The sequence below is a fragment of the Scardinius erythrophthalmus genome, assembly GCF_964197995.2.
Source record: "Scardinius erythrophthalmus genome assembly, chromosome: 23".
NCBI lineage: Eukaryota > Metazoa > Chordata > Actinopteri > Cypriniformes > Leuciscidae > Scardinius > Scardinius erythrophthalmus.
Genome location: NC_138243.1, coordinates 22,688,910 through 22,833,088, shown reverse-complemented (window position 1 = coordinate 22,833,088; position 144,179 = coordinate 22,688,910). Strand labels below are relative to the sequence as shown.

General features: G+C 40.6%; 10 protein-coding genes, 1 long non-coding RNA gene and 1 pseudogene across 12 annotated transcripts; 7 read left to right on the top strand and 5 right to left on the bottom strand.

Moving 5' to 3' along the window:
* Positions 1-17,656: 17,656 nt before the first annotated feature.
* On the bottom strand, positions 17,657-18,622 carry LOC308683324 (olfactory receptor 10G4-like; the record flags this gene model as incomplete). Its single annotated transcript, XM_081353748.1, has 1 exon — positions 17,657-18,622. One exon carries the CDS (start codon positions 18,620-18,622, stop codon positions 17,657-17,659), a length of 966 nt encoding a protein of 321 aa, XP_081209874.1.
* Positions 18,623-28,075: 9,453 nt separating this feature from the next.
* Positions 28,076-29,041, bottom strand: LOC308683265 (olfactory receptor 10G4-like; the record flags this gene model as incomplete). The annotated part of the gene is made up of 1 exon (XM_081353628.1): positions 28,076-29,041. One exon carries the CDS (start codon positions 29,039-29,041, stop codon positions 28,076-28,078), a length of 966 nt encoding a protein of 321 aa, XP_081209754.1.
* A 14,304-nt stretch (positions 29,042-43,345) lies between these two features.
* LOC308684021 (olfactory receptor 10G4-like) lies at positions 43,346-44,326 on the bottom strand (the record flags this gene model as incomplete). The annotated part of the gene is made up of 1 exon (XM_081355003.1): positions 43,346-44,326. The coding sequence occupies one exon, from the start codon at positions 44,324-44,326 to the stop codon at positions 43,346-43,348; it is 981 nt and encodes a 326-aa protein (XP_081211129.1).
* Positions 44,327-46,872: 2,546 nt separating this feature from the next.
* Positions 46,873-47,832, top strand: or42b2 (odorant receptor, family 42, subfamily B, member 2; the record flags this gene model as incomplete). Its single annotated transcript, XM_081355104.1, has 1 exon — positions 46,873-47,832. The coding sequence occupies one exon, from the start codon at positions 46,873-46,875 to the stop codon at positions 47,830-47,832; it is 960 nt and encodes a 319-aa protein (XP_081211230.1).
* Positions 47,833-71,154: 23,322 nt separating this feature from the next.
* Positions 71,155-72,153, bottom strand: LOC308684071 (olfactory receptor 51E2-like; the record flags this gene model as incomplete). Its single annotated transcript, XM_081355100.1, has 1 exon — positions 71,155-72,153. The coding sequence occupies one exon, from the start codon at positions 72,151-72,153 to the stop codon at positions 71,155-71,157; it is 999 nt and encodes a 332-aa protein (XP_081211226.1).
* Positions 72,154-74,387: 2,234 nt separating this feature from the next.
* On the bottom strand, positions 74,388-74,914 carry LOC308683443 (olfactory receptor 13J1-like; annotated as a pseudogene). Its single transcript has one exon. The product of its transcript is annotated as an olfactory receptor 13J1-like (transcript).
* Positions 74,915-81,625: 6,711 nt separating this feature from the next.
* Positions 81,626-82,640, top strand: LOC308683442 (olfactory receptor 51E2-like; the record flags this gene model as incomplete). The annotated part of the gene is given in 2 exon segments (XM_081353914.1): positions 81,626-82,465; positions 82,467-82,640. Coding segments are annotated over 2 exon segments (1,014 nt in total).
* Positions 82,641-88,015: 5,375 nt separating this feature from the next.
* LOC308684072 (olfactory receptor 1E16-like) lies at positions 88,016-93,850 on the top strand (the record flags this gene model as incomplete). The annotated part of the gene is made up of 2 exons (XM_081355101.1): positions 88,016-88,488; positions 93,331-93,850. The coding sequence occupies 2 exons, from the start codon at positions 88,016-88,018 to the stop codon at positions 93,848-93,850; spliced, it is 993 nt and encodes a 330-aa protein (XP_081211227.1).
* On the top strand, positions 89,253-92,199 carry LOC308684078. The gene is made up of 3 exons (XR_014029320.1): positions 89,253-89,385; positions 90,258-90,291; positions 91,990-92,199. It is a non-coding gene; the product is annotated as an uncharacterized lncRNA (long non-coding RNA).
* A 6,660-nt stretch (positions 93,851-100,510) lies between the features above and the next one.
* Positions 100,511-129,786, top strand: LOC308683441 (olfactory receptor 51E2-like; the record flags this gene model as incomplete). Its single annotated transcript, XM_081353913.1, has 3 exons — positions 100,511-100,801; positions 125,258-125,917; positions 129,601-129,786. 3 exons carry the CDS (start codon positions 100,511-100,513, stop codon positions 129,784-129,786), a joined length of 1,137 nt encoding a protein of 378 aa, XP_081210039.1.
* A 1,177-nt stretch (positions 129,787-130,963) lies between these two features.
* On the top strand, positions 130,964-131,965 carry LOC308684070 (olfactory receptor 51E2-like; the record flags this gene model as incomplete). The annotated part of the gene is made up of 1 exon (XM_081355099.1): positions 130,964-131,965. The coding sequence occupies one exon, from the start codon at positions 130,964-130,966 to the stop codon at positions 131,963-131,965; it is 1,002 nt and encodes a 333-aa protein (XP_081211225.1).
* A 10,219-nt stretch (positions 131,966-142,184) lies between these two features.
* LOC308683440 (olfactory receptor 2A12-like) lies at positions 142,185-143,189 on the top strand (the record flags this gene model as incomplete). Its single annotated transcript, XM_081353912.1, has 1 exon — positions 142,185-143,189. The coding sequence occupies one exon, from the start codon at positions 142,185-142,187 to the stop codon at positions 143,187-143,189; it is 1,005 nt and encodes a 334-aa protein (XP_081210038.1).
* Positions 143,190-144,179: the final 990 nt, after the last annotated feature.

Genomic DNA, 144,179 nt, shown 5'->3' with positions numbered 1-144,179 from the left:
GCAATTTTAACATAGCTCAATTTACAGTTTATTTAATCTGTATCACAAATAAGTGGCCATTTTCAAAAGTCTGATTACCTTGCAACACAACTAATCATGCTTTCAACATCAAGAATTATTAAAAGCTGGTACAAGACAATAATCTGGCAAATCACAAGACCATACGCAAGAGCTGATGTTCATTTCTAAATGAATGATTTGACTTGAAGAAATACTAGCCTATATTCTTACACAATTTACATACATCTTACATAGTCTTTTTTCTTTTTATTACAGTTTGATTATTATGTGTTTTGAGAGGAGAGGTCCTCAGTGAGTAATGCGTTAGAGATGAGATGCTAAGGGTTTCCATGTAACGGTGCAATAAACACTGTCATTGTTTATCTGAAGAGTGTCAACATACTTGCTACATGCCCTTAATTTGTTCTCTGGAGTCACTAGACAGACCCTGAAGACTGTAAGGATAGGAAACCTGAGAGAATTATCAAACAGTAGTTGTGTAAATAAGTGACAGTATCCATTACTGTTCATAATGACACTCAAAATCAATCAAACCAAGTTTGTCTATAACATTAATTAAGTTTGCCCTTAACATTATTTATAAAGATAAATAAAGGTCCAAACATAATTAGATTGACATAACTAAATCAATTATTCAGCATTTGAATACTCATTATGTTATCTGACTTTACCTCTTAACTTAAATTTCACAATGGCACACCAGAACTGAAACAACAGCATGCATACTATTGGCAAGTTCTCGAGCAATTCTCAGAGAATCTCACCATAAAAGAATAATACATCAGGTTTTATAGGATAATACAGACACATCAAAATAAGATCAGCGTGACTAACATGTCACCTTCTATCAATATGATTGGTTCAATTTGTAAATGAGCCTTGACTTCCTCCTCAGACATCCATATGTGGACAGAGCCAAGAATGGTGTACAAAAAATTGGCCCAGGTTGTAATAATTCGGCTAACTGTAGACTGGGCCAGATTTCGCTGTGTTAGACCAACTGAGAGGTGGATCATGAAGAGGAAGAACTCATCAATGGGCTGCTGGAACTGACCCTATAAAAATAACAAGGTTTGCAATTATGTACATATAATGTGTAGGCTAGGCTTTCACTTAAATGTAAAATTAAGTTTTGCTTTTCTATTTCTTTATTTACCCATGCACTGCCTCTTGTTCCAGATTCAATACTCATTGTAGTTGCTCTTGCTCTGGTCACAGGAATCATGTTGTGGGATGCAGGTTCAATGAGTTTCTAGAAAGTCATTAAATGCCTGTACAGTAAGTCATGAATCTAAATGAGATGTAATACATGTTTATATACATGTATACACACACACACACACACACACACACACACACACACACACACACACACACACACACACACACACCTTTTTATGGAGATCTTCGGTCTGATCCAGTGCATTATCAACTGCTGCGGCTTCTGGAACTCAACAATAATCATGTTCCAGACAATGGGCATCCATTGGCACAGGAACCTCATCCACATGGTTCAGCAACAGAGTAGCCGTTCCACTGGAATAAGGTTGGTACAGCTGCCTTTCGCAGCAAGCGACGCCCTTTAGGGGTTGATGGCTCAATCAGATCATCACTTTTAAAGTTGACGACTGCAGACCCTTGTATGAGATGTGATGTTAAATCTCTCATGTTGTGAATCCACTCTCTGCGTGTTTCTTCGTCCATAGGAAAAATGTGGAAACTCAGCATAGAGTTAAACTTTGAGCAGGCCTCACATAACAGGACACAACAATGTTCAGCCGAAAAACTGTCTTCCCGCTGTTGATATTTAAACTTTCTGGAAGCCATCACTACAATGCTTAACTATATAATACTATGTATAATACTTAAATTATAAATCGCTGTCAAATTAATTTTATGAAAGTTTTGCCGCTAGTACACTTTGCTATAGATTGCGCTATGCGGAAGTAAAGACACTGGCTGAGATTCTACCGGAAATACGTCAGCAACGTTCGTGCATATGGCGTATTGCTATTAACGTCAGAGCCATGCACTCTGTGAAATCACCAAGATGATAGAAGAACATCCTTGAGACACAAGAGTAGTATGACACAGTTTTAATCTCAGCCAGCAGCACTGAGATCATGGTTGTGCTGCAGGTAGAGGAATACATTATCTCAACAACAGCTAGATTACAGATTAATATGTACATTGGTTTGTGTAAATGTCTGTCAGTCAAGATGATACACAGATTGAAGGAGTTCTCAAGCAATATGAGCATGTAGGTTATTGAGATGAGGAATTCGAGAAGCTTTTGGCTCTGCAGGTGATCAAATCCAGTGATTATAATGTTCCTTTACTGGGACTACATTGTTCCCAGTGTAATTTGACATTTTCAGTCCACTGCTAAACAAACAGATGTACATTAAAATAACACTTTATAGAAGTGACAAGTCAAAATCAGTTAAAGTCTTTATGTACTTATATATGCATAGAAAAAAGCTCCTGTGAAGGAAAATGGCAGAAAGATGTAGACAGCATATGTAACAGCAAGGTAATGAAAACTGTGAACGTTGAAGTATAGTTTCAAAAGAAATAGAAAAAGAGTTTCAATCATTATAAATAATAAATATGAATAATATGTAAAACTTTTTTTAGTCTTGTTCTTCTTTAGAACAACTTCCTCCTGTGATCTATAAAAATATTAGAATTTCTAATCAGTGAATATTAATATAGCATACAAGAGATTCTGATTCAGTGTAGACTGAAGAAGACGAGAAGGCAAAAGGGTCCAATACAAACTTTTACTAATAATATACTCCAATGGGTACAGACAGACAGGATGTACACACACACCAATTATGACTATAACGGAAAAAAGACTGACTGAACTGAAGGAACTTAAATACTAACACTGATGAACACTAATGACAGAAACACAGGTGGAACCAGAGGTGTCAAAAGTATTCACATTCATTACTCAAGTAAAAGTATAGATACTAGGGTTTAAAAAGACTTCTGTAGAAGTTGAAGTATCAACTCAAGCTTTTTACTCAAGTAAAAGTGTAAAAGTACTGGTTTCAAAACTACTTAAAGTATAAAAGTAAAAGTAATGTAAGGAAAAAAATGCCATTAAGGACAAAAGCTTAGGCCGCGCCACAGGGGCCTATAGTGCACTACCCCAGCTCCTCAAAAAAACACATTTTTCTAAAGGCCATATTTGACTATAATTACATTAAAATGTTGATGTTGAAAAATTTGGGATGATGCACTAGGCTACCTGTTTCAGCCGTATATATGCCCATAGAAAATTAATTTTCTAAATAAATAAGCTAAATAAGCGGAGGAATCAGGAAATTAATAGGGTAATGTATTAAGGTTTTTAGTCTATATTGACCTTAATATTGGCCAAACACATGTCTGCATCTTTCATTAAAGGGATATAGTTCACCCAAAAATAAAAATAATTTACTCACCCTCAAACTGTTTCAATCCTGTATGAATTTCTTTCTTCTGATGAACACAAAAGAAGATATTTTGAAGAATGTCGATAACCAGACAGTGGATGGACCCCATTGACTTCCATAGTAGAAAAAAAAAATTACTATGGAAGTCAATAGCTACCATCAACTGTCTGGTTATCGACATTCTTCAAAATATCTTCTTTTGTGTTCAGCAGAAGAAAGAAACTGGTTTGAAACAACTCGAGAGTGAGTAAATGATGACAGAATTTTCATTTTTAACTAAGTGAACTAATCATTTAACAGAAAGTAACTGTTGGCATATGTTTCACATCAATTCTGTGCAGTTTGTCCTGTTGGACACGACACACAGCAATACTGTCAAGTGTCACTTGTGACCATTGCTCTGAGCCATGTTTTCAGTGTCCTAAGAGCACTGAAACTTCTTTCAGTCCAGCTGATGAGACTGGGATGATTTGATCAACATGCCTCTCATTTCAACAAGACCAGCCTTCAACAGACCAAGCAATGTTATTTTTTTCATGTTTTATGGGGACTTTCCATAGACATAATGATTTTTATACTGTACAAACAAACTGTGTATTCTAGCCCCCTATAGACTAACCTTACCTATCACAGAAAACTGTCTTTATAAGCAGTTTTCTGAAGAAAAAAAAATCTTTAAAAAAAGGGATATTTTGACCCTATAATGTAGAGTTGCACACACACAATTATGTTAGTGTTATTAGGGGCCAAGCACCGAAGGTGCGGAGGCACCTATTGTATCTGTTCCCGTTCTTCTTCTTCTTCTTCTTCTTCTTCTTCTTCTTCTTCCGCTCTGGGAGTCTATGGCAGCCCATAGAACCGCTTGCGGGAAAGTTATGAAATTTGGCACACTGATAGAGGACAGTCTGAAAAGTCACCATAGCAAATTTGGTGTCTTAAAACCAATCCCTCTAGCGCCACCAACTGTCCAAAGTTTCACTCATATTTATGCTAATAACTTTTGAACCGTAAGGCCTATCAACAAAATTCTTTTGTCCGCTTATTCCCTAGCTCAAGACGATTCGATTGCACGTCATTTTCTGTCATGGAAATTTTTCCACCATTTGGAATTTTCCGAAAAACCTACTTTTTCGAACTCCTAGGCCGTTGCTCCGATTTTCACGAAAATTTAACCAGATCATCTCCAGACCATGCCGACAAAAAGTTATGGAATTCAAGTTGATTAACAGTTTTTGATAAACGCATGAATACATTTTAGGTAGTGCTAGCAAAAACAGTCATAAGGCTGTATCTCCGCAACGTTTCATCGAATTCAGACCAAACTTGGTACATGTACTCACAAGCATGACCTGAGGCAACATGCTGCGTTTCGGCGCAGCGCCACCTACTGGGCCGGAGATATGAAAAATGGCTATTTTTGCTTATAACTTCTGAACAGTTTGTCCAAAAATCATAAAATTGGTCTCGTTAGATTCAGGGCAACATGCCGATTCTACTGAATTTCAATTTTACCATATCGGCCATTTTGACTGTCGGCCATTTTGAATTTTGTGCTAAAATGCTGTATTTTAAGAATGCATGAACGGATTGTTACGAAATTTGGTATTGGTCATCATCACGATGTCCTGAAAGAACCTGAGAAGTTTCAAAACAGCGCCACCTAGTGGTGAATTTTTTTTCCAAATGCTTATAACTTTGGGTGTGGTCGACTTATTTTCACGAAACTCATCTCATTAGACTCCTGAATCATTGCCGAGTCCCACGATACCAAACATGCTTGGTTTTGCCTTACGGTTTGTGTAGCGTTGTGATTTAGCGCTTAAAAAAACATTTGGCTATATCTTCGAAACCGCCAGTCCGATCGAGACGAAACCACCGTCAGAAGTTTGGAAACATAGGCCCATAGCTGAAAGCCAATGCCCAAATGTGAAAATATTGATGTTTAGGGGTAGTAAATTCCAATCAAAGTCATGTGTCAGTCATTTTTTACGTGTTTTTTCATATAAATGTCTATAACTCAGAAGCGAATTGAGATATTTTCACCAAAATCGACACACATATGTATGGGCTCACTCTGAGGACACATACAAAAAATGGTGGGACTGAGCCTCTTGGTGGCGCTATAATAGAACAAAACATGAAATTCCCATTGACTTCAATACAGTTTTGTGAAATAAAATGCTATACTAAACAAATGAATTGGTGTAATATTACAAAACTCAAAATGTGCCATCAACACCATCCCCTGAAGGTACCCAAAATATTTCGAGACAGCGCCTCCTAGTGGTCAAAAGTAATAACAAAATTTCCAAAAAGGCTAATAACTTTTGAACTAATTGGCCTATTGAAATGACACTGGTCTTAGTAGATTTCTTGGGTCAGGCCGATAACATAGATACCAAGTTTTCCTTATTTGGCCGAACTTCCTGTCTGCCATCTTGATTTTCATTTTAAAACCTACTTTTTCGAACTCCTCCTAGACCGTTTGTTAAATTTTCACCAAAATCTAATCATATCATTTCCCGTGCCAACTAAAAGTTATGGATTTCGTGTCGATACACAAAACCGCTTTCGTATAGCGCAGCAGCAAAGTTGAGGCATGATGCCAAAAGCACTATTCAGGCTTTATCTCTGCAATGCCTTGACATATTGACACCAAACTTTGTATGTGTCATTTTCACTTCACTCTGACCACATCACATCAGTTTTGTAACTGCACCACCTATTGGTCAAAAGTGATAATCAATTAAATCATATTTTTAATTACTGTTTCTATGATTTTTCGCCTATAATCCTCTTTAAATGTCTTTAATTGCTCATTGTTGCAGTTGGTCTGACACTTTCAGCAATGTTGGCATGTCTTGTCTTGTCGTAAAATGTAAGGAGTAGAAAGTACAGATAATTGCGTGAAAATGTAAGGAGTAGAAGTAAAAAGTCGTCTGAAAAATAGTTACTCCAGTAAAGTATAGAGACCCAAAATTTCTACTTAAGTAATGTAACGAAGTATTTGTACTTCGTTACTTGACACCTCTGTTCATTTGCCAGTGTATATCCACATTTGATTATTTGAACTGTGATATTGAAGCTTAACAGAAGGGGGGAGTGTATTTGTTTTCTTTTGGTATTGTTTCTTTTTTTATTTTATCACTTGTTTTAAGAAACTTTTGTTCACTGATTTGCTGTGTGGTTTGTCCCTTTCTGTTAAAGTGGGTTTATTATGGTCTCTTGTTAACTGTGGGTATTTAATTGGTAATTGTACGAGATCTATTTTTAGGATGTTTTAAATGAATGATTCTCCCTGTGCGAAATAAATATTGTATACTTTTTGAAAGTCACATCTCTGTCTTTGATGCAATAGGAACCAGCAGGGTCCGTCCTTTTTGTTGTAATCCTTTTTGGTTTAACTCTCTTTTGGGGGGTATTTTTTTTATTACTTTTACTTTCCTAGGTGGAGAAGTAACCTAGGTGGCGTAGTTGTTTTTTTTTAATATTTAGCCAGAGGTTACACGTGTTTACGAAATAAAAATAACTTTCCTTTCCTGTCAGCCATTATATTTTGCTTGTAGTGAGCACTCTTCAATTGCACATGCAATTTAGGCAAATTCCATTAAAAAAAATTGGGTTATGGCTTAATGACATGGGAAATGTTTTTTTTTTTCAACATACCTCCTAATATGTATTTCATAATTATTTCACTAGTAGAAGGTTAAAGAGGATGAGATTATTAGTTCACATGCACAAAGCTCTGTGCTTCGCTTGAATTTGAACTCTATTAAAATCACCTTGATCACCATCTTATCTCTCACCTTGGCCAGAGTAGGAATTAACAGGCAAAGGATAGGGAATGTGTAGAGCAGCACGTAACCTTGCCAACGAGCGCGTCCTTGTGACCTCGTCCCATAGCGAGAAGAACATAGGACAATGGGCGTTTTTGGTTGAGGTTTCATGAGGCTTTACTTTATGAAAACCCTAATTCTCAGAAAACCCAGAGGCAATTTAGGCTTTTATACACATATAAACATTTACTGTTGTAAACTGTAGCTGTTGCAGTTTCTGATATTTTGTTGTTGATGTTCCATCCCTTTAGTTTTGTTCTTTTTCTAACTTCGCTCGGTGTTTCACTATGGGAATCGCTTTGGGCGTGACCAACTACGGAAGCTCCTATGCCACCACGTCTGTCTTTGACAGACAGGTCGACCTGAGATCAGGCTCCGCCCCCACCTATAATACTCAGGTCAACCCCTACGAAGTCATTCTCGCTTTCTTCCTGTGAGGGACTACAAGCTCTCTCAGCACGTCCGACCTTGTCGCTGATTTCGCTTAACTGTTCAACAGGCAGGCCGTCATTGGATTACGCTACCGAACGCGGCATCAGTGGATTGGATTGGGACTGTGTTGAGTGTCACACCGAATAGTGTCCGCGTCAAGGCGAGCTATTCTGTTCGGAATATCGCGTGTCATCACGACGATAGAATTTTCAGTGGTGTCAAACCACCGTAGGCTTTACGCGTCAGGCGAGCCGCGAAAAGGGCTAACTACCCTGTAAACCATCGATCGGACTAACGTGTTGTGACGAGTCTTCGAATCACTCCTTCTCTCTCCAGCCGTTATGTCGACAGTCATTACCCCCGCCAAAGGGAATGAGTCGAAGAAGGAACCTACACCCCGCCCGTGTCCATCTTCATGTGGAGCAACCGTCTCGGGCAGGGACCCCCATCCCATGTGCATCGTGTGCATGGGCGCTAAGCACGCTCAAACGTCGCTTGCGGACCCGCAAACGTGCGTTCACTGTGCGTCTTTGCCGGTTAAAATTTTGGAGAGAAGGCTGAGAGTGGCGGTGGCTAGCCAGCAGGACCCATGTCTGGCCGGAGCCATCGCTAAACCTAAGGCTAACGATCATCAGCGAGCTACCACGTCGAGCTGGGCTGATATGATGGAAGCCGAATCCTCGGATATGCCTCCTCTGTTCGATGGCCTTCTCGCATACGAGGAGGAGGAGCCGGGGGACGAGGACGCGGAGGGCGATGCTAACTCTGACCTCCTCGACTTGGACATGGACGACGAGGAGGAGGAAGACAACTCTCTCTTCCCGATCCAGCAGTCTAGACCCCCTAGCGCGACTGACACTGGCTCTCAGGCAGACAGTAACCTGCACGAGGTATGCAAGCGAGCCGCGGCAAAACTGGGCCTAGCGTGGCCCGCAGCCCAGGATGCAGAAGGAGCAGAGAGGGACCTTTATGACGGGAAAAGGCTACCGCCTGCTCAAACCACAACGAGACAACTCCTACCTGCCGTGCCGGCGTGCATGAAGGAGATGTCCCGCCATTGGGGTAGCCCCTTTAAGAGCAAGCTCCCGACCAAGGGATGCTCTAAACTTGAGATCCAAGGAATGGGAGAGCTGGGGCTGGCCGGACCCCCAGCGATAGAGTCTTCAGTGGCCTATCACCTCCATCCGAATCGCCGATCTATTTCTGCCTCATCCCAAATTTCGCTGCCGAACAAGATGGAACGTCTGACCGCGTCCGTCTATCAGAGGATATACAAGTATGCGGCGCAGTCAGTGTGCTCGCTGAACGCGGTGACTTTACTGTCAGCGTACCAGGCAGAGATTTTGGAGGAGATGGGGCGACAACTAGATACGGGAGTGCCGAACCCAGCACTCTGGGACAAGATATGTGTGGTAAACGACCTAATTCTCCGCTCTTCTCGTGGCGCGGTTCAGGGCTGTGGCCGTGTTATGGGCTTGGCTGTTTCAGGTGAGAGAGCGTTATGGCTGAACCTGTCTGGATTAAGCGACGCTCAAAAAGCAGAGGTGATGGACGCTGCGTTCGACCCAACTAAGGGCTTTTTCGGACCAGCTCTCGAGAAAATGAGAGAAACCAGCACCCTCAGGAAACAGGAGGACGAGGCTTTTAACCTCTGTTTACCACGCAAGCAAACACCGCGACCACCCTCTCAGCCACCACGGCAAGGTTTTGCAGCAGCCGCTGCGGCGAGAGGAAAACAGACGGGAGCTAGGAGTGTGAGACCGCCTCCCAGCGGACAGCAATCTGGCCATCGTCCGAGATCTGATGGCTCCGGACCCTGGGGGAAACACTCATTTGCGGCCGCGGCGGCGAGAAACCGCCCGCCCCACCCCGAGGATCGGAAGAAAAAGCGTGCGACCTGACACGCGAATGTTCCCCTGCACTTCTCTCTCCACCCGCAAAGAGAAAGAGGGGGTCCAGCCCTGTTGTTTTCAGTTCAGTAAGGGCTCCAGCTATAAGCTATGTTTAATAAAGAATGCATTATCGCATCCAGGCCACAGGCTAAGGGCGATATGCTCCCCAAATTCATTAAACACAATACATGTTTCACTATCGCAGCCAGGCAGTCAGCCGAGGGCGATAGATTGCAGAAAAATCCAAACATTGAGATGTGTATCCCTAGCCTCTCCGCCGGAGGGAGCGCGCGCGCCTCCAGAAGGGGTCAGCGCGGAGACGGTAATGACGTCATCAAAGCGCGCCTGCGTTGGGGAAGTATACAGGGGACCTCTCTCAGCTCGCATACTCAGTTGGCGCACATGCGCAGCTCATCCGTGGGTTGTAAACACGATTTCACGGGGATACAGGCTTCAATTTGCCATGAAACCACCCAGGTTCAATGGTATGATAGCCTCAGTGGCCGAGGGAGAATCAGCTCGCGTCCTGACGGCCGAGATAGACACTCTTTTAGACAAACGAGCCATCAGAGTGGTGCCAAAGGAAGTGGGCTGTCAGGGTTTTTATTCCCGTTACTTTGTGATCCCAAAGAAGGGGAGCACATCTCTGCGTCCAATTCTAGATCTCCGTGTGTTAAACAAACACCTACGGAAATATTCATTCAAAATGTTGACACACAAAACACTTTGTCGATCCATCCGGCAGAACGACTGGTTTGTGACGATCGATCTGTCAGACGCGTACCTGTGAGACGCGTCCCGTCTCACAGGAAGTATCTCAGGTTTGCATTTCGAGGCACTGCTTATGAATTTCAGACAATGCCCTTTGGTCTGTCTCTAGCACCAAGAGTATTCAGCAAATGTGTGGAAGCAGCACTTTTCCCGTTGAGAAACAAGGGGATAAGAATACTGTCGTACATAGACGATTATCTGATATGCGCCTCGTCGAAAGAGCAAGCAATCAAAGACGCAGACATGGTGTTATTGCATCTCGACAGCTTGGGATTCAGAATAAACATGGAAAAGAGCAGCTTAGAGCCAGCTCAGCACACAGAATATCTAGGACTCAGTATAAACTCCCTCTCTTATCGAGTCACTCTGACAGAGAGGAGGATCGCGTCATTCACTCAGTGTCTTGCCCGTTTTCAGACGGGGAAGATTGTCCCGTTCAGACTGTGCCTACGGATGCTGGGTTTAATGGCTTCAGTGATATCTGTAGTACGGCTGGGACTACTCATAATGAGAGACTTTCAGCGCTGGGTCGCGCATCTGCGTCTGTGTTCTCGGCGTCATCTCAACCGACCGGTGAGAGTGACTTATGCGTGCGTCAGAGCGCTCAGACATTGGAAAAGCCCCGGGACCCTCAGATCGGGGATTCCCTTGGGGGCAGTGTCGTCGAGAGTCACTATGACGATGGACGCGTCATTAAAGGGCTGGGGAGCGACTCTGATGGGCAGAGCTGTGAACGGTGTTTGGCCTCCTCAGCTAATTCACAAACACATAAATTACTTGGAATTGTTGGCAGTGTTTCTAGCGCTGAAACATTTTCTGAGCTTCATCAGGGGCCAGCATGTTTTAGTGAAAACAGACAATTCCACAGTGGTTGCTTATATCAACCGACAGGGAGGCACACGCTCTCTTCAACTGCACCAGCTGGCAAAAGAGCTGATTGTGTGGTGCGACATAAGGCTTTTATCCATCAGGGCAACCCATGTTCCAGGGATATTGAACAGGGGGGCAGATTTATTGTCCAGAGGAAATCCCCTGTACGGAGAGTGGAAGCTTCATCCCCAGGTGGTGAAGCAAATATGGCAGAAATACGGTCAGGCAGTCGTAGATCTCTTCGCCTCGCAGGAAAACGCTCAATGTCCTCTGTATTTCTCTCTGGCAGACGGAAATGCACCATTGGGTGTGGATGCTTTAGCCCACCCATGGCCAAATGTCCTGCTGTATGCATTTCCCCCTCTGAGCCTGATTTCCCCCACTCTAGCCAGGGTGAGGGAAATTGGGTTGTCGCTGATACTGATAGCCCCACGTTGGCCATCCAGACCTTGGGTGGCCGAGATAGTTCAACTACTGTCGGGTCAGCCGTGGCCCCTCCCTCCCCGGAGGGACCTCCTGTCACAAGCGGGGGGGGGGGGGGGAATCTACCATCCTCACCCAGACAGGATAGCTCTCTGGGCCTGGCCCGTGAGAGGTGGAATTTAAGTGCAGCAGGTCTGCCCCCATCAGTCGTACACACTATACAGAGTGCAAGAGCCTCTTCCACTCGTTCACTGTATAGTAATAAATGGCGAGTCTTTGAAGGATGGTGTGGACGGAGTCATATTGTCCCTTTTCAATGTTCAGTGAGGGACATATTATGTTTCCTCCAGGATCTGCTAGATAAAGGGAAAGCTTTTTCTACGATAAAGGTATACTTAGCAGCTATATCTGCTTGTCATGTGGGTTTTGGTGACAAGACAGCAGGTCAGCACCCTTTAATAAGTCGCTTTATGAAGGGGGCACGACGTAAGAGGCCAGTGGCCAGGCGAATGGTCCCATTGTGGGATTTGTCTACAGTTTTAGAGGCCCTTTCTCAACACCCTTTTGAGCCGTTGGAAGCTATAGGGTTAAAGTTTCTCTCTCTTAAGACAGCACTACTGTTAGCGCTGGTGTCAGCTAAGAGGGTGAGTGACTTACAGGCGCTGTCGGTCAGCCCATCTTGTCTGCAGTTCTCTACAGGGTTTACAAGGGTTTCCTTTCGCCCTAACCCTGCTTTCGTACCTAAAGTAGTGGATTCGTCATATAGATGTCAAACCACAGATCTTGCAGCTTTTCACCCTCCTCCGTTTTCTTCTTCGGAGGATAGGAGGTTGAATGCCTTGTGTCCGGTACGGGCGCTTCGTGTGTACGTAGAAAGGACCGCAGGTTTCAGGAAAAATGACCAGCTGTTTGTGTCATGGGCTACTCCTCACAAAGGGAAGCCATTGTCACGTCAGCGACTGTCCCATTGGATTGTAGAAGCTATTTCCTTAGCATATGAATGCAGAGGTTCCCAACCTCCCGAGGGCTTAAGGGCCCACTCCACTAGGGGCATGGCTACATCATGGGCCTTACTTAGAGGCGTTTCGGTCCAGGAGATCTGTGCTGCAGCAAGCTGGGCCACACCACATACTTTTGTGAGATTTTATAGACTGAATGTGTCTGAGCCATCCTTAGCTCATGCAGTGTTAGGAGCCAGCACATCAAGTCCTATATGATAGGTATAACGTAAGTTGCAATCCGGGAGTGGTCTATATCTCCCATAGTGAAACACCGAGCGAAGTTAGAAAAAGAACGATGGGTTACTTAACGTAATCCCGGGTTCTTTGATAACAGAGTGAGGTGTTTCACCAACACTTCCCTCCTTGCACAGGAACGGGAAGAAATCTCTCTATAATGACTTCGTAGGGGTTGACTTGAGTATTATAGGTGGGGGCGGAGCCTGATCTCAGGTCGACCTGTCTGTCAAAGACAGACGTGGTGGCATAGGAGCTTCCGTACACTGTTAATTATTTCACTGTAAATTTACAATAAATTGCAGGTTAATAATTGCATGACTTTCACAGTAAGTTACCGTATCATTTTTACAGTAAATAATTGTGAAATGACAGCTGTTTACTGTGACTTCACAATAACTATGCCGTCATATTACTGTGATTTAGCAGTAAGCTGCTGTATAATTACTGTATTTTACTGTGCAATTACAGTTAGTCTATCATATTACTGTAATTTAACTGTAAGCTGCTGTAGAATTACTGTATTTAACCATGTCTATACTGTGATTTAGCATAAATGATGGACCAAACAAAACTGATAAAAACAATGGTTTAACTTTTATTTTTTTAGAAGAAAAATACATTTTAATAACAGGAATAAACACTGGGTAACATGAATGAACACTGGGTGTTCAACATGAATGTCTGTCAATATGTGTGTGAATGTGTTTACTGTGTTTACCATTATGTGATAATGGTACTTGAAAAATACAATTTAATAACAGGAATAAACACTGGGTAACAGGAATGTGTGTCTATGTGTGTGCACTGTGCATGTGTTTACTATATGATAATGGTACTTCACAACGTAGGAGCTGAAAAGAGAAAGAAGGAGAGAGAGAAGAGAGAGTGAGAGAGGGAAGAAAAGACAAAAAGGTGGGAAAAGAGAGGGTTGCAGGTGTCTCGCTCCTTCCCTTGCAGCAGGCACCTGCATAGTATGGGTTCTGTCCACTATCTACAAAAGATAAGAAAGACAAAAAGTTTAAGTTACTCTGTGGTGCAAGTACCTGCAAGTATGGTACTCGCATTGTAAAACTAATCCTAAAATGTGTACAATTTAAGAAATTACAATTGTAAAACTCATGATAAATCAGATAAATCATGTGAATAGTACTATATCAATTAATATTAAATCAACAAACCAGAGGACTCTGAAAGTAACATGATTGAGGTTAAGCAAAAATTACATGACATGCGTACATAGTAATGCAACTCAGAAAGCCAGTAATGTGATGTAAATTTACACTTAAAACTATTGTAAAGTATGTCTGTAAATTTGACGTTTTTATTCTAACCTATCAATAACCTATAACATTGAAAAGGCATGTTTAATTCAAATAAACGTAAGAACAATGAATTTTAGACATTTTGCAGCCTGTCTAAACTCGTAGAACAGATTAAAGGGATAGTTTACCCAAAAACCCACCCTCATTCCAAACACGTTAGCCCTTCGTTCATCTTTGGAACACAAATTAAGATATTTTCTGACTCCTCCATGGACAGCAATTTTATTACCACTTTCAAGGCCCGGAAAGGTAGTGAAGATTGTTAAAATAGTCCATGTGACTACAGTGGTTCAATCTTAATGTTATGAAGCGATGCAAAAATACTTAATAGTGCGGAACGCACAAAAAGTATTCTCGTCGCATCATAGCAATAAGGTTGAACCACTGTAGTCACGTGGACTATTTTAACAATGTTTTTACTACCTTTCTGGGGCTTGAAAGCGGTTATAACATTGCAGTCTATAAGCGGGATCAGAAAGCTCTCGGACTTCTTAAAATTATCTTAATTTGTGTTGAACAAAATTCTTATGTGTTTGGAACATCATGAGGGAGTGTAATTAATGAGAGACTTTACATTTTTGAGTGAACTAACCCTTTAATAGCTTAAGTAAACATCTTACTGCATAACTAATTCTAGCTTAAAACAGAGACAGTGTTTCGTTAGTCTGTTCTGAAGTTGGAACACAACTTACATTAGACTGACATCCATTCAAAGTCAATGAGCTTCCTGATCAGTGTACAGACTTGCTGGTTTATGTGTCCTCTCTGCCTCTTTGATTTTGTACCTGTCTCTGGGTTGATGCCCAAGAAGCACATATAAACAAAAAGACAGAGAAGAAAGATGTTAGTTTAATTCAAGTGGGATTAAAAAGGTTTCAGTTCCCAGTCATCACCTTCAGTGGCTCACTGCTGTTGCAGTACTGAGCAAAACTAAAGTTAGCTCAGTTTTAACAAGGTGACATTACTTGGATTCAATTAAACAGCAACCATTTAAATAACTTAACAGCAACTGAAAAACATTTACATCACAAACACACAGTCAAGAATAGTCCTGCAACAAAGTAAGTTAGATGTGTGTGATTTACCCAGGCAATGCATTTGCACACAACAATTTACATCATTTACACGTACTGTTTGCAGAGGATGGAGGAAGAGCCTGTTGCCAGTCCATCTCCATGTGGCTGTTTCTGCTTGTACTCTTCCTCCTAGAATTATTACCCGTTCACAGACAAAATGGCTCCTAATATCTCCAGATGTCGACCTGTTTTACTTTAGAATAGCACAGCTAACGAAGTTCCACTAATTCAGTGATAAACACATTTATTTTCCTATATCTTTTTTATAATAAAATGCACTTTATTTTTTCTGTTGACGAGACAGACAACGGCTGCTCCGTTTCACACACGGCAGAAAAATATGGACGACGCCCAGCTAGCCAACGTTATTAATTTGAGATTAATTTATTCCACCTTTGCACAAATCCACAACATTATAATGTATCTAGTTGATCATAACTGTCATAATACACACATTAAGGCCACAGCTTACCTTATAACTTTATTTCCCGGTGGTAGAAAAATGCTGTGGGAAAAGAGAGAACGCTGTTAGAGTAACGAACGTTAACTAAGAAAAGCATTAAGCAAAGCTAAAGTTCAATTTTGACGGTGTAGCTAACGTGAAGCCTCACAGTTATTAACTTAATACGGTAACTTAACTTTACTACTAATACACTTATTAACACAACCAACGTCTGATCATTCAAATTTGCGCGCTCAAACCTAGACGCGAATCTGCTCCAGCTAAGTTACAAAAACATGAAACAGAACTTAACTAACGCTAATTTGGTTCATACTTTAAAATAACATGCAATTTCATATTAAAAACAGTCATCAAATTGACAAAGTTTGAAATTAAACACTTACCGCACTGAATCCGTCGAGTGAGACCATGGAGGAGATCAGGCCAGGGAGCTCCGGGGGAGCTCAGATGACGCAGTTGCAGCGCGAAAATGACGGAATTCACAGTAGTTTCTTGTAAAAGCCCCGCGCCTGCATTATTTTCACAGTAAAAGTCTAAATACGGTATTATATTGTGAAATATCACAGTTAAAGCCTGTGAAGTGGTAATAATGTAATTACCTGTGAAATATTACAGTTATATATTGTGAAATCCTGGAAATATTTTACAGTGTAGTTGGTCACGCCCAAAGCGATTCCCATAGTGAAACACCTCACTCTGTTATCAAAGAACCCGGGATTACGTTAAGTAACCCATCGTTTTCCACTGTGAAAAAATGGCCAAGGCTAGTGTTGCCAGATCCTAATTTCACCAAGTGCAACATATTCCTGGATCAACATTTTTGTCAATCCTCGAATCAACAAATTAAAATTGAGGGACAAGTATATAGTTTATAGTTTATAGTTTAGGCTTAGAACCAGGGTTAGGTCCTTCTACATCAATGTTATTCACCTATCGTTACACTCTGATTTTAGGGATAACTCACGGGTTGGGTAAAAGTTAAGGGTAGGGATATGGTTAAGATTAAATTTATGGACAGGAATGTTGTTCCAGGATCAACAAAATATGTTGACCCAGGAACGTGTGTAACTCGGCAAAATCAGGACATGCAATGTGGACAGCTGTTATTTTTGATGTCACCCATGCGCCGATGTTTATATGTTGTAATGTATGTTCTATAAATTATTGTGAATATGAGTTATTGGATCATTTGAATTTTAGATAAATATTATATGATTTGGTGTGTTGTATTTTGACTGAATAAGGTCAAAGGTCATGAATAGGCCCTCACTGTATAAATGGCTTAGACTAGTTACTGCTCTTTGAATTTATGTGAAAAAACAAACAAAAAACTATTTGGTATTGCCATACTGGTGTGTGGATTGATGGTTCCAGATTGTAATGCATGATATCTTAGCCAGTTGCAAAAAAATAAACAACAAATGAACACACACACAAACACTTAATAGCTAAACCATATAGCAACCTTCCAGTTATTACTCAATTACTCAGAGTTTTCTCAATTTAACGTTATTCATTTAACTTATTGCAAGAGATCAGGTATGACCCCCCCCCCACCCCCCATCAACAACTTAAATTTTGTTATCTTCCTCATACAAATCTTTAGTAATGCAGCACATGAGTCTGAGACTTTAAACACACTTGAAACACTGTATAATGATGCACAGCTTTAGAAGTGTAAGAATATTGACAAATCTCCAAATAGGTTTTCCTATTTTCTTTTTCTTTATTTTGAAAACAGACAAGATAGCAACATACCTTCTGTATTTCTTGTCTCTAATGTGAACAAAACATGCATCACCAACATTTTTACAATCATCCATGATTATTAACACAATAATGAATAATTGTATCAATATAATAATATTATGATAAAACCTTTAAATGGTTTGGCACAATTCTTTTATGCAAAAATACATCTGATAATCGTTTCCTGATTTCTTTAGTCCTGGTGCAATAAACAGTGGGGTTTATTAAGGGAGGAACAAGAGAGGCTACAATCGTTATTGCATTTCTCTCTGTTAAATTTAGCACAACACCTATTCGAGTTAGTAAAATAGAGACCAGCTTTGGTGCAAAATAACTAAACAAGACAATTAGGTGACTCAAACAAGTGTTGATCATTTGCTTTTTGCTTGAGTTGTTGGAGAGTTTAGTCACACTATATGCCAGAACAGCATACGTGCAGATAATAAAGGGAAATTGTCCACACAACAACCACAGACTAATCATTGCAGGCAAGAAAAAATATGGTTCAGGATTGACACAAGCAGCTCTGATCATGGATGGATAATCACAGAACACATATCTGATAACGGGCTGACAGTATGGGAGATTGTCTGCCACAGAAGTATAAACACTCATTAGAGTGAAACCAATGAGCCATGTCAGTAAAATAAGCAGAAATGTTCGTGGATTTGATACAATGCTGTGGTATCTTAATGGTAGCCTAATCGCAATAAGTCGGTCTAATGCCATTAATGTCAGAGCCATGCATACTTTGATGTCAGCAAGATGATAGAAGAACATCCTTGAGATACAAGAGTAGTATGACACAGTTTTAATCTCAGCCAGCAGCACTGAGATCATGGTTGTGCTGCACGTAGAGGTGTACATTATGTCAACGACAGCTAGATTACAGATTAATATGTACATTGGTTTGTGTAAATGTCTGTCAGTCAAGATGATACACAGATTGATGCCGTTCCCAAGCAATATGAGCATGTAGGTTATTAAGATGAGGAATCCAAGGAGCTTTTGGTTCTGCAGGTGATCAAATCCAGTGATTATAAAGCTGTCTACATTGTTCCTAGTGTAATTTTCATTCGCCATTTTCAGTCACCCAGCTCCTAACATACAGACACAAATATTTTAAAAGCAACAACAATAAAATCTAAAGAAAAACAATTAGATCCTTAATGTATTCATATATGCACAGAAAATAAGCTCCTGTGAAGGACAATGGCAGAAAGATGCAGATAGTGTCTGTAACAGCAAGGTGATGAAAACTGTGAAAGTTGAGGTATAGTTTTGATCATTTTAAATTCTAAATATGAATAATATGAAAAACATTTTCTAGTCTTATTATTCTTTGGGATCTCCTTTTTAGACTCTTTAGAATTGCTTATGCAAGAGCTTCTGAGATGCTTCTCTCATCCATTTAAAAACATGTGTGTGATGTCCTGCCTTTTATTTCTTTAAAATTGTATGACATGATACGTCATAGTTCCCTTTCAGTCATTCACGTTCGACGTAGTTGACGACGACTGAATGGGATCACGCTAGGGAACCTGTCATCTTTGAGTACTATTGAACAAGCCAATGCAATTGGAGTGCGTGATTCGCATCACACGGCGTGGGTATAAATACGGAAGTGGGATGCATGCACTAGTTTCTTTTTGCTTCAGAGCCGATTGTTTTTGATGACTCTGAAGAGTATTTTTGTATACAATGAGCGAGTGTGTCGGTGTTCTTCTAGAAAGACTCTCCCAGTTGCTGGTGGTTCTACAGCGTGAGTGCAGCGGTGACTGCGAGCTTTGAGCTCTCAACTGCTGTTTTAACAGCATCAAATTGCTGTGTTTGTTGACGGCTGATTAGAGGGCAGAAAAATTAGTGCTTCACTGTTTAAGTCCACTGTTCAGTGTTGCCGCAGTCATTGCCCTGTGTGCTCCGGCACTAGTGATGGGTCCCATTTCCTGAAAGAGCAACACGGGTGCATTTGCTTCTTTTTCAAGATGCCATTCCACCCGTGCAGGATGCGATCGTTCCCTGTCCCCCCAAATGGATGGTCACAATAGTTGTATCACGTGTCTATAGAATTTGTATATATATATTCTCATTGCGAGGATATGACTATCGCGGTGTTGATCGAGATCGAGACTCGCCTTCATGCATGAAGGTGGAGTCCCCATTACCATGCCAGGGGCTCTTGAACGCTGGCACCAGACACTCAAAACCATGCTGAGGAAGTATTGTATGGAAACAGGTGCTGATTGGGATGAGGGGGTGCCTTTTGTTTTGTTTGCTGTTAGGGAAACAGTGCAGGAATCGTTGGGGTATCTCGTTTGTGTCATGTTAACATGACAGAGTGCAGCTCTGCTTTTGAGTCAGCAAAAGCACTGCTTTGTAGCGCTCCTGTGCTAACAGCTCCTAACTTTGACAAACCTTTCAAGCTGGAGGTAGACACCAGTATGGTGGGGGCTGGGGCAGTCCTTTTACTGGAAGATGAGGAAGGAGTAGATCGGCCAATTAGCTTTTTCTCCAGGAAGTTCAATCCGTGCCAGTCACGGTACTCTACCATTGAACAAGAAACGCTTGCTTTATTGTTGGCCTTACAGTTCTTTGAGGTATACGTCGGTTCTAGTGTTGTGCCTGTAAGAGTATTCACAGACCATAATCCTCTTACATTCCTCAAAAGAATGTACAATCAGAACCGCCGCCTTATGCGGTGGGCTCTGATCCTACAAGGATACAATGTCTGTATCACTCATGCCAAAGGAACATCCAGCGTAGTTGCAGACGCGTTGTCCCGTGTTTACCAGGACTAATTGTGTGCAAAAGGTGGTTTGCACACCTTTTGGGGGGGGGCGTGTTACGTCCCCAGAGTTCTGGGTTTGTTTTATAGTCATTTTTTTCTGGTATTGCTTGTGGTTTGTGTGTTTGTGTTTTTCTAATAGGCAAGATGGCTTCTGTGACTGTTCCGGCAGCTGATTGGTGGTTCAATGGCTGATTGGGACTTGGAACTCCGCCCACTCGTCAGTGGCTTCAGCTGGCTGGGCTCTTTAAAAAGCCCAGTTTTGGATCAGTTCTCTCTCTCTGCTCCTGCTTTTGGTTTGGTTTGTACCCTGTGTGTGTTTGGTTTTCTGACATTTTGATTAAAACGTTTGACAGTAGCAAAGTCCTTTTAGGCAAGTCGTGCCAGGCTACTATCTAAATGAATGGGCAGAGAGTCAGAACTGCACTTTCACTGGTCACCGGGACATAAAAACTGCATGTATAGAAAAAGCAGTAAAATATGATAAAAATAGCTGAAAAAGTTTGATGACTTTGCCCCAAAATAAGGTTTAAAACACCTTTTTCCCCACAGGTTATACTTTTACTATGTATGCGCAAGGGTTCATGACACCAACTTCATTTACGTCTCTATCCAGTCAATATTCATGTCAATATTGTTCTCCATTATTTAAATATAAGCAGGTTTGCACTTTATCAGTAATAACAATGTATTGTATAGATCAGTTGTTTTAACTATTCATTAAAATGAATCGGTTCAAAGGAGTCATTAGTTCGCGAATTGGACGTGTCATGTGTGATTGTGTGATTATCCCAGCAGTTAGGACATGGACATCCTACAAGGTTAGTGTCAACACAGAAAACATTACATAGCTGGATAGGTTTTTTCGTTTATTTAGAGAGTAATTTTTTGTGTCAACTGAATGTGCGGAACGCTTTTCAGAGAAGATCAGGCAACGTATTTTAGCACAATTCACACCCAACGGTAATTCAGGGAAAAAAAATCTCAGAATGCTCCAACATGAAACTTTGGTCTTCCGACCTTTTACCATCATCAGCGCTTAATTTGGAGACGGTGAAGTCTTGTTTACACTTTCGCCTGGCTCCGGAGAGAGAGAGAGAGAGAGAGTGCGCGCGAGCGACCGGGGCTCTCTCTCTCTGCTTGTTCTTTCAGTTAAATATGTGCTCTGTCAAAAGCGCAGCAGTTCATCTACATTACTCACCGATCAAATAAGACAAAATAAAATAAAAATAAGATATTTTGTGTCTTTTACTTAGAATGTAAGGTAACATATTTGTGGTCGATATAAAATGCTTTAACTACCTTGGTAGCTGTCGCAAAACCTTAACTGTGCGCATGCGTCAGTGGAACCAGACGATAGGCTTAAATGTTTCCCGGCTTGACTGTTAAAAGCAGATGATTGGCTTTCCAGCGGGAGGGGCAGGACATGTGCATACAACCGCCATCTTTGCCGTTACGGGTTTTCCTTATATAGTTGTATTGAGGATTGAGGAAGTGGCATGTCTCTTATATAAATTGTCTATGACAATAGTTTTAAATTTTGTGTGTTAGTAAACCAAACTTGTGTTCCATTTTGGAACTTGTAGCAGCAATACAGAGCACTTGTTTGTTTGTGGATTCTTATAATTTGTACTAATTACTTTTTTTCTCTGTTGTTCATAGGGAGTTGAGGAGTAGATTTAGAGCTACCCCGGGGTATACATACATCACCCGTAGGTATACTTCTGTCTAGAAACACCAGCCAGACCTGGGAGGACCACCAGCTGTAAGTTTGGTTAGGGCGCCTTGATCGTGTGCCAGATAGGGATTGTTTTTTTTATTTTTTTTATTGGGGGTTAGTATAGGTTAGGGGTGGGGTCCTTTTTATTTCTTTGCTTTGGTCCGTCCAGCCCTCCCCTTTTCCCAGAAAATTATTATTGTTTATTATTTACACTACTACCGTGGCTAAATAAAAGCTTTGTTTTTATACGGTATTTGGTTTTTGTGTCCTTTTCTCGCACCACGACTCCGTACCTCCTTTGCTGGCATCGGTGGCCCCGAGCAGTGGGTTGTCGGGCTCCCCTCCCTTTGGGAGCTAGAACGTAACATTCAGTTAAACACATGTATGGCTGATGTCCTACATTTTATATTTAAATGTGTGACTGACAGCTTGTACCTCGTTGTTCCCTAGCAGTTTTGAAACTGGGGAGCTGGTTTAGAAAACCATAGAACAGAAATAAAACACAATGACACAGATAAATAAAGAAAAATCAGGAAAGACAACTAATTAGAAGGAAGTGGAAGTTAAATTATGGTAAGCAAAGTAATCTACATAAGATGACACAATATATTTCATGTTATATACAGGGTGGACAGGTGGATTGCGACCCAAAAGTGGGTAGAAAAACGTGTTGTCCTGATTCATTATCTGTGGTCAAATGAGATGTTGTCAGGCTATAAATCAGGATCATTATTCTAACATTATTTTCTTACGAAATAAAAATAACTTTCCTTTCCTGTCAGCCATTAAATTTTGCTTGTAGTGAGCACTCTTCAATTGCACATGCAATTTAGGCAAATTCCATTAAAAAAAATTGGGTTAGGGCTTAATGACATGGGAAAATTTGGGTCCCATGGCCAAACAAGTTGAGAACCATTAAAGGAACACTCCACCGTTTTTTTGAAATAGGGCTTATTCACCCTCTTTCCTACATTTAGATAGGTGGGCAAATGCATTTTTGTCTCAGTGCATGCATTGTTTTAGTTTGACAGGGTCGGCGCTAGCTTAGCTTAGCATAATGAATGGAATCCTTTGTTGCCAACTAGCATGTCCTGAGTAAAAGTGATATAAAAAAAACAACAACACCTAATTACTTCTTGTGGCCTGCGTATTCACAACAAGTACAAATAGCGATGCAGATTAACACTAGGCGATTTCCTATGCAGATATTGACTTGGGACTATATTGGGGGAAGCACAGGCGAAGCACTGCTACTTGGGCGCAGAGATATCACGCCCAAGTAGCAGTGCTTCGCCTGTGCTTCCCCCTTATATAGTCCTTAATATATAAGTCAATATCTGCCTAGGAAATCGCCTAGTGTTAATCTGCATCGCTATTTGTACTCGTTGTGAATACGAAGGCCACAAGAAGTAATTAGGTGTTTTTTTTTTTATATCACTTTTACTCAGGACATGCTAGCTGGCAACAAAGGATTCCATTCATTATGCTAAGCTAAGCTAGCGCCAACCCTGTCAAACTAAAACAATGCATGCACTGAGACAAAAATGCATTTGCCCACCTATCTAAATGTAGGAAAGATGGTGAATAAGCCCTATTTCAAAAAACGGTGGAGTGTTCCTTTAAAAAAAGTGTATATATCAAAATGCTCTGTTCTATAATACATTTTCTAGCCAGCTATCCAGCTAACGACATGAAATTGCTTTTCTTAGGTAAATGTAACATGTTTACAAGCTGTTTTATTGGTCCTTCTGCTGTTAAAACACTGAGCGATTACACCAGACATTACATTTCAGTAATCGTACTGTACTGTATCTTTCAACATACCTCCTAATATGTATTTCATAATTATTTCACTAGTAGTAGGCTAAAGAGGATGATATTATTAGTTCACATGCACAAAGGCATTCATATAATATTTTTAATCTTACAGTTCAAACTACAATCCGGCCTCTAGTTCATAAATGCCAGAGGAGAACTGGCCCCCGACTGAGCCTGGGTTCTCCCAAGGTTTTTTTTTTTCTCCAGTAGGTCACCTGATGGAGTTTTAGTATGGAAGTAAAATAATCTCAAATGTTTTTGAAACAAAAAGCCTGTTGAATTGCACTACTTGAAAAATAATAGGCATTGCATTAACCATGCTTGCATTTTAATGCATTGTATTTTTAGGGCTTGCATTTTTATGGGCTGAAATTCAACATGGTTGAATATTTAAGCTGTGAATATTTCAATTAAAAACATTTCAAACACATTTTCATTATTAAAAATTCCATAATCCATATTCACCTTTCATATTTCACTTCCAAAATATTCAAACTGTTTAAAAATACAACCTATAATATTCAACAGGCAATTTTCGGTCCATTTTATTTCGCTTCCACAAATTCGCTTCCACAAATTCAGTGGTTCAAATTCGACAGTAAATTCAACGGAACTGCAGGAAAACCAATAGATTATCGAGCATACTATCCATCTGCTGTTAGTCAACCTCACCAGCAGGTGGTGCAAAAGCACGTGTTGTTGACGAAGACCAGCAACAGTCAGAGCAAGCCATTCATTCATAAAATGAAAATGATTAGTATATGCGGAAAAGATGATAAAGACACAAAAGCTGTGTTTATGTTTCATTCAATAACTTCATTGTTACATTTTGTAGCCTACATGTTATCAGCTTTCTCTACCTACATGAACAGGATTATAATCGGTTTCCCTCAATACCTCACACTCAAGGATTCCCCTTCTGTCGGGGCAAAACGCTATGGACTAATACAGTGATATGAAAGACCAAACTCGCACCTTTATGAGGATGTAGGCTGTAGGCTACTATGGACTAAGAATATGAACGTAACGCGCAAAGTTTCATGCAGAGCGTTTTGTGATATACTGGCATAAAATCAACACTTGATCATTAACACTTTCTTTTCTCTTCTCTCTCACGTGTGTGTGAGTGTGTGTGTGTGTGGAGAGAGAGAGAGAGAGAGAGAGAGAGAGAGAGAGAGAGAGAGAGAGAGAGAGAGAGAGAGAGAGAGAGAGAGAGAGAGAGTAGTACGTTGCATTAGCTTAAACTGTGAAGAGTCATAGCACTTGCATATTGTTGTCCTCCTATTGTTAGTTTAACTGTAAATCGCTTTGGATAAAAGCGTCTGCTAAATAAAATGACTAAATGTAGCCTAATAAATGTAAAATTGGCTTGACATTTGGACATTAGCACATTTAGGGACCGTCTCAAAAGTTGCATACAACATTGGCATACACGTTTCTAACTTCAATAGCAAACTTTAATTTATTTGAATAAATATCAAAATTCCAAAGGGTGCGCATTATGGCTGGCACCACATGAACACTTTACAGTTGGTTTTATGACTGTAAGTCGTTCTATTCAAATGATATTGAAGTTTGAAACGTGTATACCAAAGACGTATACACTTTAGAGACGGTCCCTAAATGTACTGAACGTCAATGCCAGTCTATCACTGGGAAACGCTCAGCATTAAACTTTGTGCGTTATTCTGAGTCAATCTGCTTGCCTGCGAGTTTGGTCTTTTATATCACTGTAATTAGTCCATTAAGCTACGTTAAGCGTTTTATATGTCCAGCTGGGGAATCCTGACGTTTTGAGGGAAACCCTAATAGCTTGCATGCAGCACATCGCCACAATATAAAGTTAAGGCAACTAAACAACCAAGAGAAATATACGTCAACCTCAAAAATGTAACATTGGATCTGCGTATCCGCATCGGGGAATAACATTATAATCTTGTTCACGGTAGAGAAAGATGATTGTAGGCTACACAGGGAAAGTAACCGTGAAGACACTGAATTTAACATACAACCGCCGTCATAATAATCACAAATACACTTACATTGCTGTTAAATGAGTTTAATGAATGAATGGCTTGCTCTAACAGTTGCTGGTCTTCGTCAACAACACGCGCTTTTGCACCACCTGCTGGTGGGATTGACTAACAGCAGATGGATTGTATGCTCGATAATCTATTGGTTTTCCTGCAGTTCCGTTGAATTTACTGTCGAATTTGAACCACTGAATTTGTGGAAGCGAATTTGTGGAAGCGAAATAAAATGGACCGAAAATTGCCTGTTGAATATTATAGGTTGTATTTTTAAACAGTTTGAATATTTTGGAAGTGAAATATGAAAGGTGAATATGGATTATTGAATTTTTAATAATGAAAATGTGTTTGAAATGTTTTTAATTGAAATATTCACAGCTTAAATATTCAACCATGTTGAATTTCTGCCCATAAAAATGCAAGCCCTAAAAATACAATGCATTAAAATGCAAGCATGGTTAATGCAATGCCTATTATTTTTCAAGTAGTGCAATTCAACAGGCTTTTTGTTTCAAAAACATTTGAGATTATTTTACTTCCATATTTTAGGACACCATTAGGTCACTTGATGGAGTTTTTCGGTTCCTTGCCACTGTTGCCTTTGGCTTGCTCAGTTGGGGATATTTTGGGGATATTTAATTTTATTTTATCAATCAATAAATTCCACTAGAATCAAACCTTGTTGTAGTATTAATTTAATACTGTGAAGCTGCTTTGATACAATCTGTATTGTGAAAAGCACTATACAAATATACTTGACTTGACTTGACTTGACAAAGCTCTGCTCTTCGCTTGAACTTGAACTCTATTAAAATCACCTTGATCACCATCTGATCTCTCACCTTGGCCAGAGTAGGAATTAACAGGCAAAGGGGAGGGAATGTGTAGAGCAGCACGTTGGGCCATGCCAACGAGCGCGTCCTCGTGACCTCGTCCCATAGCGAGAAGAACATAGGACAATGGGCGTTTTTGGTTGAGGTTTCATGAGGCTTTACTTTATGAAAACCCTAATTCTCAGAAGACCCAGAGGCAATTTAGGCTTTTATACACATATAAACATTTATTGTTGTAAACTGTTGCTGTTGCAGTCTCTGATATTTTGTTGTTGATGTTCCATCCCTTTAGTTTTGTTTTCCACTGTGAAAAAATGGCCAGGGCCAGTGTTGCCAGATCCTAATTTCACCAAGTGTAACATATTCCTGGATCAACATATTTGTCAACCCTCGAATAACAATCCAATCAACAAATTTAAATTGAGGGACAAGTATATAGTTTATAGTTTAGGCTTATAACCAGGGTTAGGTCCTTCTACATCAATGTTATTCACCTATCGTTACACTCTGATTTTAGGGATAACTCACGGGTTGGGTAAAAGTTAGGGGTAGGGATATGGTTAGGATTAAATTTATGGACAGGAATGTTGTTCCAGGATGAACAAAATATGTTGACCCAGGAACGTGTGTAACTCGGCAAAATCAGGACATGCAATGTGGACAGCTGTTATTTTTATGTCACTCATGCGTTGAAGTTTATATGTTGTAATGTGTGTTCTTTAAATTATTATGAATATTAGTTATTGGATCATTTGAATTTTAGATAAATATTATATGATTCGGTATGTTGTATTTTGACTGAATAAGGTATTTATTTGGTATTGCCATACTGGTGTGTGGATTGATGGTTCCAGATTGTAATGCATGATATCTTAGCCAGTTGCAAAAAAATAAACAACAAATGAACACACACAAAAACACTTAATAGCTAAACCATTAAGTAATAGCAACCTTCCAGTTATTACTCAATTACTCAGATGTTTCTCAATTTAATGTTATTCATTTAACTTATTGCAAGAGATCAGGTATGATCAGGTTTTTTCCCTATCAACAACTTAAATTTCGTTATCTTCCTCATACAAATCTTTAGTAATGCAGCACATGAGTCTGAGACTTTAAAATCACTTGAAACACTGTATTATGATGCACAGCTTTAGAAGTGTAAGAATATTGACAAATCTCCAAATAGGTTTTCCTATTTTCTTTTTCTTTATTTTGAAAACAGACAAGATAGCAACATACCTTCTGTATTTCTTGTCTCTAATGTGAACAAAACATGAATCACAAACATTTTTACAATCATCCATGATTATTAACACAATAATGAATAATTGTATCAATATAATAATATTATGATAAAACCTTTAAGTGGTTTGGTACAATTCTTTTGCGCAAAAATACATCTGATAATCGTTTCCTGATTTCTTTAGTCCTGGTGCAATAAACAGTGGGGTTTATTAAGGGAGGAACAAGAGAGGCTACAATCGTTATTGCATTTCTCTCTGTTAAATTTAGCACAACACCTATTCGAGTTAGTAAAATAGAGACCAGCTTTGGTGCAAAATAACTAAACAAGACAATTAGGTGACTCAAACAAGTGTTGATCATTTGCTTTTTGCTTGAGTTGTTGGAGAGTTTAGTCACACTATATGCCAGAACAGCATACGTGCAGATAATAAAGGGAAATTGTCCACACAACAACCACAGACTAATCATTGCAGGCAAGAAAAAATATGGTTCAGGATTGACACAAGCAGCTCTGATCATGGCTGAATAATCACAGAACACATGTCTGATAACAGGCTGACAGTATGGGAGATTGTCTGCCACAGAAGTCAAAACACCCATTAGAGTGAAACCAATTAGCCATGTCAGTAAAATAAGCAGAAATGTTTGTGGATTTGTTACAATGCTGTGGTATCTTAATGGTAGCCTAATCGCAATAAGTCGGTCTAATGCCATTAATGTCAGAGCCATGCATACTTTGATATCACCAAGATGATAGAGGAACATCCTTGAGATACAAGAGTAGTATGACACAGTTTTAATCTCAGCCAGCAGCACTGAGATCATGGTTGTGCTGCACGTAGAGGTGTACATTATGTCAACGACAGCTAGATTACAGATTAATATGTACATTGGTTTGTGTAAATGTCTGTCAGTCAAGATGATACACAGATTGATGCCGTTCCCAAGCAATATGAGCATGTAGGTTATTAAGATGAGGAATCCAAGGAGCTTTTGGTTCTGCAGGTGATCAAATCCAGTGATTATAAAGCTGTCTACATTGTTCCTAGTGTAATTTTCATTCACCATTTTCAGTCACCCAGCTCCTAACATACAGACACAAATATTTTAAAAACAATAACAATAAAATCTAAAGAAAAACAATTAGATCCTTAATGTATTCATATATGCACAGAAAATAAGCTCCTGTGAAGGACAATGGCAAAAAGATGCAGATAGTGTCTGTAACAGCAAGGTGATGAAAACTGTGAAAGTTGAGGTATAGTTTCAAAAGAAACACAAAAAGAGTTTTGATCATTTTAAATCCTAAATATGAATAAAATGAAAAACATTTTCTAGTCTTATTATTCTTTGGGAACTCCTTTTTAGACTCTTTTGAATTTCTTATGCAAGAGCTTCTGAAATGCTGCTCTCATCCATTTAAAAACATGTGTGTGATGTCCTGCCTTTTATTTCTTTAAAATTGTATGACATGATACGTCATAGTTCCCCTTCGAGGGAATCGCACTGCGTCGTCGTCATGACGACACTTTGGGGAACGCCCTTAGCGTAGCGCATCTGAAGCATGAATCAGAGCCATAGAGAGAAAAGGCTTGTTCGACTTCATGCAGCTCTGCACAGACCGATCGGCGGCTGACTTGAAGCAGTGCATGCCGGTTAGAAATTTTAGGCTTGTTCGACTTCATGCAGCTCTGCACAGACCGATTGGCGGCTGACTTGAAGCAGTGCATGCCGGTTAGAAATTTTGTCTGTCTTGATCCAGCGCCGACGCCACGTGACTGTGACGTATGCCATCAAAGTAATGCGAGAGCGATTCGAGAGTAGCCGGAGAACTCAGCCAGCACAGCTTCTCAAGAGCGGCTGCACGAGGCCTGATGACGACACAGCTGTTCTACGATTGGCCGGATTCACCGCATGACAACGATCACGTGTGTTTCGTGTTTATTCGAAGACCTTTAGTTCCTCTAAAGCTCACAAATCAGTTTTGTATAACAGTAAACACTCTTTCAATCCTGATTGGTGCTGCGTCATGACGTTGTAGATGACGGCATAACCGGAAGATACAAAGGGACGCTGGCACAAACACACTGTTAGCTTTTTGCTCTTCAGCAAGCGTTCTGTGTGAAACTGTTTGTCCTATTTGGTGTTGTTTGTCCCATAAGAATTGTCCCAAATAACGTCTGCATTACAATATAGCATCTAGTGGCTCCGATCTCGCGTTTGCCGAGGCAGCGCGTAGGTTGCAGGTCTGCATTGCAATATAGAATCTATAGTGGCTCGGATCTCGCGTTTGCCGAGGCAGCGCGTAGATTACGGCTACTCTGGAATAAAGATTCTGTGACTGTTCTCGCGTTTGCCGAGGCAGTGCATAGATTAAAGATGAACTGAACTGAAAGAATCAACATTGATAATGTGTTGTTTATGACAATTAAAAGTAAATTACACAAAATAAATTATTAAAAATATCAATATAGCTTCTTTAAAAAGCAACACAAAAATTGCGTTTGTTAGTATAAGAACGCTGGCCATTCTGATGACGTCACTGGAATGGTAGGATCTGCGAAGGTATATAGGCAGCTGCAGCTGCAGGTCCTATACACACGAAAATTAGTCATTTTGGTTACGCATTTGAGCCTGTGAGGGACAGGCCAGTATTACCTGACTACCACCACAAGGAGGACGATCAGTTTCAGGCTCCACCTACAGTACAGGATCGTTTGGGGGGGAAGTGACTGGTGTGGGTGCGGGCGCTGCCGGAGCATAGACATTGCACCGGAATAGATCTGTTGCAGAGAGGTCAACCTGGAACATTTATTTTTAAAATGCGATATGGAATTAGACCATATCGCATATATCGATATAGTTCAAATTTGTGATCCTTGCTCCCCGCACCCCCGCTCCTCCTTTTCCACTCTGCGTGCGTGTTTAGAGCATGTTATGTTATGAGAGGCGAATCATGACTACTTCAGAAAACCCAGCACAATAGGAACTACCAGGCAGTGACATAAGTGTACGCTGAAATAAAGTCTTTCACTTCAGAAAAACTGACTTTCTTGTCCTGTCAGCCGTTATCCTGTTATCGTAGCGCACACTCTTCAATTGCACGCGTAAATGCGGCGGAGCGCGCTCGCCTCACTGATCCAAGTGCAAAAGAAACTACGAGCATGCAACGCCGTTACGTTGTAAATTACACGAAATAAAAGTAATGCAGGTATGATACAGATTGTATTTGCAATGTACATAGTCAATTATTAATGGAGCAATAGTGGTTCATGGTGTTATAAGAGGGAAATGTGGTGGGAGGTTGGAGGGCTGTAGCCTGTCATGCACTCTCATTTATTGTATACAAGCACATTATGCATTTTAATAGAGACTGCTTGTGTATGTCGTGTGCATTTAAGAGAAAAATACTAAAACATGGTTGAGGAACTGTGCGTTTAAGAAAATCGAGGCAGATAAATGGCAAATGTGATTGGACGAATTCATCCAATGGGATCACTTGTTAAGTTAGCTGCATGCAAAATGTTAAAATCAAAATACTGCACGGCCGGTTACTGCCCAGATACCTCTTACTATGGACCTAACAGCTAACGTTAGTTCTGCGAGTTGAACTCCCTGCATCAACAATGTTTCCAGACACGATGAACATCAGCTAGCTTCATGGTGAGTAGAGGGACATTGGATTCTGTTTACAGACCTGCTGCGGTTTAGTTAGCTGCTAGTAAACGCATTATTATCGATCTGTGCTATCGTCGGAGTCATGATTTATGATTTATTTATACAGTTTATATGGTCGGAGTGGTGGCTAGCTTGTGGAGTTTGACAAAAGTGCTTCCAATGTGTTTAGCTTCTAGCTCTTCACCTTGGTTGGATCGTTTGGTATCTAGCTTGGTTTTGTTACTCAAGTTCAATTTCAATGAATGCAGAGTGTGTCAGTCTCACTTTTGTTGAACGCTATAAAGCCTAACGTTACACGTTATATGTGCGTGTAAGTGAATATGTACATGTTTTGTGTGTGTGACAACGTTACATCCAGCCCTTTGCTTAGTATACTTAATAGCATGATAACAGTTAACATACTTCTCTGTCCTCTGACTGACATGAGCGTTCCAGCCTCAGACTATGTACATGCTATGGCTGCTCTGCTTGTGTTGGTTAGCAACAGAGTAGCTTACCATTCCAGTGACGTAGCGGAATGCTGAAATCCAACATGGCGGCGCCCGTGTAACAACATTTTCAATGTACCATTTTATCCCTTTTAACAAATTCTGCCATTTTAATAATTGTACCAATGAGAATAAATAAAATACATCTGTTATATCACCTTTACTCAAATTTTCAGTTCAGTTCACCTTTAAGGTCTGCATTGCAATAAAGAAACTATAGTAGCTTGGATCTCGCGCTTGCCGAGGCAGCGCGCAGATTACGGGGATACTCTGCAATAAAGATTCTGTGTGGGTGCTGGCTGTGTTCATTGAAAAATATCTCGACGCACACAGCCGGGCGTTTCAGGTGTTTCAGCTTCATGCCCGTTGACTTTCTTCTCGAGAGATGAAAGCCAAATATATTGTGAACGACTCGAATCTCGCGTTTGCCGAGGCAGCGCGTAGATTACGAGTCTGCTATAAAAGGGACACACGTGATCTGTGAAATAATACTGTTTGGGTGCGTGGCATTCACAGTCAGCTCCTGAGGGTACTGGCAGTGTTCATTGAGAAATATCTCGGCGTGTGTGCATAGAAAAAAGCCGTGCGCTGTCGGATGTTTCAACCTCGCACCATGCCGACTTTCTCCTCGAGGGATGAAAGCCGATATATTGTGACGGCTTGAATCTCGCGTTTGCCGAGGCAGCGCGTAGATTACGAAACCGTATAAATAAATATTTAACAGTATTGTCTGGTGATTATGGCTGCATTTAATTCTATGGAATTAAAATGATGGAATATTATCTGACTTTGAGAAGTTAGATATTTTAATTCAGCCTACCATCCAGACCATGTTTCACTTATCCAGTGTTTTTGACTGCATTTAATTTTGAGGAGTTAAAATGTTGAGCCTCGCACCGACAAGTGCAAAAAGAGAGTGTCGCCTCCCGCGCCCCTCCCGAGGTAAGCCTGGCAAAGGAGGCGGCGCTCTCGCGGCAAGCCTTCTGAGCCTAAGGTCAATCTGAAGACCGTCCTTCAGGCAAAGAAGGCTTCCGCCTTCAGAGCTGTCGCCCCCGGGGTGGAGCGATCGAGGTCGCCTCCCCCCCGGAGCTCTCGGGAAATCAGTGCTGTGTTCCCGGCGTCCAGTACGCTTCGGGCCACACTGATTTCCCGTGCACACACGCCGCTCCAGCCGCCTTTAGAAAGACCTGCGGCTGGGCAGCGAATGCGTCCGCACACCGAAAATCATTCTCGACAGCTCCCTGCCGGTCAGCCGCTTCAGGGGGTCGGGAACGAGGCTCGGTTGACACCTGAGTCCAGCGAGAGGCTGGTTCCCTTAGTAGATTATCTCGGCGCATGGTCATGCCTTCCGAATATATATCTGCGTGGGCCCTGCGTACTGTAGAGCTGGGTTACAGACTGCAGTTCAGCTCCCTTCCCCCGAAGGGGTGGTCTGGATTGTGGTCGGCCCAGAGCAGGTTGGAACAGGAAATTCAATCCCTGTTGGTCAAGGAGGCCATAGAACGTGTTCCTCTGCCAGACAGGGAATCCGGGTTCTACAGCCGGTACTTCATAGTTCCCAAGAAGGATGGGGGGTTGCGTCCAATAATAGATCTCAGGCACTTGAATCGTTCTCTGAGGAGATTCAGGTTCAAGATGCTCACAATTCCAGCCATCGTGAGTCAGATTCAGTTCGAGGACTGGTTCAACACGATAGATTTGAAGGACGCATACTTCCATATATCCATCCTTCCATGTCACAGGAAGTTCCTGAGGTTCGCTTTCGGGGGCGACGCGTACCAATATCGGGTTCTTCCCTTTGGCCTAGCTTTCTCCCCTCGCACCTTCACCAAGTGCATGGATGCAGTGCTGGCTCCGCTGAGACTCCAGGGCATCTGTGTACTCAATTATATCGACGACTGGCTTATATTGGCCAGATTGCGTGAGATGGCAGTTCGGCATTGAGATGTCGTTCTGGCCCATATCAGATGCTTGGGGCTGAGACTCAACACAAAAAAGAGTGTGTTGACGCCCTCCCAGAGGACTACCTTCCTGGGAGTTGTATGGGACTCCACGACGATGCGGGCACAAATGTCTCCCGCGCGCGTGGAGTCCATACGGGCGATGGTCTCCAGAGCGATGCTAGGCCACATGGGGCTCATGGCAGCAGCATCCAACGTCATACCTTTTGGCCTGCTACACATGAGACCCCTACAGTGGTGGCTGAGAGCCAAGGGGTTTTCCCCGAGGGGAAATCCGTTCCGTATGATCAGGGTAACGCGCAGATGCCTTCGTTCCCTTGTCATATGGAGGAAACCTTGGTTCCTGTCCCAGGGACCGGTGCTGGGAGCATCATGTTGCCGGAAAACCATTTCAACAGATGCCTCCCTCACTGGTTGGGGCGCGGTCATGGACGGCCGCTTTGCGAGAGGTCTGTGGGAGACCCGGCATTCTTCCTGGCACATCAACTGCCTGGAAATGCTGGCGGTCTACAAAGCTCTGAGGAGCTTTTTCCCGGACCTCCGCGGCCACCATGTCCTGATACGCTCAGACAACACATCTGTAGTCGCGTATCTGAATCATCAGGGGGGTCTGAGGTCGCGCCCTCTATGCAGACTGGCACACCAGATCCTTCTGTGGTCCCAGGGGAAACTGTCGTCTCTCAGAGTGATGTACGTCCCTTTGGACCAAAATCAGGGAGCAGACGTCCAGTTGAGGCAGGGGCTGAGGCCCGGGGAGTGGCGACTCCACCCCGAGGTGGTGGAAGCCATGTGCGTGAGATTCGGCCCAGTGGAAGTGGATCTGTTCGCGTCTCAAGAGACGTCCCACTGTCCACAGTGGTTCTCTCTCAGGTGTTGCAGACGTGGCTGAGGCTGCGTCTGTACGCATTTCCCCAGATCGCTCTGCTCCCGGGAGTCTTGGAGTGGGTCCTCCGGGAGGGGATCAGCCTACTTTTAGTAGCACCCCGCTGGCCGACCCGGGTATGGTTCTCGGACATTGTAGCACTGCTGGACGGCCTCCCGTGGCAGGTCCCTTTGAGGAGGGATCTGCTGTCGCAGGCAGGGGGCACAATATTTCATCTCCTGCCAGAGTTGTGGAACCTCTGGGTCTGGCCCCTGAGCGGGCTCGGTACCTAGAGGCTGGCCTGTCAGCAGGTGTTGTCGAGACCCTACTCAGCTCCAGGGCTCCTTCTACCAGGAGACTGTACAGCCTGAAGTGGAATGTGTTTTCCACTTGGTGTAGAGAGCGTGAGGTGGACCCAGTTAACTGCCCAGTGGCTTCAGTGCTGGAGTTCCTCCAAGATCGTTTCTCCACCTGTCTTACCCCGTCCACACTTAAAGTGTATGTGGCTGCCATTGTGGCTTTCCACTTGCCTGTAGGTGATGGGCCTTTGGGAAAGCACTATCTGGTTGTACGTTTCCTCCATGGGGCTCGGAGGATGAGGCCTGCGGCTCACTCCAGAGTCCCAACTTGGGACCTGGCGGTGGTACTTGAAGGGTTGGCTGAGGCCCCCTTTGAGCCACTGGAGTCGGCTGAGGCAAAGAACCTGACCCTAAAGGTGGCCTTTCTCCTATCTATCACCTCTCTGAGGAGAGTGGGGGATCTCCAGGCCTTAGCTATAATGCCAACTTGCCTGGAGTTTGCCCCCGGTGGAGTTAAGGCCATCTTACTTCCTAGACCGGGCTATGTGCCCAAGGTGCCGTCTAATGTGGCACGGTCAGTGGTTCTTCAGGCCTTCTATCCTCCACCTCACGTGACGGCGGAAGAGGGGAGACTTCACCTGCTCTGCCCAGTCAGAGCCCTGAGAGTGTACTTGGAGAAGTCTTCTCAGTGGAGGAAGTCAGACCAGTTGTTGGTGTGCTTTGGTTCACCCAAGAAAGGGCTTCCTGCATCTAAACAGGCAATCAGCAATTGGATTGTCCAGGCTATAGCCACGGCTTATCAGGTGTGCAATTTGCCTTCACCCATGGCCGTGAGGGCACATTCCACCAGGGGCATGGCCTTCTCGGTGGCCCTCCTTTCTGGATCTCGCTTCAGGAGATCTGCGAGGCGGCCGGGTGGGCCACCCCACACACCTTCATATGTTTCTACAGACTGCAACTCCCTGTGACGCCTAGCGCCAGAGTGCTCGCGTCCTAAGTGTGCCTGGTCTCCCAGCTTCACACTAGGGCGTAGTGGGCATTATGTTCCCCAATGTGTCGTCACGACAACGACGCAGTGCGAGTTCCCTCGAAGGGGAACGTCTCGGGTTACGACTGTAACCCTTGTTCCCCGAGAAGGGAACGAGACACTGCGTCTCGTCGCCACACCTATCACGGGCAGAGTGCTTGCTTCATCGCAAGAGAGCTAACGTGTGTTTGTGCCGGCGTCCCTTTGTATCTTCCGGTTATGCCGTCATCTACTACGTCATGACGCAGCGCCAATCAGGATTGAACAGATTTCATTCATGCTTCAGATGCGCTACGCTAAGGGCGTTCCCCAAAGTGTCGTCATGACGACCATGCAGTGTCTCGTTCCCTTCTCGGGGAACAAGGGTTACAGTCGTAACCAGGGACGTTCCCTTTCAGTCGTTCATGTTCGACGTAGTTGACGACGACTGAATGGGCTCATGCTAGGGAGCCTGTCATCTTCGAGTACTATTGAACGAGCCAATGCAATTGGAGTGCGTGATTCACATCACACGCCGCGGGTATAAATACGGAAGTGGGATGCACGCACTAGTTGCTTTATGCTTCGGAGCCGATCGTTTTTGATGTCTCTGAAGAGTATTGTTGTATACAATGAGCGAGTGTGTCGGTGATCTTCTAGGAAGACTTTCCCAGTTGCTGGTGGTTCTACAGCGCGAGAGCAGCGGTGATTGCGAGCTTTGAGCTCTCAACTGCTGTTTTAACAGCATCAAATTTCTGTGTTTGTTGACGGCTGGTTAGAGGGAGGAAATGAATGCTTCACTGTTTCAGTCCACTGTTCAGTGTTGCCGCGGTCATTGCCCTGTGTGCTCTGGCACTGGTGATGGGTCCCATTTATATATAATGTATGTGTATGTATGCAGCACGTTGAAGCAGCTTTTGTGGATAATTTGTGTTCTCATTGCGAGGCCTCCTGTGTTCTTGTGTTCGAAGGTACGAAGTATCAGGACATGGTCCTACCCTTCGAATGCTCCATAGCCAGTTGGGTCTGCAGGTCAACTGGGAAAGAGTAAACCCGCCCAAGGGTTGAGGATCTCTTTTCTAGTATGGAGATGGTCTTGGTCCAGCGCATCTCTCAGATAGAGGTGTGTCAGCTCAGTGCCATTCAAGAAGTGAGAAAGGGTCCCACTGAAACTTTTTCAGAGGCTCCTGGGGCATATGGCAGACGCAGCCACACGGCTTCCTCCATATGAAGACCGCTTCAGCACTGGCTTCACAGCTGAGTCCCGAGGTGGCTGTGGCAGAGCGGCACGGTCCGTGTGATAAACACCCTGGCCTGTCGCCAAAGCCTCAGCCCATAAATAGACCTTTCATATCTCCGAGCCAATGGCTCCTAGAACGAGTGTTCATTAATACCAGCTGAGGGGCCACGTATAAAGAGCAAGCAGTAACAGAGGTCTGGGCGCCCTCCGACTGCATTGGCATCTATTGCCTCCAGTTTCCTTGCTTCAAGATGTACTTGTCTGAAAAGAAAATATTGCGACCTTCGAGCTACGCTCCCCTTGCATGTTGCAACTCGCCCGCCACCTCCTCCTTGGAGTCAGAAGCTTCTAAGGTCGCTTCATTCCACTTATTACTGCTGGCCTGCTCAATAGTGCCGCTGATAAGCCTTACGACAGCCTCTGGCCCAAAGAGAGTGGAGACTCCATCCCCGGCTGGCCAGCTGTTTGGGACCACTTTGGGGCCACACAGTTACACCTGTTGCCCCTCCAGACTCGTCCCTCCACCAGTTATTTCTTCTCCGTCTGAGTGGATATCCCTCGACACAGAGAAACTCTGGCCACAGCTGGCCCTGGGGCCCCCACAGAAATGCGTTCCCCAGTGAGCCTTCTTGCACTACGGTGCTAAAATCAGGAAGAGATGGAGCCTCTATACAGCCTTCCTGACTCATTCCTCTGAGTAGGTTCTCAGGGATGGGGCATGATGGCACCCTCGTCTAGACCTTGGAGAGTTCCAGGCCTGGTTCTAAAAAGAACAGGACACTGAGTTTTCTGGTTACTACTGCAAGAATTTTTTATGCCATAGAGACCATCACTTCTGTGAGAGCACCTCTTTAAAAAGAGGCTCGCTCCCCCTTAGAAGTGGAACCTATTCGTTAAATTGAGTCTTCTCTCCGTGAGGAGATCCCGAAGGTGTTCGATCACTTCAGTGCTTCCTTCCTGCTAACGGTTGGAGTGAGGGCTGTCTCCTCCACCTCAAAATGTTGTGGCCTCTGTATTGACGCACGTCATGATGCAGTAGATACAAATTCATGGGAAGTATGACTTGATCGTCAAGTTCCTGAGGGGAGCAAGGAGAAAAGAAATAACCTCCTTGCATCCCATCTTTACCCTTTTGGGACTTATCTCTGGTGCTACTGCACTGCAGAGACCTCCCTTGAGCCCTACAGGCAGTGAGTTAAAAATTCTGTTTTTAAAGAAATAGTTTTCCTGCTTGTCCTACTTGCCCACATTTTAGGTCAACAAATCATGCCTAGAGTTCGGGCCGGCTAACTCTCATGACACCTGAGACCCCGGCCTGGATATGTGCCCAAGGTTCCTACCTCTCCTACGGGACCAGATGATAAGCCTACAAACGCTGCCCCAGAGGAGGCAGACGCAGCCCTAGCTTTTCTCTGTCTGTCCGTTCCAGTGTGGTTATACGTAATCAGAATGCAAAGCCTAGACCTTAGACCAGCTCTGTCTGTTACGGAAACCAGCAGAAGGGAAGGCTGTTTCCAAGCAGTGGTTGGGGGCTGGGCGACACCTATACACGTTCGCTAGAGAACTAGCCTATGTGTCGAAACCGTTGCTTCCCGTGGGCTCCCTTCACAGTTTCACTGTAAGCACGGTTCAAAGTGTCGGCTTGCTGCGCCATTCCCCTCCTATGGATTGGATACGTGTGCAATTCTTACTCCAGTGAGTTCCCTTTATTAGCCGAACCGTGACGAGTTCCTCCATACCCTTCGGCAACGGATGTGGCGGAACATCCGAAACCAGGCCTATCACTCGTATTCACTGGTGTAACCTGTGTTAGGCTGGGTCCATATGTTGTGATCTCTATGGTGATCCCATATGTGTATTCTTCCATGGTACTGCTCCCTGTGGCGAGCCCATGTCTTCCCGTCACTGTTCGGTTGATCCTCCCCCCTGTTATAGGCTGGAGTCATCCCAGTGACATTCCATATGTTGTACAGCCGGTCATCCGCTCAGTCCATATGTGTATTCTCCACATGTCACCACCCTTTGGTGTCCGCAGCGTCCCTTCCTTCCGTTGATAGGGTACGCTTTCCCAGTGGTCCTGTGGAACAGCAGTTGACTTCCCTGGCCTAAGCCTTGCCCTTCTCCGCCTCAAAATTGCGGGGGGTCAGGAGGCTTTCGTCCAGGCACTGGAAGGTGGCAGCTCTAGTGGCACTTTCCATAGTAGATCCCATTCAGTCGAAAGGGAACGTCTCGGTTGCGTGAGCAACCCTCGTTCCCTGAAGGAGGGAACGGAGACATAGGGCCCTATTTTAACGATCTGAAACGCAAGTATCAAGCGCGAAATGCAAGTAACTTTGTGGGCGGGTCTTGGGCGCTCTTGCTATTATACCAGCGAGATAAATGACTCTTGCGCCCGACGCAAATCTAAAATGGGTTGGTCTGAAGTAGCTTCATTATTCATAGTTGTGGTTTGGGCGTAACGTGAAATAAACCAATCAGAGCGACATCTCACATTCCCTTTAAGAGCAGGCGCGCTTGTTTCATGGTGGATTGCTATTATAACGGTGGATTTGCCAGGCGCACGCCAGGAGCAGTTCACAGCTGAGGAGATCGACGTTCTCGTCAGGGCCGTAAAATATGGAGAAGTGACATTGTATGGGGATGGGAGAAACCCCACCCAAATTAGCTTTGGTTAAACAGGCATATAAAAATTTGGGTAAATGTGTAAGCTAGATTTATGCCTATTTTTTCACATCTTCATGGACGCAACAATGATTTCCCTCATGTGTTCATATTTTTCCTTGTAATAATGTATGGTTTTCTAAAAATGAGAATTGCTGCGTCTGTGTGTAGATGAGATAAGCACACGCTACATTGATTATGGCCAAGCATGCACCCTAAAAATAGCATATCAACGACTTTAGACTAGTTTTTTTTTTTTAGACCAGAGAACGTTTGCACCGGAACACGCCTCCTCTTTGCGCTGAACCGCCCCCCCCGGGAGCACAAGTTAATTTCCTAATTTACCGACGTGCGTCTGTGGAGTGAAAAGTCCGCTGTGCGCGGGTGCAAAATAGGAATGGTACATGCGTCGGTGTACAAAGTCAATTGCACTGGGTGCAAGATAGGGCCCATTGTCCCTTAGCCACTATAGCTGGACCACCACTGACTCCGAGTTACTCTCGGCTCTTAAGCGAAAAGCAACTAGTGCGTGCATGGGTGGAGTGTGTGATGCGAATCACGCGTGCCAATTGCATTGGCTCGTTCAATAGTACTCGAAGATGACAGGCTCCCTAACGTGATCCCATTCAGTCGACATCGACTACGTCTCTGTTCACCCCTTCAGGGAACAAGGGTTGCATATGCAACTTAGACGTTTCCTAGCAACCATGATTAAGAATATTCAAAATCACAAAAATATTTTCTTTAGTGGTGGTAACTACATGTACTTACTTTAGGGTTAGGGTAGGATTAGGATTTGGTTAAAGGCAGGGTAGGCAGGTTTTTTCTAAAAAAAACATTTTCCCAAATTTGTTTCAACTGTCTTTATATGCGCGCGTTTGCCAGTGCCGAGCGGAGAGGAGCGCAGTGCATGTAGTGACATCATGTCAGAATCACATGTAATAAAATACCTAACTTTATCATTATGAATATAAACAACTAACATGGCTGTTAGTACTCACTATCAAGCTAGCATATCGATACTGGTAAAGTTTAAAATATATTGAGTTTGATTCGGTAACGAGCTAGTAACATAAGGCAAAGCTAAAAACAGGTTGCATTGACACACGTTTTCCCATTACCATCAGTTACACTGTGATGACGGTGAATTTCGTGTAAGATTCATAACATATACGGTGTTTTGCATGTAAGAGCTTCCACAATGAAAGCACTGTTGGCTCTGATGAGGACTACACTATATTGACTCTCGTCTGACTTTTTGGTCATAGCCTTTTCGAATACTGTCTTCCTTTTTTGCCTTGTTTGCCTTCGCTGACTGTATATGCAGGTACTGGGAATTTTGACTGCTCTTTCTCTGCCATAATTGTGATTCTTCCTAGCTTCCGTGCCTCTTCCCCTCCTCGAGTCAAACGGGTGCGTGCATGTGGGCAGCTCCTGTAGCAGCAGGGGTGGTAGCCATGGTAGCCAGGGAGAGTGACAGTCGCCCAGCCAATCATTTCATTCGTTCCGAATGGAAATAAGTAGCTGTGTTTATTGCAGCCCTGAGAGGACTACAGACACTCGATTTTTATACTCTCCTTTTCAGAGTACTTACATTTTAATTATGTATTGGTATATAAAGACAGTTTTTTAGTGGTAAGTTTTTTAGAAAAAATCTGCCTACCCTGCCCTTAAGAGTTAGTTGCATGTAATTATGCATAATTTACTGTTATTAGTATGGTAAGTAGTAGATCTAATGTAACAAGGACACTGTAAAATAAACTGTTACCTATGAATGCAGCGCATAATTACACATTAGGCTAAGTGTTTTCCTCCCATATAACCAAGATAAAGCTTAATGAGGCTTAATGGACAAACAGTTATAAAAAAAGACTAAATTCGTTATTTGCAAAAGCCAAATCTGCCTACTCACACTTAGATTGCCTTAAACACAGAGGGAGAACTATAACAAGCTATCCCTCGCAACCTTGCATCCTGAACACAAATTAGCTTTCTTTCGTCATATGGGCTCATCTGCTTTTATGCTTTATTAGTATGGTGCTTACTGAGTTTGGTCTTTTAATATCACCAATTAAGCCACATTAAGTGTTTTCTTTGTAATGGTTTTCGGAAAATGCTTAACGTGTTATTAAACGGGTTGCATTCATATTCTTGACTCATCTGCTTTTCTGTACATAGAATGCTTTATTCTTATGCATTATAGTAAGAAAAGTTAAGCGTTCTTCATGTTAAGCATTTTAGAATGTCCTGTCAACACGCATCACTCTTGTCACGTGACTCCTGCGGCTCTGCGCTGCACGTGATTTATCCCCAGATGGTCCAGCTGATTTGGAGTCACAGGTAGACCTGTTCACCTCTCAATAATCCTCCTATTATCCTCTGTGATACTCCTTGACCGAGGCCCCCTCTTCTCTGAGCCGGGCATTTCCCCCTGAGGAAGGACCTTCTTTCTCAGAAGTACCCACATTTTTTTTTTACACCACAGGAACTTAGAATGATTTTAGTTATAGGAGCACATTTTGTTCTCGAAGGACCACCCTGGTGGCTAGTTCCAATAACTGAACTATCGGCCTATAGTATCCAAATAGCAAGCTGCTTTTTACATGTAGGTTGTAGTTCTGAAGATTCCTTTGTGTCTTATAGCTAGCTACATTTAGTTAGCTAGCTAAGCTTGCCCAATATTGGGGCATATCTACAATATTTTTTTCCTTACACAAGGGTCCATTACATAATCATCCATTAATAACTGATCAGATAAGTCGTTTAGATCCCAATGCAAAAATGTTTTAATGGAATTAGTAATTGAAATGTTTGGACTAAGGGACAACAGAATTATTTTGTTTATTATGATTATTGCTATTATTAATGCTTCACATACATAGTATTATTTGTGCTTCACATACAAAGATGGGATATACAATGTATCTATAAACAGTTTTGTTTAACATCTCTTTGTCAATGCATAGAAAGTCTTTCTATTTAACATTTCATTTTAAATTTCTGCCAATACTGTCATTTAAAAAAATATTTTTTTCATTTTCCCTATTTTTTATTTACTTTGAAAACAAACAATTCAACATCAGCATGTCTATGCTTTGGCTTATCTAACACGAGTAACAGCAAAAGCATCACAAAACATTATCAAAACAACCAAGAGTAACATCATTACAATCATAATTAAGATGATATAGCTATTGATATTGACTTTAAATGATTTGGTACTATTTTTTTGTGCAAAAATATATCTGCTAATCGTTTCCTGATTGCCTTAGTCCTGGTGCAATAAACAGTGGGGTTTATTAAGGCAGGAACAAGAGAGGCTACAATCAAAATTCCGTTTCGCTCTGTTAAATTTAGCACAACACCTATTCGAGTTAGTAAAATAGAGACTAGCTTTGGTGCAACAAAACTGATCAGAACAATGACGTGACTCAAACAAGTGTTGATCATTTGCTTTTTGCTTGAGTTGTTGGAGAGTTTGGTCACACTATATGCCAACACAACATAACTGCATATTATAAAGGGAAATTGTCCACACATTGGCCACAGAGCTAACATTGCAGGCAAGAAAAAATATGGTTCAGGATTGACACAAGCAGCTCTGATCATGGATGGCTGATCACAGAACACATATCTGATAACAGGCTGACAGTATGGGAGATTGTCTGCCACAGAAGTCAAAACACCTGCTATAGTGATAGTAATGAGCCAAGTCAAAAAAATTAGCAGAAACGTTCGTGAATTTGTTACAATGCTGTGATACCTTAAAGGAAGTCTAATTGCAAGAAGTCGGTCTAATGCCATTAATGTCAGAGCCATGCATACTGTGAAATCACCAAGATGATAGATAAACATCCTTGAGATACAAGAGTAGTATGACACAGTTTTAATCTCAGCCAGCAGCACTGAGATCATGGTTGTGCTGCACGTAGAGGAGTACATTATGTCAATGACAGCTAGATTACAGATTAATATGTACATTGGTTTGTGTAAATGTCTGTCAGTCAAGATGATACACAGATTGATGCTGTTCCCAAGCAATATGAGCATGTAGGTTATTAAGATGAGGAATCCGAGGAGCTTTTGGTTCTGCAGGTGATCAAATCCAGTGATTATGAAGCTGTCTACATTATTCACAGTGTAGTTTTCATTTGCCATTTTAAGTCACCCAATTCCTATAACATACAGACACAAATATTTTAAAATACAGTTTGTATAAATGAAACAATTAAATCAATTAGATCCTCAATGTATTCATAAATGCACATAAAAAAAGCTCCTGTGAAGGAAAATGGCAGAAAGATGCAGACAGCGTCTGTATCGGCAAGGTGATGAAAACTCTGAATGTTAAAGTATAGTTTTAATAAAAATATAAAAAGAGTTTTGTGCATTCTTGACAAAAATAAAAGAAGATATCATGTAAAATGATTTCTTGCCCTTTACTTCTTTAGGTCCTTAATTAAAAAACTAAACAAAACAAAAAACAATTAGAGTACATTAAAATGCCATATAAACCATCTGAGTTCCTCTCATCCAGGTAAATAAATGACAGAAATGCTGCATTTTATATTATATTGTGAGACCGATACGTCATGGTTTCCTAGCACCCGTGATCAAGCTAGTAATCAACAACATAGATAATTTTACCACGTATAGTTTGTGGTAAAAACAAAACAAAAAAAACACACATTTAAGGAAAATTCCTCAACAATATCATAATGCATTAACCTATGATTTTAAAGTGCACATTTATCCAGGAATTGTAAGTATTATACTGAGGCATGATATTGGGAGACTGTTTCTCACACAGGTAAACAGGAGACAAATTTTTACATTTTCCTTTAGTCCTTTACATTTTAAGTTGAATCATTTTCTTAGGAAAGTGATAGTTTTCATAAATGTCAGAGTAGGGGGAAGTTGTCACTTGTTTTATATTGTAATTTTATAGAATTGATTAATTATGATATCTATATATTTTTATTGAGGCAAATCACGTTTATGTTATAGTTTTATATAATTTATTAGTTAATTCCGTTTGCCATAACAATGGCTTGATATATTTGTGTGTTTCAAACATAAACTATTTTAATTAAGCTAATAAAAAAAGGTTCCATGTGAAAACCTTCCCCATATAGTGTGACAATCATTTATAGTTGATGCGTTATAATGGAGGCACTCAAAAATTTTAGTTACAGAAACATGGATTACGTTAACATTAATATAGTTGGTACTGTAACTAAAAGTGGGGCATCTAATAGGAAATGTTTCAAGTGTAATCCATGTTGTTGTAACATAATTTTTTTTCATTAATTTTCCATCCATTATAATGCACCAACATTAAATGATGTTGGGTACTTTGCAGCTTGTGGACATAAGAATTAAGAATTAACTTTGTTTTCTTGTATTTTTTTCTGTTAAATTCCATGTGACCTCTGACCCTCTGTGTTTGTTTTCTTGTGGGTGCACTGCAAGAAACGCTCCACTTGTTTTTTTTTTTTCACTGTTGCTTCACACTAATGAGCTTTGAGACACTAGAATGAAATCTCTTAGGTTCCATATGAACCTCTCCAAAGATTTACCTGAGCAAACACAGTGCCGTTAGTAGAATAATTAAAACGTTTCTCACCTAGATGATGCAACACTTGTTGATTACTACACATCCTCAACACACACATTTGAGGGCAGACTTTGCAGTTGGTAAAAAAAAAAAAAAAAGTCATGGACTTACTTTGATTTATGACCGAAATTTAAACACAACACAAACAAAATATTATGAATAAACCAGCTGTTAGCTAATAAATTCTGTCATCAGCTGACAAATATACACAATCTGACGTTTGGCTGCATAAATTATGACATATAGCCACAGAACAGTATATCATTTACTATACTTTACTAAAAATGTACTATTTAAAAAGTTTGATCATGACTTCTTCACTTTCTCACAATCAACATTCACTGTAGCTGTACTTTCCATACTTTTTGAGGGCAAAGGGCGCCCTTCACATTGTCCAGGTTGTAGATAGTAAAAAATCTCTCCAGAGGGTTTCCAAAATGAAGTCTCTTTTATTTGGAATAAACAGTTAGAGTGAAAGGTGAAAGCGTACTCTTAAAATAAAAATAAAAAAACCTGCAAATACGAGCATTGCCTTTTTGTCTAAATAATTAGAAGCAGAAGCACAACAGTTTCTCCTCTCTATGGATTAGTAGCTGTATTTGGCGCAGATGATTATGCTATATCAAAGCCATGATTGGTACACTGACAAGTCCGAAGAGGCCTGGCATTCATATCACAATCAGTGGCATATACTGTAGTTAAGTATGTAACAGCTCTGAGTCTTTTGACAGTATATAAGAAACTTTCCAGGCCCCTACTGAGCTACTCTTTACCTTTCTGTGGATATATCATACCTGAGTAGCACTGTAGCTTTCTCTTTAAATCTTGCATATTTTATAACAAATGTGAATTGAATGAAACAATGTAAGATTCAGATTCTAAATGTGCATGCATGTTTTTAGAATGTAGAATGTCTTATATGCTTGTCTGTCCTTTTTGGTTGGGATCCAATTTAAAGTCTTAATTATAATGTAGAATTTTAAAAATATATATATATTATAATTGCATTACATGAAAATCAATTTTAACCCAATTTGTGCTTCTCTACCCAGACAGCATGAAGGCAGGATCAGTGAGTGAAATCAGCATGAATCAAGATTTCACTGAAAATGAAAATATTTCCATTCCGTCTTATTTCTATATCAGTGGTTTTTCGGGTATACTTTACATGAGATACTACTATATATTTCTGTTTTTTGTCTACATCATTACTGTGCTTGGAAACTCTTGCCTCATGCTTGTTATCATTACAGACAGAAATCTTCACACTCCTAAATATATCGCTGTATTTAATTTATCACTGACCGACATTTGTGAAAGTACCGCTGTAATCTCTCAGCAACTGGACACATTTTTGTTTGGGAATCAGTTGATTCCGTATGGATTGTGTTTGTGCAATATGTTCTCTGTTTTATTATTTTTCGCAATGCAGTCACTAACTCTAACTATTTTGTCTTTTGACAGATTAGTAGCCATTTGTTTACCACTGAGATATCATATGATTGTGACCCATAGATCAATTTTTGTTATAATTGGTGCTTCATGGAAACTTACACTGTTGCTAACAATCATTGGAGCAATTTTCATGAGCAGACTTTCTTTCTGCAAAGTTATTGTCACTGTTAACAGTTTCTACTGTGATCATGGGCCAATATATCGCTCTGCCTGTAACAATAATTTCCCAAGTACTGTGATTGCCAATTTGTTTCCGGCAATAATCATTGGGTTCCCGGTGTTTTTTATTATCTTTTCATATACATGCATAGCTGCAACATTATTCAGAATCACAACTCCACAAGACCGTCAAAGAGCCACAAAGACATGTACTGCTCATTTAATATTAGTGGCTATATTCTATGTACCTATCACATTTACATATGCATTTTGGTCCTTTATAAACACTAACACAAGGATCATTAATCTTTCTCTGACCTCTGTGCTTCCTCCAATGCTTAACCCTATAATCTACACATTTATGACAGAGGAGTTCATGGTGTCTGTGAAAAGACTTCTTAAAAGAAGATTCATTTTCCCATCTCGGAAATAAACCTATCCCCCCCCCCCCCCCCATTAATAGTTGTGGTTTTTTATTGTTTTTTTTTCCCAATGTAGATTTCTTCGAGATGTTTACAATAATTGTTAAAAAATTTTTTGGAATGCATTTCAACAATTAATTATCAGGAATCACAATGTCAGCTTCTTCTGCACATATAACCTTTGTCCATCCTATTTATATGGATTGGTATTCCAATAATACTAATCGTCATCTCATATTTTTGCATTGCTGTGTCTCTTCTTAACATTGATTTTAATGACTTAAAGAACTTTTAATGGAAATCCTGATTAGAAATTCTACAAAATCGCTTCATGTTATATGTCACCTCAACAATGTAAATATGACAATTAACGTTTTTAAATTGTCTGGTGAATATACTTTGCCCCCTGACTTGAGATCCTTATCCTCCTGATCCTGTTTCCCTCTCTGCCCTTCCATTGGTTTGCTGTTTGTCCTTAACTGTCTTATGTAATAAAAATTACAAAATAAAACTTAATAGTGTACATATATTAACTTAATAGTACGCAATAGTGTGATACATTTTCAAACAGGCATTACAAACGGCTAATACTTGGAGACCAAGAGGATGGGAATCAGTAAAGAGGATAGGAATCAGTAAAGAGATAGGCTCTGCCCCAAATGGAATCCTAAGCCCTCACGGTCTTTTGTGGCATAATGCCGCTTTGACTGTCATGTAGAAGTCTGCTGAGGGTTCTGCTGAGCCCGCCTCAGTGCGGGTTTGGCAAAAGTGCACATCAAAGGCACATTTCGACCGCAAAGTAGGCACTCGCGAGCACTCTTCAGACCGTGAGGGCTGACACCTAAAATGACCAATGGGACACCCTATGGTCTTGTGGTCTTAACGTACATGCGCACGCGTTGACCACAAGTCCGCAAGTGCACATGAATTATGCCATTTGGGACAGGGCCAAATAAGCCACATTTACACTGCAGGTCTTGATGCACAATTCTGATTTGTTGACTATATCTGATTTTTTCGACCAGCTTACATCTTCTTTTAAAAGTTACCCATAGCCGATATCTGCACTTACACTATTTTACTTAGTGGTACTTAGGGAAACAGCTGTACCACAATGGAAAATGGTCAAAAAAGTAGTTTTTCTATTAAAAAATATGGTTTTCTTTTCTATTTAATTGCACATTTCTTTTCGAAATTGATATATATATATATATATATATATATATATATATATATATATATATATATATATATATATATATATATATACCTGGAACGTATGCAAACCAAAAATAAGTAGGTCTATATCATTTTATCCCTATCATTCCCAATCATTTGGCTAACTCATCCTCACTCTCATCACATGAAAGAGCTAACTCTGCATTCTACCTATTGCCCTTTCCATTAAATATTGCTGTATTCATTTTCTGAAATGAAGAAATCAATTAGTTATTTATACATATATACAACTATACTACAATAAACACTTCAAATAAATAAATAACTGCAATCATATTGTTGATGCTGCTATCCATAAAAAAATCCCAATTGGGTAAATAAATTACTGCAATTCCACTGTGGTAAAGCGTTGCCATATGGAAACATACTGTACCTGTTCCTCTTCGGTCGGTCAGTCGACGCCATGTCGAGACCGACGAATAGGAATCTCGCTAGAGAGGCCAATCTACCTCGAGCGAAACTAAAACAAGCCAATATACATTGGCGTGAAATCATTTGCATCAGCTGTGCAGCCTCGCAGCGCGGGTATATAATGAGCAGCTGGTGTGATTGCACTTCAGCTTTTTTCTTTGGAGCCAAGCACTTCGATGCTCTCTACTGAACAGAGTGACTTCTACAAGCCTTTTGGACCTCTCCACTTTCGGTGCGGGCCTGACAGCACAGCAGCGCGAGCGGTCTTCTCTCTTTTCTCTCTTCTCTCTTTTCTCTCTTCTCTCTTTTTTTTGTTTTTGTCAAATTGAGCAAAAAACAATAAGCTGTTATCACAGCTGGTAAGGTGTGCATGAGACCACTCAACGGGCATTTTCACAGCTGGTAAGACCAGCAAAAGAGAGACAGCGCATGAGTGCATGAGGACCTTGGGACGTGGACGGCACCTTTTACTGCCAGAAACTGTTCCGGTGGCTCCTTCTCCCTCACCACCCTTGATGGCGGAGCAGCTAAGGGATACACGGGTTTCCCGCCATTGGAGCGGGCCGTTCCAGCAGCCTCCATCTAAACGCCGCGTAGACGGGCGACCCAGAGATGGAAGGGACTGCTCTCCAGGAGACGATGACTGCATCACTCCCTCCCCCGGAAGAGGGCCGGGTGGAAAATCGCTGCTGGCCTCCAAACCAGCGGTACCCAAATTTTCAATAAAAGAGCAGTTTCTTCCAGTGGGGGGAGAGAATCCTCACCACTCTCATCCGCCTCTTCTATCACCAGCAGGCAGTTGTGCAGTTCAAGAACGCAACCAAGCCGCCTCCTGCACCTCCTGCCTCGTGGAACCAGGTAAGTGTTGCACAGCACACTCGGACTCTGCTGCGGGCCGCCTCCCAGAGAGAGCCTCCAGAAGCCGAGTCCCTGTGATCTACCTCGCTGTTCCACTCCGGGTACGCCTATGGTCCCTTTGGTCCCATTTGCACGGTCTCTGTGAGCCTGGTTAGCGCTCTCAGTCTGTCTCGCTGGCTCATTCGGACCATCAGGCTCGGCTATGCAATTCAGTTCGCCCGGCATCCCCCCAAGTTTCGGGCCATCCACTCCACTACAGTGAGGGCAGCCGATGCCCATGTCTTGCGCACGGAGATCGCAGTCCTACTGGCAAAGGACTTGATAGAGCCGGTCCCTCAAGCCGATATGAAGTCAGGGCACTACAGTCCCTACTTCATTGTACCCAAGAAAGGTGGTGGGTTACGACCGATCTTGGACCTGCGAGTTTTGAATCGGAGCCTCCACAAGCTACAGTTCAAAATGCTCACTCAGAAATGCATTTTCGATTGCATCTGTCCCCAAGCTTGGTTTGCAGCGATCGACCTAAAGGACGCATACTTTCATGTCTCGACTCTTCCTTGACACAGACCGTTTCTGCGCTTTGCGTTCGAGGGTCGAGCATATCAGTACAAGGTCCTGCCCTTCGGGCTGTCCCTGTCTCCCCGTGTCTTCACGAAAGTCACGGAGGGGGCCCTTGTTCCCATGAGAGAACAGGGCGTTCGCATCCTCAACTATCTCGACGACTGGCTCATACTAGCACGCTCTTGAGATCAATTATGCAAGCACAGGGAACTCGTGCTCAGGCACCTCAAATGGGAAAAGAGCAAACTCGCCCCCGTGCAGAGGATCTCTTTTCTCGGTATGGAGTTGGATTCGGTCGCACAGACAGCGTGCCTCACAGAGCAACGCGCTCAGTTGGTGCTGAACTGCTTGAACACGTTCAAAGGCAGGATGGCGGTCCCACTGAAATTCTTTCAGAGGCTCCTGGGGCATATGGCAGCGGCAGCAGCGGTAACTCCGCTCGGGCTGCTCAACATGAGACCGTTTCAACAATGGCTTCACGGCGGAGTCCCGAGATGGGCGTGGCATCACAGCACTCACTGGGTGACAATCACACCGGCGTGCCGCCAGACCTTCAGCTCGTGGTCAGACCCCTTGTTCCTTCGGCCAGGAGTCCCCTTGGAACAGGTGTCCAGGCATGCTGTGGTATTCACAGATGCCTCTGCCACCGGCTGGGGTGCCACGTACAAAGGGCATGCAGTGTCAGGGGTGTGGATGGGCCCCCAACTGCATTGGCACATCAACTGCCATGAGTTGCTAGCAGTACATCTCGCTCTGAGCCGCTTAAAGAGGCCGCTGCAGGGCAGAGACATGCTGGTCCATACGGACAACACTGCGACCGTTGCGTACATCAACCGTCAAGGCGGTCTACGCTCCCGTTGCATGTCGCAACTCACCCGCCATCTCCTCCTTTGGAGTCAGAAGCATCTGAGGTCACTTCGAGCCATGTATGTCCCCGGTATGAGCTGTCATGAGCTGTGCTCCTGGGAGAATGGCGACTCCACCCCCAGGCGGTTAAGCTGATTTGGAGAGAGTTTGGGGAGGCTCAGGTAGACCTGTTTGACCTCAGAGACCTCCCACTACCAGCTGTTTTACTCCCTGACCGAGGGAACACTCGGCACAGACGCACTGACACACAGCTGGCCCCGGGGCCTCCGCAAATATGCATTTCCTCCAGTGAGCCTACTTGCACAGACCCTGTGCAAAGTCAGAGAGGTCGAGGAGCAGGTCCTTCTGGTGGCTCCCTATTGGCCCACCCGGACTTGGTTCCCAGAACTCATGCTCCTCGTGACAGTCCCTCCCTGGCCCATTCCTCTGAGGAAGGATCTTCTGACTCAGAGACAGGGCACCCTATGGCACCCACGTCTGGACCTTTGGAAACTCCATGTCTGGTCTCTGCACGGGACGCGGAGGTTCTAGGTGACTTACCCCCAGAGGTACTTAACCCTCAGAGGTCGGAGATCACGCCGGCGTGATCTGCTCGCTTTTTTCCTTATGAGTTGAATTGAGACCCAAAATACTCTTTTGACTTTGATTTTACAAAACAAGTTTCATACATCAATCGATTCTGTTAAATGTGTATTATTTTTGTGTATACTCACAATAAAAACAAAGTGTTGTGCTTTTTGCCAAATAAAGAAAAATAAACGTGATGCGAGTTCTGCCTTCTATCTGCCAGTGTCGTCCATTCTGAAACGCGTCCGAAAATGAACAATAACTCAGCGAATACTCAGTCAAACAGGCAAACAGACATACAGGCATGAAGCTTGAATTCTCTTCTCTTAAATGAAGTAATTTATATAAAAAACAAATATTCTCATGTTGTGAAATCTGTATTAAAAGAGAGCGATTCCAGTCGACCTCATTAGAGCTAATTCAAATGTAATGTGACTCCGCCTACGGAGAGCGCGCACTATTCAAACGCAAATGAATGAGGCAATCCAAGCAAACCTGTGAACGCCATATCAGTTTATTCAGATCATTACTTTATGTAATATTTCATAAAAACAACGTTACAGTCAGGCGAAATATGAAAGACAACATTTTGTTGACTAGATTTGAGTACAGTTTTTACTGTAGAATATACTGCCACATAAGCTTTTGATGAAAAAAGTAGCCTACCTCAGAAGTGCGGGTATATCGAGGAGCGAGCTGAGGAATACTGTAAGTTTTTTTTTCTTCTCACGTGAATCGGGTTTCTGTTTTTGATGAATGAACGGCAGAGATGCGCGCTGTTTACCACAGCTCGCAAAAAGACAGTTTAAATTTAAATCGCGTGTGTGAATGAATGATGATGTTTTAGCAAACTGTATTACTATAGCCTACTGAGATGAGTAAAAATCGACTGAAATATGTTGAAATAAAATGTAGGCTATTTGTATAAGCAATACGTATTAAACTGCAAATTAACATTTGTATGCCCTAATATTTCATAAAAACAACGTTACAGTCAGGCGAAATATGAAAGACAACATTTTGTTGAATAGATTTGAGTACAGTTTTTACTGTAGAATATACTGAATATATATATCAAATAAGCTTTTGTTTAGCAATTTATATATATATATATATATATATATATATATATATATATATATATATATATATATATATATATATATAAAATAAAGTCATCAACTAAGATGTTAGCTGTTCCAATTTTGGCTATATTCAAACTAATGAATACATAGATAGGCCTAAAATGTAGGCCTATAATCTTTTTTTTTTTTTACAAAGAAAGAGTACACTTGAAATATTGTTGAAATTTTAATTATTGTTGTAATTGTAACCTTTTTAATAAAATAGCAAAACATATTTACAAGATAGATGTAAGCAAAATCTTAAATGGTCAATATAAGTCTTCTTCTAATTTTTTGTCCTTGCATTGTGGCTCAGTCAGTCAGAGTCACACCTGAATGAATGGCTAATTATGCAGAGTCATTATGCATAATGGGTGGGACATTTTGTATTCCAAGGTGTAAACCACTCCTCGTTCACGCCCACTCGCATAATGGCTTTCCAAGCAAAACCTGTTTTACATCAATTTAAATCAATGTATTGTTTTATCTGAACGATAAAGCAAGACTATTTTCACATAATTTTGAAGCCAGAACTCGAAGGAAGAACATCCATTTCTCAAAAGTCTTATTCATGCATATTTATTATGAGTTTTGAGGTCTTCTTTCAGCAACTTTCATTTTTAATTTTTTCAATAACCACGCATAAGCATTATTCTCTGAAAAATAAAAAAATATACATGCATGGTGATCACATATTTTGGTAGCCCTGTTTGTGCTATATAGAGTGAATTTACACCTTTGCCATTAACATGTTTATAAATAACTGAAAAAAGCACAAATGTCAGAGCATGTCAGAACACCTCCAGTGCCCAGAAAACACCTCAGACTCCAGAGGGTTAACACCATCACTTCTGCCCAAATGCTGTCTACGGGACGTGCGTACGCCTTGAAGTGGAACCTGTTCGTTGAATGTTGTTCCTCTCGCAGAGAGAAACCCTGAAGATGTTTGATAGGGTCAGTGTTTTCCTTCTTGCAGCAAGGGTTGGAGCGAAGGCTGTCTCCCTCCACCCTCAACGTACATGCTGCCGCTATTTCAGCATATCATGACCATATTGATGGCAAAACAGTAGGAAAGCACGATCTGGTCGTCAGGTTTCTTAGGGGGGCAAGACGATTAAATCCTCCTCGTCCCTCCTCCATACCCTCTTGGGACCTTTCCCTGGTGCTTCGAGCACTTCAGGATGCTCCCTTTGAGCCTTTGCAGTCAGCAGACTTAAAGCTTCTCTCCTTGAAGACTTTGCTGCTGATTGCACTGGCCTCGATCAAGAGGGTAGGGGACCTGCAAGCATTTTTAGTTGACGAATCGTGCCCAGAGTTCGGGCTGGGGGACAACTACGTTGTACTGAGACCCCGGCCTGGCTATATGCCCAAGGTTCCTACCACTCCCTTTAGAGACCAGGTAGTGAACCTGCAAGCACTGCCCCTGGAGGAGGCAGACCCAGCCCTGGCTTTGCTCTGTCCCGTTCGCGCTCTGCGTATGTACGTGGATAGAACTCAAAGAGTCAGGACCTCAGACCAGCTCTTTGTCTGTTACGGAGGCCAGCAGAAGGGAAAGGCTGTCTCCAAGCAGAGGATGGCCCACTGGATAGTGGATGCCATCGCCTTGGCTTACCAAGCTCAAGGCGTGCCCTGCCCGCTCAGGTTGCATGCACACTCCACGAGAGGTGTTGCATCCTCCTGGGCGCTGGCACATGGCTCCTCGCTAACAGATATCTGTAGAGCTGCGGGCTGGGCGACACCTAACACGTTTGCTAGATACTATAGCCTACGTGTAGAGCCAGTGTCCTCCCGTGTTCTCACCCTAAATGGGTAGAAGCACTGTACCGGCTCTGTCGGCTTGCTGCACCCTACTGTGCACCCTTATTGCTCCAGAATTAAAAACCTGTGGCGGAGCGTCCGGTGCCCTACGGGGATCCCATATATGTATATTCTGCATGGCTGCTCCTAAACGGAAGCCCATGTCTTTCCCTTGGGTTAAGTCACCCACTACTCATATGCAGTACAACCCTCGGGTTAGTCCATATGTGTATTCCCACACTCCTTGAAGAATGTGGCTTCCGCAGTGTTCCCCTCCCTCAGATCGGGCACGCTTTCCCAGTGTTATCCAATAATCTCACTGTATGGGTTATCACGGAACAGCAGTGACAGATACATTCTGTGTAAGCCTCCTACTATTGTCCTTCCAGGTAAGAAGGGGCAGAGGCTTGCACCGGGTGCTGGATGGGGTGCAGCAGCTGTGGCCCTTTGGTAGAGATTCCTATTTGTCGGTCTCGACGTGGCGTCGACTGACCGACCGAAGAGGAACATCTCGGTTACATATGGTAACCCTCGTTTCCTGAGGGAGGGAACGGAGATGCCACGTCCCGTCGCCACATCTGCTGCTGCCCGCCGGGACGGCCAGCTTTTCAGGCTTGGCTCCACAGCAAAAAACTGAAGTGCAATCACACCAGCTGCTCATTATATACCCTCGCTGCAAGGCTGCACAGCTGATGCAAATGATTGCACGCCAATGTATATTGGCTTGTTTTAGTTTCACTTGAAGTAGATTGGCCTCTCTAGCTAGATTCCTATTCGTCGGTCTCAACGTGGCGTCTCCGTTCCCTCCCTCAGGGAACGAGGGTTACCATTATGTAACCGAGATGTTTTTCCATAGTTGTACTGTAACAATCACCAGTGAGAGTGCCTGGGATTACCATCAGATGGCACTCCATCACGGACAATACCACACATCCACAGACTCCATTCCCCATAATCCTTAGTTCAGACTATCATCCATTATCACATTCACCAGGGTCTCATTACCTTGTTTAACTCACACTATAATAGCCTGGTTTTCCCATTTATTCCCTGCAAAGTCTTATTTAGTATTTGTACTGCAATTCTGAGCGTTCTGTCTGTTATTCCTGTGTTCTTGGTTTTGATCTCTGCCTGTCCTTGGATTTTCCTTTTTGTCTTTGCCCCTGTGACCCTGTTATTGTTTGGACTGATTACTCAGTGTTTATGACCTCTTGTCTGTGTTCTGGACTAGGTCTTGTGAATCTGTAAGTACTACATTTCTAAGCCTTGTTCCCCGGATCTTTGTTATTTATGTTCCCTGAATATCCTTGTTTTTTGCCCTAGCCCTGGACATTATCTTTGTTTGGACTGCTCATCTGTGATTCAACCTTTGCCTGGCCTTTGTGTATGTCTGTGGATTAACCCATTAAACTGCGTTTGGATCCTCAACCCTGTGTCTCAGAGCAGTTACGTTGCAGGAAAAGCGTTGCCATATGGCAACATTGATATTTTCTCAATTTACTGTAAAACTATGTTGGACAAAGTTGATTTGTGAATAAAATACATAATTTACTTAGCAAAGATGAAGCAAAAAAATCCCTCTTGAGAAGAGAAATGAGGTTAATAGAGCATTTTCTGGAGCTCTTCAACAGGTGTCTTCCGTGTGAGGGTGACAGTGGGAAAGAGAGTTTTGGAGGGACATTCAAATGTCATGTGACTTAAAAAACAGCAGATCATTGGCTACCCTAAGGCCTGCATTTTTAATTCCCATAGTGCAATATATTGTATAATTTTCTGAATAACAAGAAAATTAGTAGAAATTAATTGTTGCCATATGGCAACGGCATACCATAGAGGGTCAAAGTATTCAGTTCATCATCTCTTTTTGGATTTGAGAACTTTCTTTAATAAAAAGACTCTCTCACCACTAAAACAAGTGACTGTAATTCCAATACTCTCATTCCCCTCTCCTATTGCCAGCGGGCAGTGGTGTGTGGTTCGAGTACGCAATGCCTCCTCATGCACCCCCTGCCCAAACATGGAGCCAGGTAAGTGTCACACCGCACACTCAGAGCCCACTCCAGGACGTTGTGCCTTCCGGATCAGGTCCCTGTGCTCCACCTCGCTGCCCTACTGCGGGTACATCTGTGGTTCCGATGACCCCACTTGTATGGTCTCTGGGGGCCTCACACCCCAGGCTGTCTCGCCTGCTCATCCGCACCATCAGACTCAGCTATGTGATTCAGTTCGCCCAGCGTCCCACAAGTTTAGCAGCATTCAGTTCACCTCAGTGTTGGACAAGGATGCTCCTGTCTTACAGACAGAAACCGCTGGTCCCTCCAGTCGATATGAAGGCAGGGTTTTATAGCCCTTACTTCATTGTTCCTAAGAAAGGCTGTGGGTTATGACTGATCTTGGACCTGCACATTTTGAATCAGGCCCTTCACAAGCTCCCGTTCAAAATGTTGATGCAGAGACGCATTTTTGAATGCATTCAACCACAAGATTGGTTTGCAGCGAATGACCTAAAGGACGTATACTTTCATGTCTCGATTCTCCCTCGACACAGGCCATTCCTACTCTTTGCGTTCGATGGTTGAGCATATCAGTACAAAGTCCTCCCCTTCGGGCTGTCCCTGTTGCTTCACGTCTTTACGAAGGTCATGGCCCTTGTTCCCATGAGAGAACACAGTGTTTGCATTCTCAACTATCTCGACGACTGGCTCATTCTGGCCCCCTTGTGAGAGCAGTTGTGTGAACACAGGGACATGGTGCTCAGGCACCTCAGCCATCTGGGGCTTCGGGTCAATGGGAAAAGAGCAAAATCTCCCCCGTGCAGAGGATCTCTTGTCCTGGTATGGAGTTGGACATGGTCAACCTAACAGAACATCTCACGAATGAACATGCTGTTTCAGAAGCTCCTGGGGCATATGGCATCCGCAGTAACGCCGGTCTGATTGTTTCTGATTGTTCAGCACTGGCTTCATGGCCGAGTTCCGAGATGGGCATGGCAACGCAGCACGCACCGGGTGACAATCACCCGGCCTGTCGCCAAACCTTCAGCCGTTGTCAGACCTTGTGTTTCTACGGGCAGGAGTCCCCCTAGAACAAGTGTACAGGCATGTTGTTGTCTCAACAGATGCCTCTACCACAGGCTGGGGCTCCATGTGCAACGGGCATGCAGTATCGGGCTCCTGAACAGGACTTCAATGGCCTCTCCTTCTACCTCATGACATATTCACTGTCATCATGTTGACAGATGAGGTAATTAAAATTACAGTTATGATAGTTTGATAATAAAGTATATTTGAGACAATAGACAGTCCCTCCAGTTTTTCGCGATTCTGCGATCACTGAATTCAACGCAAAATCAACAAATTGACGCATTTTTTTGCGATCCTGCATAAATCCTAATTTAACCGCAAAATAATCACAAAAATGAAAAAGACCTCACAAAACATTAAATTATAATCACCCAATTGAAATATCTCTAGTTTAATTAAAGTTTCAATGCATTTTATTATATTGCACGAGAGCATGCACGAGAGTGGGGGTAAATTGTGCGTGTCACCGCCTGTCAGTGTAAAGTATTGAATTCTCTTTATAGCACTTGAACAAATACACATATGTAAGGGTGGAATTCCTGCAGTGGTTCAAGCTGCAAGAACTGCCGAATGACTAAAGAAACGTTATTGGCAAGATGGTAGAAAACTGCACATTTCTTGTCTTTAACCACCCACTGCCACTTATACCAACGACGGAAATAAGTGCAGTTACAATAGCTTAATATTTGTGGGAGAGCGTTGCTATAGATAGTGACGATATTGTATTGCAATATGTAGCACTTCAAAGTCAATACCAAATCAAAACTAGTTAGCACATTAGTTGCAATTGAAAATGTTTAATGACAAAATATGGTTATGGTTACACTTAAGATAGTTACAAAATATATGTATGAGATGATGATAACTTATATTATTAATTGTACCCAGCATATGTGAAAAATGTTACCTGAGAGAGAGAGAGAGAGAGAGAGAGAGAGAGAGAGAGAGAGACAGAGAGAAAGAGAGAGAGAGAGAGAGAAGAGGAGGCCCCAAGAAAGGGACCCAGAGAAGAAGATAGCCAGAGCATCAAAGAGACAGAGCAACAGTTACAATCTTCTTTTATCCTTTCCTTGACCATGTGACTAAAACCCAAATATGAGACATTCAAACTGACCAATCAGACAATTACACTCCCACCACTGTACTAAAGGTGTGACAATTCATTGACCCCCAAAGTACAAACATTTGGCCTGCATGCCTAGATCACTATCAGCCCCTCTGTGCCTTAGGAACTCCAAATGGTCATTGTCTCTGAAAGAGGGGGTAGAAAATATATTTTCAATCCTACAAATTCCCCCCTTGGCACCGTTGGCCACACACATGGAGTCCAAAGGTGACACAATCCATAAAGACACGCTTTTTGTTGCGTTTAGTTGTATCTTCAGACTTTTCGTCCAAGCTTGTTGCAATCTCGGTTGGTTAATGTTCAGTCTTTTTTCTCCTTCAGCCCTGCATGAGGAGGCTCCATCAAATGGTGTTGCACCGTTCATAGAAATGCAAATCATCCATCGAACACTTCACACCTCCACAAGAACAGGCACTGAATCTGTGAGCAAACACTGGTTCCTCTTTCTGATGCGGGTCACAGGATGTGAACTTTGGTTGCAGGGATCCTGTGGTCTTAAAAGAGCATAACAACAAACAGCAAAAGCAGACACATGGCATTTGTCATTGGTCAGAGGTTTGATATGGTCAGATTAAAATTAGTCTCAGGCAAAAAGCCCTTAAATTGATGTACTTAAAAAGATGGTCAAGGGAGAATAAAAGAAGATCTCACAAGCTCTTACACTCATTCTGGAAACATTTAAATAAATTGCATTATAACAAAACAACAAATGCTGGTTTAAAACCCCATTTCATGAACAGTATCAGCAAAATATTCAGTGTAACCAAACACAGAGATTCAATTGAATTAATGTCCATAAACATTGTTGCAAGTAAAATGGACACAATACAAATAAGCAGAAATCAAATCAGTTTCAGAAATGTTTCAAATGCATTAATGAGAATACAAATATTTGTACTTGGGTAAAAATTAGAAATACTGACATACAATTTTAATTTTAACTTGGTGAGACAAATGATTACTTAAGTGATAAAGTAAATACAAAGAAAAACAAAACAAACAATTACTGGATGCAATTCACAGTTATAATTCAGTCTAGATGTAAAGACTTAAATAGCATTGTATGCATTAATTTTGTGAGGCAGAATCAGATAGATGCAGATTTGACTTTGTGTGGAGATCAGATTATGTGGCTGCATTTAGCTGTGGCTATGTGTAAATTCATCATGCCCCAAAACAAAGGTGAGGAGGTTTTACAATTGTGATGCACATTTGGTCCTGTTGTTGTAACAGGGAGCCAGCATGAGAATGTGAATATGAGGTGTGATCTGGCTCAAAATGTTCCCACACCAATGTTTCAGTTAAATGAGCATGATAAAAGTGCAAAGTACAGAGTTACTGAATCCTGTTGTGAGGGAAGCATTTTCATGGTTAATGCAAATCGTGATTAACATTGTGGCCACATGGCAATTCTATGCTCCTTTGCGTGGTTTTACTGCAGCTATATGGAAAAATAGCAGAGTTTCCACTAAGGAGACAAACAAATTCAACATAGTCACACATGAAACTTAAAATTGCTATGCAATTTCAATAAAACAATTATTCCAATTTACACAAGATACATGGCCTAGAATTCTTAGCATCTACAGCCTTTTAACCTAAGTGTTTCATCCAACACTTACAGTAAAGCAATCATGTGTTTTAAAGAATTAACCTAATTAGCCTATGTGCACATGTAGCACAAACAACTATAACGTGTGTTCTATGAGCACAATGTGTTACACACAATTACAAATTTGAAAATACAAACAGGATCATTGCAATTTGGATGTTTAACTATTAAACTTGTTGCTATATGGCTGCTAACCCACCAGCAAGTGAAGTTAATAGCCGAAGGCCTTGCATGAACAAAACAGTTAACTCACTAAGAGTTTTACCTGTACATGCAGATCGCAGATTTTTGCTCTTAGAAAGTGGTTTACTATTTTTCTGAAAATAAGGAGGAGGTCTGCCCCTTCCCAGTGACCAGCATTTTCCCTCTTTATGGCCTATTTTCTGACAGGAACTGCAAAACCTGCTTTCTTTACCATAGGGATGTTTGCTACGTTCTCCTGGAGTTTGAGGGTTTTCGCGACTCTCTAATGCTTGTACACCATGCGTTCTGGTACATGACTCTGCGCTATTACGGTGTTGCATCACCTTAAGAACTGAAATAGGCACACTTTCTTGGTCAGTTGCACATGCATTTTCTGAACTAAATGATTCAGATTCATTAGAGCAAGTCACCTCCTCTAAGAAGCGAATGTGCTTTTTAGTCCCATCGCTGTTAAGCATTTTGGGAGACAATTTAGCATTTAGCTTAGCCTTGAGTTCTGCAATGATTTCCTTGTGATTTTTACACTTTTCAGTCAGGGCTAACTGCTCAGCTAGTAATTTATCTAGCTGTGTTTGAAGATCTTGAATTTTTGCCTCAGACTTTTGTGCCTCTGCACTCTTAGATTGCACTTCTTTACATTTAGCATCTATACTTGAAGATAGACATGTTGTTAACTCACGTAGCCGTGTAAAACTTATGAAGTTTAAAGCCTCAATTATTTCAGCATGTTTTGATTTCTTTTGATGTTTGCCAATTGTGTCCCACCATTGGAGCATTTCCTTATCTGGACATTTAATTCCAATGTACTCTTTCTTGAGTTTACACAAAGTAGGCTCAACTTTTTTGCTCCATAAAGCAAACAATACATCACTGTTATCAGATTTTTTCCCTTCCATCCCCGATGAGATCTGAATATTCACAATATTTACAAATAATACAGTAATGGGACTATTAAAGCTATTCAAGACCTTCTAAATTCTGTTTCATTCAATTCATGCAAATGGAGACTTTTCCTATCATACAATTAAACAATGAAAACAGACTTACCAATTCCATGGTCAGGAGGTCAGCTTTAATCCATTCACAAAATCAACTGTGAAAAAATGTCCTCATTCTGATCAAAGTGAATTTCAGAAAACACACTGCAAGGGATCCCGGGTTTCGGCACCATCTGGATTTTTGTTAATGTGCGCGCACACTTTTACCATGGAAATGGAGTTTTCTCGCGCTTGTACAGCTTGCCATATCGCAGTTATGGTGTTGAAATGTTTTATGGGCGTTCCGGCGGAGGTGAGGAATTTTCTCAATTGCCATTGTGCCATAAAATCAGTTACGACGCCGAAAGAATACCGACTGTCAGTGTGCACGCAGAGCGGTTCAGGGTGTGCCTTGATTGCTTCTTGCAATGCAATGAGTTCAGCTTCTTGTGCGGATATGTTAGCTGGTAGTTTAAACAACAATTGCCGTTTAGCATCTGTCTCGGGAAGATGAGGTGTCCACACTGCACAGCCAGTATAGAAATGCCCATTTTGACAGAATCGAGAACCATCAATGTACACATGCACTTGGCCTGGAAGTGGCTCGTCATGGACAAGGCTTTGTGCTTCTTGTTTGGGCTGGCATGTGTGTGGGTGTCCCTCAACATCCCCGAGCAGATGTGGCAAAATTCGTGTGTTTTTTGTTGTGATTTCGCGCGCTTGAATGTCTGCTAGTCATCTCGCTAATCTTTGGGAGGAAACTCCCTTTATTCGGCCCTGTAACAGCATTCGTACAGGTGTGTGCATTGTGTGTATAACCACAGATTGGAAACCTACAATGGGTTCTGTTGTTTTTAACATCCAATGCACCGCAAGCACATGCTGTGTACATGGGTCGAATCCTTGTTCGACCAGAGATTTTTTTCGGCTGTAGTAAGCGATTGGACGCAGTTTTCCTCCATATTCCTGAGCTAAGACTCCGCTTAGTGTGATTTCATGCGCGTCTACTTGAATGTGGAAAACTTTTGATGGGTTGGGCAAACCCAGGGCGGGCGCGGCGCACAAACGCTGTTTCAAATCTGTAAAAGCCTGTTCGTGTTCATCAGCCCATTCAAGGACATCATTTGGTTTCGTTTTCCCTTTTAAAAGCGAATACAACGGTGCGGCGGTATTTGCAAAATCAGGGATGAAATCTCGTAAATAGTTTGCTGTTCCTAATACTTTTTGCAACGAGTTTAAAGTATAAGGTCGAGGCAGTTCGGCAATGCATTTTTTCCTGTCGTCTGTTAAAGCTCTGTGACTTTGAGTCAGAGTGTATCCTAAATAGTGTACCTCCCTCTGCGCAATTTGGGCTTTTTCTTTGTTCATTTTAAAGCCTGCGTCACCTAGCATCTGTAACACTTCGTCAACCAGCTGCAAGTGGTTCTCAAGTGGTTCTTCTGTGGCTATCAGTATGTCGTCTACATAGTGAACTACTTTGCCAGTCCCTAGTAAGGGACTGAGCACATCTGCCACAGCTCGATGAAAAATCGAGGGGCTATTGTGAAGGCCTTGCGGCATTCTTTCCCAGGTATACTGCATTTGATTTACAGTAAATGCCAGCTTCCACTGGTCTTCTCGTTTGACTTTAATAGACCAAAAACCATTTTTGATGTCAAGCACTGTGAACCACGAAGCATTGGTTGAAACCTGTGATAAGATTGTAGCTGGATTTGCCACTATAGCTGTTGCTTTAGGCAGAACTTTGTTGAGACGCTGATAATCAATGCAAAGACGCCATTTACCGTTAGGTTTCGGAACTGGTAAACACAGAGAATTTGTGGTTGAACAGCATCGTCGAACTATGCCTCTAATCTCAAGCTGTTTCACTATCTCATGAACCGCGACCTCTGCCTCTGGCTTAATGCGATATTGTTTTTGCGGGGGAGGGGGCTCTCCCTCAATGCATACTTCAAAATCAACGAGGCCGCAGTCATGTTCATGGTTAGCCCAAACATCGCTGTGTTTGTTGATGAGAAGTTGAGTTGGATCTGTACTGGATATGGACATGATATTGGCCTTGCCTTGAGGCAGGCATTTCTTTGTTGTTTTGTTTGTTTGTACTTCAATTTGTTTTTCAAAGCAATGAATTACAAAGCCATGTTTTCTCATAATGTCCATACCCAATACAGTTCCTTCGCTGTTATCTGGTAAATACCAGAATTGCTCTTTTAGCACTACCATGCCTAAATCGAGTTGGACTGATTTTGTTTGAGTTGCTGTCATTAAAGTATCGCCTATACCTTTAATTTGAATCGTTTGCGTGCTTAGTGGTAATGGAATGTTTGTGCAAGAACAAGCGGCTCCGCTATCAATAAGAATGTTAACTAACCGGCCTCCAAGGTTAGCTCTTATTTTGATTCGGTTTCCGCTTGTGATAATGTTTCCTATAGCAACGGAGGCCACGCACCACTATTGGGGATTGTTGTATTTTGCTAACAGGTTAGCGAGGTCTGCTTGAAGGTTTCTGTACGGGTTATTCAGATTTTTAGGTTGTTCCTCTGTTTGTTTTGGGTTACTCCCTGAGGAGTTGTTTTGTATGATCAAATTCTCTAAACGCTTAAGAATTTCATTTTCAGATTTAGAGTTTATCTTCTGATTATTTTCGGCCCGTCTTAATCTGAAACAATCTTGTGTAATGTGATTATTTTTTCTGCAGAAGTAACAGAAGGGTTGAGATTTGGGCTTTAGGTCGAATTTTTTGTTTCCTTTTCCTTCAGCTAGCCATTGTGTTGTTGAAACGGAACGAGTTTTGCTTTGCTTGAGTCTAGCTTCTATTTTGGAAGCCCAATCCACCAGTGACCGGTAAGTATTCTCGGATGGATCGGCTCCATGAACGAGCGCCTGCTGTATATGAGGACCTGCATTATTTTTCAGGAGTTGAAGTAAAACTTCCTGATCACGGCGTGCATCCTCTAACCCTGAGTGCTCTTTGTAGGTCACCCATAAACGTTCAGCATAAATCTCAAATGGCTCTTTGTTGGCCAGTTTGATGTCTAAAATTCTGTTCCACTCGGCGTGTGTTGGTCCCCTTAACTCTAATAAAGTCTCCCTCAATCTTTCATAAACCTCATTTTCATCCTCATCTTCCTGTTTGATTATAATTTCTCCAGATCTCAATTCGCGTGACATTTTTGGTTTTAGCTCGTCTGGAAGAGTGAGGAGAGCCACTTGCCAAACGTCTCTGGGCTCTAACTTGTATACTGAGGCCTGTAACATTAAGTTGTCCCAGTAGGGTTGAAAAGGGCCTTTCCTTGGCATCATGCCCACAACTTCTTTGTGTTTTGTGCATTCTTCGCAAGTTAAAGGTCGGCTAATGGTAGTGACTTCATCATCTGCGTTAGTCATTGTTTTAAGAACAGCAACTTTTACTGTTTTTTTGAGAACAGTGCCAGATTTACTTCGAGTTCTTATGGGACTGCGTGGTTTCGGTTCTTCAGGTTTATTTGGATAATACATTTCAGTCGCGGGTTCTGGAAAAAGATCGCGCACTCCCAGACTGGAGCGTGCCTTTGGAGTTTGTCTACGAGCTTCTGTCAGAGACAACTGATCTTGGATGCAGCTCGGTAGAGCTGCTACCATATCATCCTCATCACTATCACTGTATACATCCTCGCCAATTTTTGAATTTATCGCCGCTATTTTAACTGCAGCTATAGGAAAGCCTGCAGAACCGCAGCACTCCTCGAGCGCGGACGTGTATTGTTTATCTACTTGAAGTTTCTTTTCAAGCTTTTTAATTTGTGTTCCCATCGCGTCGCTCTGTCTTGCCCAAGTTTGTTTATCATACACGGATGCTTCGACCTGTGCTCTGAGTTTTTTCAACTCATCTGATCGCGCTGCTTCTAGTTCTTTTATGTTTGAAATCATGCGTTCGTTTTCAGCAATAGTTGCTAAATCATTTCGACGTAGCAAATAGACTATCGCGACCGGAATTTTCCGAAAATGAGATTTAGTCTCTAGTTTTCGCCCCTCGGTAGCGTACCAGGCTAAAATTTGCTCATTATTCCAATCAAAATCTACTCCCTTGTTACGCAAACGGAAGAGGAGATCTTTTAGTTGCAAAGCGAGAGATTCCATTACATCCTTGTCTACACTCGAACTACCATTTCCCTGATAAGCCATGTTTTTCTAGTAATCTTAGATTTATACCGGTTTTCTGCGGTTCCGGTCTATCCTGGGTATTCCGACCCGTTCTACCAATGTGTCTATATGAGGTGCGTCTAAGTTTTCCCTCAACACTTTCTAAAAGATACAGGAAAAATGTACTTACCACAGCAGCTGGAGACAGAGAAGGAGAAGCTCAAACCTCATGCTCCGTTCGGATCTGAATTGTCGCGCCGAAAGACGTCACTCGCCTGAGACTGGGAGATCACGGAGGGCGGTCACCACTTTGTAAGCTCCAATCACCGGCCCAATGACGGTGTCCGATGTCTTGGTCGAAGGCAATGCAGCGTGTATGTCTTTTCGGGCGCTTCTGAAAATTTACTTTAATTTATTAAACAGTTGATTTCCAATTTTAATTCTGACTCCATGAATAATTTAATCTGACTCCAAATTTAAGTGACTCTTCGTATTTATTGATTTTCTCTCTTAACAGCTGATCAAAATATGAATTGTGATTTAATTTAGATCTTTTATTATTCTTGACCTTCCATACTTTCAGTTATTAATTAATTATGGACCCAATGCCGCATAGAGATCACGTCGGCCGGATCGTGTTTCTCACGGACACAAACTTGCTAATTCTGATTTTAGTCAGTGGATGTAGGGTTAGCTAATACCTCTTAAGTCAGTTGCCTACTGCTCACTTGTACAAAAAAGTGTAGTTTATTTTAGCCATTTCCATACAACTTGCTAAATCAGTGATAGACAGAAATCAAAAGGTCTTCAGATTACTGCTCCGTATACATGCGCCTTTAGTTTGACCTACCTTAACTAAGATTTGCGGTAGCACCAGCCTCCTTAATACATTAAAATAATGATTTCAGAATACTTCAGAATAAATCAAGATGTAACATTTATTTTGCCAGGCAGGATTAAGCATCAATTAAAAAGGATTAAACAGAATACACAATACATAACTGATCAGCATAAAATACAAACATAATTCAAAATGCAATATCAAAAATAGTTTAAAAGAGTCAGCATACCTGGCAATAGAGACACACAGCAACAGTGTGGGAAGTTCTGTTTACAGATGCTTCCTTGAGTGGTTTGCCAATCCCCTTTAAATACCCCAGTGGAACAAAAGAACAATAAACATCTAGCACCCAAATATTTATTCAGCTTTTGCTGGACCCTTTCTCGTGCCCAAGTGGTCACGCCTGAGTTTGGGGGATAAATACAAATGTTATCAACGATCTTTATTGGGGCATCTCCCACAACAGAAGAACAGGCATTGTTTTCTTTTTCTGACTGTTCTGCTGCTGCGGGAATGAAACTTCTTTACCATTCGCACCAAAAGTATTTACTTTGACCTCTCATAAAACAACTGGAGACAGTAGGTGTGTGTTTTGCATGACTGAATGAGACCTGGAGGGGAGCAGATAGTGTGAGGAGTCAGGAACTCAGCATGGGGGGAAGAGACGAGATTGGAGAAGTTTTGTTGTGCTCTCTGTCCCATAGATCTCTTCTTCAGATTAGTGAGTTTTATTGTTTTATAGCAGGTTAGAATTCTTGAATTCAGTCTTAGTAGAAGTCCATCCTTACACATAGCTACAATTACTTCAAAATATTAATCTTGGCGAGTATTTACGTAAAACTATCAGTAATAACTGATTGGGACGTTTGTCATTACTGTAGTAGGTCTTAAAGTGACAGTAACCTAATTTACTTGCTGTTGTCAGTGTTGTTAATGTTAATCAAGCAACAACAATAGACTACAGCACAATAAAAAAAAAAAAAAAAAAAAAAAAAAAACGTAAATTATCCACTGTTTGTAACTGTGAATAAATCCTTGTATTTATTTGTCCTGTTTTGCATCTTTTTGTTATTTGTTCCTTTGTTCTTATTTCATTACTGAGTGTTTACTTGATTGTTTAAATCATTTCTTGGATGTTCCTGGTCTTGTGTTGTGCCCATATACAGTAGGTTGTTTTAAAACTTAATTTGATGAGAATTTGATTAGACCAAAATAAACAAGCTTTATGCATTTTGTTTGTGATTTGTGTCATGTATGACTATTGTGCATCTGACATAATAATTTTATGGTAAATGTGATGTCCTCCTAATTATAAAATATAAAAATCGCAAATTTTTTCACAAATGTCTGGAAATTACCACCACAAAATCAGTCATTTTGATTGCAAAAATCACACAAAAAAATCGTGAAATCCTGGAGGGACTGAATAGACTATACATAGCTATGTGAAACTATAGTTTATATGAAACCCTTTTCTTTGCATGACACATTGACATTACACTACAGAATAGCTTTTTCTGCATTATATAAGCTTTCATATCACGTGTCATTGAACGGAAGGGAGGTTCTCGGTATAGCGCGCATAAACGACACATTCTTTTTATTTTCCCGGCAAAAACATCCCAAGTCCTTCACACGAAAATCAGTATATGGGCCTTCATACCTAGATACCCTAATAAGTCGGGAAAGGTCTAGTTTTTTTAAAAGTTTCGTTACAAGCTGTTCACACATTGGCTATAAAAAAAGAGTGATTAATAAATGAAAATTCTTACAAATAGCCGTTAATATTTAACAACATAGTTAATATTAGCCATAATATTTTTTAAAACATTTGTTAAATTGAAAGCAAATGTTTTCATTTGACTTATTGTTAAAACCACTTAAAACCACTGAAAATATAACCACTTAGAACCACTGAAATATATATATATATATATAATTTTTTTTTTTTAAAGCTTTATTTTTAGACTGAAATTATTTTTACAGTGTAATGAATAAAAAAAGCAATCACAAAGCAAATTTAGGTTTCAGCCCAGAGGCTTTAAATATATTTGGCCTGATTATGACACAAATTCTGTTACTTACAACATCTACATACAGAATAAATCAACTCTGTTAAATTAGATATTTATTAAATGATTACAGCTGATGAAACTAGTCAAATATTTCTAGTCAACGTACAAGTAAATCTTTCTTTCAGGCAGGTAATGAAAGTCAATAACACCAATATTGTGGAAGGCAAAATGCACCTCGTTTCTTCTTCACACACGGATCAGATCCTGTAAGTATATTTAACCCTTTCATGCATGAATTATGATATCCTCAGTCAGGATTTTTTTTCCTATGTGTTTTTATTGCTCTTAGGGCATGAAAAACAAGAATTGATTTTTATTTTATTTTTTTACAAATTTTTCAAAGAGATCTTCAGATGTCCACTTGAGTGGACAGCATGCGTTTGGTTTAAACTTAAGATATACTAGATTTAATATAAGACAATAATCAAACACATAAAGTATGTGAATTTAACGAACTAATCAATACAATTATATCAAATCATGTGAAAACTATCAAATATATACAAAAAATCTAAATGCAAAATATTGCAAAGGCTTCATACAACTTCATACAAGTTGCACTTGGCGTATCTTTGATATCAGAACATGAGGACGTGATTCCATCAGATTTTTCTACAGTCTGTCAAGGTACAACTGTGGAAACCACTCAGATGCTCCCTCCAGTGCACCAGAGTATGGAGATTTACCCTTATTAGCTGATAATTCTGATTATGTTCAAGATGGACATGCACATTTCTATCATAGCCCTCCTCTGAGAAAACCTAGCGATACGTTTTTTCAATCTCATCTGAAATGATCAGTGTTGAGGGTAACGCACTACAACTAACATGCATAACGCATTCAGATAACTTTTTTGATGTTACAAGTAAAGTAATGTGTTACAAGTAACATGCATTACCTAATCAGATTACTTTTTGATCTAACAGGTAATTAACTACAAGTAATGTGCATTACCTAATCAGATTACTTTTTTATGTAACAAGTAAAGAAACGCATTACAAGTAACATGCATTACGTAATCAGATTACTTTGTGATGTTATGAGTAAAGAAACGCATTAAAATAATGCATATTACATAATCAGATTACTTTTTGATGTTATGAGTAAGGAAACGCATTACAAGTAACATGCATTATGTAATCAGATTACTTTTTGATGTTATGAGTAAAGAAACACATTACAAGTAACATGCATTACGTAATCAGATTACTTTTTGATGTTATGAGTAAAAAAACACATTACAATAACGTGCATTATGAAATCAGATTACTTTTTGATCTAACAAATAAAGTAATGCATTACAAGTGTCATACATATGTAATCACATGACTTTTTTCAATGTCAATGAAAATTACTTTCTAATAATACAAGTACATTTATTTACAGTAAAAAAGTCACTGCAGATTAAGTTTTTAAGTTTTAAATTTCAAAAACAATATTCACATTATAATTATGAATTGTAGCTGAAATATAGCAGTTGATGCATGACGTACACTACAGTGGACATGTGATTAATCAGAGTTTTCTCTCAATCTAAAATCAAAACTTGGAAAATTTTACTGTGATATGACTCATTAGATATTGCTTGATGCTGCAATATTTTTTTTACCTCCAAGAGTCTCCTAGATTCGAAGGAATGGGTGGATATTCTGGAGCAACTTGGCATGTCTGACTGACCCTTGGCCATCTTAGTTTGGAGGGGAAAAAAATCGAAACACAAAGGCTTGCCACTTGATTGCAATTTATAGGATGATGCACAAGGGTCCAATGAAGAGATTGATGTGCAACTTTGCCATAAAAACCCGTGCAAATTCAAGAAAATGCATTTTTAATGGCTGTCCACTGTAGTGACCACTATGTGTGAAAGGGTTAATTTATCCTGCTGCATTTCATTTCCCTTTTTCTAGTAGTGTTCACCTTGCTTCGTTTGTACAGTTCTTTTATGGATTGCATGACCTCCTCTGTCTTTAGAGTGTATATGATGGGATTCAGCATAGGTGGGATCGCCTGTGTCAGGGAATTGTTAATTATTTGAACATTTGGATGCAAAGGTGTTGTTACAGCTGCAATAATATTGCTCATAACAGGTAGATAAAACATTGCCACCAATATGAGATGTGAAGTGCAGGTTTTTATGGCTTTGATCCGTTCAGCACCATGAGCAATCTTAAGCAAAGCCAGAGAAATGCAGAAATATGAAATGACGATCAGTATCAGCGGTGTGCAAATCAAGAGACCATAGGAAATTTTACCCATCAAAATATTTATCGTAATATCATTACAAGCTAGTCTGCAGATTGGGGCATAGTCACAAAAATAACTATTAATTACATTAGACCTACAAAAGGAGATTCTATTCACTAAACCTACAAGTACAGAAAAAAATGTTACAGACACTATCCACATAACACCTATGATCAGAAACATGGCTGTTTTGGATACAATAGCATGATACCGTAGAGGAAAACAAATAGCAATCAGTCTGTCATAAGCCAAAGCAAGTAGTGTCAAAGACTGCAGATTCATGAAATGATACACAAAAAACATATTTGTTAAGCACGCTTCATATGAAATCTCCTGGTGGTCAAATAAAAACATTTCTATGATTTTTGGAATCAAAGCCGAGCTTCCACACAGATCAGAAAGGGCCAGATGGAAAACAGCAATGTATTTGGCTGTGTGAAGTCTGCGTGCCAAATAAATGATACACATGATAAATGAATTCCCTAAAGAAGTCACAACATACACCAAAGACAAGAACACATAGTAGTATTTTGCATGTGGAATATTAGAAAAGTCACTAATGAAAAATGTTGCAGGATGACCAAAGGTCTCATTTGCAGAGGAGTTTGACTGAATGGAGCTCATGACAGCTGCTGTCTGGATTTTTGTGACCTGTAATGAAGAACTGTTATAAAAATGCACACTATAACAGATTATTCAAATAACACTTTAATTCCCAGTCACAGTACATTAATAAAAAAAAAGTCTTAAATGTTCTTTGACAATAATATTATAATAATACAATTGTTTAGTCTCTGCAGTAAATCTATTTTTTATTTTATTTTTTATAAACAGACGAAGCACATGGTTCATACTCTACCTTCTCCAAAGCTGCCAGAATCTCATTATTATACCACCAATCCGACATATTTATAGTAGATCATTCTTTTGCGCTTGGGACTTTCATGGATCATCACTTATCCCAATGGACTTGAAGATGAGGGGGCAGGAGTAAATCTTCTTATAAAGTTATTTTTACATAGGCTATACATTGATATAAACCCATAACCACAGAAACCCATTTCAATGAATTAGTTTGTGTATTGCTCTACACTGTAAATTACAATCTATGCTGTACTGTGGAACAGTAATTTCACTCCCTTAAACCATTTAAGTTCAAAAACTAATATTTATAAAAGACTGACATAAACCACATTTATTCTGTGATAAAGAACGGTTTTAAAAATGCACTTCACAACAGAGAATATAAAATTATATAAAAGAGAATATAAAATAGAACTATATTCTTTGGTTTTACTCATTGTGATGGATGATTAAAAGAATTTGGCCTTTGTGTTTCCTCATATTTAAACTCCTGTGAAACATTTAGTTATAGCTAGACAATTTCATGTTCCTAGTCACCCTGGTGTGCTAAACAAATCAATATTTGTGGCCAATGTCACGTGTTTTGGAGAAAAAAACATTTATTTCATAATATGATTTCCCCCACACTTTCCAATCTTTTACTTCAATGAAAGTTTTTTTTTTTATATATATATAATGAAAGATCAAAAGGATAAACAATGCAATTAATTTTTACAGCCATTTTTGATCATATTTACCAGGGGTGCCATTAATTCTGACCACAACTTTATATTCAACTTATAATATTATTTTTTTTTATTTTCATTGTGAATTTCAATCGATATACATTCTAGTACTGTATATCATTTATTCTTAATGTCATCTTGTCAATTACTTTAAACTTAAAAATTTTATGGGCATATATCAACTCCCCCACCTGCTTTGTTTACTCTGTTCATATAATTGAGGTCATAACCTTCTAATTCAAAATCAATTCCTTTAACCTCAATGAACCATGTTTCAGATATTGCTATATGTTACGGAAGTAGACGGACAACAAGGTAAGTGAAGCAGTAATGTTTATTTGAACAGCTGAATGTCAAGAAGGATCAACGAGTTGGATATAGGTGAGTATCAGAGTTCAGAGGTTGAGAGTTCTGGAATGTAATTCGAGATGACTGATAGTAGTATCTTTGCAGGAACGGCAGGATGAGACTTCAGAGTGGAGATGAACTTTGGATGAAGACGATGACAGGTGACAGCACACACCCCGGGATGACACAGTCGGGCTTACGGCTAGTACACCACTCGAGATGAGATCTGGACAGACTGGAACAGACTGGAAACTTCGTAGAGAACTGGTAAGTAAACACAGGTAAGTTTAGTAGTGAAACTCACAGAGAGAAGCACTAGTGTCCGCTTCGATTAACAAGCCCGGACAATGAGGAGTGCGTGAGGTGTGCTTATGAAGCAGTGGTGATTGAAGGGGTGCAGGTTTGACTAATTAATATTCAGGTGACTGTGATCGCTGGGTGATAGTGGTGGATGAACCTGGCCAATCCGTGACACTATAATGCTAAATGGATGTATAAACTGTTGTAAATAATATTTGATTGTATTGAAGTTTGTATACAGTACATGCTTCTGCTGTTGAAGTGTATGATTGACAATTTCCCTTCTGAGTTGATACTTTTGTCATAATCATCTTCATTAAAGTATTCATCTTCCAAGTCTTGTGCATTATGCTCAGTGTAGTCAAATGATTTCAGTTCCAAGTGTTCATAGTCCAGAATCCTGTCGTTAATGTCTCTTGAAGTAAATGAAATGTGATTGGATGACATTGTATGAATGTACACAGATTGTTGTCTGAATGGTTTTTTTTTACCTCATTGATCCAGTAGCGTTCTCAGTCATATTTATCCAGCTCCTCCATCTAATCACCAAAACCTTGGCCTCCTCTGGTGTTCCGTTAAGTTTGATGAATATTTTGCTCTCCGCTCCAGGCCCGCTATCTGCTAAATTCTACTGCTATGATCACAGTAGAAACTGTTAACGGTGACAATAACTTTGCAGAAAGAAAGTCTGCTCTTGAACATTGCTCCAGTGATTGTTAGCAACAGTGCAAGTGTCCATGAAGCACCAATTATAACAAGCATTGATCTATGGCTCACAATCACATGATACCTCAGTGGTACACAAATAGCTACTAATCTGTCATACGAGAGAACAGCGAGAGTTAGAGACTGCACTGTAAAAAAATTAAATATTAGAGAACATATTGGACATGCATAATCCATACAGAATCAACTGATTCGCAAACAAAAATGTGTCCTCTATCTGAGGGATTACAGAGTATACTCTCACAAATGTGTGTCAGTGATTAATTAAAGACAGCTAAATATTTAGGAGTGTGAAGATTTCGGTCCACAATGATAACAAACATGAGGTAGGACTTTCCAAGCAAAGAAATAAAGTAGACAAAAAACAGAAATATGTACTAGTATCTCATGTGGGGAATACCAGAAAAAACACTGATGTAGAAATGGTCAGTTCACTAAGCACTAAGCAGTTCACTAAGTTCACCCTGCATCCTGTCTGGGCAAAAACAAGTGTGTTTATTCAGTGTGATAAAAAATCATTTGAAATGACATGGCATTGCTGTTCAACAAATATTACAAGGCAAAGAACAGATATATTGACATAGACAGAAAATGTTGTAATGATTTCCATAAAAATCAATTATGATAATTAAGGTTAACACACATCTTTAAAAACTTTTACTCACAGAAAGGTTAAGAACAGCTCTGGTGTATACATGCTGACAGCACTGTAAAAAAGACTTTCAGTCTTCCTTCAGTCCATCAGTTTTACAACAAATGCCAGGCATCACTGGACTTGTCAGCTGACCAGTCACAGCACAGATCTGGAGAAACTTTTATACTGCCAGTCATTTGCTGCTCCATAATAACTATAGGATTAAATCCTCTAAAATTCTTCTTTTTTTATTTTTTTTTTATTTAAGAGAACATGAGGTGATGTTGGTCACTTGTTGATGATATATTCATCAATTAGTGGCCTGATCCACTGATAGCACCTATAGTCAAATCTCTGAATATATTAGCTTTTAATTTCACATTATTAATCATAGTATCATTATGCAGAAAATGTTTAGAGCTACTGTATCATTTAGACACACAGATATGATTTATAAGACAGCATGCTTGTTATGGTCAGACGAGCCAAGAGAAAATGTGATCTGGTGATGTTGGCTAACTGACATAATCATCATGTAGTGGTCCGATTCACTGATCTCATCTAGAGCCTAATCACTTGATATATTAGTTCTTAATTTTACATTATTGTGTATTGTAGCTCTATACTACCACAAGAGATCCTGCAATGTTGTGATGTTTTGAAAGAATGTTTAACTCATTATGCAGTTTTGACCTAGAATCAGTGTATACATCTTAACAATGCTGACAGTCAACAAATAATTCAGATAAACAGATGAACTTTGAACATCAGAAAACAAGCTACTGTAAAGTCTCAAAAAAGCTTTTTGTTGATTGTCACCATTGTTGATATTCACACAAGTCTAAATGTAGTAGCTCTAAACATTTTCTACATAATGATGTTATAAAATCTTTCACAATATCTGATTGTCAGAACACTCATGAAACAATATCACAGGGCTACTATAATTAATAATGTGAAATTAACAGGTATATTTGACTCTGGATTTTATGAATCAGGCATGATAATTGTTATCAACAAGTGGCCAACATCACCCAGTTTTCGAAAACACTAATCACCACAACGGTGATTTCAAACGTAACTATTTTTCAATAAGGCATCAACATCTAAACCTCTGTTTATTTTCAATAAAAACTTTTGTACATAATATGAAATAAATAAAGTCAAACTGGTTAATTGAAGCTGGTAATGCTGTTTTTGGAGTAATCATCCTCTGCTGAGATCTAGATATATCTGTTAGTGTTTGATGTTCTGTTATGTTGGGATTTTATGGGTTTTATGAGGTTACCACATTAAAGTAGAGCTTGTGCTTTAGTCGAGGATGGGCCAAAAAACATTGATGTTGTGCTGCATGTTGCTTTGTGTAAAAGATACTAACTGTGTAGTAGCCAAACAGTGATGTCTATGGTTATGTTAGTTCATGCACGTGTTATTGAAAGCTAATGGTTAAATACATTAAATACATTAGATTTACATTTTACAGTGAAGGTGTTTGATTGTAATATTTCAGGAAAAGTCTGTAAAATAACAGTGTTTTTCTATAAAACATTCAATGAAAATGTCTGTGAAAGTATTTGTGACCCTGCCTGTGAATTTTTTTTTTTTGAGTCACTGTTTTCTATATAAAATCATCCAACATATTGTAAACATCATTCTGTAGAAATTTAACCTTGATATCTTATTATTTGCTTAATTATCGGCTCAGAAAATCATGCTTTTGAGAAATTCCAATGTAAAAACGAGCTTATTTTTTAAAACTGCAACACATTTTGAACAGAATTATTAGATTTAGCAAGTATTTATTATGATGTGCATGTCCAAAAAGCATGAAACATTGAAACGTATACATCACTATGATCATATGTTGTCTTAACTGCTGCTTTCTCACTGCTGTCATTTTTGTGGTGTTTGTTTTGTTATTGAGAGGAAAGAATGCAGCACATATTTAAAATTCTAAACGTTGCCCGGACCGTGTCGGGATGTTTGTTAACAGTAGCTGCAGGTCATAATGGTACACAATTCTACAGCAGAAACTAACCTTACCCCATACCCTAAAAGGCAGCTTTCACAAGACCTTTAGGCACTCCCACTACTCCGACCTGCAGATACTATACCATTTGCCTTTAACAGACCGACAGCTTAAAAAATGGGATATAACCAAATTGGCACCAACATGAGATGTGCCACACGAGTCCTGAAAAGTTAAGCCAAAGCATCTTGATCGCCCCCAGGTGATTGGATGCAGTATAGTCAATAAACCCCGCCCTCTTCATTTAATGTAATGGATGTGAGACAAACTAAACAATCAAATTTTTTACTTCAAAACATTTTTTGCCAAAGATGGTTTCTGTCATTTTATGCAGTTTTAATGATGCTGATGTTAGTTCAAGTGTTCCTTCTTTAAATAAGTTTTATTTTAGTTTTTTGATGCTATAAAAACGGGTGTGTGACACCATGATTGACACTACTAGAATGAAGTAGTCACTGAGGCACCAACTATTTATTTAAAAAAAAAATCATCACATCACATTATCAATCACATCACAATAAATGTATTGTGATTGTCAAAACATTTTAGTAACTAAACTGAATTTTATTAGGTTTAGTGACAACATGTTACAATGTTTAAATGGTACAATTTCTGGTAAGCTAGGTTTATTTTATTTTATTGCTTGACACAAATTTCACGATTTCAATTCAATTCAATTCTTGTGATTTGATTTAATATTGACTCATTTGGATAAATATTAGGTACACAAGATAGGTAAATGTTATGTGACATAATTGTTCTCCAGCTGTTTTATTGATCCCTTTCCACGGTTGAAAAACACTTATTGATCGATATTATGTGTGAGGAATATACATTTTGGTAAGTCTCCGTGTCCTCTTTGTTTCGCTATTTTTCTGTGCGTGAGAAAATGTATGTGTGGCGTGAGAGCGTGTGAAAAGTGTCAATTGCGTGAGTGTCACGCTGAATGCGTGAGAGTTGGCAGCCCTGAAATGAGCTGTTCTGCAATAAACTGTACTAACAGATTCTGCGGGAGTGGGACTTGATATCGCAGCCCCACTTCACGCTCACTTCTGAGCAGACTTGAGACTCAAGATAACAGAGACACAACAACATATTGGGACACTACTACAATTAAAGAGAGCAAAGGTGCGTCGTCAATCTTTTTTTACAGTCTATGACACACACACACACACACACACACACACACACAGGGCTGGACTGGTAATCTGGCATACCGGGCAAATGCCCGGTGGGCCGACGTGCTTTTGGGCCGATACATCTCATACTTTTTTTTTTTTTTTTTTTTTGACGGCCCATAAAACTCGTACATCGGCGGCCCATTCGTTTTGTTTTGTTTAATTGACAGCGCTGGGTTAGTGCCGGTGTAATGCATTGGTCAAAAAAAAAGTAAGTGTTAGTTTTTTTTTCCACTGACAGACCGGCCCATGAAACGCGTAGATCAGCGGCCCATTGGTTGTTATCTTGATTGACACTGGGCTGGCCCAATCACATCATTAAACACCTCCCCCTCTGGGCTCTGAGCGAGCGTGCAGTGTCAAGTGTGTATCTGTCAAAATAGTCTGAGAGATGGAGAGGAAACGCAAGGAATGTGCAGAGAAATAGCGTGAAAAATAGATACAGGCCCTTCAAGCAGACGCAGTAAAATGTGTCAAGATATATGTGTTTTCTGCAGCAGCAGGACCTTCATCAGCTCCAGTGGCTGATGATGAGGATAGTGAGGAGGATCAGGAGAGAGAGATGAGAAAGTGTAACGTAGAGTCCGCGGTAAGCAGAACTACTTTCAAAACACTTTGGCTATGAGTGTAGGAACCCATAACCCGGTTACAGATTATTTCCACATCTGCATAGTTGACAATTACAGCAATTAACTAGAAGTTTAATGAGACACGTTTGTATCCATGTTTTCCGCCAAAATAAAAGCTCGATGCAGTTTCCGTCAAAATAAAAGATCATGTGCTTATCTCTTTCAAGTTTAGAAATTAGTACAAAACTAATTATGAAAGTTTTCTTTATTTTTCGGTGCATTATTTTTTACAATATATAGGCTACTATCATGAGATTAATATTATAACTATTATTATGTAGTAGTGTAATATAGACTGACACTGTTATTAAAAGAGGTTTGATTTGTTTTCTTTGTTATACTTGCACACTGAATATGGGTTGGAGCTTTTAATTTTGAACCCTCAAACTGCACCAGATTGATGAATTTAACATTAAAATGCAAAAAAAATTCTTAGGGGGACCATGCCCCCAAACCCCCCTAGAGGTCCACCCACCACAGTTTTACCAAAATTCCTTTGAGAAACACTATGTCAATGCAGCTTATAGCTTGTTTTTTGGATTCATCACTGTGGAGTATAGTTCGACTGTATTAATAAATTACAATTTTGTACTTATTTCATCTGTTAACTCTCACTCGTTTATTCTCACTCATTACATGGCATTAGCGGTTTTAATGAATAGGAGTTAAACAAAAACATATTCAAAGGCGTGCAAAGATGGGTGGTGTTTATGCAGGCCCGGCGTCAAGGGGGGGCTTGGGGGGGGCTTAGCCCCCCCTAAGATGATCTCAAGCCCCCCCTTGCGGTGATCTGAATGATGATTATGTGACTGAGTGTTCGTGCAGGGTTCGCCTAAACACTTTATGAATAAGATAACAATAAACGAGTCGAGAACTGCCTGAGCTGTTCTTTACTTTAGGCTATTAAACGTCTCACACACATGTGAGAGGAAAACCCGAAGACCGTGACACCCCAAGTACGCAATGCATGACCTTAATTGCGTATCTACGCAAGCCCCGAGGGGAAAATGCATTGCACAGACACACAGAACAAGCGCCAGCACATCCAGAATTAATGCATCATATACACAATCAAACATAAGGTCTGTTACAATTATTATTATGAGGCTACTTTTATTATCAATATTACAATTAATTAGCCCCGCAATAATCTCATAGCGCACTGCATAACCGACGCGCAGCGATGAAGATGTTATATTAGTCCTCATTTAAAAAACAACGTGTTTAACACGAAATAATAATAAAAAAAAAATTCACCATGGGCCACAAGAGAAATATTAAGAAAATAAATTAAGGTTAGGCCTATACGTTATCAGCACGTTGAGTAGATTCAGCTCTCATCGGTCAGTTTTTAGTTTCACTTTCTATAGTGAATAATTGAATGGGATTTGATAGTACTTCTTCACCGACATAACTCTTGCTCAAAGTGCTTGCCTTCATAGTTTAAAACGCAAATATTTCAAATGTTGCGACGTGACGTTTATCTTTTTCAACAATTGCGCAGAATGATGGACAACAAGCACATTTCGCGCACGTCTTAACCCCCCAACACCCCCCAACCAACCCCCCCCCCCCCCCCCCGTCACGCAAGCCCACCTAAGAATTGTAAAAGCCCACCTAAGAATTGTAAAAGCCCCCCCAAGTAGTTTGTCCTGGAGCCGGGACTGTGTTTATGATCATATGTAGTGGGCCAGTCTGGGCCAAAATGCCAGGGCCGATTTTCTGTCCCAGTCCAGCCCTGCACACACACACACACACACACACACACACACACACACACACACACACACACTCTTGTACATCTATCTTTATGAGGACATTCATTGACACAATGTAATCTCTAGCCGCTTACCCTAACCTTACCCAACACAACTAAGTGCCTAACCCGAACCCTTACCCTAAACCTACCCTTAACGTAATTATAATCTTATCCCTAAAACCAAGTTTTGACTCTCAAACAGGCCTTTAAAGGGGTCTCAGAAAGTGAGGACCAGCCAAAATGTCCTCACTTTACTCTCTTTGTCCTCACTCCAATGGTCTAAAACTCAAACTGGTCCTCACAAAGATAGTTGTACAAGTACACACACACACACACACACACACACACACACACACACACACACACACACACACACACACACACACACACACACACACACACACACACACATTCTTTGATACTTGGAAAAGAAAAGAAAAGAAAAGAAAAGAAAAGAAAAGAAAAGAAAAGAAAAGAAAAGAAAAGAAAAGAAAAGAAAAGAAAAGGTGTTTTAATATAGATGGTGGCACAGTTCACATGCTTGCATTGATTTTCTTATCAAGTCTACAGGGAGAAGCGTTGCTCCATCAACTAAAGCCCAAGCTCAAGACAATGATCTTCCATAAATATCTCTGATTACAGGTAGAATAATAATATGCTGGGAGCTTAGTAGAAGGTAGATTATGAACCATGTTTCTTCTTTTTTTTTTCTCTAAAGCATTTACCGCATGAACTGTTTTATTATTAATTCAAAATGAATATATCAAAGAACAACTAAATATTTTTGTTCATTAATGTACTGTGACTGTAAATTAAATCATTATTTGAATATTCTATGTTATTGTGTGCATTTTTATAACAGTTCTTCATCACAGGTGACACAAAAAGCCAGACAACAGCTATCATGAGCTCCATGAAGTCAAACTCCTCTGCTAATGTCACCTTTGTTCGTCCAGCAACATTTTTCATCAAAGGATTTTCTAATGTCCCACATGCAAAATACTACTATGTGTTCTTGTCTTTGGTGTATGTTGTGACTGTTTTAGGGAATTTATTTATCATGTGTATCATTTATTTGGCCCGCAGACTTCACACAGCCAAATACATTGCTGTTTTCCATCTGGCCATTTCTGATCTGTGTGGAAGCTCGGCTTTGATTCCAAAACTTATTGACACATTTTTATTCGAGCACCAGGACATTTCATATGAAGCGTGTTTGGCAAATATGTTTTTTGTGTATCATTTCATGAATCTGCAGTCTTTGACACTACTTGTCTTGGCTAAAGACAGACTGGTTGCTATTTGTTTTCCTCTGCGGTATCATGCTATTATTACTAAAACAGTCATGTTTCTGATCATAGGTGTTATTTGGATTTTTTCTGTGACATATTTTTCTGTACTTGTAGGTTCTGTGAATAGACTCTCTTTTTGTAGATCTAATGTGATCGATAGTCATTTTTGTGATCAAGGCCTTGTCTATAAATTAGCTTGTAATGATAATTCTATAAACATTATGATGGGAAAAATTAGCTTTGGTCTCCTAATGTGCACACCACTGATACTGATAATTATTTCATATTTCTGTATTGCTCTGGCTTTGCTTAAGATTGCTCATGGTGCTGAAAGGATCAAAGCCATGAAAACCTGCACCTCACATCTCATGTTGGTGGCAATCGGTTATATCCCACTTATAAGCAATAATATTGCAGCTGTAACAACACCTATCCATCCGAACACCCAGGTTAATTAACAATTCCCTGACGCAGACAATACCACCTATGCTGAATCCCATCATATACACTCTAAAGACAGAGGAGGTCATGCAATCCATAAAAGAACTATACAAACGAAGTAGGGTGAACACAACAAAAAGAACAAAGTGTACTAGGGGAAATTCAAAACAAAAATTACGGGTTTAAACCTAATCAGATGATCATTTAACAAATATTTTATTTAACAGAGTTGATTGATTTTGTATGTTCGATGTTGTAACAGAAGCTGTGTAAACTGTGTTAACAGGCCAAATATGTTTAAAACCTCAGGGTTGAAACCTAGATGAGCTGCTTTCTGATTGCTTCCTTTGTTTGAAAACTATAGGCCTATATAAAATTTCAGTAAAGATTCCAAATTATAATGCCTTGAAAATAGTATCCACATTTTCATCCATTGATTTAAGCTTAAAAATAAGTAAATTGAAAGAACAATTTTTCATCATATTTGCTTTAAATATTAAAGGTTATTTAGAAATTCTTCTGCATCATGTTTATTATCCTGATGAACAAACATATTCACACTCCAGAATATATTGATGTCTTGAATGAATCATTAGCTGGCCTTTGTTTGAGCTATATGATGACCGTGACCCACAAACAGTTTCTGAATTAAATATCCAGGGATGGACTCTAAACCCACATAAACAATATAATGACATACCAGATGGCAAGACACTATTTTTGGACTGCAATAACAATTTGATAATAAAAAATCTTGATTTATCTGGTTTTTGAGCTATGCATGAAGAAAGTCTGAATAACGTTATTTTACAGCAGTTACAGTTTCTATGGTGTAAGACTTGGTTTTCCTGCTAAGACAAAAGCTGAGATTAACCCCCCTGCATTAAAACAATAAAACTCACTAATCTGGAGAGAAGATCTCAAAGAAAAAGCATGGGACAACAACAAACTTCTTTCCTTGTATATCTATGCATCCTCCCTCTACCGACTCCCTCTCCTTTATCTATCTATCTATCTATCTATCTATCTATCTATCTATCTATCTATCTATCTATCTATCTATCTATCTATCTATCTATCTATCTATCTATCTATCTATCTATCTATCTATCTATCTAATGTAATAATGTATGATTTGCAAAAATGAAAACTGCTGCTGGAACGTCTGCACCGGAACACGCCTCCTCTTTGCGCTGAACCGCCCCAGGGAGCGCAAGTGTATTTCCTAGTTTACCGACGTGCGTCTGTGGAGGGAAAAGTCCGCTGTGCGCGGGTGCAGAATAGGAATGATACATGCGTCAGTGTACAAAGTCAATTGCGCTAGGTGCAAGATAGGGCCCTAAATGTCTTAGTGTGATTGGTAAATTGGTAATTGTTCACAGCAGTCATTTGTTTTATGAAAAAGATTGAAAACTTAGAATTCTGTTTTCTTGTAGTGGGTGGTGTCTCTTAAAGATATCTGATTATCCTCTCCTCTACCCCGAAACTAGGTGTAACCCTCTGGGGTACATGAATAGGCCCAACACAATTCCAAACATATTTGTGTAGTAAATATTTACAACTCTTTTGTTCTGGTCTAGGTATTTAAGGGAAACTGACAAAATAGTCTTTGGGAAATTCTGTTGTCAAAAGAACCCCATGCAGTGCTGTGTCAGTGTCTTAAAAACACTCACAACATCACTGTGTGTCTCATTGTCAGGTATGCATTTCTTACTCTTAAATTCATTTATGTATTTATTATTTTTGTATTGGCTTATTGTTTACTTAAATAATTGGCATAATACATTTTTTCCTTGACAAATAAAATTATATATTTGGTTTATTTTGTAATATTTTGTAATTGACCTATGGCTAAGCCACGCCCCCCAAACGTGATGAGCCAATCACAGTGCGCATAGCTAACCCAATACACTCGGATATTCTTTGCTTCCACGTCCATTGAAATGCATTGCAGTTAGTCAGTTTTCATTCGTTTTTATATGTTTTTTCTTGTCATTTTAAGTTTAAAATGGTCAAACGGTGTGCATGGGGTACATGCAACTCCGACACTCTCGGTATCCCGAGAGGCTGGGCGACGGTGTGTATTTTTTACCCTTTCCCAAGCCACATCTCAACCAAGATAAGTGTCTGCTCTGGATTAAGTTATGCGGTAGACCACAACACCAACTAAACGTGGATAAATTAAACAAGGATGTCTACATCTGTTCTAATGTAAGTCAACAACATATTTGAACGCTATCTTTAACATCTCTAACGTAACGTTAGGCTAACGTTAGCCTAACATTAGAAAACGTTAACGTTAGCTTCTAGCTGCTTTGTACATCATGTCACTTACCTTCTCAACAATAAAATTATTAATATAACCCTCCAATGCTAGTTAAGGCCCTTTTGGTTACTTCGAGATGTAATCTTTCTGTCTCCAAAAATCATCAATTGCCTCCTGTGAAATGTCTCCTACTGTGACAGCTGCCATAGCGCCTGTCACCGAATGTTGACTGTTTGTCCGAGTCAGTGAAGGGGGCGTGGCTTAGCCATAGGTCAATTATTGTATTATTAATCTAGTAGATTAAAGTGGAGTCTGGTGTTACCGCAAATCTGTGCTCAGACTAGATCATACCGAAGGCCCAATGAATGGAGCATGGGGCACATAATCTGGAACCTTCCAATTTCTGACTATAACTGACTAAGCAAGTTCCAGTTTCGTGGCTATAATTTTTTTCTTACATCTTTTGTTATGAGCAAGCAGGGAGCGGCCTACTTAAAGGTAAATAGTTCACTTTGCATCCTCTGACTAAGATCTGACCTGACGAGTTTGTGTCCATGAGCTCACGATTCGGCCGATGTGCAGTCTCTGTGTGACATCAGGTCCCTAATGAACAAATAATGGAAAGTATGGGATACCCAGAATAATCAAATATCTAACTTTATGCATAATCAATATTTATGATTAGTTCCTAATTAGAAACACAATCTAAATGTAATAATCATTAGAAATTGGAGTCAGATTAAGCCCCGAGCTTAAAATAAATTTAAACTAAATTCTAGAAATTAAATGAACTTCACCAGAGCGCTGAAAAGGCATACACACATTATACCCTTGCCCACGCCGTTAGATTCAGTCGTTGGGTCGACGGGTGGTTCCTTACAAATAGTAAAACACATTTGGAAAATCGCGGATATCCCAGCATGAGACAAAGAAGTTGACAAAAAAGGCATCTAAGCGCCCATAAGCATAACATTGCCTGTTAGGTGCACGTGCTCTTTTATGTGTTTAAATTGTGTTTCCCTTTCGAGGTAGGTCTCTCGACATTGCGCCATAGCTGATGCTTTGAGGAAACTGCTTTTCTCAGAAACTGCTGAAACCTGATTGAATCACATTATTGCAACTGTGTGGAGCAGGTCCAACCACAATATAGCTCAGCATCAAGCGCAATTGCCTCAGATCTTTCGAATCTGGTATCTGGTGAATCGACACTATGGTGTCTTCGAGAAGCTAAGGTACACTGAGGTACACTCTTCAGAGGAAGATAAGGTCCGCTCACATGCTCTTTCCTTCTGCCGCCGAGTTGCGGAGGCTAAAGCCGCGGCAGCTTAAGTTAATGCAGGAAGCTTGGGTGATGGGATTGCGCCGGTCAATTCCCGCATTCCCCTTTGCCGTCACATCAGCCCCTTGCCTCAGAGCAACTCACGTGGCATAACCAAGCCCCTGCCTCAGAGCAGTTGTCTTTCGTGCACAAACGCAAAAAAGCTTCTGCCACTTACTCATTCACACAATATATGCAGCCCCCAGCTTCAGAGCAGCTACCTGCTTTATACAGAGCATGAAGCACTTCAGTTACTTTCTCACTCATGGAGTGTGAGCAGCCCTCATCTCGAAGCTGTGGTTTGTCTGACATAAAGCACGATGTGCTTCGGGCCACTCGCTCACTCTCAAAACGCACACCTCAGTCATATATAGCTCTCCCCCCAGCATAGAACAATGATCTGTCTAGTATAAAGCACAAAATGCTCCGGCCATTCTCTGTTCTCTCATCGGCTATGCCACTGTTTTCAGCACTCTTCCTCTATGCGTAGCACTACCTACTATTTGGCCTGAGCCAGCTATGAAACCAGAAAACTTGTGGCAGAAATAACACCCTTTTCCATTGCGAGGGAAGTGATGTTCCGCTGTGTGGTGTGACAAAGCTGGAAGAATCAGAATTGTTTTCTCTAGTTCAGTCTGTGCCCTCCGTCTGGAAGCGGCAGGTTACATATACAAAGCAAGGGTTGCCCCGTTTCAACTGCGTTATGAAGCTATGAAACGCCCCAGCGTTATGAGTGCATTATCAATTCGTTCCCTCAAACTGCTCGCACTGGAAGAGATCCTCTCGCAAGCTGGCCGGAAGACTAATTATTTCAGTGCACCTTGGGAAGGCTTACTACTGTATTCAGATAGCCCTCATCACGGGTGTTTCTGAGATTGCTTCATAGGCACAATTAACTTGAATGAGAAAATATGAGAAATGAATGAAAAAATCTGTGTACATTATGGAATGTGTGATTGCGACTCTCTCCCCTCTAAAATGAGTGAAGCTTGCATGCTGAATGATCTGGATGAGTGACTGATCATGTTTTATTCATGGAGTGTGTTTAACCATCAAAGAGTTCTGCTTGGTAACCACCCAGAATCCCCTTCTTAGGAAGTGGAGTTGGGCTTTGTTGTCACATGGGCCCAGCACGGGCGGTAACCCTTGGAAAGCACTTTGAAGTGTGTTTATAGGAGATGTGAAGTAGTTGGCGATTCCGATGTGGTCACCGTACTATTGCAATTTAGGTATTATATTATCCTGTGATGTGTAAGGCACTGGCACTGTCACTGTTTTTCTCTGCGTTACTGTGATAAACAATAGCGCTGGCGTTGCTGCCGCTGCTGCTGCTACTGCTGCCGCTTTGCTGTCATTCACCCAAGTTGTTCAAATAGGTCCAATAGCTCAGCCTTCGAGCAGTGAGTTGCCTTTTTTTAAGTATTTTGGCATAAATCATGTTATAAGGCAGCATACTAGGCTATTGTCCGGGCACTGACCAAGATGACGGTTCCCGTCCCATTTTGGACATAGGACAGACTGAATCATGAAATGCGGAGTAATGAGATGTTCTGTAATAAGAAGTTGGTTTGTGTGGGCTTTAATTGGGGAATTAATTGGAAGCAAAGGAAAAAAGAGGAGCTTTCTGGACCAGTGGCACTGTTGCTTCACTCCTGCCCCTTCTTTCTCAAGTCTATAGGGAAAATCAACTGAAGTCCCAAGCTCAAGACAATGATCTGTTATAAATGTGTCTGATAGCTGGTATAATAATGAGATTCTGGCAGCTTAGTAGAAGGTAGAGTATGAACCATGTTTCTTCTCTTTTCTCTCTAATACTTATACTAGAATGACATAGGTTCAATAGGGTTATGTCAAAGAATATCCAAACATTTTAAATGTACTTTGACTGGAAATTAACATTTTATTTGAATATTCTCTGTTATAATTCCATTATAGTTCTTAATCACAGGTGACACAAAAAGCCAGAACACAGCCATCATGAGCTCCATTCAGTCAAACTCCTCTGCTAATGTCACCTTTGTTCGTCCAGCAACATTTTTCATCAAAGGCTTTTCTAGTGTTCCACATGTGAAATACTACTATGTGTTCTTGTCTTTGGTGTATGTTGTGACTGTTTTAGGGAATTCATTTACCATGTGTATCATTTATTTGGCACGCAGACTTCACACAGCCAAATACATTGCTGTATTCCATCTGGCCCTTTCTGATCTGTGTGGAAGCTCGGCTTTGATTCCAAAAGTCATTGACACATTTTTGTTTGACCACCAGGAGATTTCATATGAAGCGTGTTTGGCAAATATGTTTTTTGTGTATCATTTCATGAATCTGCAGTCTTTGACACTACTTGTCTTGGCTTATGACAGACTGATTGCTATTTGTTTTCCTCTACGGTATCATGCTATTGTAACTGAAACAGCCATGTTTCTGATCATAGAAATTTACAGGAAACAGTCTGTATTTTTTAACAGAATTTTGTCGTTTTGTCATTATACAGTGAATACCTGTTATTTTACAGATATTTGTTGTAATTTAAAGGTCCACTATTAAATTTACAGGTAATTGCTTTTATTTTGGTTTTACATTAATTTTACGTTTTTTAAAGGAAATTCTCTGTAATTTTATAGGGTTATGTGTAATTTTACATAAAAAATTAAGTAATATTTTACAGATTATTTCTGTGGAATTAGAAAACAAAGAAAATAAGGTATAACTGCAGAAATCAGCAGTCACTAAACATGTTTTCCTTAAAGATTATTAAGCATGTGGGGGTTAAAGTGAGTTTTAAGATTTGTACACACATTAGGCAAGCCTATTTAATTATTTATAGTCTTTTAATTTTGTCTTGCAAATAGATGTTCATTTTGATCATCATTTGTAGGCTATTTGCCCGAAAAATTCATTTAGGCCTATATTTTATGTCTTTTATTAATCGTTTTTCCAAATCTGCGTGGCTTTGTGTGCGTTTGTATGTGTGTGTGTGTGTGTGTGTGTGTGTGTGTGTGTGTGCCCGCGCGCGCGCGCGCAGATTGAAATTATCCGCCATTACGGTTCGTTGCTGCTAGTCCCTCCCACAACAGTTAGCTACAGATCTGTCTCTGTCGTCGATCTGTGTCAAGGGCAAAGCGGGAGATTTGAAGTTTCAGTCTACGCTCGTGAGTGAAGTACCGGTGGATTGTGATCACAGTGGTTAAAAGCTATAATCGTATTCGACAGAAGCAGCCAGCCGTGAGCAGGAGCGCTGAACACATATTAGTTGTTTGTAGTCTGGGTGTCAGTCCAGAAATAACGCGCCCGGTGGCCTGGTTCGTCGTCACAGCAGACCTCATCCCGACCGATCAACGGCTGAGGTAAGAGTCTCATACTACATGTGTGTACGATATTTTATATTACATTTGTGTTAAGTGGTTAGACAGTTTCCATGCTAACGTTAGCATTCTTAAATGATGTTCAGTTATAACTGGGTCAGGGCAAAACACTGAAAATGCAGCATGCGTTTTTTAATTATCGATCTGTGTTAAGAAAGATCAGTTGAACCCAACCCACATCTCTACTTGTTAACTTAAAGACCTAAAACAATCTTTAGTAGACTTGTTATTCATATTAAAGTCCATAATTGTGTATAAAATCTTCGTTATGATAGTCAGTAACATTAAACCAATAAATGGCGGGATATTTTGAAACACTGTCTGGAAGCTGAAAACTTTTCTCTTAAAAAACATACTTTATTTTATTATAATAAAATTGTAGTAAACACGTTTTTAGCTTATTTTTTACCATTCTAATAGCCACAGTTTTACTAAAAATAGGCCTACCGTGTTTCTTTTGTTTATTTCGTAATAGTTAACATGACTAACTTTATTAAGACCGTTAAGAAATCGAAATACTGTAACTTAACGTACTTGTTGATGATACAGGACTACTAGAATATGAATACAACATGATGAACCCCTAGGACCTAGGTGTGCAGCTTGGTCACAGTAAATCATATTCATTTAACATTACTTTCTATAAATGTAACTTAGCTAAAATCACATGGCAGCTCAAAATATTACTGTTAGCCTTTCCAGCTCAGCTTCAAGATCATAGTCATTTGAGTTTTTGCATTGTCCCAATGGAACATATTCTGACATGTGTAAATCTAATACTGAGTTTTAAAATAACTTGTGTGTGTGTGTGTGTGTGTGTGTGTGTGTGTGTGTGTGTGTGTGTGTGATTTCAGGTCACGTGGAAAGCAGATGATCATGGCAAACAAGGTATGGGAAGAATTCATTAAAACATAAAAATCATAACGGTTCTGATTCCATATGTTCATAATTCCATATGATTGCACTAAAAGTATGCACAAGGTTTGGATTTTCTACAGCAAGATTACGATTGTGTTAGATTCCACCCATCTTTCTTTCTTTTTTAAATTTTTTTAACTACCCACTAAGCAAAATGATGTCCGAAAGACTTCTTTTCAATGTCTTTGTTACAAAAATCAGACGTTGAAATGCCGTCCACTGAGGAGCCAGAATGAAAGTTATGACGTCTTTTTTTGACGTGTTCTGCACGTCCGATATAGACGTTCATCGAACCTTCGTACAAGGTTAAAACTAGTTCAGATGTGGCCATTGTGGACATATTTCAACATCATTTATGGTCTCATTTAGACATAATTACTTTGACTATTGCTGTCTTATGATCTTACTGAGAATTAACAGAGGTTTAGATGTTGATATTAGTTTAATTTGAAGTGTCACCATTGTGGCGATCCGTGTTTGCTTTAGTTGGGCTCTTGGTTCCCGTTCCTTTTATTTTAACTTTTCTTTGGCTGCTGTAACAGTGTGTTTGTGTAACACAATTGTTGTGGCAGAGAAAGCCTAGAAAAAGTTTGAGGTGTTATCAGTTCAATGTTGATGATGACATAATTATCACAAAATGGGCCTTTAATATTGTGTTTAAAGTTTTGTGTTTATATTTGCCATTAATAACCACCAACCTTTTGGAACTGCATTATTGGTGAAGGTGTATTTATTTGAAGGTGTATAAAAAGCATGTGCACATTATGTTTTGAGCAAGAGTATCATACAGTCACACACAGACATCAAGACTTTGGATATGAATCACAACAACGATGACAACCAAAAAAAGCTTGGGAATTAAGGATGAGTTTTGTACTTTTTTTAAATTGTCACCATTGTTGGAAATCATATGCACAATCTTGATGTCTGTGTGTGACTGTATGATACTCATGCTCAAAACATCATGTGCACATGCTTTTTATACACCTTCAAATAAGTGATCATTTTAATGTTTTTGGCACCAATAATGCAGTTCCACAAGGTTGTTGGTTATTAATGGCAAATATAAACGCAAAACTTTAAACACAATATTAAAGGCCCATTTTTGTGATAATTATGTCATCATCAACATTGAACTGATAACACCTCAAACTTTTTCTTGGCTTTCTCTGCCACAACAATTGTGTTACACAAACACACTGTTACAGCAGCCAAAGAAAAGTTAAAGTAAAAGGAACGGGGACCAAGAGCCCAACTAAAGCAAACACGGATCGCCACAATGGTGACACTTCAAATTAAACGAATATCAACATCTAAACCTCTGTTCATTCTCCCTAAGATCATCTGACAGCAATAATCAAAGTAATTATGTCTAAATGAGACCATAAATGATGTTGAAATATGTCCACAATGGCCACATCTGAACTAGTTTTAACCTTGTACGAAGGTTCGATGAACGTCTATATCGGACGTGCAGAACACGTCAAAAAAAGACGTCATAACTTTCATTCTGGCTCCTCAGTGGACGGCATTTCAACCTTTGATTTTTGTAACAAAGACATTGAAAGGAAGTCTTTCGGACATCATTTTGCTTATTGGGGCTCTGTCATTTAGAAACATGACTTTTCCTATCACTACTATCTTAATGACACATATCTTTTAATCCAGCTAGATGATCTGACGGTTGCTGCTCGCATCTCAGCCTACCTGATGGAAAATTCTTGCTGGATGAATGACCTTCCCCTTTAAATCAGCCTTGCCAAGACAGAACTGCTTATGGTTCAGCTTTCAGCCAAAACATACTTGCTGTGATCCTGCTGATTTGCCTTATCATTAGGAGGATCAGGCCCTTCCTATCGGAGCTACACAACTCTCTTGTTCTATCCAGACTGGGCTATTGTAATGCCCTCCTGGCAGCTCTTCCAGTGTCAGTCAAACCTCTGCAACTGATCCAGATGCTGCAGCAAGAGTTGTCTTTAAAGGTAGCCCTATGCCTAAACTCACTGCTTCAGATCTGTGTGTCTCCAGAAGCATGTGCTCTGCAAGTGAACGGCGCCTTGTGGTGCCATCATCCCAAAGAGACACAAAACCACTTTCACTGACATTTACCTGGACTGTTTCCTGGTGGTGGAATGACCGGCGCAACGCAACACATTTTCAAGAAACTGCTAAAGATCCATCTTTTTCATAAACACTTCACCCAATAATACTAAATCTTTGTAAAAAAAAAAAAAAAAAAAACACCTTTCTATGTGTACTGTACTAGACTAACTGGGACTTGTCACTGCACTTGTTGCTTTTTATTATCTTTAATTATTATCTTAATTGGTTAGTCACTTTGGATAAAATGTAATTGTAAATGTTAAAATAAGTTATACTGTAAAGGTATACGGTAATTGCTTTTTATTGTGGATATTTTTACATGTTCTAAATTATATACTAAGCTTCTATTTCCTATCAATCACTTATCTTGATGTTTAGTGTTTGTTCAATTACTAATACTGTAAATATGCAGGTAATTTGTACTCATACATTTAGTTAATTTAAAAGAAATTGACTGTACATTTGCTATTATTAAGTACTTAATTAGAGATGTTGTGAAATTGGATCTGTACAAATAAAAAATAAAACTGTAAATTTACAAACATTTGTATTTGAATTTATGTACTTGTGTGCATTTTTTATACATAATTTCATTGTTATTTTACACATAAAAACTATATTAAAAGAAAATTACTGTAGATAGACAGCATTATTATATAAAATAATTTTATAAAACCTTAAATTTACAGTATTTAATTGTTTTAAATGTGTATATGACTTTTTAAAACATTAAAAATCCCAATAATTACATAAGATTTAATGTAATATTAAAGATATAATCTGTTATTTAATTATGGAAAATTACTGTATTTTAACGAGATTGTTTTTTGCCGTTATTTTACGGTAATTTTCTGGCGCCCCAGCTGCCGGAATAATACCGTTTTTTTACAGATTTTTTTTTTACAGTGTAGGTGTTATGTGGATTTTTTCTGTGACATATTTGTATGTATATGTAGGTTTGTTGGATAGACTCTCTTTTTGTGGATCTAATGTGATAGATAGTTATTTTTGTGATCATGACCTTGTCTATAGTCTAGCTTGTAATGATAATTCTATAAATATTATGATGATAAAAATTACCTTTTTTCTCCTGATGTGCACACCGCTGTTATTGATCATCATTTCATATTTCTGCATTGCTCTGGCTTTGCTTAGGATTGGTCATGGCACTGATCGAATCAAAGCCATACAAACCTGCACCTCACATCTCATGTTGGTGGCAATCGGTTATATCCCAATTGTAAGCAATAATATTGCAGTATTAACAATACCTGTAAATTCAAACACTCGGTTAATTAACAATTCCTTGACGCAGACAATGCCACCTATGCTGGATCCCATTATATACACTCTAAAGACAGAGGAGGTCATGCAATCCATAAAAGAAATGTTCAAACGAAGCAAGGTGAACACACAAAAAAAATGAAGTTTAGTAGAAATTCAAAACAAAAAATAAAGTTTTCAACCTAATCTGCTGTGTTCATACAACAAATATCTAATTTAACAAGGGTGATTGATTTTGAATGTTGTAGAAACTGTGTTGTAAATATGTTTAATATCTCTTGGCTGAAACCTGGTGAAGTTGCTTTTTGATTGCTTTCTTTGAACAAAACAATATACAAATAATTTCAGTAAAGATTCTGATAATAAAGCCTTGAAAATATTATTCACATTTTCATACAGTGATTTAAGCTTAACAATAAGTCAAAATAACTTTTTTTTTCATTGCATTTTCTTTAAATGTTACAAATGTTTTAGAAATGCTTCTGCATCATGTTTTTTATCCTTATGAACATACATGTTCACATTCAGGAATATATTGATGTCTTGAATGAATCATTAGCTTGCATTTGTTTTGTGGGTCGCAATCAACTTAACAGACAGTTTCTGAATTAAATATCCAAGGGAAACTTTTTTTTTTTTTTTTTTTGAGAGTGATCCCAGACGTTGTAATGTGATCATTTCAGTTAACAATTATTATATTATATTTTTTATAATTTAACAAAAGTAATACAATCAATAACTACAAAAAGCAACTAGCCTACATAACCCCAGACTACAGTATAGCCTATACATGGCACACATATATTTTGCCATATAATAACAGAAATCTATAAACCATAGACTGTAATAAAAGATTGACGATGTATCACCACTTCCTTCCACTGTAGAAAAATTAAGCCAAAATATCTCAGAAATTGTTGTTGCCGTATTCAGTGTTTACGTCATCTGGAGTCCAAATCTGCTCAGTGGTGATCCTGATGTAGAGCCGCGGTATCAAGGCCCCGCCTATACTCTCAAGCACAACTGTCAATCATGAGTTCCCTTTCAAAAGCGGTAACTCTAAAATTGCGTAGCAACGCTGCGGGGAACTCCTCTCTTCTCCACTTTTGTTGAAATCTTATGGGCTAACGCCAGCTTGGAACAGCTGGCCAATTGTCGCGAAGTATGCAAATACTGACAGGCTCGCGGGCAGTATAAAATGCACGGATGCGACAATTGCATCAGAATCTCTTTCTTCACGCTGTCATCATGGAAGCTGCACCAGGAGAACTAGGAATCTTTTTCTCTATGCATCCGATGGCGTCAACTTGGCAAATTTGTGTGGGCCCCATCGACCCAACCGACGAACATGAGTACTGCGTCGCCTGCCTGGGCCTTGCCCCTAAGAACCAGGAGGGAAATGGTTCACGCTATAATGGGGAAGAGGCCCACTGCCGCCAGCGAGCCGCTGGTGCCCTCCCCCATCTGGAGGCAAAGATGACGACAGGGCCTGGAGCCGCCACTCCTAGCGGTGTGGCTATTGGCTGACTGTCTGTCTCTTCCGTGGTTGGTGTAGCTTGACCCCGTTTCTCAGGGCTTATCTTCACTACTCTCACGACGGGATTTAATACAGTTCCCACAGCATTGCTACGCAACTGTTCCAAGCTGGCATTAGCCCATAAGATTTCAACAGAAGTGGAGAAGGTAGGAGTTCCCCGCAGCGTTGCTATGCAATGTCTCGTTCCCACCTCTCAGGGAACCGAGGTTACAATAGTAATCACAGACGTTTTCATTACATTTTTAAAGCATCAAATAATCATGAGCTTTCACTCCATTTTTAAAGCATCATATAATCAAATAATGATGAGTTTATATTCCATTGTTAAAGAATCAAATAATCAAATAACATAATAGAAACAAATGTACTGGTAAATCAAACACTTGAACATACGTCAGAATTATAAGAACTACCTAAAATGACAGAAACCATCTTCAGAAAATTTAGTTTGAAGTGTAATTGCATTTTTTTGTTTGGCTTGCATCCATTTCGATTACGTTGAGAGGGCAGCTAGGGATTTATGAACTATACTGCAGGCAGCCACCAGGGGACGATCAAAATGCTTTGGCTTAATTTTTCAGGAAGAGTGCAGCACACTTGCTATAAACCAAGGACACACAATGACATACCGCTTGCATGTGTGCGCTATGCAGAAAGAAAGTCCATTAGTTACGTCAATTTACAGCAGTGATAAACTAGTTTTTATAGTATAACACAATAGGAAAATCGCAGAGGTCACCAAGTGCGACCAACAAGTTGTCAAAACAGAGTATTTCCATTTATCCATATTTACTTCACACTACTCTTCTGAAAAATCCAACATTAATCAGCATGGATTCCATGTGTAACACGCGCGTCCTACGGTCTTTACATAAACCAGTATTATTATTACAATGTCTTGGACCAGATAAGAAGGCTATGTTCGCTCTTGAGCTAGTGTTGCAGCAAGACAAGGGAAATAATCACAGAAGACAGATATAGTTGGAAAAAGGTAAGTATTATTTATATATATTGTATTAAGTCATTTCAGTTTTTGGGAAAAACAAAAAAAAAAAAACAAACAAAAAAAAAGGGTAAATAGCTTCAAAGAAAATTCACAAACAGTTAAATGACTTGGCTATTACTCTTTAATTTCCTTTGATTCTTTCCTTTTTCGTGAAAATAATATACCCAGTTCACTCTCAAAATTCAAATTACAATTATGTAACTCAACCTCTGTATTCACTCTTTTTCAGGAAAATTTCAATAAAAAATGATCAAATAAAATAAAATAAAATACAATAAAATAAAATAACAAAGCAGACAATTTTCAGGTGAAATGCCAAATGACACACCAACTCAGTCAGGATCAGAAATGACTCGTTTAGCTCAGTTCAATGTCCTTTGCACTCGTTTCAGTGTTCAGTTATAAAATACCGATACGCAACTTTGAGATGAATGAGAGGGAGGAAAAAAATGAAAAAAAAAAAATATATATATATATATATATATATATATATATATATATATATATACACTCACCTAAAGGATTATTAGGAACACCATACTAATACTGTGTTTGACCCCCTTTCGCCTTCAGAACTGCCTTAATTCTACGTGGCATTGATTCAACAAGGTGCTGAAAGCATTCTTTAGAAATGTTGGCCCATATTGATAGGATAGCATCTTGCAGTTGATGGAGATTTGTGGGATGCACATCCAGGGCAAGAAGCTCCCGTTCCACCACATCCCAAAGATGCTCTATTGGGTTGAGATCTGGTGACTGTGGGGGCCATTTTAGTACAGTGAACTAATTGTCATGTTCAAGAAACCAATTTGAAATGATTCGAGCTTTGTGACATGTCATGGTGCATTATCCTGCTGGAAGTAGCCATCAGAGGATGGGTACATGGTGGTCATAAAGGGATGGACATGGTCAGAAACAATGCTCAGGTAGGCCGTGGCATTTAAACGATGCCCAATTGGCACTAAGGGGCCTAAAGTGTGCCAAGAAAACATCCCCAACACCATTACACCACCACCACCAGCCTGCACAATGGTAACAAGGCATGATGGATCCATGTTCTCATTCTGTTTACGCCAAATTCTGACTCTACCATCTGAATGTCTCAACAGAAATCGAGACTCATCAGACCAGGCAACATTTTTCCAGTCTTCAACTGTCCAATTTTGGTGAGCTCGTGCAAATCGTAGCCTCTTTTTCCTATTTGTAGTGGAGATGAGTGGTACCCGGTGAGGTCTTCTGCTGTTATAGCCCATCCGCCTCAAGGTTGTGCGTGTTGTGGCTTCACAAATGCTTTGCTGCATACCTCGGTTGTAACGAGTGGTTATTTCAGTCAAAGTTGCTCTTCTATCAGCTTAAATCAGTCAGCCCATTCTCCTCTGACCTCTAGCATCAACAAGGCATTTTCGCCCACAGGACTGCCGCATACTGGATGTTTTTCCCTTTTCACACCATTCTTAGTAAACCCTAGAAATGGTTGTGCGTGAAAATCCCAGTAACTGGGCAGATTGTGAAATACTCAGACCGGCCCGTCTGGCACCAACAACCATGCATGCCACGCTCAAAATTGCTTAAATCACCTTTCTTTCCCATTCTGACATTCAGTTTGGAGTTCAGGAGATTGTCTTGACCAGGACCACACACCTAAATGCATTGAAGCAACTGCCATGTGATTGGTTGATTAGATAATTGCATTAATGAGAAATTGAACAGGTGTTCCTAATAATCCTTTAGGTGAGTGTACGTGTGGTCCTACCACTTTGATGAAACAAAATGTTTTCCAAGTTCAGGAAAAACCAGGTTGGCCCACCAGTTTCCACCAATGTTGAGCACTCCCCATTTATGGCAGAAACAGTTCAAACTCAGAACTCCTCGTTCACAAGAATAAAGTGCTATTGATTAGAAATAATCTCAGATGAATCTGTTCAAACGGTTTTCGTCGGATGAATCAGCTCGACTTCTCATTTAATCCTTTATCAACTTTTCAACTGCAATTGACGTGCATCACTGCTCCAGCAGCCTTTTCCCGATTTCTCTGTGACAAGTGACTCTCACTCTTCTCTAACCCACGCTAGTCATGATGCAACCAACGGAGGGCGGAGCTATCTGAACTGATCAAATTATTTATTTTTTCTAATTTGTTACATTTACATATTTCATCAATATTTAATTTCTTAAAGGGCCTATATGCAACTTTTCCCCCAAAATAGACGTAACAATAGCCTTTTTATTTGACCATGTATGACTCAAACATCTCCTGATGAGCATACTGACACCTTGTCAGCTCACAGTGGGTGCACCTATAAGCCTGTATCCTATTGTTCCTATTTTCTGTCGGGTCGGATTTTTCGCGCGCTGTCTGCGGATGTGACGACACATGCTGGTCAGGACTGGTTTATGCTGGTTAGTGCTAGTCCAGGCTGGTTTATGCTGGTATAGTGCTGGTATAGCTGGTGGACCAGCATATTCATGCTGTTCTCAGGCAAAACAGAGCTGGTGAAGCTGGTTCACCAGCGTGGTCTTGCAGGGTTGAGTGTGAGTATATGCAAGCAGTGTTATGGGGGAAATCATTGTTTTTGCTTGCATATTTCTATATTTAACACATTAATGATGTAAAAATCAATGTAAAAAACAATATAAGGTTCAAATATATGATTTATTGAATTATAATATTATAACTTTGTTTTGCTCTGCTGAAAGTAGAACTGAAAATTTTAATTGTTTTAGTTATGATTACATTATTAATCAATGTTATTGGTAAACTGGTAAAAAGTTTCTGCTCATCTCTTCTGTTTTTTCCTCTCATCTTCAGTGATTCTGCTTTTTAACCTCTGCTTTTTAACCTCAGGTGTCTAATGCTTAATCATCACTTGTAGAGTGAATCTACTTTATTTCACTAACTGCAACATTGTTTGGTGTTACTTTTACTCTCTAGATTTGGATTATATTTGAAAATATATGTTTGTTTTACTGTGTAAACACAGTAGCACCTCAATGCAGTACACGAGATCCAGGGGGTGGAGTTGGATCCAGATATAAGGGGTGGAGATTGGTAGGTTTAGGGGTGGGTTTTAGGGATTAAAGGGGTGGAGATGGGTAGGTTTAGGGATCAGGGGGTGGAGATGGGTAGGTTGAAGGCTTGTTCGACTTCATGCAGCTCTGCGCAGACCGATCGGCGGCTGACTTAAAGCAGTGCATGCTGGTTAGAAATTTTGTCCGACTTGATACAGCGCCGACGCCACGTGACTGTGACGTATGCCATCAAAGTACCGCAAGAGCAATTTGAGAGTAGCCGGAGAACTCAGCCAGCGCAGGTTCTCAAAAGCGGCTGCACTGGGCTGCACGTGGGCTGATGACGACACAGCTGTTCCACGATTGGCTGGATTCACCGCATGACAACGATCACGTGTGTTTCATGTTTATTCGAACACCTTTAGTTCCTCTAAAGCTCTCAAATCAGTTTATTATAACAGTGAACACTCTTTTCATGTCGTTGTCATGTTATATTGTGTCATGTTTATCAAATTAAAACTGCTTAAAAAACGTAGACTCCACTGATAGTAGCTTATGTTGAACTCTATTCTTGTTCAAACTTCTGCCACTGCTGCTACTGCTGCCGCTTTGCTGTCATTCACCCAAGTTGTTCAAATAGGTCCAGTAGCTCAGCCTTCGAGCAGTGAGTTGCCTTTTTTAAAAGTATTTTGGCCTAGATCATGTTATAAGGCAGCGTACTAGGCTACTGTCCAGGCACTGACCAAGATGGCGGTTCCCGTCCCATTTTGGACATAGGACAGACTGAATCAAGAAATGCTTTGCAATGAGACGTTCTGTAATAAGAAGTTTGGTTTGTGTGGGATTTATTGGGGAATTAATTGGAAGTAAATTAAAAAAGAGGAGCTTTCTGGACAGTGGCACTGTTGCTTCACTCCTGCCCCTTCTTTCTCAAGTTTATAGGGAAAATCAACTAAAGTCCCAAGCTCAAGCCAATGATCTGTTATAAATGTGTCTGATAGCTGGAATAATAATGAGATTCTGGCAGCTTAGTAGAAGGTAGAGTATGAACCATGTTTCTTCTCTTTTCTCTCTTATCCTTATACTAGAATGACATATAGGTTCAATAGGGTTATATCAAAGAACATCCAAACATTTTAAATGCACTTTGACTGGAAATTAACATTTTATTTCAATATTCTCTCTTATAATGTGCATTTCCATTACAGTTCTTAATCACAGGTGACATAAAAAGCCAGACAACAGCCATCATGAGCTCCATTCAGTCAAACTCCTCTGCTAATGTCACCTTTGTTCGTCCTGCAACATTTTTCATCAAAGGCTTTTCTAATGTTCCACATGTGAAATACTACTATGTGTTCTTGTCTTTGGTGTATGTTGTGACTGTTTTAGGGAATTCATTTACCATGTGTATCATTTATTTGGCACGCAGACTTCACACAGCCAAATACATTGCTGTATTCCATCTGGCCCTTTCTGATCTGTGTGGAAGCTCGGCTTTGATTCCAAAAGTCATTGACACATTTTTGTTTGACCACCATGTCATTTCATATGAAGCGTGTTTGGCAAATATGTTTTTTGTGTATCATTTCATGAATCTGCAGTCTTTGACACTACTTGTCTTGGCTTATGACAGACTGTTTGCTATTTGTTTTCCTCTACGGTATCATGCTATTGTAACTGAAACAGCCATGTTTTGATCATAGGTGTTATGTGGATTTTTTCTGTGACATATTTTTATGTATATGTAGGTTTGTTGGATAGACTCTCTTTTTGTGGATCTAATGTGATAGATAGTTATTTTTGTGATCATGGCCTTGTCTATAGTCTAGCTTGTAATGATAATTCTATAAATATTATGATGGTAAAAATGAGCTTTTTTCTCCTGATTTGCACACCGCTGTTATTGATCATCATTTCATATTTCTGCATTGCTCTGGCTTTGCTTAGGATTGGTCATGGTGCTGATCGAATCAAAGCCATACAATCCTGCACCTCACATCTCATGTTGGTGGCAATTGGTTATATCCCAATTGTAAGCAATAATATTGCAGTATTAACAATACCTGTAAATTCAAACACTCGGTTAATTAACAATTCCTTGACACAGACAATGCCACCTATGCTGAATCCCATTATATACACTCTAAAGACAGAGGAGGTCATGCAATCCATTAAAGAAATGTTCAAACGAAGCAAGGTGACACAACAAAAAGAATGAAATTTAGTAGAAATTCAAAACAAAAAATACAGGTTTCAACCTAATCTGCTGTGTTCATTCAACAAATATCTAATTTAACAATGGTGATTGATTTTGAATGTTGTAGAAACTGTGTTGTAAATATGTTTAATATCTAACTTCTGTTTTGAAAACGTCTTTGAAATTACTCTGAATTTATTCAAATTTATTTTCTTCACTATTTGGCATGATTTCCAAAATGTTTTGTAATCCTTTAAAAAAATTCAAAGCATTTGTATTTATATTTCCATCATAATATACAAACAAACTTTGTCCGATGATGTCCATTTTATGAAATATCATGTGGTGCGACCATCAAGGAACTACCATTTTGGGACTTATATGTTGAAACTATTCAAACACAGTAAGTTACATCATAAAGCAATTTACCAAGGACCCATGGAAGCAGCAGGCAGGTTTGTAATTCTCTCAAATTGGAAAAAAATAAACCTTTGTAATGGTTGGTATGTAGTTGCCACATTTGGATGTCATGTGGTGTGACCTCAAAAAAAAATTATGTTAAAGTTATTTCTACAAATATATATTTTTATTATAAATTTCATAGTGACTTTTTTGGCAAACTAGCTTGTTTTGTTAAGGTGGCCAATTCTGTGCCTGTAAATTATGATTGAATTTGAAAATATCATGTGGTGCGACCAAATATCATGTGGTGCGACCACTGCAGACTGTTTTCCATGATAGATATGTCCTAGATTGGCAGTTTTATGCTTTTATATTCAATTGACGGTTTATATAAAAAAAGTACTTTACTTTAGTATCGTTTGGAATAGATTTTTATGCAATTTGGGATATTTTTTATAGATTTCAGACAGTTTGTGTTTACTCTTTGTACAATATGAGAAAAATTGCAAAAAAAAAATAGAGCATGTGATTTCAGTTTAGTAATAATGCATTTATTAGTAGTGTATTTATTATTGCCTATTTATTTATTTAAAACTATTTTAATCTATTTTACGAGATGCCACTGCTAAGCGAAAAAATTCTAACCCTGCAGCAAGAGCAGAGTACCTTCATAGAAGAAGAGTGAAATATTACAGTTTAAAATATGTTTTCTATGTGAATATATAGTAAACTGTATTTTATTCCTATGATCAAAGCTGAATTTTCAGCATCGTTACTCCAGTTTTCAGTGTCACATGATCTTTCAGAAATAATTCTAATATGTAACCCTAGACCACAAAACCCAGTGGGTCAATGTCACATGGGTAATTTTTTTAAATTGAGATTTATACATCATATGAAAGCTGAATAAATAAGCTTTCCATTGATGTATGATTTGTTAAGATAGAACAATATTTGGCCGATACAACTGAAAATCTGGAATCTGAGGGTGCTACAAAATCGAAACATTGAGAAAATCGCCTTTAAAGTTGTCCATTTATGTTTGCAATATTGCTATATTCACTCAAAAAATAAATGTTTATAAATTTATGGAAGGACATTTACAAAATGTAAAACATGATCTTTATTTAATATCCTAATGATTTTTTGGAATAAAAGAAAAATCGATCATTTTGACCCATACAATGTATTGTTGGCTATTGCCACAAATACCCTGTGCGACTTGTGACTGGTTTTGTGATCCAGGGTCACTAATGATTTGCTGCTCAAGAAACATTTCTGATTATTATCAATGTTCATATTTTTTTGGAAACTGTGATACATTTTATATGTCAGGATTATTTGATGAATATAAAGTTCAAAAGAACAGCATTTATTTGAAATAGAATCTTATACATTATACATTATAGCCTGCGCCTGAATGTGACACTGAATGTGTCCTTGATTAATAAAGTATTAATTACTTTAAAAAACTATTGACCCCAAATGTTACCTGTATACAATACTTTTATGAAATAATTTATATCTATAACATTATTATTTGTTAGAAAGAAATTCTAAGTCAAGTTAAATTAAATGGTGCACTTGTGTTTGTGAAGTGATTTTTTTAAAATGTTTATGTTCAGGAAAATTCTGTGAAATTTGTATGAAATCTGGTTTAAATATTTTTTTTTTATATATAAAATGTATTGTTCATTGATCTCTTTAAATAGATTTTTTAGTCATTTGGAGCGACCACTTATCATGTTGTGCGACCAATAAAAGCTATCACTGCATTAAATTTAAATAAAATATCTTATTTCTGTGGCTGAAATATGAATCACTGATACAGTATGCTTTAGTAAATTATATTTTGAAAACATTTCTATCAGTTTTATGCGATTTACAGGAAAAATAAGTCTGTTAACTGCATTTTAGAAGGCGACTGAAATTGCAGAACAAAAATATGAGATCATTATATACAAAAACTCAAAAGAAATTCAAATACTCTGTTTTTAAACACTTTAATTACTGAGAACATGTAAATAAATACATTTATGTTAAGGAAATTAATTAATTTTAAGATAAATCACGGTCGCCCCACATGACATTTTTTAAGCCTATGGACAATTCATCTAGATGAAAAAACACTAAAATCACTTAATTTAAATTTTTTATTTGAATTTATATGTACACAACATTCTTAATGATTGAACAATTGCAATATATATTGTTAATTTTCATATTTTAAAATTGGCCTGTTGAAATTCCTTATATGTCATTGACCCATTTACAAATAATTTCAGTAAAGATTCTAATAATAAAGCCTGGAAAATATTATTCACAATTTCATACAGTAATTTAAGCTTGCTTAACAAGTCAAAATAACTTTTTTTTTTGTTCATTGCATTTGCTTTAAATGTTAAAAAAGTTTTAGAAATGCTTCTGCATCATGTTTTTTATCCGAACATGTTCACATTCAGGAATATATTGATGTCTTGAATGAATCATTAGCTTGCATTTGTTTTGCAGGTCACAATCAACTTCACAGACAGTTTCTGAATTAAATATCCAAGGGAACAACTTTTTTTGTTGAGAGTGATCCCAGACGTTGTAATGCGAACAATTATTATATTATATTTTTTTTATAATTTAACAAAAGTAATACAATCAATAACAATAGGTTACTGTCGTAACCCCGGTTCTCTGAAACATCGAGTGGAGAGATCCACCTATGGGAAGGGCATCCGTACCTGACCTCTGCAGAAGCATCCAATTGCACCAAGTCTGGCTAGACAGACAGAAGCGCGCAGCCAATGCCAGGTAAGACCACACCCCTTACCTAGGCATATAACTTCTCCGTGCGCTGCTATTCCTCAGTAAGTATATTCGCTTCTCGTGCGGCAAGCGGGGCAACGCTGGTGGATCTCTCCACTCGATGTTTCAGAGAACCGGGGTTACAACAGTAACCTATTGTTCTCTTTCATCATCTCGTGTCGAGATCCACCTATGGGAGAGACATGGACAGCTCCCCGATTGCCCAATACACTCACAGTGAGGTTCTGAAGGCCAGAGAAGGACGGTCACCTCAGTAAGGCGGTGCCTGACACGTCCCACAAACATGACCCTGCAAAGGTGACGCCACACTAAACTGCTGTGGACAAGCAGGGCATGAAACATGCATGAGACTAGGGATGGGTATCGTTAAGGTTTTAACGGTATTACTACTCTTACCGATACTCCTTATCGATCCGGTACTTTAACGGTATTCTTATCGGTTCTTTTTGTTATATTAAAAAAAGGAAAAAAAATATTTAGAACATAATTAATATTGCTTTATATTTTGAAATGTAAAATAAATATCTATAGCAAAAGAAAAAGCAATGCTTTAACAAAACAAATAAAACATGTAGGCTGTGTTATGCAGAAGGGTGCAGGCTTTTGTGTTTTATATATTTATATTAAGACATAGGACACCAAAAACAAAGTACAAACACATGGTCAAACAAAAAAAAAGTATACAATAAAACAAATATACAAATTATATACCCAGTGCTTTAATTTCAGTAATGTCTGACATTACTGTTCAAGAGTAATATGGGCTAAAAAGACATCTAATAAAGTCAGATTTAAAATAACACTGCATAGTTTATCATAGATAGATTAAAGCTTATGAAAGCCAAAATTATTCATTCAAGAGCTGCGACTGATTTTCTCTTTGCCTTTTGTTGTTTGATTCACATTAATGGAGCAATCGTCAGCAGAATTATTAGACTGCTGCCTCTTTAAGACCAAATGCAGATCTAATCATTATTACGCCTCATATTTTCTCCCAACTATTTACGCCCATTTAAGACATAAACTGTATTTAAGTGAATAAACTGTTTAAGTGAATCTCCAAGACGGCCATTTTGATATGTTTTTGTGTATATTTGATCGTTTAGATCCGCACAAAGCCCAAAATATACGTTGCTTGTCTCGTTGCGGTGTGTTTCGGAGCGCGCGCCGCATTTGAAACAGCGTCTCTTGCTCAATTTTGGTACTTGCCTTTTGTTATCAAACGCGTCCCGCAGTTTAGCAACAGTATAGACCACATTTTACAACAATCACCGATCGTGCAGATTCTGACATTACGTTTGGGTTTTAGGGAGAAATGACAGCGCACCGCTGTGAGGGGAAGTTGCGCTAAACAGACTTTAGTTTAGACTGCGGCTTTAGTTTTTAATGGTTATACCTCAAATATCTTTTTTATAATCATTGGAAGCCACAATCTAAATCTAAAATAAAATTAGTTTAATATCAAAGATCTAAAGTGTAGCCTAACCGTTTGAATGTTTAGTTCTGTCCTCATCGTCACTCATTAAGCAGGGCTGTTGTGATGTGCGCGCCGTCGCTCCGCGTTAAAGATCTCTCTCTCTCTCTCTCTCTCTCTCTCTCTCTCTCTCTCTCTCTCTCTCTCTCTTTAGCAAAAATGCATCACAGTCAAATGGTTAAATATTATTATATAGCCTATAGAAGTGGCTGGCGAGATTAAATTAGCAAGATAATCATTTCTTAATAGCAATAGCACTTTCTTAATTTCTCCTGTACCGACAGCAGAACCGATAACGTCCGAGCTTATCGATCCAGCGGTATTTCAAAATTCAGCACCGGGGCCCGTTTAATACCGGGTTTCGGTACCCATCCCTACATGAGACCCATACATGATAATGGCCCCCGCACCACCAATGCACATAGCTAAACCCAAGATGGAATGCAAATGCTTGGTGACAGGAATGAACATGGCCAGCCGGCCTATTCACTCCTCGTTGGTTAACCCAACGGGGCTGTGGGAAAGGGCTAAGAGGACCCTACCCCTAGGACCGAGTGTGCCACCGAGGTTCTGGTGACATCCAACCTGTAGTAACGCTCAAAGGTATGAGGAGAGGCCCAGCTGGCAGCGGAGCAGATGTCCTGTAGTGGCACTCCCCTGAACAAAGCCCAAGAGGCGGCTAAGCCCCTTGTGGAATGAGCTCTGATGCCCCCTGGGGGCTGCACTCCCTTTGCTTCATAAGCCATAGTATAGCGTCCACAAGCCAATGTGAGAGGCATTGCTTTGAAATGGGACTCCCCTTGTGCGGGGGGTGCCCTTGAAACAAAGAGCTCTTGCGGAAAGCACTGGTCCTGGTCATATATGCTTGCAGAGAACGGAGGGAAGCAGAGAGCATTCCAGTGGATAGCTCCAAAACCTCCGAAGTGAACGCAGGGAAGCATTTCGGCATGAAGGCTGGGTTAGGCTTAAGGGAAACCCTATCTCCATTTAGGGAGAACTTGGCACACGAGGGGTGAACCGAGAGTGCATGTAGCTCACTGACCCGTTTAGCAGATGCCACGGCCGAGAGAAAAGCTGTCTTGAGGGACAGCAGCTTAAGGGAAATACTCCCCAGAGGCTCAAAACATACATCATGGAGAGGTCCAACTCTGGAACAGATCTCCTGATGACCGGCAAAGAGCGGCATGCACCCTTCATAAAACTGCGGGTTAGAGGGTGTGACGGTGGAGCCCTCAAAACCCACATGACAGGCTGAAATCGCAGCCAGGTAGACCTTAATGGTGGAAAAGGACCTGCCTCTTTCCATGAGGTCTTGCATGAAACCCAAAATATCAGGCACCGAGCACTGATAAGATGTGAGACCACGCCCATCACACCACCCATTGAACACTTGCCACTTACAGCCATATAGGGATCGCGTGGAAACGGCCCTGGCATTCTGAGTAGTGGCGATTACACGCAGCGGAAGCCCCAGTGCATTTAGGTTCGTCCTCTCACGGGCCAGGCCCAGAGAGCCACCCTGTCCGGATGGGGGTGGTAAATCTCCCCTTTGGCTTAGGACAGTATGTCCGTGCGAGGGGGGGGGGGGGGGGGGCGCCATGGCTCGGCGTATAACAGAGGGATTATCTCTGCCAGCCACGGGGCTTTGGGCCACCTGGGTGCTATCAGAATGAGAGACAGGCCGTGCTCTCTCACACTGGCCAGTAGGGGTGGGGGAAAAAATCGATACTGCATAGTATCGCGATATTTTCTGTGGCAATACTGTATCGATACACGGGCGCCAAGTATCGATCTTTTATTATTTAAATTACACATGAGAATTTAACTTTGGTAGTAGAATGCTAAAAATCAATTGCTCATTCAGTCCTCTAGATGGTGTTGTTTGTTTTCTGGTGAGGTCAGCGGGGTGACTGTCGGGTTGACTGTTAGCGTGCAGAGGACGTAGATAAAATAAACATGGCAGCATCAGAGAAAGAAATCAGAAATGAACTCAGTGCAGTGTTTCCCACACATAGGGTGTTTCTCAATATGCGTTCTTCAGCGATCTTGCGTCCTTGTGTTCTCGTTTTACCGTCGAAGTTCAAACCCAATTCTCAAGAACGCAAGTACAGAGGACGCATGAAAGAACCCGGATGTGTTCTTGATACCGAGGATGCATCGAATGCAGACTTGAGCTAGTACTCGCCTGGTGTCCCAGAAGTCATTGCGGCCGGTTCCGAGTTCGTTCTTCCAAGGAAGCTTGGCAAGACCGGTCTCCACGAGAACACAAGTCCGTTCTCTGCGTTCTTGGAATTGAGAGACTAATTCGTGGCGATGCACCACAGAATCAACACCGGCCACATATTGCGTTTCGTTATAAAAAAAATTTTTTACGCAATTTAAAACAAGCAGCATATTCTTTCAGCTGCATTTCCTTTCCCTGCTCTCCCTCCGTCTCTCTGTCACTTACGCGTCTCTCTCACAAGCAATTTTTTGTCTCGCCAAAGCCTTATTTGATCGGTGAGTGATGTACATGACTGCTGCGCTTGCGATAATGCGAGAACGTAGACGGGCTCTGATATTACTGAAAGAACGAGCAGAGAAAGAGAGCCCCGGTCGCGCGCGCACCCTCGCCGTCTTCAAACTGTCTTGCTCTCTCTCGCTCCCTCGCGCACATTAATCAAAATAAATTGAGAATTGACAGGATGGTAAAAGATCGGAAGACCGAAGTTTCACGTGCAGCATTCGGGTATTTTTTCCCTGAATTAACGTTACTGCTGGGTGTTGTGCAAAAAAAAAGAAGAAAAACTTTTACGTTGCCTTATCTTCTCTGAAAAGCGTTCCGCACATTCAGCTGACATGAAAAACACTTTCAATAAACAAAACAAAATCCAATGATGAAATGTTTTCTGTGTTGACAAATTGTGTGCGATGTCCTGACTGCCGGGATAATCACACGCGTTGTACAAGTCCGCTAATGACATGTCCGATTCGCGAACTAGCCTACTCCTTTGAACCGATTCAACCAAAACAATCTTTTAGTTTAGACTGTTTTCGGTAAATGCAGTTGGGTTGTCGAGGTCAAAACTCTAAATAAGATGTGAATCAAATAAACTTACTATAAATAATGTTATGTCATTGTTTTACTCTTACACTGAATGTTTGGATTTTGTGAAGGTGTGAATCATTTTTGATTAATATTTAATATAATAAAGTTCTGTGTAACAGATTATTAACGGAGATTATTAAAATTGATGTGACATGAACAAACAGATGTTGACAGTTTTCCTTTGCGGACATAATCTGAAGTTGGAAAAAGGTAATAAATTGCAATATATTGCAGAATATCGCAATATGTTTAAAATCGCAATAATATCGTATCGTGACCTAAGTATCGGGATAATATCGTATTGCGGTGCCTCTGGTGATTCCCACCCCTACTGGCCAGTGTGAAAATTATCAGGCACAGGGGAGGAAAAGCATACAGCAGTACTTTGGGCCATGGGTGGGCCAGTGCGTCTGCCCCGAGGGGCGCGTCCATGTCCTTTAGCGAGAAGAACATAGGAAAATGGTGGTTTTCTCGCAAGGCAAAAAGATCTATGGCTGCCTGTCCAAATCTCATCCATAACATCTTCACTATCTACGGGTGAAGACACCAATCCTCGTAGATTGGGTTTCCCCTCGATAGCAGATCCGGCGCCCGGAACATGAGTCACGCGTAATGACAGAAAAACCCGTCTGCTCCACATCAAAAACCTGTAAGCTAGAGCGTGGAGTTTCGACGAGCACATGCTGGCCTGACGGTTGATGTAAGCCACTGCCGTGGTATTATTGTACCGTACTAGAACAGGATGTCCCTGCAGGCGAGGCAGAATATGATTTAGAGCTTTCCAAATGATAAAAGCTCTAAATAGTTAATTTGCGCTGAACGTAGTCTGCTCAGCCACAGACCGTTCAGCATTCTGCCTTCCTGGATGGTTCCCCAGCCTGTTAAGGACGCATCTGTCATCACAACTTTCCGCATCGTAACCGTCCCGAGGGGGGTTCCCCGTGCGTAAAAGTTCTCGCTCTCCCAATGGCGCAGGGCCGCCGAGCAGGCACACGTCACCATTACCGAGCGGCAGAGATCGCGAATCGGGGTGAAATGTAGTGACAAAACCCATTTCGTGAACGCTCTCATTCTCAGGAGATCCATTGGCACAACTTGGATAGATGAAGCCATGAGACCCTGCAGCCTGAAGCATGTGCGATATTGTACTCTCGCCCCTTCTCTGAACTGAGACAGACAGTCCATCAGCGAGCGAACGCGCTCTTGAGAGACGCGCTCGCACGGAGACTGAGTTCAATTCCAAGCCCAGGAAAATGACATTCTGACTGGGAGTCAGATTTCTTTTGCTCGCATTCACCTTGAACCCGAGGGATGTGATGTGCGTGAGCACCCGGCCGGTGACCAGCGACACCTTCTCCTTCGATTTGGCTATGATCGTCTATGTAAGTACGAATTCTTAGCCCTGCTAGTCCCAGGGGCCCGCCACGCCCACGCCACGCCCACGCCCACGCCCGCCTCCGCACACAGACAGAAAGTTCGGGGACTCAAATTGCGCCCGAACGGAAGAACTGTGAATTCGTAACAAATGCCTTGGTAGGCGAAACGAAGATATTTCCTGTGTGGAGGGTAGATGCTTATGTGAAAGAAAGCATCTTTCAGATCGACTGATGTCGTTCTGCTTTATGGCACGGGCGAGAGAGCCTTGTGTCACATTCTGAAATTGTATTTCCTCAAATGTTTGTTCAACACTCGAAGGTCCAATATAGAGTGGGGGGCGCCACGCCTTTTGGATAATGGAAATACCAGGAATAAAAACCATGGTTTATCAGATTGGGTGGCACCATCTGAATCGCTCCCATGTTTAGGAGGGAGGAAATTTCCTCTTTCAGAATGTGTGAGGCATTTTCTTCTGTGTGAGAAGAGAGAACGCCGTTAAAATGCGGAGGTTTTATTGCAAACTGCAGTCTGTAACCCTGGGTTACAGTATGCGAAACCCACTCGGGCGCTGAAACGGCTTGCCAAGCTGCTTCGTGACTCGCGAGCGCCCCCGCTCGGGCCGGAGCGGGGCTGTATGGGCCCAGCTGGATAATTTGTGATGCAAATGCGCCATCTAGTGGGCACACTAGAGGCGACATGCAGGGGTTCGGAAGGATTTCCTCTCTCTGCAGTGAGAAGTTTTCTCTGCGGAGAGAGGTCTTCTCTCCAAAATGTATTCATTTGATTCGTGACTTTGTGTGTTTTGTGTTGGGCAAACACTGGCGCCGAAAGCCTTATTGACAGAGTGAGGGGAACATAGTGTGGTGTCCACTGTGCTAAACTTTCCCTCACAAAGTGCCCCCTGATTTTTATGTGGGGGGAAACACACATCTCCTGAACACATGAACTGGGCAGTCTCAAGTGCAGGCAGAAAAATAAAATCCGTGGAGAAAGATACTCTCTCTGTAACGGATTTATTTAATTGTCCCATTGTTTGTTTTAAAGTGTTATTTAGTTGTGTGTGTTTTGTGTTGGGGAACACAGGGGCCGAAGCCTTCCACACACAACGTCCACTAAAAACACGCGCTGGGCAGCCACAACTGAGCTGTGTGAGCCCAGCTGGTTGATTTGTGAGGCAATGGCGCCCTCTTGTGGACAGACTCAAGGCGACATGCCTGGGATCAGAGATATTTGCTCTCTATGTTGGCAGATATATAAATCAGCACAAATTCATTTGATTCGTTTGTTAAATGTGTTGTTTAGTAATGTGTGTGTTTTGTGTTGGGGAACACAGGGGCCGAAGCCTTCCACGCACAACGTCCACTAAAAACACGGGCTGGGCAGCCGCAACTGAGCTCTGTGAGCCCAGCTGGTTGATTTGTGAGGCAATGGCGCCCTCTTGTGGACAGACTCAGGGCGACATGCATGGGATCAGAGAGATTTCCTCTCTATGTTGGCAGATATATAAATCTGCACGAATTCATCTGATTCGTTTGTTAAATGTGTTTAGTAATGTGTGTTTTGTGTTGGGAAAACACTGGGGCAGAAGCCTTTAATAACTGGGTGAGGGGAACCAAGTGCATGTGGTGTGGTAACACTGCTTATGTACTTTTCCTCACGACAGCGTCCACTAAACACACGGGCTGGGCAGCCACGAGACAAGATTAACCGACCGTCCGCGGGAGACCCTGTGTCTTTTGGACAGGGGTTCCGGGACAGGGAGAGAATCCGGAGGGCTCGTGGCCCGTGAAAGCGGGCTCGATACTCCCAACGGTCGAACAACAGGCAGGCCGCTTGCGTTCGGGGCCGCCTTCCTAGGAAGGCATAAATTGAAAGCCTCAACACGTAGCACCGAGCACGGCGCCCTGGGTCATGCAACTAAAAGCCGGCTTAGTAAAAGCTAACGTTACATGGACAGCAATTACAATGACCGCAATTCTCCGGGTTCTCCTAAGCTTCTTGAGCGTGTAAAGCCCAAGCAGACCGCGCAGAACGAGAGGGTCCTTAGCGGCTATGAGAGCACCACACGCGGCCGGGCAGGCTCGTCGTGATGGGCTGTTCCCCGGAGAAGCGGCGGTTTAGACGGTCACATAGCCATGGGTGGGCCAGCGGTGAAGAACTCGGAAAAATCCGTGGCGGGCAGCCATGTAAGGAGGAGCAGGTGAAGGACAGCGAGAGCGCGGGCGGCTCTGGATGCAAAAAACACAGAGGATAGGCTGAAGAAACGACTGTCACTCACGTCTGGCGGAGGCTGATCTGGCGATATCTCCTCCTGAAGACTCGAAAGTGAGCAGCGTAACGTTAATCCAACCGAACTGTGTCAGTGCAGAGATCGCGAGAAGCAAATGTCAACTGAGGAATAGCAGTGTGCGGAGAAGTTATATGCCTAGGTAAGGGGTGTGGCCTTACCTGGCATTGGCTGCACGCTTCTGTCTGTCTAGCCAGACTTGGTGCAATTGGATGCTTCTGCAGAGGTCAGGTATGGATGCCCTTCCCATAGGTGGATCTCGAAACGAGATGATGAAAGAGAACTACAAAAAGCAACTAGCCTACATAACCCCAGAATACAGTATAGCCTATACATGGTACACATATATTTTGCCATATAATAACATAAATCTATAAACCATAGACTGTAATAAAAGATTGACGATGTGTCACCACTTCCTTCCACTGTAGAAAAATTAAGCCAAAATATCCCAGAAATGGTTGTTGACATATTCAGCACCCTAATGTGGTAAACCTGTTAAGCTGCAACCCCACTTTTGAAAAATCCCCAGAAATGACATACCCAAACTGAAACAGATACAGTTCATGAACCCTTTGTTCTAAAAGCACAAGTATGATCTCATTTGAAAGCTGACACCTGGCAGTTTATTGTAAATGTAGAATTAATTTTTGTCATAATGAATTTTTTTATAAATAGCTTCAAAGTTTTGTAAAGTTATTAGAAATAATTTTTTATGAAACATCCTCATGAAAATAAAATTGAAGTTGGCACTGTAGCAATCTAGAAATGCACTACAGCTAAAGCCACATGTCTAAAAAATTTATGTGTAAAATCTGAAGATAATAAGTCCAAAACTCTGTATTTAGTTAAATGTTTTTCAAGACCATGTCAAATGACTTTATTTTGATTTGACGCTAAAATGCTACTGATGTTTATTGTCATTCTCTAACCACTTATCCAGTATAGTCTTTATTGTTTTGTGGTGCAAACGATCCCCATTCAGTCTCAGTCTCCCCATGCACACATTCACACAGGGTTCTCAAGTCTCACGCATTGGCCGTGAGACACACGCAATTCAACCAGTTCACACGCTCACACGCCACACCGTGTATTTCTCACGCTGAAAAGGCAATGCCAACCAAGTTGTCCTACAAGCTTTATATATAACGTTGTATATGAGGCGCGGGCACACAAAGTGAAGTTTCCTGCCGCCAGCACGTATCTCGGCCAGATTGCGTTCGTTACTAGGCAACATAGATGCGCGAACACACGGAAGTTGACGGAACATTCTCGGCCACCGTACGTTCGTTACTAGGTAACCAACAACATCGCGCGAACACACGTCGTGATGGAGAAGGTAAGTTGGACGAAAGCTCGTCTAACATTTTTAAGGCTGGAACATTTCATATATAGCCCATAGTATACATTATTATTGATGCAGTCAAAAACTCTACAACTACTTTGCAACCAGGCCAGAAGCTTTGGCTCAGCTTGGCTAGCTTACATTATCTGAAACTAAGGGAACACAAACACACTAACATACCTTAATAATATGTCATTTGTTCTCAATGTCCCACCACACAATAAATCATTATACCATTTCGACTAGACACATTCAAAATGCAAAAATATTTGTTTTTCCAAACTGTTTGGAGCAATTTGTTATATTTTTGTAATTTTTGTAACTTAGTTGTAATTTTGAAATATAACATTAAAGAGTATATTTGATGTGATTAATTGCTCTGTCATTTATCAGATTTACCAATTGTTATTTTTAATTTGTGCTGGTTAATTATGAACAAGGGGTAAAATTGGGGGGCGGGGACAGGTGGGGGCGGGGCTCCATTAGGGCTCCTCCCCCAACCGCATGTGATCTCACTCCAAGATTTTGATAAAACTTGAGAACCCTGCATTCACACCTCTCCAGCCTGGTTATCTAAATATGCATTTCTTTTGTCTGCATTATAGTTACTAACGACTGGCGATTCACAGGCTATTCATAGGGTTTCAGTCCCTAATTTCTTTTCTCAAAGTTCACCTCACATTTTAAACTTTCAAATGCATTTCTTGAATAAAGAAACATTTCAGTAAGCATTCAAAAAATCATAAAAGTCTAACTGCTAGTGGCAGATGCACCTAGGGCTAGCTAGCATGTTAGCTTAGCACACCATCAATACACGACAATTTATGAGATTAAAACCATGTTTGTGCTCCAAACTTACTTTATAACGCAAGTCGAGTATTTTAAATAATCTTCTGTGATCTAATTTGGCTTCAGATAAAAAAATCAGACAGAAAATATACTATTGTATGGTATTCTGCACAATGAAAGTCTATATAGATTAGCATTACATTATAAATATAATCTATTATTATGAAAATACCTGGCATGGCTTGAAAAACACAGGTAACTCAAATATCATTGCAATCATGTTTATTGTCTTCAAAACATCTTTATCTGCATGTTACAGCGCGATCTCTGTAGCTTTGTGTGTATCAGTGATGTCCTGAATGTCACATGATCATGGCTCTTCTTCATGTTCTATATATGGACTATTATTGTGCATGTAGCGCCCTCAGGCTATTGGTATGAATTGAAAACACAGTATCAGAGTACCAAACGCTCATAATGATTACATCGACGCATTTGGGTATAAATTCAATAAATATTATTCCTGTCTATAGAAATATGATGTAAATCTATGTGAATCTATCAATATTTCTCCAAATCTGCACATTTTTGTTTTGAGCTAAAGCCCTGAGGGACGTTGTTTTGTGTATCGCTGTCATGACGACAGCACAGAGTTTTTTATGAATGAAAGCGGCTGACGTGCATAATTCATATTAAAGGTATCGACAATTTTTTTTCATTTCATAACTCCTGACACAAATTAAGACATAACTGTCACTATGAGTTTCTCAGAATACAATAGGGGTCAAATACTGAAACTTGAGTCTTATATTTTTTTAATGATGTATAGTTTGTCAAGGTATAACATTAAATCTGATAGTAATTTTGAATTAAATAAATAAAAAACGCTTCAGTGCGTGAGCGCACTGGCAACGGTTAACAGGTTAAAGAAAGACCTGGCACCCCCAACCCTGAGCACACAGAGTTCTCGGACGATAGTGTACGCGGCCCACGGGTCCCGCCGCTATCGTTCCCCTCTGTCACAGAGTTCTCGGATGACAGTGTGCACTGCCCACGGGCCACGCTGCTCTCGTCCCCCTCTGTCGCCAGACCCCTGGCAGAGCAGACCTCCGCAGAACGCTGGTCCTTCCCTGGTCTCCTCTGACAGGACGCGGCTAATGACCGTGCCCCCCACACCAGGCCACTATGCCACCCACATCCGGGCCGGTCATTCCGCCTCGCTGCACCACCGAGGGGACGTCTGTGGTTCGCATGACCCGTTGGTACACTTCCTGGGAGCCTGGCTAGAGCTTCCCAGACTGTCCCGCTGGGTCGCGAGAACCATCAGGCTAGGCTACGTGATTCAGTTCGCGCAGTCTCCTCCCCACTTCAGGGGAGTCCGCTTCACTATGGTCGGTGGCAATGCCCCTGTCATGAGAGTGGAGGTCACCACCCTACTGGCGAAGGGTGCGATCGAGACTGTCCCTCCAGCCGAAATGAAGTCCGGGTTCTACAGCCCCTACTTCATTGTTCCCAAGAAAACCGGTGGGTTACGGCCAATCCTGGACTTGCGGATCTTGAACCGCTCCCTCCACAGGCTGCCGTTCAAGATGCTCACCGGCCAAACGCATTTTCAAATGTGTGCGGCTGCAGGATTGATTTGCAGCGATCGACCTGAAGGACGCCTACTTCCATGTCTCCATTCTACCTTGACACAGACCGTTTCTACGGTTTGCTTTCGAGGGGCAGGCATACCAGTACGCGGTTCTCTCATTCGGGCTAGCCCTGTCTCCTCGCGTCTTCATGAAGGTCGTCGAGGCAGCCCTTGTTCCTCTACAGGAACACGGGGTTCGCATCCTGAATTATCTCGACGACTGGCTGATTCTAGCTCACTCTCGAGACCAGGTTTGCGAACACAGTGACCTAGTGCTTCGGCACCTGGCTTGTCTGGGCCTTCGGGTCAACTGGGAAAAGAGCAAACTTTGCCCCGTGCAGAGGATCTCTTTTCTTGGTATGGAAATCGACTCGGTCGCCATGTGCGCGCAGCTTACGAGCGAATGCGCGTAGTCACTGCTGACTTGCCTGAGACAGTTCGAGGGCAAGAGCGTGGTTCCGTTGAAACTATTTCAGAGGCTCCTGGGGCATATGGCATCCACAGCCGCAGTAACGCCACTCGAATTGCTTCATATTCAAACATTATGGACCATGGCAAGCAGACTTTTGATAAAAAAAGGAGAACTAAAACGAGAATCAATATCAGCGCGGTGTTTTCGGGATGCCTAGAACTCCCATAGACAGTATATAAACGAGAGCTCCACGTCCGAGACTTCGACCGCTCCTACATCTACTTTATTAAACAGGTGAGCACATTTACATAAAACTAATCAATGTTTTATAGTTCAACAATGATAAAATGTCAGAATACGATCTGTATGTTATTCTAATGTTGATCTAGTTTCTCATACAGACAGACTAACACATACATTTCAACACATTCAAATGCAGTTTAGTGTGCTAGTGTAATGTTAGACCAAGTGAAACAGCGCTGCGTTACCTCACAAGTTTAATTTGTCTAATAAACTGACCTGTGAGTAGTAATTCTGCGTGTAGTTCGGTAGAATGAAATGTTCATATTCCTTTTATATCCGCGGACTCGCGTCGCAATTGGAGCTGATAGCTGTCTCTTAGCAATCCCAAACTGCTTCACATCACAGTCATGATGATAAAAACATCGATGTATTCAGTCATCCATAAACATTATTAGATCGGTCGGCTTGACGTTGATGACAAGATCCATAATTCTTAGCAAATGTTGCGTCATCAATCTACGTCTTTGTTATTGTAAATAGGTTAGCGACCCCTAGTGGCGAAAAATGCCATACTGTACATTTAAATACGAACACACACTAAGAAATGTGATATGTAACACATACACAAATTTTGTTGTGGTCTTGCTGGGATCATACCAGCACCCAAAAGACAACATATGCTTGTCCACCAGCACACCAGCATTCCAAGCTGGTCCCAGCATGCAAAACATACCTTATGCTGGTCCACAAGCACACCAGCATACCCTGCAGGGATCCCATGCTGGTCCAAGCGAGCAAAACATACCTTGTGCTGGTGACCAGCAATGCTGGATTTTTCAGCAGGGAAGACAGAGAAAGCCATGCATGCAATCCATAAAAGAACTGTTCAAACGAAGCAAGGTGAACACTAAGTGCAGAGAAATTCTAAACAAAAATTACAGTTTTAATCTTAGTTATTATCAGCTGTGCCAGATTCAACAAATATCTAATTTAAAAGAGTTGATTGATTTTGAATGTTGTAGAAACTGTTGAAAACAGGTCAAATATGTTTAAAACCTGTAAAATGTAAAATGTAAATGTAAAACCTAGTAAATCTGCTTTGTGATCAAATCAATATGCAAATATTGTCAGTAAAGATTATAAATCAGGAGTGTCCAATCCTGCTCCTGGAGCGCCACTGTTCTGCAGAGTTTAGCTTCAGCTTGCCTCAACACACCTGCCTGGAAGTTTGTGCCTGGTAAGACCTTGATTGGCAGGTTCAAGTGTGTTTAAATGGGGTTGGAGCTGAACTTTGCAGGACAGTGGCCCTCCAGGAGCAGATCGGACTAAATAATAAAGGTGTGAAGACATTATTCACTTAGCATGTGATAATTTTTGTTTAACAGTACATCAAAAGTGAAAAAAAAAAATCCATTACTTTTGCATTTAGTTTGTTTCAGCAAAGCTACTGCATCATGTTCAGGGCTGGACTGGGACAGAAAATCGGCCCTGGCATTTTGGCCCAGACTAGCCCACTACATATGATCATAAACACAGTCCCGGCTCCAGGACAAACTACTTGGGGGGGCTTTTACAATTCTTAGGTGGGCTTTTACAATTCTTAGGTGGGCTTGCGTGACGGGGGGGGGGGGGTTGGTTGGGGGGTGTTGGGGGGTTAAGACCTGCGCGAAATGTGCTTGTTGTCCATCATTCTGCGCAATTGTTGAAAAAGAAAAACGTCACGTCGCAACATTTGAAATATTTGCGTTTTAAACTATGAAGGCAAGCACTTTGAGCAAGAGTTATGTCGGTGAAGAAGTACTATCAAATCCCATTCAATTATTCACTATAGAAAGTGAAACTAAAAACTGACCGATGAGAGCTGAATCTACTCAACGTGCTGATAACGTATAGGCCTAACCTTAATTTATTTTCTTAATATTTCTCTTGTGGCCCATGGTGAATTTTTTTTTAATTATTATTTCGTGTTAAACACGTTGTTTTTTAAATGAGGACTAATATAACATCTTCATCGCTGCGCGTCGGTTATGCAGTGCGCTATGAGATTATTGCGGGGCTAGTTAATTGTAATATTGATAATAAAAGTAGCCTCATAATAATAATTGTAACAGACCTTATGTTTGATTGTGTATATGATGCATTAATTCTGGATGTGCTGGCGCTTGTTCTGTGTGTCTGTGCAATGCATTTTCCCCTCGGGGCTTGCGTAGATACGCAATTAAGGTCATGCATTGCGTACTTGGGGTGTCACGGTCTTCGGGTTTTCCTCTCACATGTGTGTGAGACGTTTAATAGCCTAAAGTAAAGAACAGCTCAGGCAGTTCTCGACTCGTTTATTGTTATCTTATTCATAAAGTGTTTAGGCGAACCCTGCACGAACACTCAGTCACATAATCATCATTCAGATCACCGCAAGGGGGGGCTTGAGATCATCTTAGGGGGGGCTAAGCCCCCCCCAAGCCCCCCCTTGACGCCGGGCCTGCATAAACACCACCCATCTTTGCACGCCTTTGAATATGTTTTTGTTTAACTCCTATTCATTAAAACCGCTAATGCCATGTAATGAGTGAGAATAAACGAGTGAGAGTTAACAGATGAAATAAGTACAAAATTGTAATTTATTAATACAGTCGAACTATACTCCACAGTGATGAATCCAAAAAACAAGCTATAAGCTGCATTGACATAGTGTTTCTCAAAGGAATTTTGGTAAAACTGTGGTGGGTGGACCTCTAGGGGGGTTTGGGGGCATGGTCCCCCTAAGAATTTTTTTTGCATTTTAATGTTAAATTCATCAATCTGGTGCAGTTTGAGGGTTCAAAATTAAAAGCTCCAACCCATATTCAGTGTGAAAGTATAACAAAGAAAACAAATCAAACCTCTTTTAATAACAGTGTCAGTCTATATTACACTACTACATAATAATAGTTATAATATTAATCTCATGATAGTAGCCTATATATTGTAAAAAATAATGCACCGAAAAATAAAGAAAACTTTCATAATTAGTTTTGTACTAATTTCTAAACTTGAAAGAGATAAGCACATGATCTTTTATTTTGACGGAAACTGCATCGAGCTTTTATTTTGGCGGAAAACATGGATACAAACGTGTCTCATTAAACTTCTAGTTAATTGCTGTAATTGTCAACTATGCAGATGTGGAAATAATCTGTAACCGGGTTATGGGTTCCTACACTCATAGCCAAAGTGTTTTGAAAGTAGTTCTGCTCATGGGCGTCAGTTTGGTTTGAAATGTGGTGGGGACAGAGACGCATTTGGAAGTGCATTTTCAGAAGTGCTGGGTACAATGACGCATTCATTTTTTTCTCTCTTTCGCGCAGGTTATAAGACGATGTCCTGTAGCTCAGACACGGCCCCACTTTTCAACAGGCCCACCCAAAACTTTCAAAAAAAAAAAAAATTTGATAATTAATAATTTGATTAAAAAATAATCAATAATTATTAAAAAAAAATCGCCAATAACCTCATAATTTGTGCTAAAATAGTGCTTAGTTTTAAAAAACATTTTTAAAAGCTGGTTATATTTTGATGTTTCTGCGTAAGTTCAGCAGACAGTGAGGTTCGGGTTAGTTCCGATCAGAGTGGAGAGCGCATTTCTGAATATTCCGCTCCGCTGGTCCACTTCGTAAAAGTAATGATTATGAATGCGTCTAAATGTGTCTAAATACGCCGTGAATGTGAATGTGTATCTTTATCACACGCTCAAAAAGCTTAAGCAAATAGTATCAGCCCCCAATCATGCAAAATTAATCAATGAATTAATCTTTTTGAAAATATATTTTATATAGGCTTTTTTATATTTTATATAGGCTAGCCTATACGTTTTTTTAATATTATATATTATACAGGCCTAATAAGATTTATTTTTGTTAATAGGCTATATCTCCATTACCTGATATAATTAAACAAAAAGTAGTCAAAACACATCTAACAGAAGTTGTTTATTTTTTACAACATTGTGTTCTTATTTTGTTTAATTAAGATGTATAACGGATTGTCACCTTATAAACAGTCCCTTTTTTAATGGAATGATACACCCTTATAATAAAGAAAAAGCTTCAGTGATAAAGAATATGAACGCAATGCATTTAATTATACATTAAGCGTTTTCCTTCCATAGAAACCCTTTATTATTTAAAATAGGTGGCTCTCAACGTGTCTTTCTATGGGAGGATGGCATAGCGGTGCACAGCAAATATTCAATGCATTCGATGAAAATATTCAATGGTATTCAATGCAAAACAAAAATTAAAAAATACAATTAGCCAATAAAATAAACAAATTATTGTGGCATTAATTAGCCCATAAAAAATATTTATTTTAAAGCCTAAACGAATTTGTTTAAAGAAAAACACCAGCGTTTGGCGTTTATCTGTAGCTATAGGCTAAGTGTTTCAGACGCCCTTTTCAAACTGGCGCAAGAAAATGCAACAGAATTTGATTAGTTAAACATGAAGATGATTATCCGTCTGGCATGGCCGCTCGCTCTAACGTTAACCTAAATGTTTGTTGTTATGAAGCGCATATCCGAGTGTTTGTGCGGAGTGTGGAGCGCGCACTATATGACATGGATAGAGGCGCCGGTGCCATCACTCGCATTTTCCTATCAACAGTTGAAACAACTTAAAATACTCCATTTCTGGTCATACAGAAAATAATAATACATCAGTCGCAACTACGTTTACTTGTGTAAACTCACAACAACAATAAAACGGTGTGCTTTTGTAAAATAAAAGAAAACGAACAGGGCGCGCTTTCATGATCTCTGTGAAATGGAGCGCGCCTTAAAAATGAACTGACAAACAGTGTATAGAGTAGACAAGCCTCACAGACATGAGAAATATAACAATAAAGTTAATAAAAAAAATGTCCACCAACGAAAAAAAAATCCAATAGAAAGCAAATACGGTAGCTACCATCTGATTATGTAATCCTGTCCGTATAAAAGGCGCATCTAGGCTACATTACAGCGGAGATGTGGAGATGCAGGCAGCCTACACTGATTTAGAAAAGACTAGCTCATTAATAAACAATTAAAATGCATCGTTATTTTAAAACGACATAAGATTTCGTTATTAGACATAATTGAGGTAAAAAAATAATATAGCATATGTGCAGCAATGCGTCACCGTATGATTCTGCTATATTTACTTTTTAGCTATATAGGCTATTAAATCCAGGCAAATGGTTCATGAAACACTGATTAAAATTAAGATATAATTAATACAAAACGAAATTCACTTTAAAGAAAGGCAGCTGTTCTGTTTGAGGTGTCTGTGAAAGTTTTAAAGCAGTCTTTTAGTGCCGCTTTCAGACCGCTTTACGTCCGTAACCGTAAACTTTTTTCCCTCATAAATGCGAACATGGAAAATAAAATAAAACGAATATTATAATGTTTTTTTGTTGGGTCAGACAATGATTACCAAATTTCTCTCTCATGCTCCTCCCAACTGAAAACTGTCAAAAAATCGAACCAAAAGTCAAATTAATATGGAGGGAAGTTAAAAGTGGTGGGTACAAAATGACTCATGAGGAAAACCGGGGGGTACACGTCCCCCCCGTCCCCCCCGAAATCGACGCCTATGGTTCTGCTTACCGCGGACTCTACGTTACACTTTCTCATCTCTCTCTCCTGATCCTCCTCACTATCCTCATCATCAGCCACTGGAGCTGATGAAGGTCCTGCTGCTGCAGAAAACACATATATCTTGACACATTTTACTGCGTCTGCTTGAAGGGCCTGTATCTATTTTTCACGCTATTTCTCTGCACATTCCTTGCGTTCCCTCTCCATCTCTCAGACTATTTTGACAGATACACACTTGACACTGCACGCTCGCTCAGAGCCCAGAGGGGGAGGTGTTTAATGATGTGATTGGGCCAGCCCAGTGTCAATCAAGATAACAACCAATGGGCCGCTGATCTACGCGTTTCATGGGCCGGTCTGTCAGTGGAAAAAAAAACTAACGCTTACTTTTTTTTGACCAATGCATTACACCGGCACTAACCCAGCGCTGTCAATTAAACAAAACAAAACGAATGGGCCGCCGATGTACGAGTTTTATGGGCCGTCAAAAAAAAAAAAAAGTATGAGATGTATCGGCCCAAAAGCACGTCGGCCCACCGGGCATTTGCCCGGTATGCCAGATTACCAGTCCAGCCCTGATCATGTTTATTTGCTTAAAGCAAGAAACACATATCTGACAATGTGGTAAGAAAAATAATTCAATGGGGAAACAAGTAAAAAAAATTTTTTTTTACCTCATACAGACATTTTTTCTCATTTTAACCATAAACCGTAGGCTACTTGACTGTGATGAATTTCTCAAAACAACAACAACAACAACAACAACAACAACAAATTATTCCTATGACTTCCTATGTAATTTTGTATATATATTGTATATAAAATGTTTATATATTTGTAATGGAAAACAAGACAAAAATACAAAGAAAAAAAATATTCTGCGGTGACTTTACATCTTTAAACTCCTGAATGAATTGTTGACTTAAGTGAATCATTAGCATGCATTTGTTTGAGTTCTGATGGCCAACAGACAATCTGTGACCAGTGACTTTCAGGTATCCAAATCCTTTACTGAAAGTGATCCCAGACAATGTAATGTGCTGGATGCATATGCTTCAGTGAAATAAATCATTATATCAGAATTTGTTAATTTGGCATAGCCTAAGTAATACAGTCAGTAGCTAAAACAAACAACTACATAAACCCATCACACATTTTGATAAACATTTTGTTCACATATATAAACCCACACAGTAAACAACACAATGAAATACCAGGCAACATAACAGTATTTTATCGCTGCAATAACTAATTGATAAAAATAATAAAATATGTTTATGAAAATAATCAACAAATTTTATTAGGCCTATCAATTATCTAGGTGTGTAACATGCACAGAGAAAGTCCCTCAGTGATGCACTGTGGAAAAAGTACACAACCCTAAGTGGTCAACAACAGGAGAAGTTTATTAAGCGCTTCAAAGATGCCCATTACCAAAATGTTTCCTGAGATGTACTGCAGTTTAAATAGCTTGAGAGGTGCTCACATTAGAGGCAACTTCGCTGACTGAGTGAGCATGTTCAAACTAAGCGACAAGGAAAGTAGCGAAATAATGTTAACTTAAAAGTTATTTTGATTAAATATTTCTTGCTAACCCCTCCCACACACAAATACATTGACACTTGAAAATAAAGGTATTTTCTAGACTGTGACACAGTTCATATGCTTGCATTGATTTACTCCTACCCCTTCTTGCTCAAGTCTACAGGGAGAAGCATTGCTCCATCAACTAAATTCCCAAGATAAAGACAACGATCTATTATAAATATTTCTGATTACTGGTAGAATAATAACATTCTGGCAGCTTAATAGAAGGTAGATTAAGAAATGTTTCTTCTCTTTTGTATTTAAAGCATTTACTACAACTTGTTATTATTAGTTAAATATGAATCAAAGAACATCCACATTTTTTTTTAATTAATGCACTGTGACTGGAAATGAAATCATTATTTAAATATTCTCTATTATTGTGTGCATTTTTATCACAGTTCTTCATTACAGGTCACAAAAATCCAGACAACAGCTATCATGAGCTCCATGCAGTCAAACTCCTCTGCAAATGAGACCTTTGTTCGTCCTGCAACATTTTTCATCAAAGGCTTTTCTAATGTTCCACATGTGAAATACTACTATGTGTTCTTGTCTTTGGTGTATGTTGTGACTGTTTTAGGGAATTCATTTATCATGTGTATCATTTATTTGGCCCGCAGACTTCACACAGTCAAATACATTGCTGTTTTCCATCTGGCCATTTCTGATCTGTGTGGAAGCTCGGCTTTGATTCCAAAACTTATTGACACATTTTTATTCGAGCACCAGGAGATTTCATATGAAGCGTGTTTGGCAAATATGTTTTTTGTGTATCATTTCATGAATCTGCAGTCTTTGACTCTACTTGTCTTGGCTTATGACAGACTGGTTGCTATTTGTTTTCCTCTACGGTATCATGCTATTATTACCAAAACAGCCATGTTTCTGATCATAGGTGTTATTTGGATTTTTTCTGTGACATATTTTTCTGTACTTGTAGGTTTGGTGAATAGACTCTCTTTTTGTGGATCTAATGTGATCAATAGTCATTTTTGTGATCAAGGCCTTATCTATAAATTAGCTTGTAATGATAATTCTATAAATTTAATGATGGGAAAAATTAGCTTTGGTCTCCTAATGTGCACACCACTGATACTGATAATTATTTCATATTTCTGCATTGCTCTGGCTTTGCTTAAGATTGCTCATGGTGCTGAAAGGATCAAAGCCATGAAAACCTGCACCTCACATCTCATGTTGGTGGCAATCGGTTATATCCCACTTATAAGCAATAATATTGCAGCCTTAACAACACCTATCGATCCAAACACCCGGATAATTAACAATTCCTTGAGACAGATAATACCATCTATGCTGAATCCCATCATATACACTCTAAAGACAGAAGAGGTCATGCAATCCATAAAAGAACTGTACAAACGAAGCACAGTGAATACAACTACAGAAAAAAACATGAAATGTAATAGAAATAAAAAGTAATAATAGCAGATTTACTCTCACTGCATCAGCTGTGATCATTCAACAAATATTTAATATAACAAAATTCACTGATTTTCCATATTTGATGTTCTAACAGATTTTGTATTGTAAACAGGTTAAAACCTATAAAGCTGCTTTGTGATTCCTTTCTTTTTTCAAAACAATATAGAAATAATTTCAGTCAAGATTCTAAAAAGGAATGTTAGAGCATTATTCTCTCTATAATGTAATGAATTTTATGTTAGCAGTAAGTTAAAAGAAACATTTCCATTACATTTAATGATGTTTTAATAACAAATTTTGGGAGGAACACATTGAAATTGCCTATCTAATCAACATGAGAGGAGGCCTATATTGTCACGATCTCCGTTCACCAGTCCAGCCACCTCAACACACTATGTTTCCCAGGATCCCTCCTGGCTCACACCTGCTGACACTCCACAATCACCACACCTGTCTGCCATTTACCCACATCGGCACCTCTCTATAAAGCTAGCACCACACACACAGGTGTCTGGTCTTGTTGTTCCTAACATGAACTACCTAGCGCTGTGATCCACTCAGCTAATCCTCAGTCTTCTGTAATCCCCATCTGAAACAGATAAGAACTGTCATTCACTGCTGTCATCAGGCAACTTATCCTTTCACTCAGTTATTCACCTATTCACGTTGCTTGTTCTCTGCATAGATTGTGCCAACTAGACTCTCCCCTGTGAAGGCCTCATCGACACGACAGCCATTGGTACTGATCCTTAAACCAGCCACCATACCGGCGTGATGACTCCGACCTTCAACCAGATGGAACTGCATAAATATTCTAAATGTTCTGATCCAGTCTGACTTCTGACCTGTAATGCTGCCTGAATCATAATCACACACTGTTCGTTTGTTGGCCAGAGGAGAACTGCCCCCCCGACTGAGCCTGGTTTCTCCCAATGTTTTCTTTTCCATTCTGTCACCTGATGGAGTTTTGGTTCCTTGCCACGGTCACCTTTTTAGTCTTTGTTGCCTTTGGCTTTTGGCTTGCTTAGTTGGGGACATTTAATATTCAACAATATTATTGATCTTCCTGCATTGACACCATTATATGAGAACTGAGCTGGACAATGACATCATGGTTTTCTCCAGAGCGGCTAGATGTATAAATGAGAAACTTTTTTACAACAAAAATGAACCATCACTGAACTCACTTAAGCTGGACTATGATGCTATTTTCATCTAGAAACAAACTTGTTACATTATTTTCCTTTTATCACTGTAAAGCTGCTTTGAAACAATCTGTATTGTAAAAAGTGCAATATAAATAAAGGTGACTTGACATATCTACAATAAACCTCTTGTTTGGATATTACCTAGGTGTTGCTTTCTTCTGTTTCGTGACAAAAAAAACAGACCAAATCAAAAGATCGACTCAGTGGGAGCTTTGAGTCTGGGGCTTTCCATTTCAAGTTAAAGGTATTTCAAGTTATTTTTTAGCTTTTAATATGTTAGGATTAAGGTTATTAATAAGCTGGTGTGTTCAAAACCAATGACAAAATTCGCATTTAGGAGATCTAAGCATTCAAAACTTACAGTCCCTCACTTCTGCTAAAATTGATCACGGATTTTTATGACGTCACCGTCACATCTTCTGTCCAATCAAATGGTCTCTAGAATGTAAAGCGTCCTGCCCCCATGCTAATGCACAGAAAATGACCTGTGTTCTTTCTTTGAGATCTTCTGTCCAGGGTGCGTTTTATTGCTTTATTGCAAGGTGAGTTTTATCTCAGCTTTTGTCTTAGCAGGAAAATCAGTTCTTACATCTATAAATCCACTTTATAAATAATACCAGACTAAATGAAACGATATGTACAAAAGAAGAAGCATGATACACACAGGCCTGTCTACAATATGTGACAACACTTTTGTGATGACGTATCTTAACAAGGTTTTTTTTTTTATTAAAATACTTAAAATACACGAAGGCTATAAAGTCTAGCCAATGTGTTGGGTGTCGCCCAGCTCGCAGCTCTACATATATCTGCCAGTGAGGCACCTTGTGCCAACACCCAGGAGGAAGCAACACTTCTTGTCGAGTGTGCCCTCAACCCGAGCGGGCAAGGCATGCCATGGGATTGATACGCCAAGACAATAGCATCCACTATCCAGTGGACTAACCTCTGCTTGGAGACAGCCTTTCCCTTCTGCTGGCCTATGTAACAGAAAAAGAGCTGGTCTGAGGTCCTGAAGCTCTCCGTTCGCTCCAAGTACAGGTGCAAAGCACGGACTGGACAGATCAAAGCTGGGCTGGGTCTTCCTCCTCCAAAGGCAGCGCTTGCAGGTTCACCACCTAGTCCCTGAAGGGTGTGGTAAGAACCTTGGGCACATATCTGGCCTGAATTCCAGGCCCGCTTCGTCCCCTACCCTCTTGATGGAAGCCAAAGCAACCAGTCTGTCTTCACGGACAGACAACTCCACTGACTGCAGATGTTCAATGGGGAAACTCTGTAATTCCATAATCACCAGTGACAAGTCCCAAGAGTGAGGGCAAGGCAGATTTAGCCTCCTCGCACCCCTCAGGAACCTGATGACCAGGTTGTGCTCTCCTAAGGACTTACCATCAACTGCAACATGATGTGTGTCGATACATACACATACACTTTGAGGTTGGAGGGAGACAGTCTTCGCTCAAACCCATCTTGCAGGAAAGAAAGTACACAACACTGATTTTGCATTTCCGGGGGTCTTCCCCGTGGGAAGAACACCACTGAATGAATAGGTTCCACTTCAACACATAGAGGCTCCTTGTAGATGGGGCTCTAGCGGAAGTGATGGTGTCTACTCCCCGCTTGTGGTAGTCCACCTAGAACCTCTGCGTCCCATCCAGGGACCAGACATGGAGATTCCAGAGGTCTAGACGCGGGTGCCATAGGGTGCCCCGTTTCTTGAGATAGCAGATCCTTCCTCAGAAGAATGCACCAGGGAGAGCTGTCGTGAGGAGCATGAGTTCTGGGAACCAGGTCCGGTTGTGCCAATATGAAGCAACCAGCAAGATCTGCTACTCATCCTCCCTGACTTTACATGGCTCACAGGGGGAAATGCATACTTGCGTAGGCCCCAGGCCCAGCTGTGTGCCAGTGCATTCGTGCTGAGGGTCCCCTCGGTCAGGGAGTAAAAAAAATGGCAATGCGTCATGTCCGGAGAGGCAAACAGGTCTACCTGTATGGCTCCAAAGCATCTCCAAATCAGCTGGACCGACCAGGGATGGAGTCGCCACTCTCCCTGATGCGCATGCTGTCATGAGAGCTCGTCGGCTGCCCGATTGACCACGCCTGGGATGTGAATGGCCCGAAGTGACCTCAGATGCTTCTGACTCCAAAGGAGTAATTGGGGCACGAGCTGCTACATTCGGCGGGAGTGTAGACATGCGTAGACCAGAGTTACTGCGGCTATGGATGCCATATGCCCCTGGAGCCTCTGAAATAATTTCAGTGGGGCCACTGTCCTGCCCTTGAACGAATTCAAGCAGTTAAACACTGACCAGACACGTTCCTCTGTGAGGGGCGCTGTCTGGTTAACCGAGTCCAGCTCCATACCGAGAAAAGACATTCTCTGTACAGGGTAGAGTTTGCTCTTTTTCCATTGACCCGAAGTCCCAACTGGCTGAGGTGACTGAGCACCATGTCCCTGTGTTCGCACAACTGCTCTCGCGACTGAGCCAGTATGAGTCAGTCGTCGAGGTATCTGAGAATACAAACTCTGTGTTCTCTCAGGGGAACAATGGCTGCCTCCGCGACCTACGTGAAGACACAAGGCGAGAGGGACAACCTGAAGGGTAGGACTTTGTACTGATATGTCCGCCCTTCGAATGCAAAGTGTAGGAATGGCCACCAGAAGAGGAACTAGATCGGGGGATAGACGAAGGGACTCCACCTCGCTTGAGGTATTGGAGTCTTGAACCGCAACACTGCGATGGTCATCTTCCCGCAATAGGTACATGACTCATCCACGAAAGCCACCTCAGTGTGCTTAAGACACAGACACGTGAAGCAACGATCATGACTCTCAGCCGGACCACACCCAGAAACACACTCTTTTAGGGAATTCACTCTCTCACTGGTGCTGAATCGCACTGGGAAAATGGCCACGGCACAGCAGCAGGAATAGTGCAGCCCACTGTGTGCTCTCACACTCTAGAACTTAACTTTTTTATTGACTTTTCAAGCATTATCATACCCACAATGGTATTGTTGTTCTGAGTATCAAGATGTGATTTCCAGCTGTACACAACTGTAAGCTGAGACTGATAACTGGGACATCAGTTTTTTTTTTTTTTTTTTGTGCACCTCATGGGCCAGTTCACACAGAACAGAAAAGTGCGCGAGACGTGAGGGCATTGGTCAAAAATGTCTGTCTAGCATGTTTAAATAGAAAAACAATGGAAAAGTACCGCAGTGGAATGGAAAAAGTGTTCTATGTATGAATGAATATTATCTATATTTACTCTTTATCAAAAAGTATAGTACCATTCCCCATCGTCAAATGAATAAAGTGCAACATTAACATTAAACATATCCTTAACTACAACAACAGCAACATTTTGAACACAGTACTTTTTAACCATGATGCTTTTTATTAGACTTGTATGATTTAAAATATACTCCTGCCTTTATCCTCAAGTCTCTAGGGAGAAGGGTTGATCCAACAAATAAAGTCCCAAGAGCTCAAGAGAATGAACTAATATAAATTTGTCTGATGGTTGGTAGAATTAGATGCATAAGCCAAACTGAAGAAGGTAGAGTATATACCTTGAGTTTCTTCTCTTTATTTGTAACCCTTTTAACAATAACTTCTTTCATTAATTCAATTTGGTTATATCAAAGAACATCCATATTGAATGCCTTTTCATTAATTCGCTGTGACTGAAATTAAATCATTATTTGAATATTCTCTTTTATTGTGCGCATTTCTAGCAGTTCTTAATTACAGGTCACAAAAAGCCAGACAACAGCTATTATGAGCTTCATGCAGTTAAACTCCTCTACAAATGTCACCTTTGTTCGTCCTGCAACATTTTTCATCAATGGCTTTTTTAATGTCCCACATGCAAAATACTACTATGTGTTCTTGTCTTTGGTGTATGTTGTGACTGTTTTAGGGAATTCATTTATCATGTGTATCATTTATTCGGCCCGCAGACTTCACACAGCCAAATACATTAGTGTTTTCCATCTGGCCCTTTCTGATCTGTGTGGAAGCTCGGCTTTGATTCCAAAAGTCACAGACACATTTTTATTTGAGCACCAGGACATTTCATATGAAGCGTGTTTGGCATATATGTTTTTTGTTTATCATTTCATGAATCTGCAATCTTTGACTCTACTTGTTTTGGCTTATGACAGACTCGTTGCTATTTGTTTTCCTCTACGGTATCATGCTATTGTAACTAAAACAGCCATGTTTCTGATCATAGGCTTTATGTGGATTTTTTCTGTGACATTTTTTTCTGTACTTGTAGGTTCTGTGAACAGACTTTCTTTTTGTGGATCTAATGTGCTTGATAGTTATTTTTGTGACTATGGCCCTATCTATAGATTAGCCTGTAATGATAATTCTGTAAATGTTTTGTTGGGTAAAATTTGCTATAGTCTCTTGATTTTTGCACCACTGATTTTGATCTTCATCTCATATTTATGCATTGCTCTAGTTTTGCTTAAGATTCCCCACGGCGTTGACCGGATAAAATCCATAAAAACCTGCACTTCACATCTGATGTTGGTGGCAATTTTTTATATCCCAATTTTAAGCAATAATATTGCATCTATAATTACACCTTTGCATCCAGACGCCCGGATAATTAACAATTCTCTTACTCAGACAATACCACCTATGCTGAATCCCATTATATACACTCTAAAGACAGAAGAGGTCATGCAATCCATAAAAGAACTGTACAAGCGAAGCAAAGTGAACACAACTCAGGAAAGAAATATGAAATGCTATAGGAGGAGAAATTAAAAATAATAATTATAGGTTTAATCTCACTGGTTGTGAGATTAAACTTTGATCATTCAACAAAAATGGATTTTGTTTGTAGTTGTAATAGGAATTGTGTTGAAAACAGGCAAAATATATATTCAAAGCCAAGTAAAGATGATTTGTGATTTCCTTTTTTTATTTACTAAAAAAAACAACAGTACCTTTGCATTTATTGATGTCAGGTTAACGGTAAGTCAAAAGAAAAGAAACCAATTAAATTTGCTTTAAATATAACAAATGTTTTTCTGAATAATTATTTGTTGTATTCATGGAAATAATTTATGCAGTCACTAATTCTTACCATGTTGTGCTATATGATACGTATGATCCCATACCACGTAATGCAGTCATGTGCTTCAGTGAACTAAACTAATTAAACATAATCCTTAAATTACAGTTCCATTCTATTAAATAACACAGAGACATACCAGACCAGAGATTACAGTATTTACATGCCAAAAATGCAGAATACAGCACACAGGCCAGTATGCAGCAATCCTTATGACGTACCACCTAATGTATTTTTTAACAAAAATTCTACGTTTTCTATCATGCTATTGTAACTAAAACAGCCATGTTTCTGATCATAGGCTTTATGTGGATTTTTTCTGTGACATTTTTTTCTGTACTTGTATTTTACAGAATTACTAATTCTGTAAAAAAAAAAAAAATAATAAATAAATAAATATATATATATATATATATATATATATATATATATATATATATATATATATATATATATATAATAACATTTCTGAACCTAACACATGCAGTGTAAATGTGGTTTTTAGCTTTGGTCAGAGTTCTTGGTCCTGACGAAAAAATAACTATTAATTATTGTCAATGGTGTGCTTGGTTACCTCAGCTTAGTTTTAACAGAGGTTTTAAGCCCAGAAGAACATAAAACGTAGAAGAACATTAAAGATAAAAAAAAGAAAAGAAATGTCACACACTCATCTTCGCATGTGAAGTAAGTGCTTTTCCACATTTAGTCCTAACTGTTCTGCACACTGTCAGTATCAGTAAAATGTCTATTAGAATGCTGTTTTTTATGGTAATTTCAAATAGTTTCACACAAGCCATGCAGGGTCAGTTCTGAACAACATGATTCAGCAACAGTAACTGACCGTTAGGCCTGATGGTTGAAAACCACTACAAGTTTACTCATGGCTATAGACCTCAGTCAGGTTAGACGCCATATTGAATTTAATATTGGGGGCGGTTCAGCGAAAAGAGGAGGCGTGTTCCGGCGCAAACGTTCCATGATGCTATTTTGCAGGCTTAGAAAACAATTCCGCCACAGACCAGGAAAAACCTAGTCTAAAGTCAGTGGCGTGTTGCACATGTTATTCATATGCTATTTTAAGGGCGCATGCTTGGCTATAATGTAGCGTGTGCACAACATGCATACACTTTGATTCTCTCATCTGCACAGAAGCAGCAGTTTTCATTTTTGCAAATCATACATCATTACAAGAAAAAATATTAACACACGAGGGAAATCATTGTTGTGTCCATGAAGATGTGAAAAAAAATAGACATAAATCTAGCTTACACATTTACCCAAATTATTATACGCCTGTTAAAGCGAAGCTAATTTGGGTGGGTTTCTCCCATCCCCAATGTCTCTTCCCTGGGTTTATGGCCCTGGCGAGAACGTCGGTCTCCTCGGCTGTGAACCGCTCCTTGCATGCACCTGGCAAATCCGTCGTTATAATAGCAATCCGCCATGGAACAAGCACGCCTGCTCTTAAAGGGAATGTGAGATGACGCTCTGATTTCACGTTACGCCCAAACCACACCTATGAATAATGAAGCTACTTCAGACAAACCCATTTTAGATTTGCGAGATCCGCCCACAAAGTTACTTGCATTTCGCGTTTGATACTTGCGTTTCAGATCGTTAAAATAGGGCCCTAAAACTCTCATGGTGCTTTTTTCTACTACAAGTTTATTTATTTTTTCAGAAAGATGTTTTGACCGGATTGTTCTTAAACAAAAGTACAATCCATTAAGCGCACTGTATTCTATCCCTCACAGCCTCGTTTTCATTCCTGTCAAAAATTAAATACAACACTACCCTGACTAAGGTCAATGGGGTCGTGTCTACAGCTCTGGGGGAAAAAAGAGAGACCAGTGCAAAATTATCAGTTTCTCTGGTTTTACTAGGTATATGTTTGGGTAAAATTAACATTTTTGTTTTATTCTATTAACTACTGACAACATTTCTCCCAAATTCCAAATAAAAATATTGTCATTTAGAGCATTTATTTGCAGAAAACGACAACTGGTCAAAATAACAAAAAAGATTCAGTGTTGTCAGACCTCAAATAATGGAAAGAAAATAAGTTCATATTAATTTTTAAACAACACAGTACTGATGTTTTAACTTAGGAAGAGTTCAGAAATCAATATTTGGTGGAATAACCCTGATTTTCAATCACAGCTTTCATGCGTCTTGGCATGCTCTCACCATTCTTTCACATTGATGTTGGGTGACTTTATGCAACTCCTGGTGCAAAAATTCAAGCAGCTCGGCTTTGTTTGATGGCTTGTGACCATCCATCTTCCTCTTGATCACATTCCAGAGGTTTTCAATGGGGTTCAGGTCTGGAGATTGGGCTGGCCATGACAGGGTCTTGATCTGGTGGTCCTCCATCCACACCTTGATTGACCTGGCTGTGTGGCATGGAGCATTGTCCTGCTGGAAAAAACAATCCTCAGAGTTGGGGAACATTGTCAGAGCAGAAGGAAGCAAGTTTTCCAAGTTTACAACCTTGTATGTGGCTTGATTCATGCGTCCTTCACAAACACAAATCTGCCCGATTCCAGCCTTGCTGAAGCACCCCCAGATCATCACCGATCCTCCACCAAATTTCACAGTGGGTGCGAGACACTGTGGCTTGTAGGCCTCTCCAGGTCTCCATCTAACCATTAGACGACCAGGTGTTGGACAAAGCTGAAAATGTATTATCTGGGGGTGCTTCAGCAAGGCTGCAATCGGGCAGATTTGTCTGAAGGACCACGGTTTGATTCCCGCTCGGAGTGGGTCAAGTAGGGCCGGTTACACTTGTGCAGTGACCCAGATGGAAGTACGGCTTAGAGGGGTGAGTGTAACGGACGTAGGCCAGTAAGATCTGTGTGTGTAAAACTCACTCCCCTGGCCTCAAGAGGCGCGCTGTGGCTGCAGTCTTTGGCGTCTTTGTTAGCGTGTCTCCCACACTGGAGAACCTGGTTTGAATTCATCTATGAGGAAAAGCATCATCAGTAGTTAGTTATTAATGCCTCACAGAAATCCAAATATTCCTTATTGTTGTAGGATTGAAAATAATCCAAGATCTTTGAAATGACCAAAGATATTTGCTTTACTGTTTTCTACCCCCTCTTTCCCCAATGACCATTTGGAGTTCCTAAAGGCAGAGAGGGGCTGATAGTGATAAAGGCCTATAGGCCAAGATGTGTGTACTTCGGGGGTCGATGAATTGTCGATTCACACCTTTAGTACAACGGGGGAAGTTGTAATTAATAAAAGATTGATCAGCTTGAATTTAGTCACATAGTCAGGGAAAGGATTAAACGAGTTTGTAACTGTTGCTCTGCCTCTTTTATTCTCTGGGTCCCTTTCTTGGGGCTCTCTCTCTTTACCTCCTCTTTTCTTTGTCTGTCTTTGTCTCTCTCTCTCTCTCTCTCTCTCTCTCTCTCTCTCTCTCTCTCTCTCTCAGGTAACATTGTACATATATGCTGGCGGGTACAATTAATGGTATAAGTTATCATTTCATACATCTATTTTGTAACTATTTTAAGTGTAACTATAATCATATATTGTCATTAAACCCTTTCAATTACAAATAATGTGCTAATTAGTTTTGATTTGCTATTGACTTTGAAGTGCTACCTACTGCAATACAATAGCGTCACTCTATATAGCAATGTTCTCTCACATATTTAGTTATTGTATTTAGCTATTGTAACTGCTCTTCCCTTTCAGTCGCTCACGTTCGACGTAGTCATACGTAACGACTGATTGGGATCACACTTAGGGAGCCTGTCATCTTCGAGTATTGTTAAAACGAGCCAATGCACATTGCATGAATTGCATCTCACACTCCGCCCCACAGCGCGGGTATAAACATGGAAGCGGATGCACGCACCACTTGTCTTTTGTTTCGGAGCCGATCGGTCTTCATGTCGATGTCTCTGAAGAGTGTTGTTATATTACAACGAGCGAGTGTGTCTGTGCTTCTTCAGGAAGTCTCTCCCAGTGCTAGTGGTTCTACAGCGTGAGTGTAGCGGTGATCGCGAGCTTTCTGAACTCTCAACTGCTGTTTTAACAGCTTCACATTTCTGTTTGTGTTTGTTTGTCTGACGGCCGGTTGAGGGCGAAGAGAGTGAGTGCTTCACTGGTGCAGGCTGCACCATCTCTGTCAGTGTTGCCGCGATCATTCCCCTGTGTGCTCCAGCACTGCTGAGAGTTTTTTTCATGTCCTGAAAGAGCATCACGGGTGCGTTTGCGTCTTTTTCAAAATGTCATTCCACCCGTGCGTTTCTGGATGCGGTCGTTCCCTGTCCCCCTCTGATGGTCACAATTGTTGCATTATGTGTTTGGGCTTACAGCACGCTGAAGCAGCTTTTGTGGATGGATCATGTTCCCATTGCGGGAATATGACTGTCTTGGTGTTGAGGTCAAGACTCACCTTCGTCCACGAAGGTGGAGTCCCCATTACCACACCCGACCCTAGGGTGCCAGTCCTTAAGGAATAAGACTGATGAACTGCAAACGTGTGTGGCCTCTTTGCGTGAGTTCAGGGACGCTTGTGTGATGGCTTTCACTGAGACGTGGCTGTCTGACACTGACCTGGATTCTACCGTGAACATCGATGGTTATGGGGTTCCGATCCGTTTGGACCGTGACCCGGAGACGACGGGGAAGCGTCACGGCGGAGGTGTTTGCCTGTACATTAATTCAAAGTGGTGCAACGGCGCCACTGTGCGCGAACGGATTTGTTTACGGGACATCGAGCTGTTGTCGGTGTCTGTTAGACCATTCTATCTGCCTAGAGAATTTCCCCAAATATTCTTGACAGTAGTGTACATCCATCCACCCAAGAGCAGATATAAAATCCGCTTCTGATGTAATTTTTTCAGTAGCTCAAAAATTACAATCTATCTCTCCTGATGCCCCGTGCTTCTTTCTTGGTGATTTTAATCATGTTAACTGTAAAAAGTCGCTGAGCAGTTTCACCCAGTATGTCACCTGTCCCACTCGGGGGAACAGACTTTTGGATCTCTGCTATGGCTCTATCAAGGGAGCCTATAAGTCTGTTGCAGGTCCTCCTATAGGATTCTCTGATCATAATGTGGTGCATCTTTTGCCCACATACAGACCTGTGCTACATAGAGTCAAAGTGCAGGCACGTGTGGTACAGGTGTGGAACGAGGAGAGCACTTTGGCCCTGCAGGGCTGCTTTGACTGTACCGATTGGTCTGTTTTTCAAGACTCTTCCAACAACATTGATGAACTGACTGATGCAGTATGCAGTTACATCTCTTTCTGTGTGGACAGTGTGATCCCAACTAAGACAGTTGTTTCCTATCCTAACAATAAGCCCTGGATATCTAAAGAACTGAAACATCTGTTAAGGGAAAAGAGGACTATTTTTAATAGTGGTGATAAAAGTGCATATGCTGCAATTAGAAAGGTTGTGCGAGCTGAAATAGTAAAGGCTAAACTTCAGTATAAAAGGAAAATTGAGTCTAAATTCAGTGAGTCTGATCTCAGATCTGTGTGGAATGGAATGAAGCTAATGACAGGTCTACACAAAGGCACTAGCACTGTGTCATTAAATGGTTTTGATTCTGATGAGCAGCTAGCTAATGAATTAAACAGTTTTTATATGCGATTTTCTAACAGTGATTTTAGTGAACAAATCAGTCACATGTGTGATAATTTGGTTAATGATTGTATTCCTGTTTTTGATATTGATGTTTTTAAGGTCAAATCATTATTTGAACTAACTAATGTTAGGAAAAGTCCTGGCCCTGACAACATCAGTGGTCGAGTCCTTAAGTCTTGTTCTGGTCAGTTAAGTGAGATCTTTAAAGTCATTTTTACTCAATCACTTCAGACGCAAACAGTGCCAAAGATTTGGAAACATTCTACAATTATTCCTGTAGCTAAGTGTAAGAACCCTAAGGTCTTAAATGACTTTCGACCTGTAGCTCTCACCTCATTGGTGATGAAGACTTTTGAGAAGTTGATTAAGCAGGAGTTACTGAAGCAGGTAGACTGAGGATCAGTTAGATCCTCTCCAGTTTGCTTACAGGTCTAGTAGAGGTGTTGAGGATGCAATACTTACATTGTTAAATTTCCTTTATCAACATCTGGAATCCTCAAAAACTCATGTGAGGCTCCTTTTTATTGATTTCTCTTCAGCATTTAATACTATTCAGCCCTTCTTGTTGGCTGAGAAACTTCAGTCTCTTTTTAATTTGAACTCTAATTTAATTGGCTGGATTCTGGATTTTCTGTCGAACAGGTCGCAGTGTGTTAGGGTAAATGGTGTTTCATCCTCAAAAGCCCTTACCTCTACAGGCTCTCCGCAGGGCTGTGTTCTTTCACCTTTGCTTTTTATTCTATTTACGAATGACTGTAGGAGCAAGTATGAGAATAGGCACTGTGTGAAATTTGCAGATGATACTGTTATAGTGAGCCTTTTGAATAATGATGAGGATGGGCATGGTCCTGTAGTTGATGATTTTATTGAGTGGTGTGACAACTTTTATCTGTCTATTAACGTTTCCAAGACAAAGGACATGATTATTGATTTTCGTAGATTACAGCACAATGTTTCAGAAACTGTTATTCAGAATATGAATGTTGAGACAGTAGATGAATATAAATATTTAGGAACCATCATTGACAGCAAACTATCTTTTGAGAGCAACACAGTTGCTGCCTGTAAAAAGGCCCAACAGAGACTTTTCTTCTTGAGGAAGATGAAATCATTTAGCGTGTGTAGGACTCTGATGACTTTGTTTTACCAGTGTTTTATTCAATCAGTCTTGACATTTTGTATTGTGGCGTGGTACAGTGGCCTTTCAATGATCAACAAGCATAAGCTAGTTAGGCTGGTAAATGTTGCCTCTAAGGTGGTTGGGGTACAGCTACCACAGCTGCAACATATATATGATAAACGGGTCCGGGGTAAGGCTAACCACATTTTAAATTGTTCTGATCACCCACTTTTTGGGGAGTTTAATTTGCTCCCCTCAGGTCGCCGTTTTAGGCTACCCATGTTAAGAACCAGACGTGCCAGGGATTCTTTTATTCCTGTGGCTATTAGGACTATGAATTCACTTAGGTGATATCTTATGAATTATTTTATATAGTATATTTTTATATTTTTGTCATTGTTCATTATGACACTCTGATGGTGTATTGTATTGGTTTCTGTCATTGTTTTTTTTTTTTTTTGGGGGGGGGAAGTAGTGTCTCCGTTGTTGTTGTGTTGTTGGGTTGATGTTGTGTTGATGTGTGTCCTGTGTTGTGTTTTATAATGTTGTTGGCATCTGGTGGTGCTCTTATCTTGTCTTGTTTTTAGATATCCTGCTGCACACTAAATTTCCTTTCTAAGGATAAATAAAGTGAAACCTGAAACCTGAAACCTGGGATGGGTGATCGGAGGATAGTGATGTAATTCCGGCCCGGTAACCATTCCCTGTGGGGTCCTCACTCCTCCATCACACCGCAGCAGGTGGAGTCCCCCGTTGAGCCTGCTGGTCCCTCTGTAATGGACCGACCAGACATTTCATTCGGGGTCCCTCCACAGGACAGGATGCCAATTGTAGCATCGGAGGGTAAGCTCAGCTCTGGAGATGACAACTTGGCTGCGTTATCCCCTTCGGGGAGTGTAACGATGCCCGAGCCAAATCCTCAGCTGTCAGCTATGCTGAAACGGGCCGCTGAGGCTGTCGGGCTCGAGTGGAATCCTTCACCGTGTCCCGCTCAGTCTCAGCTGGATGATTGGTTTCTTGGGGCGGGCCGCGATGGTTCTCAGCCCGCCGCCCCAGTGCCTTTCTTTTCCGAAGTGCATGGAGAGCTTACTAGGTCGTGGAAGGCACCTTTTACTGCCAGAAACTGCCTGGACAGCTCCTCCCCCCTTGAGGGAGGATCGGTGAAGGGTTATGAGGCTATCCCTCCAGTTGAGCGGTATGTCGCGGCACACCTGTGTCCGGCGGCCGCTGCATCTTGAACGGGGTATCCTTGTCTCCCCCTCAGGCCTGTGAGTTCTCGTCTGTTCTTACGGGCAGAGCTTACAAAGCCTGTGGGCAAGCCACCTCCTCTTTGCATGCCTTGGCGTTGCTCCAGGTCTATCAGGCCAAAGCACTCATGGACATATACGAGGGTAGCCTAGACCGTGCGCTCATGAGTGAGCTCTGCACCGCAACTGACTTGGCTCTCCGGAACACAAGCGTTGCGGCCTGCGATCGGTCTAGCGATATTCACCCTGGTGGAGGACCCAACTACGCCTGGTGGAGGACCCAACTACCCAACTATCCCCTGCTGACCTGTGGATACAGGTAAGTGTTGCATTGCATACTCAGACCTTGCTTCGGGCCGCCCCTGGGCCTTCCAAGCCAGGTCCCTATCCTCCATCTCGCTGCCCCACCCCGGGTACATCTGTGGTGCCTTTGGTCCCCCTGGCCCGGTTTGTGGAAGCCTGGAGAGTGCTTCCCAACCGGTCCAGCTGGCTCCTCTGTACCATCAGACTCGGCTACACGATTCAGTTCCCCCGGCGCCCGCCCAAGTTCAGTGCCATTTGTTACACTTCGGTGCTGAGCGAACGTGCCCCCTAGGGCCTGTCATGCACGCCGAGATTGCAGTCCTACTAGCGAAGGATGCGATAGAGCCGGTTCCTCTAGCCGATATGAAGACCAGCTTCTACAGCCCATATTTCATTGTACCCAAGAAAGGTGGTGGGTTACGGCCAATCTTGGACCTGCGAGTCTTGAATCGGGCCCTTCACAAGCTCCAGTTCAAGATGTTAACGCAGAAACGCATTTTCAAATGCAGAGTGCATCCGTCCCCGAGATTGGTTTGCAGCAATCAACCTGAAGGACACGTACTTGCATGTCTCCATCCTGCCGCGATACAGGCCATTCCTGCGCTTCGCGTTGGAGGATCAAGCGTATTAGTACAAAGTCCTACTCTTCGGGCTGGCCCTGTCTTCATGAAGGTCGCGGAGGCGACCATTGCTCCCATGAGAGAGCGTGGCGTTCGTGTCTTCAACTATCTCGCCGACTGGCTGATACTAGCTCAGTCTCAGGAACAGACTTGTTGCTCCAACATATCAGCCAGTTGGGTTTTCGGGTCAACTGGGAAAAGAGCAAACTCGCCCCCCTGCGGAGGATGTCTTTTCTCTGTATGGAGCTGGATTCGGTCAAACAGACGGCACGCCTCACAGAGGAACCTGTCCGGTCATTGCTGAACTGCTTGAATACTATCAAGAGAAGAACAGTGGTCCCACTGAAAGTAAATTGTTGATATAAAAAATGTAATTCTTGATATCAACAATTCATATCCTGGAAATTAATAAAAGTTAAAATGGCTTGCCATACTACATAGGGCTATGTAGGCTTATCCATACAAGTCAGAGGAAAATAATTTCTTAAGTCATCTATTTTTATGCAGTTTTACTGTAATTATTATTAGTTATTACTGTTACAATAAGTTTGTACAGTATCTATTTAGCAATAGATTCTTAATCTTTAAGGTAAGTGTTTTATGTTGTCACATGCTTCTATCGATTTACTCCTGCCTCATTTTCCTCAAGTCTGTCGGGAGAAGGGTTGATCCATGAACTAAAGTCTCTAGTGCAAGAGAATGATCTACTATATATTTGACTGATGGCTGGTGAAATAGTGAGATGGTGGCACAGGGAGAAGGTAGACTACGTGTTTCCTCTGTTTCTCTTCTATGGTTTTAATGTAAAAGACACTTATTATTAGTTCAATATGAGTATGTTAAAGAATATTCAAGCATTTTCATTCAGAAATGCACTGTGAAATTAAATTTGAATTTAATATTAGAATATTACTAGAAATTAAATTATTACTTGAATATTTTCTGTTTTTGAGTGTATTTCTATAACAGTTCTTCATCACAGGTGACACAAAAAGCCAGACAACAGCTGTCATGAGCTCCATGCAGTCAAACTCCTCTGCAAATGAGACCTTTGTTCGTCCAGCAACATTTTTCCTCAATGGCTTTTCTAATGTTCCATATGTGAAATACTACTATGTGTTCTTGTCTTTGGTGTATGTTGTGACTGTTTTAGGGAATTCATTTATCATGTGTATCATTTATTTGGCCCGCAGACTTCACACAGCCAAATACATTGCTGTTTTCCATCTGGCCATTTCTGATCTGTGTGGAAGCTCAACTTTGATTCCAAATATCATTGACACATTTTTGTTTGAACACCAGGACGTTTCATATGAAGTTTGCTTCGTAAATATGTTTTTTGTATATCATTTCATGAATCTGCAGTCTTTGACCATACTTGTCTTGGCTTATGACAGACTGGTTGCTATTTGTTTTCCTCTATGGTATCATGCCATTGTTACCAAAACAGCCATGTATCTGATCATAGGGGTTATTTGGATTTTATCTGGGACTTATTTTTCTGTACATGTGGGTTTGCTGAATAGACTCTCTATTTGTAGTTCTAATGTGGTTAATAGTTATTTCTGTGATTATGTCCTTGTCTATAAATTAGCTTGTAATGATAATTCCTTAAATTTACTGATGGGAAAATTTTGCTTTGGTTTTCTGATTTGCATGCCTCCAGTACTGATCCTCATTTCATATTTCTGCATTTTTCTGGCTTTGCTTAAGATTGCTCATGGTGCTGACCGAATTAAAGCCATAAAAACCTGCACTTCACATCTCATGTTGGTGGCAGTTTTGTATATCCCACTTTTAATCAATAACATTGCAGCTGCCACAGCACCTATCCATCCAAACTCCAGGTTAATTAACAATTCTTTGACGCAGACAATACCACCTATGCTGAATCCCATCATATACACTCTTAAGACAGAAGAGGTCATGCAATCCATAAAAGAACTGTACAAACGACGCAAGGTGAACACAACTCAGGAAAGAAATATAAAATTCTATTGGAGAAATCAAAACTGATTTAAAAGGGTTTGTTTCTTATTATTATATTTAACTTATTTCAGTTGAAATGCTTTCATTATCTGCTTGAATGAGACTGTGTGCTTCTGTATTATGTATAAAATAGACATGCTTGTATGAAACAACCCTCTGTATTACTGTACATTTTCTTTCTTTGACTGTGAAACGCTTTGAAACACTCCTGTCACTGTGAATTTATAATATTTTTCGATGTTTCTTTTATCATAATTAGTCACTTATTCCTACCATGTGTAATGACACATTAGCAGGTGTTTGTTGCTTTTGCGGGGTGAACTTATTTTCTTGAGAGTGTCCCAAGACTATATAATGCAGGCATATTCTTCAATGAACTTATTCCTTAAATTATTGTACATTAAAATAAAAAACAATTAGTCAGCTATATGGAATTCATTCGCAATGTATAACGCAAAAAAGACACTGGCATTAATATACAAACAATACCATGGTTATTATTTTTGTATAAATATCATTAAATGTGAGAAAGATTCTTAAAGGGTTAGTTCACCCAAAAATTAAAATTCTGTCAGTAATGACTCACCCTCACGTTGTTCCAAGACTTTCGTTCATCTTCGGAACACAAATTAAGATATTTTTGATTAAATCTGAGAGCTGGCTCACTCCTTCATAGGCTGCTAGGTTATCGATATCTGCCAGCCCAGAAAAGCAAGTAAAGACATTGTTAAAATAGTCTAAGTGTCACCTTTCAACGAGAATACTTTTAGTGTGCAAACCGCCCCAAAAACAACGACTTTATTTAACTATTAATTTTCTTCTGTGTGGGCCTCTGAGTGAGTTCATGTTGTGTATAACGCCAATAGTGAGCCTACTTTCTGACGTACAACCCAGAAGCACTGCGCTGTGCCAACACATGCGAACTCACTTTTGATTTCATCAAAAATATCTTAATTTGTGTTTCGAAGATGAACAAAAGTCTTATGGGGTTGGAACAACATGAGGGTGAGTAATTAC